General features: G+C 38.7%; 1 protein-coding gene across 1 annotated transcript; it reads left to right on the top strand.

Annotated features, from left to right (window-relative positions):
- The first annotated feature begins 30,083 nt into the window (after positions 1-30,083).
- LOC146002795 (uncharacterized) lies at positions 30,084-105,533 on the top strand. Its single transcript, XM_083140741.1, has 4 exons — positions 30,084-30,359; positions 59,773-59,934; positions 63,455-63,582; positions 102,083-105,533. The coding sequence occupies exons 1-4, from the start codon at positions 30,192-30,194 to the stop codon at positions 104,328-104,330; spliced, it is 2,706 nt and encodes a 901-aa protein (XP_082996867.1). The 5' UTR covers positions 30,084-30,191; the 3' UTR covers positions 104,331-105,533.
- The last annotated feature ends 38,646 nt before the right edge of the window (positions 105,534-144,179 follow it).

Raw genomic sequence — 144,179 nt, 5'->3', positions numbered from 1 at the left:
GTTACGGATTGATAAATTATTAACAGAAACGAATGATAAATTAGTAAGAGCAGAATAGAAGATTGCTCTTCTCATTCCGTATAGACCGTGTTAAAAATGTAAACATAAACATTGGTGAGGTCTTGCCCGGCCCCCCCCCCCCCGGAACTTCCGGTTTAGGCCAGTCCCCGTTGTTACCAGTGCAGATTCATTGGCATACGAAGTAAGAAATGGGCGCTTGTTTTCATTAGTTGTGCGACGACAGTCAAGAAAGGTATTTGTTAAAGTTCTACTATGAAGGAGTGGGCGTCTAGAATCCGACGGATGATCAACTGCAGAGCAGATTATTAAAATATGACGTGTCTTTGTGGCCGCCAGTTGTATAGCATACTACATACAAGTATCTCATGTACACGCACGACGAACTCAAAACGTACGAAAGTTTAGATATATTCAATTATTTTCTAAATGGAAAAGTGAGGGAAAGATAATTCTATGAAACTAGTGATATTATTATATTATAAAGTATGCTTAAGTGAATCTTTGCCAACAAATCTGCAGAAGTAATGAAATGACACATAACAAATGCTAGTAAATATATGTGCTTTCAACGTCGCCTTTCCGCCTGAGGGATTTAGGGACAACCTATGATATGGCATACCACTTTCACTTGCATGAATTTACTTCAAGCAACAAGGGAGTTTTCAGACTGAAGCGACAAGCGATATCGGGATTTCGCACAGAAGCATTCGATCTAAAGCAAACCATTCACCAGTCACGCTTGCGCAAGTAACAGGCCGGGGCAACACAATGCACGATATTGATAAAACTGCCGAAACTGCCTATTCCGAGCGACAAGCGACACCTGCAATTTGTCGTGTCTCTTTGATTCGGAAGGTGTTGTTTATTTTTGAATATTGGTTTCCAAGATACACGTATCGCTGCAGCCTGAAAGCTTCCTTTCGAACCAATTCACCACGAGAAAATGCACGTGTCGCTTGGGCTGGGCTGTTGTTTTCTCAGTACCATGCATCGTGTCGCCTCGTTCTGTTGTACACGTATGCAAGTTGAATTGTTTCCTTTAGAGTAAAGGGGCTGTTGCTTGTGGCTTTGGTGTGTAATCTCCGTGCCACTTAAAAGTGAATCCTCAGTGATCAATGATTTTTCTTTCGAACCGAAGCGACACGACAAGCTGCACGTGTCGCTCAGATTTCTAATGGTGTGTATTGTGCCGCCTGAGACTTGATTTCCCATGAGCGGTAAATGCTTATTTATAGACGAAATGGGCCTGTGTCGCTTGTCACTTTGGTACGAACCACTGCTGTCGCCAGGGACGTCGTTAGGGGGGGCCTGGGGGGCTTTGGCCCCGGCAGTTGTAACTCTGGCCCCCGCAAACAAAATTTTGATCGATTAAAAATTATCCTAAATTAATACTACATATTATTTTCTGCTAAATTTGTAGCAGAGTTGGAAACACTGTTCCGAAGAAAATCTTCGGAAGCAAATGTAGGACAGCAAAATTCCACCCTATCGTTGCTTACCAGTTTATAACCAAAGGCATAAAATGCTTTGAGGTTATTACCCTTGCCCTACCCTAAGTTTGTGAAAACCTTTTGCCTTTTGTTGCAAATGACCCTTCCGTTACAGATGGAATCAAAGACTCCGCCGAGGCCGAGCGGTCAACAGTGGGGGGTCGAGCGACATATGGAGAGAGTTCTCCAGTACTGACATTGTTCTGAGATTTAAAATTGCTCCTTGCTTCAGCTTCAGAGCCACAGATTAGCTTTGTGTTCTTGCTTGCGAGCAAGGTCTGCTATCGGGTTGCTACCGTCACTGTGTTTTTATTCGTGTGTGGGAAGAGTTCTAGCGTTGTTGTGCATTTCCATTTTGAATGGATAAATTTATCAAAACTGGATATTTTAAAACTATCTCAAAACATGTGGAACATGACGACAATGAAGATGATGTTGATCCAAGTTCTGACGTTCCAAAGTTAGGCAAAACAAGTGAATGTACTAATGTGAAAATAATTACTGATCTTGGGGTAGATAATCCTAGGCAACCACTTTTGCAAAACTATCCAAATACTACGTTCGGAAAGCGAAAGCGATTATTTCAAAAATACTGGTTTGCATCTGCGCCGTGGCTAGAATATAGTGTGGAACTTGACGCATGCTTTTGTTTTCCATGCCGTAAATTTGGCACAGATTCAGGATATGCAGAATCAAGTTTCAGGAAAATAGGGATTCGCAACTGGAAGAAACCATGTGAAAAAATTAAGGAAAACGGAGGAACGTCCTATCATCTAAAATGCCTGGAACTGTGGGCGAATTACAAGGTGAGTACCAATCAGTTTTGTAAAACAATGTGTGTGTGTGTGTTCGTAGTTTAACTTAAATAATGAGATATGTATATGTCTGTATATCGAGTGTTCAAATTGAAAAAATGCTGAGGTGAAAAGTCATATCAGCTTCCCTTCTCAAATTTTGAGATTTGTACCTAAAACATACGGACTGATGGTTCAAAGTAAATAACACAAATTTTCCAATTAATGTACAAGAGTTCAGTAATCACTGATCTCGTCTCAGTGGACTTTTAATTCATATCAGAATTATTTTTCTTAGAGGAAGGCAAATTAATCAGGAAATATTTTCTCATCAAATACATATTGTAATTTGCAAACCAACAACATTATTAATTTTAATGTAAAATTCAGTACAGAAACTGACAAAGTAGAATGACAGCACTATGTTCCTACGCGTCAGCAAAAATTTGATGCGGCTGGTGTTATGTTACATCCGGTGTAGCGGGCCACGAGCGGTTTTATTGTTGAGTCAGCAGAACGTGTCTGATCACCTTGAAGACATCGGAAGCGGTGGGGGGAGGGGGTCAATGGATTTGTCACGTTGTTTCTTGATGTATGCTAACCTAACACGTGCGTATGTTTGTGTGTGTGTGGAGGAAATGCGCGCGCAACCATTGCGTATGATGGAAAGACATGAAGAAATGATTTAAAGATGGCGCCGAAGGTGCTTTACCCCGAAAGTTTAGCGGCTAAGGTTATTGCTCTGTAAAACAAGAGGCGTCGAGGGTTCGATTCCTGGTAGAGTCAATATTGATTGATTGATAGATTGAGTTCGTTTTTTTTAAGTCCGTTTTATGCACGGTAAAACTAATCAGGATTGGACCTACAGTTGAAAAGTGGTGATTCGGACCACTATGTGCCTCCACCGAGTATCGAACCTGGGACCCTTTGATTACAAGTCGACGATGTCAATATTGAATGGTATCGATTAGCCTGTGTGTAAATAAAGGCAACAAAATGGTTGAGTTCGAAAATCGAGTTGGGTTAGTGGTTAATGTTGTCACCTGGCAATGAAGAGGTCGCGGGTTCGATTCTCTAGGTAGTTAAATTAGGCCAATTGTTTAGTCCCGCCATTATAGGTCCCCGATTAGTCCATCTGTGCATAAATAGTGATTGAATAAAATCAATATGGCGGCCTTGGGATAGCGGTTAATGTTGTCGCCTGGTAATAAAGAGGTCGCGGGTTCGATTCTCTAGGTAGTTAAATGAGGCCAATTGTTTTGTCCCGCCATTATAGGTCCCGATTAGTCCATCTGTGCATAACTAGTATTTCAATAAAATCAAAATGGCGGCCGCGTTTTGTGTTTAGCGGCGGCGGCGACCGGGGCGCGGAGCGGGGCGGAGCGGGGCGGCGCGGCGCGGGGGGGTGTTTTTTATTCCGCGAGATGTTTCAACCAAGTGGTTGAGGGTTCGATTCCCAATGTTGGTGAAAATTGGATATTCAATTGTATTTGTTTAAAAGTTCCGATTAGCTTTTTTGTGCACAAAGAGAAAATGAACTAATTGGAAATAGGATGTTTATGCTGTAATGAAAAGGTCCCGGGTTCGATTCACAATGTCAAATTGGCTGATAATGATGTTGTTTTTTTTTTAAAAAAAAAAAAAGAAGTGTGTTGAGTCCCCATTAGTATTTAGGCAGGAACAGATATTAAAAATCAAAACAAAATGCCTTTTGATTACAACGCAAAAACTTTACCGCTAATGTATAAAGATAAATTAGAATCTGTTGTTTTGCCGTGTGGGGCCCCAGTACCGATTAGCTTAAATGCATAAAGAGTAGGTAAAATGAGCAAGATGGCCGTCACTATTGTTTTGTGATCAAAGAGGAGTCACAGGTTCGATTCAATCAAAGGAGGCAAGATTCTATGTTTCAATTCCATGTAAAAGTCTAAAGTTATGTTTCGATTAACCTCAATGCATAAAGAGGAATTAAACAAAAACAAGCAAAATGGCGACAGATGTGATAAAAGAAAAATTGAATTAGTTTTTTATAGTGACAAGAAAAAATAGCGAATCATTGTTAGAAATAGAATGAAAATAAAGATACTTGCCTTTGCGTGTCCAGCGCTGTGCAGAAAAGCTCTCATGCTTTATCTCCGACAAGTCCACAATACACATTTTTTTTATTGTATAGTTAATTATTAATGTTGTTATTAACACAGATTCTTACCAGTGTGAAGAAAAGCTCTCATGCTTTATCTCCGACAAATCCACAATACACACTTTTTCATTATATAGTTAATTATTAATGTTGTTATTAACACCGAGTTTTACCAGTGTGAAGAAAAGCTCTCATGCTTTATCTTCGACAAGTCCACAATACACACTTTTTCATTATATAGTTAATTATTAATGTTATTATTAACGATTGTTACCAGTAAAAATATAAACCATGAGGATTTTTAAAGGGGTGATAAGTGAAAAAAAGCCAAGACATATATTTTATCCCTGTTTATTACCAATATTTACAAAATTCAAAAGAGCCGCACACACACACACACACATACATATGTAAAATGTTTATATTGTGTCACCAGTTTATCAGCATGTTATTTAACAAGTTTTTATTCTTCAAGTTTGTTCACTCACCCACATAAGGAATTGTGTCACTATCATATCCATTTTCTGCTGCAACCACTGAATTAAAATGTTTCACTATTTTTTCCACAAGCATGTTCTCGCAAAAAACAAACACTTCTTTGGAAAGTCTTTTTCCGTCGATGTTTTGTATAGACAAAGGCTCAGGTTTTGTACATCCATGTAGATGGGAAAGCACAAACTTCTCCTTATTACATGCATGGACAGGGGAAATATCTGTGCAACCGAAACATTGTTCGCGAAGGTCGAGAATGCAAGATTCCACACAGTTTCCAAAATATGATTTCAGATACGGCGACACTGTTTCACACATAACTTTCGCATGCTCGATGCACACAAATATCTTCATAAAGTTCCGCCACGAACTTTCTGCGATGAACACTATCTCCAGGGAACCGTAAGCTGGTTTCTTCCTTATAATGATCTGACGGCGATTGTACAGTGTGGTTATCAGCAATTCATGTTGCTCACTTAGTGGGTAGGAAACACGAGGCTGCTCACCTGGAATAGCGATGTAATTGTCGATTACTGGAAACAATTCCTGAAGAGCGTGCCACTCCTGCAACTGTAGTTCAACACCGGCCGCCCCGCTTCTGTGTAGCCTGACCACAGGTTGGAAATCCAGATGAGAGGAAAGTCCGATTGAGATAACTTTTGTTTTCGAAGCATTCAAATAGTAGACGTGATCAAATAATATCGACTGGCGTATAAGACTAGTTACTTGTTTTTATTCTTCAGGTAAATGCTGATCGCTCTCTTTCTGAAGAACCCCCTTGAAATTAGTGTACGGTTGAAATCTTTTTTTCAGCGGCATCGAAATAGAGGATTCCATGACTAAGAACTGCGAGATACTGCATGTCGCAGCGTGCAGGTATACATTTGAAGAAATGCGTGGGTGTGTTTTTGAGACGCATGCGCGCGTAGCAAACCAAGCATGTGCTGGACAAAAAAGGTGGAGGGGGCGGGGCATTACAAAGATCAATGGTGAGAGAAAAATCAGCAGAATATCATAAACGTCATATTGAGGAAATATTGGATAACAAATATTAATTAATTTAATTAAAGCATCAACCGCATTGTCGATCCGAAATTAGGTTTATAGACAGGGGGCAAAATGGAAAATATCGACGATGTTCTAGTATTGGATTGTTTCTGTATTTCCATCGGTATAATCCTCCACCACATTTGAAGCATACTGTTTTATCCTCTTTTTGAATGTAAAATAATCCTGCTTCGGACAGAGCTTCTACAAACGGGAATTCTTTTGATTGCCAGTTTCTGAAAGAGGACAATCTAGCATTGAAAGATCCCATCTCTGGATATTGCGTCATTGTTCTGTAAAGACACAAAACAAGATAAATATTATAAGTAAGCTGTTGTAAACTGTAACGCTACAAAATTATTAATATACTATTAGGACTATATGTAACTTGTATAAAATTTCAAACAGTATTTACTGTCAATATTTTCTAGTATACGTACCGAGTATTATAAATTTAATTTACGAGTCAGCAAATAAGTTGTTATAATATTGTCGTTTTTTATCGGTACTGGGAATAAAATTTGAAATTTATGCATGGGTTTACCAGAGGCTCTATGGAATAAATACAGAAAACAGTAATGCCCACAGTACACAGACCCGTAACTTTGTATCTGATGAGTGTTGTACGTATAGAATTTAGAGTTATTTTCCAAAAATCGCAAATGGTTATGCACATGTGGAGGTTTTTCGTAACTATCAAAAAATTCCCCCCCGGGAGTTACTGTCTATGTAAATTGCTACCCAGTGCTTCCCGGGGCTATCTTTGGGATCTGTATTTACAATCAACGCTGCTGGTAGTTCCACATGTACAGGTAATTCATTAGCTGCGAAAACCCCAACATGATGATTGTCAAAGGCTCTATTTGATATTAACCCGTGAAGCAAATTTAAAGTCGACAGCATTGCTGGACACTAAATAGTAATATTGTGCAACTCACCTTGTTATACAATTAATCCAGATGAATATCTCTTTGATTATTAATTTCCATGAGAGCGTCAAATTCAGAGTAGATAACACAAGTCACAGTAGATTCCAAAGCCGATTTGAAGTGGACTTCCAAGCTAACAGCCCCTTGCCGTTGAAGACTGCAGTGGGATATGGCACTTGCAGCTGCGTCTGGTGTTATATCGAAAACAAGTAATGCGTATCCCTGGGGGTATTCCTCACGCGATATATTGTTTCCTTCATCCATATAGTGTATCCCTGTTCCAGAGAATAATGTGTGATATGCTGTTATGTACTTGTTGTTTTCAAAGTCTGGTTGAAGTGGTTTGCCAGGAATTTGGACTCCATCAACATATAAAGTAAAGAAGTTGTCATTGAAATGTTGAAAATTGAATGGGTTTGTAGACAGAGTGCCGTTGAATGCATCGTTGGTAACAAACCCCACAACTAATCGTTTCGGAAGACGTCCAAGTATCACATTGTCAATTGTTTTTGAAACAATATCTTTTGGAATAGTTACAGCTTTAAGTTGTACTCTTGTTAGAGGGTATTTTGCTGTATGTTTTTGCAATATGCGATTGTGACTAAGTTTGATGGATGAACTGACCGATACTTTTCTCACATATAGTGTAGCATCCAGAATTTCCACTTTGCCTTCACTGTCATCTAATCCCATCAAGCAGAAAGTGTTTTTCGAAGGAATCAATTTTATTCGCATTTCCACTCCATTGATCAAAAATTTCTCTTGATTGAAAATATCAGAATGCAAGTAACCAAACATATCAAATGTTTTACTCTGTTTTGTTAGTTGGTTACGTTTTGTAAAGCCTTTGTTGTCTTCCGAAAAGTTATCAAAAGCGCCTGCTGTATCTTTGTACCACAATGCACTTTGGAGATGAGATGATTTTGCAGATATGTCATAGTTCAGTGCTTTTTCAAAATAAGACCTGTATGGGTGCATGTGAGATGGAAACGAGATGAGTTTGTTATTTAAGTAGATTTGTACTTCGCTGAACATTGCATTGAGAAAATCATTGACAGGTCCAATTGTTTTATCTGTGGGTAGCAATAACTGACCATTCGCTTTTACAATTCTGGCATCTATATTCAACATTGTGTGTGCTAAATCCATATAATCGTCACCATGTCCAGGTATTACAAACTCGGTGGGGGCATTATCTGCCAGAGAACTAACAGGTTTGTATTCGATGGTGTGGTGTTCTAAGATGCTTGTCTGAGTAGGTTTTACCGAGAAAATATGCAATTCACTTTTAAAACACTCACATGATTTCTCCCTAATTAGCGCCATATCTAATCAAAAATATCTTATGTTATTTGAATTTTCTTACGGTTGCGTTTGGTTGTTTTCTTGGTGTTTGTATTGGCACTGGATCTCTTCTTTCTCTGAGCGATCCTTCCAGTTCGCAGTCCCGAAGCAGAGTGATTCCTTTTGAAATGTTTATGCCCCTGATAACCTGAACCAATCATTTCCTTTAGCTTTGTTTCAGCTTTTCTTTTAAGATTTGATCTGGCATCCGAAATTCTGGATTGTAGTGACTGTTTTAGGGGTGTTTTGTCTACAACATCACCTAACACATTTACCCCTGTTTTTAACATTTCTTTCCCTACAGCTTTCGCTCCTTTTTTGATAAGAGGCAAAGCTGACCGAAAAAGTCCTCCAAGAAAACTTCCAATGCCATGTCCTTTTTGATAGGCAGCACCGTAATATATGTTACCCACACCTGATCCAGCTTGTTGATGGTAGTATTGAAAATATGGGTCATTCATAATCAGAGCTTTTCACCACAACGTCTAAAATGAAGTTTCAAACACACTAGTCCGAAGGAGAATGGGATGTGTGCACCAGTGCTATCCCTTAAGTCAATTTCTATTTGTTCGAAATTATGTTTCTGCACTGGGATGTAATGTGGTGAATCGAAAATTTGCACACCATCACTTCCAAAAGTATGTTCCATAGGATTAATGTTTATAATACGTAATAGAGGGGCGACAGCATCTCCCACCATATGTGATTCCGCAATATCTGTGTAAATATACATCTGGGAAGGAATTTCTCTCACAACATTTGGAGGCGAGCGTCCAATTTTTACTTCTGATAGATCATCGGTCGGTTTAAAACCTAATATCCGTGCCAGTTGAGGTGACAATCGTACATTTATGTTTCTCTGCTTGGTAGATATATCAACAGTCACATGTTTGTACGCAGGATGATTTCGGAGACTAAAATTTAATGTTTCAGAATAGTTATTGATTTCTGCAACAATGCTGTTTATAGATGCGTAATAGCCTTCGGATATTCGAAGTTCGTTCCATTTGACATCATCCATAGATTTATATTGAATATAGTTGTTAAATCTTGTAATGTTTAGTATTGAATAAGGATAATGCACTTCTACCAATGCCATCTCCCATTTGTTGGTGTCCAACTCCACACGGTTCTGAAGCTTTGTGGTGTAATTAGTTAGAGTATTACTTGGGAAATATTTCATGGAACTGTTACTAGGCAAAGTAAGGTAGAAAGCGTTTGCTTTTCTCATGATGTGTTATGAAGGTTATTTGTACCACTGATGAGAATACCTACAAAAATTTATGCCTCTCTCTCTCTTTTTTTGACTCCAAAAACGATGCGCTAATCCAACTGTCAAATAATCTGGAGTAATCTTTCCAATGAACTAACAACTTTTTACTGGCTCCTTTACCTTTGGTCGCAAGGATTTTATCAATTTCATGCATATCCGGTAAGCGGACCAATTGCAACTCTTCCGTATAAAATGTTCCATCGATTTTATGTCCTTGTAGATCTTTTAATTCATACACTTGAGGATTTCTTTTCAAAATACGTTCCACCACAAATATTTCTCTTGTCCAATTTTCCATGTAACCTTTGTCAAAGCGTTTTTTGGTTTTTGTTATTCTCACTGTATCTCCTATTTTGAATTGCATCTTCAATGACAATAGTGGACATGAATCAGATTTGAGTTTTTTGTCATACATATTGTGCCATACTTTCAAAACCTTCTCAGGAGTAACATCTGCTGGTGCCATTTTAATACTCGAGTGAATTTTATGATTATAAGCTTTCAAAAGCTTTGGGAGTACATTAACATAACAGCTGGTTCTTTGCTTAGTAAAATACTTCCACATGCGTTCCTTTAAAGTTCTGTTGAATCTTTCAACAATACTAGCTTTAATATCAGGATTCTTTGTTGTAAAATAAATTACATTTTGTTTTTTGAGATATTCCTGCACAATACTGTTGGTAAACTCACGGCCTTTGTCAGTTTGTAATTTCAAAGGTTTTCTTTTGCTTTGTTTGAAAATTTGCTGGAAAGCCTTTTTTATACATACACCAGTTTTATTTTTTACAGGGACAGCCCAAGCATGCCTGCTAAAAATATCGATAACTGTGAGTATATATCTGTATCCTTTGTTGTGATTCCGCAAACTCTGCATGTCATTCAAGTCAGCCTGCCATTGGTCATCGATATTATGCACAAAATAAAAGTTTCTCGGAAATCGACGCTTTACAGGTCTATGCAAAGTGTATGCAGTTTGCTTTGTCAACCAATGTTTGATTGTTGACAATGGTATGGATTTTTTTACAGCTTTCCATAGTGTTGAAGCTGTAGAATAGGATGCTGGATGAGATGGATTGTACCAGATATTCTCTAATATTTTTTCGCTCATGGTTTGTATCTTGACCAAACTGGAACAGTACGTTTACGTTTGTGCCCTGGAAATGATGATACAAAAGAAATTGGTTCCTTTTCTTCTTCTTCTTCTTCTGCGTCTGTTAATTCTTGTGCCTCTTCTTGGTTAGATCCGGACAGCGGAACATGGCGTCCGGGGTTGCCAAAAACAATCTGTTGAATAAACTCCTGTCTCCGGGGGTTTCCAATATATTCTTGAGGAATATTAGATAACGCCAGAGCTCTATTGAATAGTTGCCACCCAACAGGATTGCTTGTTTTTCGTGGTCGAATTATATCCGATACTAGATCGACAATATTTGAGCCTTCAATTTTATTATTGTTAATAAAAACTGCCCCATATTTATCCCAATCAATATTACTATTATGTAAAAGACGTTCATACAACAGTTCGGCTTTTCTACGATACATGCTAGGTGTAGCAGCTAGAATTTCTTCTTTCATATCAGTCAACTTCTCAGTAGATTCTGTAATCGGTAGCGACACAGGTTCTCTTTGTTTTCGAGTAATAGACAGAAATTTTTGGAGCACAATACTGTAACGATTCCATTTTTCATCATCCGAAAGACCTTTGAGATTCAAAATTACTTGCATATCCTGATCCAATTGCGATAAGGATGTAGACGGTGCAGACATAACAGGATGTCTCATGTTATCCATAAGTTCTTGAGGTATTATAACCATTTTTTTGGCATGCTCCATGTTCAGATTTTTTTTTCACTTAAATAAACTTGATAACACACCTCCTATTAAAGGGGCTAATAACGCAGGTAGAAATCCTCCGTGTTGCACTAGTATCTGTTTCTTCTGCTTTGTAGAGTGTCCTTTGGCAGAGAGATTATGTATCACCTTCTTGTACCGGCTCAATCTTGTTTTCTGAGGTGTTGAAAGAGGAACATTCCCTTTTAGAACATTGTAACAACACTCACAGATTGAATTAACTAAGGAAGAATCAGCAGCTTGTAATATCGCTGTGCGAAGAGCTGGTTTAGCATCCGACAAAACTTGGAGCACTTTAGCGTGTTTCACTCTTGGAGCCATGATGACAGAATAAACGACTAGTGATTATGCTTGCTTTTTTTGTAGGAATATATACATAATTGATATCATCGTCGGGAAATATCCGCGACCGAAAACGTACTTCTTCCGGAGTGTTCTGCTTCAGATCAAACAGCAAATATCCATGGGGTTCAGCGGTGGCATTGTAATATGCATCTTTTATAAAATTTGGATTCTCCGGGTATACTTGTCTAGATAAATAATTAATTTGGGCTCTGTCTCTTGGATTTTTGAAGCATACAATATAATGACTATTTAAAGATATATCCCTATTCCCTTTTCCCTGATGGAATAGATTTTGAGTGATAAAGAAAAGACTAATATCACGATGATGACACCCTTTTGTAAATAAATCTGTGACTCTTTGATCGCATTCCCTCATCTGATCATCGATAATAATAAGATGAGGTCCAGAATTTGGCACAAATTGGTCAATATTAGGCATTCCTTCCCGAAATTGTACAAAACCAGGGAAATCATTGTATGCAGATTGCCATTCCCCGTAGCACACCAAAATATTGTTGAATTTTGCATTTACCATTTGGGGTAAACACTGGAGAAAATGCTTCACAAAATATGTCTTTCCACATCCTGATGGACCAGCCAATATTGCAGAGAACGGGTGTTTCCACAAGCACTCCATTTCTCAAACTGTGAAGAATGTTTTAAATTACATATAATATAAAAGTCGAATGTTATGAATATTTTTCTAGTTGTTAGATTTTACTATGTTGTATTTTCAAATTACATATATATATATTATATTGTATTGTATTATATATATATATATATATATATATATATATAAACACTTCATCAAATAAATATATATGCGTGTGTGTCTGTATATATATATATATATATACATATACACACACACACATACAGACAATTTTCTTATAGTACAAAATTCATTTTACAACAGCACAACAAATGCCTGATAGCATTGTACGCATGCGCGTTTGTAAACCCCGCCTACATATTCCGAGCATCAGCGTTGTGTTAGATAGCTCTCCATTGTTTCAACAACGATAAACAGCTTGGTGGCCCAGATCAAATTGGTTCTGGAATCTACTGTGACGGGTACCGTCTACTTTGAAGTATAAAAAGGTGAGTTGCACAATATTACTATTTAGTGTCCAGCAATGCTGTCGACTTTAAATTTGCTTCACGGGTTAATATCAAATAGAGCCTTTGACAATCATCATGTTGGGGTTTTCGCAGCTAATGAATTACCTGTACATGTGGAACTACCAGCAGCGTTGATTGTAAATACAGATCCCAAAGATAGCCCCGGGAAGCACTGGGTAGCAATTTACATAGACAGTAACTCCCGGGGGGGAATTTTTTGATAGTTACGAAAAACCTCCACATGTGCATAACCATTTGCGATTTTTGGAAAATAACTCTAAATTCTATACGTACAACACTCATCAGATACAAAGTTACGGGTCTGTGTACTGTGGGCATTACTGTTTTCTGTATTTATTCCATAGAGCCTCTGGTAAACCCATGCATAAATTTCAAATTTTATTCCCAGTACCGATAAAAAACGACAATATTATAACAACTTATTTGCTGACTCGTAAATTAAATTTATAATACTCGGTACGTATACTAGAAAATATTGACAGTAAATACTGTTTGAAATTTTATACAAGTTACATATAGTCCTAATAGTATATTAATAATTTTGTAGCGTTACAGTTTACAACAGCTTACTTATAATATTTATCTTGTTTTGTGTCTTTACAGAACAATGACGCAATATCCAGAGATGGGATCTTTCAATGCTAGATTGTCCTCTTTCAGAAACTGGCAATCAAAAGAATTCCCGTTTGTAGAAGCTCTGTCCGAAGCAGGATTATTTTACATTCAAAAAGAGGATAAAACAGTATGCTTCAAATGTGGTGGAGGATTATACCGATGGAAATACAGAAACAATCCAATACTAGAACATCGTCGATATTTTCCATTTTGCCCCCTGTCTATAAACCTAATTTCGGATCGACAATGCGGTTGATGCTTTAATTAAATTAATTAATATTTGTTATCCAATATTTCCTCAATATGACGTTTATGATATTCTGCTGATTTTTCTCTCACCATTGATCTTTGTAATGCCCCGCCCCCTCCACCTTTTTTGTCCAGCACATGCTTGGTTTGCTACGCGCGCATGCGTCTCAAAAACACACCCACGCATTTCTTCAAATGTATACCTGCACGCTGCGACATGCAGTATCTCGCAGTTCTTAGTCATGGAATCCTCTATTTCGATGCCGCTGAAAAAAAGATTTCAACCGTACACTAATTTCAAGGGGGTTCTTCAGAAAGAGAGCGATCAGCATTTACCTGAAGAATAAAAACAAGTAACTAGTCTTATACGCCAGTCGATATTATTTGATCACGTCTACTATTTGAATGCTTCGAAAACAAAAGTTATCTCAATCGGACTTTCCTCTCATCTGGATTTCCAACCTGTGGTCAGGCTACACAGAAGCGGGGCGGCCGGTGTTGAACTACAGTTGCAGGAGTGGCACGCTCTTCAGGAATTGTTTCCAGTAATCGACAATTACATCGCTATTCCAGGTGAGCAGCCTCGTGTTTCCTACCCACTAAGTGAGCAACATGAATTGCTGATAACCACACTGTACAATCGCCGTCAGATCATTATAAGGAAGAAACCAGCTTACGGTTCCCTGGAGATAGTGTTCATCGCAGAAAGTTCGTGGCGGAACTTTATGAAGATATTTGTGTGCATCGAGCATGCGAAAGTTATGTGTGAAACAGTGTCGCCGTATCTGAAATCATATTTTGGAAACTGTGTGGAATCTTGCATTCTCGACCTTCGCGAACAATGTTTCGGTTGCACAGATATTTCCCCTGTCCATGCATGTAATAAGGAGAAGTTTGTGCTTTCCCATCTACATGGATGTACAAAACCTGAGCCTTTGTCTATACAAAACATCGACGGAAAAAGACTTTCCAAAGAAGTGTTTGTTTTTTGCGAGAACATGCTTGTGGAAAAAATAGTGAAACATTTTAATTCAGTGGTTGCAGCAGAAAATGGATATGATAGTGACACAATTCCTTATGTGGGTGAGTGAACAAACTTGAAGAATAAAAACTTGTTAAATAACATGCTGATAAACTGGTGACACAATATAAACATTTTACATATGTATGTGTGTGTGTGTGTGTGCGGCTCTTTTGAATTTTGTAAATATTGGTAATAAACAGGGATAAAATATATGTCTTGGCTTTTTTTCACTTATCACCCCTTTAAAAATCCTCATGGTTTATATTTTTACTGGTAACAATCGTTAATAATAACATTAATAATTAACTATATAATGAAAAAGTGTGTATTGTGGACTTGTCGAAGATAAAGCATGAGAGCTTTTCTTCACACTGGTAAAACTCGGTGTTAATAACAACATTAATAATTAACTATATAATGAAAAAGTGTGTATTGTGGATTTGTCGGAGATAAAGCATGAGAGCTTTTCTTCACACTGGTAAGAATCTGTGTTAATAACAACATTAATAATTAACTATACAATAAAAAAAATGTGTATTGTGGACTTGTCGGAGATAAAGCATGAGAGCTTTTCTGCACAGCGCTGGACACGCAAAGGCAAGTATCTTTATTTTCATTCTATTTCTAACAATGATTCGCTATTTTTTCTTGTCACTATAAAAAACAAATTCAATTTTTCTTTTATTACAGCTGTCGCCATTTTGCTTGTTTTTGTTTAATTCCTCTTTATGCATTGAGGTTAATCGAAACATAACTTTAGACTTTTACATGGAATTGAAACATAGAATCTTGCCTCCTTTGATTGAATCGAACCTGTAACTCCTCTTTGATCACAAAACAATAGTGACGGCCATCTTGCTTATTTTACCTACTCTTTATGCATTTAAGCTAATCGGTACTGGGGCCCCACACGGCAAAACAACAGATTCTAATTTATCTTTATACATTAGCGGTAAAGTCTTTGCGTTGTAATCAAAAGGCATTTTGTTTTGATTTTTAATATCTGTTCCTGCCTAAATACTAATGGGGACTCAACACACTTCTTTTTTTTTTTTTTTAAAAAAAAACAACATCATTATCAGCCAATTTGACATTGTGAATCGAACCCGGGACCTTTTCATTACAGCATAAACATCCTATTTCCAATTAGTTCATTTTCTCTTTGTGCACAAAAAAGCTAATCGGAACTTTTAAACAAATACAATTGAATATCCAATTTTCACCAACATTGGGAATCGAACCCTCAACCACTTGGTTGAAACATCTCGCGGAATGAAAAACACCCCCCCCGCGCCGCGCCGCCCCGCTCCGCCCCGCGCCGCGCCCCGGTCGCCGCCGCCGCTAAACACAAAACGCGGCCGCCATTTTGATTTTATTGAAATACTATTTATGCACAGATGGACTAATCGGGACCTATAATGGCGGGACAAAACAATTGGCCTCATTTAACTACCTAGAGAATCGAACCCGCGACCTCTTTATTACCAGGCGACAACATTAACCACTATCCCAAGGCCGCCATATTGATTTTATTCAATCACTATTTATGCACAGATGGACTAATCGGGGACCTATAATGGCGGGACTAAACAATTGGCCTAATTTAACTACCTAGAGAATCGAACCCGCGACCTCTTCATTGCCAGGTGACAACATTAACCACTAACCCAACTCGATTTTCGAACTCAACCATTTTGTTGCCTTTATTTACACACAGGCTAATCGATACCATTCAATATTGACATCGTCGACTTGTAATCAAAGGGTCCCAGGTTCGATACTCGGTGGAGGCACATAGTGGTCCGAATCACCACTTTTCAACTGTAGGTCCAATCCTGATTAGTTTTACCGTGCATAAAACGGACTTAAAAAAAACGAACTCAATCTATCAATCAATCAATATTGACTCTACCAGGAATCGAACCCTCGACGCCTCTTGTTTTACAGAGCAATAACCTTAGCCGCTAAACTTTCGGGGTAAAGCACCTTCGGCGCCATCTTTAAATCATTTCTTCATGTCTTTCCATCATACGCAATGGTTGCGCGCGCATTTCCTCCACACACACACAAACATACGCACGTGTTAGGTTAGCATACATCAAGAAACAACGTGACAAATCCATTGACCCCCTCCCCCCACCGCTTCCGATGTCTTCAAGGTGATCAGACACGTTCTGCTGACTCAACAATAAAACCGCTCGTGGCCCGCTACACCGGATGTAACATAACACCAGCCGCATCAAATTTTTGCTGACGCGTAGGAACATAGTGCTGTCATTCTACTGACAATTTATATGATGATATTAATGTAATATTTACTTGAAGTTGAAAGAAATGATTACGTCAAATTCTTAGCAATAGCAAAATATGATCGAGAATATTTAAGAGGAAAATTCTTTACCTGGTCAGGAGTTAAATTAAAAATTTCAATTTGAACACTGGATGTACTTTGATTTTCGTTTCCTGATTTTACATTACTTTACTGACACTTCTGGCTAATGTCAAAGATATGCAACGGTGATACAAGAAATTAATGCATGGACAGTAACAAAAAGAGCGGCTGCCTCTCCAGGCGAGGACATCGCGTAGCGGTAATGTCGTCACCATAAAATTAAGAGGTTCTGGCCTGGGTTCGATATCTAGTGGACGCACATAGTGGTTTGAATCCAACTTTAAACTGTACGTCCAGTCCCGATTGGCCTATCTGTGCATGAAGAGGACTTAATACAAAAACTCACGGACTCGAACTTAGATCAATTTGGGACAAAATCGTAATTCGGTAGCTAACGTGCTCAGCCACTGAGGCGGCTAGAATTCAATAGGTTTTCATTTTGGCTATTTTACCTTTTTTCCTACCTCGTAGGTTAATTTTTAGAAGTCGATGTGGATGGATGAATGATGGACGGATGGAAAGGTGATGGGAGCATAGACAAACAGAATGAGTCACCAATGGCTGGTGGAGGTTTGAACATGGGATCTCTGATTCCGTAGCCCTTTACGCTTACCACTCCGCCACGAACACTGGAATAAATGAAATAAGTAATGCCATTGTTTAAAATGGATGTCGGGGAGAGTGGAAGCCTATCTAATAACAATGTACACTAATGCATTGTTGGCATTGCCAGCAGATGTTAACGGTCTACCGATACCTCACACAACGAAGAAATAATCTTTACCTATATTTGCATTGTTTTAAAAAATATATATAGCACTGACGAACGAAGGAATAAAGATAATCTCTATGGTATAGAGCAGGAATTTCCAAACTTTTTCGTTTCGCCGCGCCATTAGTGTTTCAAGATTTTTCCACGGCGCCCAAGTCAGAATGTAGGCATATCTAATACTTGCTTTGATTGATTGATTGATTGAATTGATGTTTTAAGTCCATTTCATGCACAATAAGGCTAATCGGAACTGGACCTACAGTTTAAAGTGGGATCCGAACCACTATGTGCCTGCACCGGGTAACGAACCCGTGACCCCTTTATTACAAGGTGGCAACTCTAACACTACGCCACCGGGGAGGCCCTATCTAACACTTGTAACGCTCTGTTAGTGTGTATAGGTTGCTTTCCTTAAGTTAAAAAATAAACATATATTTCAAATTCAGAAATATTTTTTATGTAAAATGTTCTAAATAAGAACATGTATTTGGAACAATCATATCAATGACTGAATTTTAGTGAAAATATTGGAACATCTCGCGGCGGCCCCGTACGCCTACCAGGGCGTCCCAGGGCGCCGCGACGCACACTTTAGGAACCACTGGTCTAGAGATTACAATTTCTGTAAAACTGAGTCCGAGGTTTGAATCCTGAAGGAGATATTATTTTCTTTCACTATTACAATAACTGATCCCATTGTCGTCGTAATCAAAAATAGTTTAAAGTCCATTTTATGCTCAAATAGATTAATTGGAACTGGATTTATAATTTAAATTTGACTCCGACCCATTGTGCAATGTGTCTCCATCGGGACTTGAACCTGGCACTCTTTGGTTACAAGGCAACGTGGTAAACCACACCGAGGAGGTCCGCCGTGGTAAACGTGAGGTTATAATAAATATGCAATATAAAGCAAAAACATGAATTTATTCTTGAGAATGTTAAAAAACAACAACAACAACAAACAGAACATTTGAGTCGCCAATAATATTCTGCATATTACATATCATAATTGTGATGGCGATTTGTGAGTTTTCCTTCATTAATTGCCATTAATTTGATTTGATTTGATTTGTTGTTTTAAGTCCACTTTATGCACAGTAAGGCTAATTGGGACTGGACCTACTGTTTAAAGTGGGATCCGAACCACTTGTGCCTCCACCGGGTAATTGCCATTCATGATCGTCAACATTGCGATTAACTAAAAGTAACAAAAAATCGGCACAATATTTAAAAAAATATAATATACGTAGAATAAAAAAAATAGGTGTGAAACTGAAAAAGAAAGGTAATAACAAGTTGATATTTACTACCTATTTTTTGTGCCTTTTTAAAGTTGTCAAATTTTGTCATTTTTAGCGCCAATTTACCTGTCTATTTAGCATGCTTTGTGGCTATTATAAACCCGCTCCCTACTGATAACACAAACTCAAGACAGAAATAAACAAAGTGTGAAAACACCTACTTCAGTGTCTTCGTGCATGATACTTGCACAAACCATCAACGTCGTTTTGCGAGAATGCAGGGTGCAAGTTAAAAGGTGCACAATTTTCGAAATTGCCGCAAAAAAAGTGGCACGCATCTATTTTTCCTACTACATCTCGAGGCACTGGTGTACACAAGGGGGAGCTGATGCGGCTATAACTCTCCCGAAATTTCTGTCTTTGAACCACTTTCAAAAGGAAGCTTAAAAGTTGTTAATTATGAAATATGTTATACTGTCTCTCCCCCTCCCCTCTGAAAAAAAACCTGCACACGTTAGTGTCTAGAGGAGAGTTACAAATCACTCGCATAATTTAAAGTGCTGTTTGCGCTGGAATACTACTAAATGTGCTAGAATTTAAATTTAACAATAATTTCAATGTTAAAAGCGTCATTATTATTATTATTATTAATGTTTTTATAACGTCCTATTATTGTTATAATTACGTCCCTGCCTAAATTCACAGCCAGAAATAAGATTGATTGATTGAGTTGTTTTAAGACCACTTTGTGCACAGTAAGGTTAATCGGGACTGGACCTACAGTTTCAAGTGGGATCCGAACCACTATGTGCCTCCACCGGGTATCGAACCCGGGACCCCTTAATTACAAGGGAACGACGGTACCACTGCGCCATCGGGAAGGTCCAGAAATTAGAATAAAACGCGATCTTCTTTCTTCAGGAAAGCAACATCTTGACAGGCGGCCCTAAGACCAGCACAAAGCTTGAATGGAAACAATACAACAAGCTTGTTCAACAAATGTTGGCGAGATGGTTGCGGACAACCAAAGGCGGCACTGCGTCCCAAATACTCTCTGAACTGCCCGTCATAAAATGTTCCTGCGAGACCTATTTCTAATCTGTGGTCGTCACTGTATGACTAGACCCCTTTGTGTCGAACCTGACAAATTGCAGGGAGCGGTCTTTCTTGCTTTAAGGGATTAAGGGAAGGAAATGGCATTCAAATGGCAGGGAAGACTTATCCCTGGGTTGAGTTATTGTACCCCTGCTGTTTCAGTGCACCGTTTCTGTAAGGCAATACGCAAATACGGTTAAATTTTCCCTTCCCCAGTAAACCTTTGTTTTCGATTCATTCTGCTAGATTTTGCTTCTATCCAGGGTGCCAAGTACCAGAACAGTCCAATGACCTCGCTGCCTTCGAGCAAGCAATAACTTTAGTGAGGAGGTAGGAGGGCTTGGGGAGGGAGAAGGGCAGATGCAAGAGGACGAAGAAAATGTAGCAGTTTACTTACATGATGACTCGTGAAAGTATTTGTTATTGCCTGTTTGAAAGAATGAAAGGTATGAAATTAGTAATATTTTTCTTGTTCGCTTCGCTTTCAATATAAGCGTTTCTCTTAAGTAACAAGTTATAATTGTTACCCCAAAAAACTGTGTATATGTGTGCGTGTGCGTGTATGTAATATGATTTGTTAATGATGACGTACTGGATACCAAATAATGAAAAAAGTAAAGTAATGTGCTCCCCTGTGCTTTTCGCTATGCCATGAAAGCGTAGAGTAGAGGCGGCGAATGTGGAATGGTCGGCAAAAGTGGAATACCATGATATTTACAACTACATACGTCTACCATCTATCGGGGTAGTTTAGAACCATCAGACAGTATGTACAGATGGCAGCACTGAAGCAACCCCCGCCATCCACTGTGAATGTTTGCTGACAGAGCACAAAAAGCTGTTTTGGAGGGAGCGGACTTTTTTTCGTTACCGTCGTTTTGTACACACAAAGCAAACACAAGGTAAGATTTCTGCAAGTGTTCTATGTGACATTGTTCACCAATGTCGTAGCTAAATAAGCATTGTCAATTAGGTGTTCTGGAAGTTTCCGTTATTATCTAATTTAAGATTAAAAAAGAAAAGTAGTTAGCGGGTAATGTGGAATACGTGAGGGTGGTTAATGTGGAATACTATTCCACATTACCCTCTCTTTTTCAGGCCTTGATACAATTTGTTAAAATCACATTTTTATAGTTTTATGACTTCCTGCATGCAGTTATAAAGTACAGCTAAATGGCAGAGAATGTTTATCATGTTGTGGGGGGGGTTCAAGACACTCTCAAAATTTCTGCAACTTGTTAATGAGAACATTTTTGGCAAATATTCCTTCGACATTGATCTTATTATGCGGCAGCCATTCCTTCTTCAGCCCTTATTACTGTTCTTATTACGAAATTAGATTTTTCCTAAACCCTTGCAGAAAGAAAATTGAAATTGTACCCATGTTAAGATAGAATAATTACTGTAAATGTATTATGACAAAAAATCCTATATTTCATCTGCATATTTAATGCTCAAAATGGTCGCATGAAAAGTCTACAAATGCTGTCTACACTCGCCGATCAACTCAACCCAACCATGCAGTAACACCATGGGATATATCTCCAGTTCCAACTACAAGTAATGCACAATCCAAGAGGGGAAGCAGAACCACTTCGTCAACTGCACTCACAGGAACACCTTATAAACATTCTCTAGAACACTCTCTTCATGAATCAGAAAAGAAGAAGTCAAAGAAAAGCAACTCGTGCAAGAGATGTATCTTCAAAGAATCAAATCAGTGTGAAGGGAAAGGAAAAGATGAAATGGCAAAATCCAGAACGAAGCGTGGCAAGAAGCAGGAAGACATTGCAAGTACAACAAGTGAATCGACCATTGAAAGTGATGGAATCACCTCTGATCATTGTAGTGTGATTGGTGAAAGTGTAGGTCCGAGGAACCCAGACACTGAGTGCTTGTTCTGTGGAGAGAATTGGTCGACTGATGTTCCAGGCAGTAAGTGGATCCAGTGTATATTGTGTGAATTCTGGGCCCATGACCTCTGTAGTGCATCAGAGGGAGATGTGTTTATTTGCGATTTTTGCAAGTAAATTTGTAGTTTTTCATTTAACTGCATAACGAATGTCGAATTAACATAAATGAACAGAACAATAAGGCTAAGTGTCAAAGTTGTGTAATCTCTAATTATGAGGGTAATGTGGAATACTGTATTCCACATTACCCCCCCACTTTCATTTTGTTGACATTTCGCACTTTATTCACTAATGTTTTTTTCTTCAAAAGCACATTAATTATTTCAAATATTCTGAGTGTTTTTTTGAAAAAGGAATGTGTATTGTATTTTTTTGTTGAATTTTCATATCAAAATGTGCACAAATAAAGTAATTATAGTTCAAAACAAAAACGGTATTCCACATTTGCCGCCTCTACTCTATAGGGGTGTGTAGTTAGGGCTCCACACTTTCTTGATCACGGCCGAAGGTGGAGGTGATGTGATCAATCAGCACCACGTCCCTGGCCTCGTTTACCTGCCAGAGTTTCCTCCATGTACCCACTTTATACGTACGACGCTGGGTGGGCACCGGAGCCGCTCGAACAGGAGAAAAAAAAATCCCGGTATCCTCCAGAATGAATAGGAAAGATCCTACACAGAATAATTTATCAGTTTATCACTTCCACAGGGGATATAGTTTCGATAAAAAAGAAGAGGTTGTCATTGAGACAAGCAGAAAGTAAAATACATTAAGGAAAACTGTAAAGTAATAGTTTAATAGTAATTACATAAATTGATTTGCTTCCTGAAAATTGTTGAACTCTAATTTTTATTTGACCTCCAGTATTCACATATACGTATATTATATACACTTCTTAGTAGTTTAATATACCAATGCACTATATATGTAGCAATATTATAATGTAATATAATATTATATATATATATATATATATGTGTGTGTGTGTGTGTGTGTGTACATTACACACACAGAGTTATTTACCTTTACTGTCTGGAAATATTTACATAGGAACAAATTTCAGATTTGGCCCCCCCGAACTGATCAACCTAGCTACGTCCCTGGCTGTCGCGTGTCGCTTCGGTTTGAAACCTCACTAAGAGGCGTGCTTTTCACCACAACACAATACGCAGATAAACGATCAACATGTTTGTAACAAAATGCAAGTCGTACAAATCCTTTCCGGGTACCAATCCTTTCTTCGTTCTGCTTGTATCAACAGGTTTCGTCTCTCTACGTCCTCGGAAACCTACGATGTGATACTTGACTCAATAAATTTGTTCCCAGCTACACAGCTGACACTCTATTTCCTTGTAAAAGAATCTCCACTTTGCCCTTTCATATTATCGTCCATAGCACCGTAAGCGTAACCGGATGTTCGAGGGGGACCAGACGAGTGCGCATGCTCCGCAGTAGCTCCGCCTTTAACACCGTCTATATTTACACAAACTCAGATATGTCAGCCTTTCACTAAAAATTGAATAAATGTAACTTGCATTTGTTACGACTTCGTAAAATTTTGGTCACTCTTTAGTAGTGTTTAATATTTTTTAAAAAGTTACCGTATGTCTTACTGAAAGATAAGATGAGGAATATTCTTTTTTGCATTATGTTAATTGGAGTACGTGAAAAATAAATTGAAAATTTTGTAAGCTTCCCACTACTTTGAAAGATTACGGGTTATATTGTATCATATAACATACATTTGATATTATATGAGAGCAGGGTTGGCATGTTTAAAACAAAAGTGTTTAAAACACTTTGTTTTAAACGTTTAAAACACACGGCTTTGTTTTTTTTACAAATGTTTTAAACGTTTAAAACAATATGTTTTAAACATGTTTTTTTTACAAGTGTTGGTTACATTTTGGTGGTAGATATTTTATAGTCTGTGATAATTTTTTTGGTGGCAACCCTGTTTTTCATTGAATCTGTGTCAATTAAGCCCCTATCACACGGAACTGGATATCTAGTTGGAATGCCCTAGTTGGCGATGAACTGACGTTCTAGGTAGAAATCATGGTCGCCTGGCTGACTGCTTGACTGGTTTTGAGGAATAGGACATGTTCTAATTGCTACTAAAGCCCCTATCACACGGAACTGGATTTCTATTTGGAATGCTCTAGTTGACGCTGGACTGGCTACCCATTTGCTAGTTTTCGCCTCACACGGTACTTGTTATACCGTACTTGTCGATAGTCTTTCGTTCCCATAATGGCGGCCGCGCGAGATGTAAACAACGTATCACTTCACACTTTTAAAATACGATAACTATCCAACCGAGAGGAATATCGCATCGCATTAAATGGTTTTAGGTGGAGAAGAACGGCGCTGATAAAATACGTACTTTACAACGTTTACTATACACGTATGGAAGAATATTTTAGCTTTTTCAATTGTAAACATGCCTTTCGTGTTGTATGCACTCGGAAGCCACAGACAATAAAAGGCTACTTTACAAACTCACAGAATATCTTCACGTGGCCAAACTTTGCTCTGATTGGCTGTTCCACAGAATCTAGTCGAAGAAGTTAGTAGCAATTAGAACATGTCCTATTCCTCAAAACCAGTCAAGCAGTCAGCCAGGCGGCCATGATTTCTACCCAGAAAGTCAGTTCATCGCCAACTAGGGCATTCCAACTAGAAATCCAGTTCCGTGTGATAGGGGCTTAACTTTCTTCGACTAGATTCTGTGGAACAGCCAATCAGAGCAAAATTTGCCCTTGTGAAGATAATCTGTGAGTTCACAAAGTAGCATTTTTTGTCTGTGGTTTCCGAGTGCATACAGCACGAAAGGCATGTTTACAATTTAAAAAGCTAAAATATTCTTCCATACGTGTATAGTAAACGTTGTAAAGTATGTATTTTATCAGCGCCGTTCTTCTTTACCTAAAACCATTTAATACGAAGCGATATTCCTCTCGGTTGAATAGTTATCGTATTTTAAAAGTGTGAAGTGATACGTTGTTTACATCTCGCGCGGCCGCCATTATGGGAACGAAAGACTATCGACAAGTACGGTGTAACAAGTACCGTGTGAGGCGAAACCTAGCAAATGGGTAGCCAGTCCAGCGTCAACTAGAGCATTCCTGCTGGATATCCAGTTCCGTGTGATTCAGGCTTTAATCCGTGCTTTACAGTCTCACTTATCACACAACACTTGAGCAATCTTATGTTCTGACGTCACGGGAGAAAGCATTTTAATTTTAGGCTAAATGCCTATGTTGTTAGGTTAGGCAGGCTAGCTATGTATGCACAAGGTAGCAAAATTGTTGTGCGACAAGAAAGACCCGTGCTTTACTGTAGAAATTGAAACGTCTCAGTTAGTTGTTTCGTATCGTCCTTTACGTTTGAGACTGGCGGAAGCTGGAAATGGAATCTAATATACACAATGCGTGATTTTGATCATGACGTGATTTTTTTTTCTTTTGCGATACGATTCATTGGTCTGTATAACTGAATGAAGCTCAGATGCTTACTTTTGGTAACATAATTTTGTACTTTGAAAGATAAATTCATCTGAAGAATCTATTATGACACTGCAGGTTGTTTTCTGCTATATAAACTGTTCAGGCAGCAGGAAATATTTCACCGTGATTTTTTTCAGGACGAGGATAGTAATTCTATAATATTTACTTTCTTGAAATTTAGATGAATATAAATCCTAACCTACTTCAGTAGTGTCGGAAAAAGGGGGGCTATTACCCACAACTTTTGTCCCTGTAGTCACGGGCGCCGACTTGTCAAAATTATTGGGGGGGGCTCTGATCACTGAAATAAATTAATGAATGACTCACTCTCTCTCTTTTTTAAGTTTTGGCCTCAGTGTTCGGAATCTCATAAAAGCTAGGGGTGTACGCGATCCCGAAAAGTCAGGACCGGGATCGGAGAAAGATTTTCCCGTTCCGATCCGGACTTCGGGAAATGATTTCCCGAATTTTCGGGATCCCGTGCAGTCGGGAAATACCGAATTGTCATTTGAAAATGTCGTTATTTCTCGACGTTTTCTGCATTATCAATTTCTGGAATTTACCGAAAATTGTTAGTTTTTAATCCAGAAATCACTTAAAGTGAAAATGACGTGTATAATTCAAGATTATCAGAGCTTCGGGAAATTTTGAACATTTCCTGACTCAGTAGGGAAATTGAAAAATTTTCCCGTCCTAATCCCGTCCCGCACACCCCTAATAAAAGCCCATCAATTCCTCAAAAATATCATATTTTTATACACAGTTCGAATGCAGAATATTAATTGTCCACGGATGGATATGTCACAAGTTTCGTCAACCATTCCCGACTTTTATTATCTGCTACCACGGAGCGCGAAACAGATCTCCCTAATATATCAATGATCTCGTTCTGAATGTCATGCGAGAGCCATTTGTAGCCCGAACGTCCCATCCACTACCTTAGTTCATGCACATCGTCTTTTGAAACTTTTTTTTTAGTAAAAATTTTAACAATACTCATAATTACATACGTACTATATACTAGTAATAAATCATGCGTTTTGCTGTCTCTGGTCATAGCCTCCCCAAAGTTGATGGTTTAGCGGTTTCAGTCCCCCAAAGTTGATGGTCTAGAAAATTTTAAATGTGTATTAAAAGTTAAGTTCATGTGGCACAATTCAGAGTAAACTTTAGAAGAGAAGCAAAATAATACATTAGATCCGCTTAAGCAAAATTATTTGGGGGGCTCTGCCTCACATTGTTAATATTGGGGGCTCGAGCCCCCCAAGCCCCATGGAGTCGGCGCCTATGCCTGCAGTAGAGGTGTGCTGGATCCCGAAAAGTCGGAACCGGGATCGGGAAAAAAAAAATTCCGTCCCGATCCCGACTTCCGGAAATGACTTCCCGACTTTTTGGGATCCCAAGCAGTCTGGAAATTCCGAATGGTCATTTTAAAACGTCGTCAATTCTAGACGTTCTCTGCATTGTGGTTTTGTACCAGAAGTGCAAAAACAAGCACTTAAGATGGAAATTACGGGTAGAATTCGAGATTTCAAGAGCTTTGGGAAATTTCGAACACATCCCGTCCCGAAAATTTTCCGACTTTTTCGGGAAATTGAGAATTTTCCCAATCCCGAATGTCGGGATTTAAAGAATTTCCCGTCCCAAAAAATTCAATCCTGCACACCTCTACTACAGCGCCTAGAATAACGTAGTGTGGAAAACGGCATGCTTCTGCGCTCTCAGGCTGGTTCCACTCGAAAATGATCCGCTAGAGGCGCTGGTGTTGACCCCGGTGCTTGGTGTTCGACTGCTTATAATGGAAGTAAATGGAGTTTTCGCTGCAACGTCTGATTCTTTTACATGAAGCATTTCTATGAATGTGATAATTGCTATGATATTTGGCACAGTGGTCGCGAAGATATTAACGAACATTCTTGACAGTCGACCACGTCCTGTTATCGTCATACTTTCGGTAATAACACGGGAGAAAAAATACGCGTGGAATGCTCTTGGCAACTAAATTTTTGTGTATGAATTAGGTTCATTATTATTATCATCATCATTACTTCTTTTAAAGATATACACACTGAAGCATTTGTATTTTGGATATTTACTGTCTCTTTTCTTCCGCTTTAAAGTAATCGCGGCGATGATGATAATGATGATTGCATGAAACGACAAAGGGAACCCCACAAAACTTTCTTAGTGCCATCGACATGAGTGTAAGGAAACTTTCAAACCAATGGGACAAGCGACACGGGATGTTCACACTGTCACACTAGTGACACACTTCCAGACTGTAAAATAGCATTCATTGCACATGAGGGTCCAAACAGCAAACGACACGTTCATATGGCGTATTCGCGTGCTACTTGTTACTTCGGTCGGAAAGCTCCTTAAAGGAAGAGTGCTCAGACCGAAGCGAGGCGCTACAGGGGAAGTTCCCAACTAAGTGACAAGCGACATGGTGCCTTCAGTCTATTAGCAAGCGTTGCTTGCGAACAACAGATAGGCGACACGATAAACCACACATTACAACAACAGATCTAGGCGACACGATAAGCCACACGTGTCGCTTTGTCGCTTCTCCGTCGCTCAAACTGGGCCATTTCCTCAATAGCTTGCAACATGTTGTCGTGGTTTGTTGTTCGCGCATACGCGATGCAATGAGTGTCTTGCTTTAGTGAGATTGCGCACCAAAGCGACAAGCGGCACGCGACACTTATCGCTTGAGGATTTCACCAACCGAACGCTGGCCTGTGCTTCCCGTCATGCCGCTACGATGTGAAATGTTGATTTTGATTGGCTCCTTTCCAAGCAACATGTGTCACTTCGGTATGAAAGTTGCCTTCGACCGAATGACCCGTGTCGCTTTGGTGTGAAATCCTCGTATCGTTTGTCGCGTGTCGCTTTGGTGTAAAATCTCCTTGAGGAAACGGTGCAGTGAGAGCTTTTGTCCCTACGGTTCGAAAGGCTGCATTGATTTCCGACTGCTCGCTTTCAAGCGACATTTGTGGTTTGTCGCCTCGGTATGAAATATCTCTCAGGATACTATTTATATTCTAATAACATAGAAAAATAAACTCTAATACACAGTCCAAGACCTGACGTCCGGAATCACATGGCGATGTTTCTTCTTGTGTTCCGCATGCTATTTATTTATTAATTTTATTTTACTTTTCTTTCCAAATTAATGCCATTTCGTGACTGCAAATCACTCCACAAATATAACTGTTTCCATCAATTCACTTACGGCCTTTCTAGAGAAAGAAATCTACACAATATATTCCAAAAACTAACTAAGCCGCATTACTTTCATAACAAAATTAGCACCTGGGTCGTTCGCACTGCCATCTACTTGTCATCGTCTCGGGGAACCAGTTTCTTGGGTCGTTTTCCACACTACGTTATTCAAGGCGCTGTACCTCTACCCTGCAGTATGGTAAACCTTATCTCCAAAGGTATATATACTGTCCTTGCCGCCAATGTACTCATAAAAATGAGTATTTTTTCCCTTTAACGACTTTAACTATAATTTACTGGGAAAAGGTTGAATTTGTTTTGTTTAAAACATGTTTAAAACATGTTTTTTTAACTCATGTTTAAAACAAAAAAAAAACATGTTTTAAACAAAAAAAAACAGTTTGTTTTGTTCTTTTTAAAAAAAACTCAAATTTTGCCAACCCTGTATGAGAGTACGACACATGCATTACCTACTTCTATCAGCTGTTTCATTTTATTGCAATAAATATTTAGTTTTCAGTTGAAAAAGCATGCATTTGGAATTGACAAGCAGACATTAGCACGTAATAAACAAACAAACACAATCGAAAACACAACTTTCTCCAGTTTCTGTTGCCAGGTCGTACGGCAAGCAGGAGAAAGTTCCACCTTACAAGGCGGAGGATAAAAATGCATGGTGCAACCCACCGCCGCCTAAATCTCCCGCCTGTCGTTATCCAGCACTTTGTAAAGTGGCAGATTGAGTGGCGATGGCATTTAGCCTGTAAATTAAAACATTACTCCAGTGACGCCAGAACGCAAGGTTGCTTAAATTTTTGCGGTAAGAGAGATATGTCTATGCTGTGCATCCTTTGTTGGAATTATTCACCTGTCCTGTCCGAACCGAAAGGTCCAATAGCAGGGTCTCGCTTTTCGCACGAGAAAGTCACCGCCCTTCGACCACTTCGACTTGTAACTTGTAATGTTACAAACCTAAAATGCTTAACAACGGACGCATTTCATCCTGCGGTGAGAAGACGAAGAGCGGGGTACATGTGCGATTTTCAGATCACGTGCAAATACAGATTTTTCTTTGTCCGGACTGGCAACTTTGTAGTTTGACTATATTTAGTTATTCTGTGAAAGTCCTACTAATCTGTGGTCCTACCTCCATGGTGTAAGTGTAGTCTGTGTGTGTCAACAAGAATGGATTTCGATTTTTTAAATTACTATCTTAATTGAATTTATGGTGATACTCTCATAAGTAAATTATATTTGCCAGAAAGTTATAGTAAGCCAGTTATGGAAAGTAACGAAGTTGATGCTACACTAGTGAATGAAATAATGGCCTATGCGAAATGTTTTTTCTGTTCTCAACCAACTAGTTCAGACGAAAGTACAAGTGTTTTGAAGGCAGAAGAAAAGGGAATGGAAATTCTAAATAAAATGAAGAATTGCCTCGGCATATTGGTAAGAATTTTACGCATTGTATCTAATTTCACACAACACCCGTGATTGTTCGTGTTTCCGATTACTTTCATTCTTTTGGGCAGAACAATTTTTCCCTCCTACTCCTGTATGAATAGATTAGGCGCCCAACGTGAGTATTGGAAGTTTGTCAGGTAAGACTGCAGAATGTGGGCTGCTTAGGAGGAACGCGGTTCATAATTTTTTGGTAACGTTTTGTAGTTAGTAATCGGGAAAAGTAAGTTTTAAGGTGCGGAAATTTTTTTCTTTAAAAAAAACAACAGAAAAACGTGTCCAGGTTGGGCAGTATTGAAATGAGGAAAAGGCATATTCCTGCACAAATCTAGTGAAAGCAAAAATGCCTATGTTGTTAGGTAGCTAGGTTTAGTTCACTTAGCCTAAATAATAATTAGTCATTGTATTTATGGTAATGAAACCTAACCTAACAGGCCTAACCTAACCTTGTATGTATTCCTCGAAGAAATAATGAAAGAAACTGCACGTAAACAATATGGACACGAACGAATTGAGAAATGCATTGCTTTTAGTAGCAGGAAAAACACATTTCATTGTATTTATGCTATTGGAACCCAACCTAACAGGCCTAATCTAACCTTGTAAGCATTCCTCGTCTGAAATAATGAAAGAAACTGTGTCTGTGGGTGCAATCCGGAGCGACAAATCAACTCGAATGCCGCGAGACGAAGGGTCTCACTTATCGCACAACACTTAAGCACGTAAACAATATGGACGCGAACAAATGGAGAAATGCATTGCTTTTAGTAGCAGGAAAAACATTTTTTATGCGCAATAATATAATAGTAACCGTAAAAGGAACTCCGGAAAATGGAAGCAGAAGGTACGTACTTTCAGGGGATATAAATTTTGTTCGTCTATTTAGAGGAAAAAAGCAGCCCATGTTCTGCAGTGAGACCGTTTGTCAGAAGCGAATTTTATTTTTGATTGGTTACGAATTTGGTAACGGTACCCAATGTTTTATGATTTTTTAAAAAAAAATCCTAGCAGAAAGGCTCGGTATCATAGGGCACCTCCAGGACTGCTGAACATAGTAGCAAATGAGCTAGAATTTACAATACCGGACCCTTCTGTAATTTCCATAATACTAATTATACTCACGAAATACTTAGTCGCGATGGTTCTTCTAAGGTTAAGATGTTGCGGTCAAGTACAGAAATTGATCATTAACATGTAGAAGTTGTAAAAGAAGTTCTTCAATTCTCGCAATCATTCTCCGTGCGCAAGTATGGAAACCATATTTGTTGATATAAGCAATTGACGTTCGCTATGACTTACTGTGTTTACAGCATTGCCACAGTGTTGATTTGATACTTAGAGAGCACGGATCGTGTTAGAATGGTGGAAGAGAGCAGTAAAAAAGTTGTGAATGTTGCACAGATCATTAGATGGAGCGTGGAGCAGGATGCATCGAGGACGAAGGTTTAAAATGTGACAATCGCGATGTAGAAGAGGATGTGGAATACGAACTGATTTGATTACAGGTAAGTTTCGCAACAGTGCATGGATCATAAAATTGCAGGATACGAAAATGTCCTCTTCGGTGAGTAACATTTGTGGTTAAAGTGCTACGAAAATAAGATTTTTTTATAGGTTCGTTGCTGCAATTACCGGAAAACCATTGACGGATAGCCGCACTGAACGTTCTCGGTAAGGTTATGTTAGGTTAGGGAAACAGTAAAATTTTGGGGTCGTAAAACTACTTATGTACGGGTTGCTCCACACAACATTTGCTTCGTGGTCATCTAACCCACCGCCGATTTTGCAACAATTTTTTTTCTTTGAAGATTTTTTATGTGTTACGTGAAGAAAGAAATTCTGGAGAGTGGAAAGTAATTTTGGAGTTCTATGTGCTACGAATCTTACATTTTTTTAATATTTAAATTCCTTACCAATGTATCTATAGATACAGGCGGGTAGCCGAAGCAGAGCGATGCGGAGGCTTTCGCATACTCATTAATTGAGGCCTCCCAATCACGAATTTGAAGTTAAAATTTGGCCGTAAGGTGTAGAAATTGCAAAATAAGCTAAATTGAATGGTGTGCAATCGGCACGATTGCTCATTATTTACAAAATTTCCGGTAAATAATGAGCAATCGTGCCGAGCGCATATCACTTAATTTCGCTTATTTTGCAATTTTTAGACGTGACCACCAAATTTTAACTTCAAATTCGTGATTAAGAGGCCTGAATTAGTGAATTGGCGAAATATTACAAAAATCACGAAGGGGTGCGGTATTGTAAATTCGCTCCAGCAAATGTTGACCTGCTACGTCACACAGTTTTATGGCTTTTCCTCGATGCAAGAGTTGAGAAATAGCAACGTTCCAGCTGATAACAATTGAAAATCACATTGCCGTATGGCGTCTGCAGCAAAAATGGCAGGGCGTGTTGTGCTGTTGAAACGGTGCCACTATTCATGGATTATGAATTGATGATGACATATAATATGGATGCATTTTGCCAAATGAAAGTGTGTGGTAAATCTCGAAGTAAAACATTGAATACATCTAGATCTGTGACCAGAGATACAACGGAGGGGGAAATGTTATATTCATAATTTGAGAGCTTTGGTTAGAACAAATTCTTTATGGTTACAAGTTTCTTTCTCCAAAATAATAGGTAATAACCATGGAGAAGTGACACTGAATGTAGAAAAGTTGTGGCCATTTTTATGTAAGGATATATATTTTTAAATTAAATAATATTCTCGTATAGGAGTGCAAGTTCAACATAACACTTGCTTTTTTTGTGTGTGTGTGTGTGTGTGTGTGACCTTATTGGTTGTACACCTTTGTTAAAACACTTATAACATACACTATACTATAAGTGAAAGAAAAATTAATTTCGAGAATGTGCTTTGGAATGGGATCATTATTCCTCAATAGGTTCGAATCAGGGCCTGGGCATTTGTGAGTGTCCATTCATTAATTTTATCATATCATCACTCATTCCCATCTTTGCAAATTAGCCAAAAGTGGCACGAAAGCGAAGTAAAATAAAACAAATCAATCAATCAACCATTGATAGTAATAGGACAATAATAAATACGATTTAAGAACAGCAATTTGATTTCAATTTTGTTTTTCATCTTTGCTTTTCTGCCACTTTTGGCTAATCGCAAAGATAAGGATGAGTGATGATATGATGAAATTGAAAGGATACTCACAAAGAATGCCCAGGCTGGGATTCAAACCCGTGACCCTGGCGTCGTAACACGCTGTGCAAACTGCTCCGCCACGGAGGTCTTCTTGTGAACAGAAATATTAAATAGCGAGTATATGTGTGCAAAATTGTAGAACGGTGTTGTGTCCCATAACAAATCACATTGTTTTCACGCAATAATGTTTGATATAGTTTTAATTTTGAATTGCTGAATATGCTTTCATAGCTGCGAAAATATGTAAATTAAAGCAATATAAATAAACACGTACGAACTGGCATTTATACATGAATATGCCACAATATTTTTAGTTGTATGGCCATGGTGGCTCAGTTGGTAACGTGTCTGACTACCATGCTAAAGGTCCCGGGTTTGATCCCCGGCCAGTTCAAATCCGGGAACTTTTCTAACGTTGGAAGCGGTCCCGGCGCCCACCCAGCATCGAATGATATGGGTACCTGTGGAAAACCCTGGGGGGTAAAGGCAGTCTTGTGCGTGATGCTGATCACATCACCCCCACTCATGACCGGATCAAGAAAGTGTGGGGCGTTACCCCCACACCCCCTATATGCCTTCATGGTGTGGTGGTAAGCACAGGGGAGCACTTTATTTTTAGTTGTCTGTATGATTAACTTTGCATGATCATTGTTTAAGTTATTGTAATATCACCCTCCTTCCAATGGATTTTCAAATATCACGCTCCCTTGAAAAATATGTATATCACACAGGAAATAGCTCGATACTTGATGCCAATTTTTCTTGCAAAATGAATCTGGACACATACTTGAAGAAGGGGCATTCACAAATAACATCCCGGAGTGGTTAACACATCGCGTTACGACGTTGGGGTCCCTGGTTCAAATCCCGACCTGGGCATGCTGTTCCTTGTTCATGTTTCTTCATAATATCATCACATCCTCATTTTCACGATTAGCCAAAAGTGGCAAAAATGCAAAGTAAAATGAATTAAATCAATCAAATGTTATACAAGCCTATACCGGAACTTAGGTAACGAGATATAAGGTGCTCTCAACCTCAAGCTGGACACGTGTTTGCATGAGCATGCTCACCAGTTTTGCCAAAATACTTAATGTTGTTAACAGTACCTGGATTGATTACTTTTTTAACTGTGTTATTTGGTTGGAATTTTTAAATATACCTCAGTTGAAGCCAGTGCATAATTATCTGTTGACCAATAATTCATTCTCCGAGAATATAGTGGTGAAGAAGTTATTACTATTTAAGTCTGTCGGATGGGCAACTTCAAGGTGCACTTGGGCTACATAATCAAACTTGCAAGTATATACTTTTAACTCCATGCATCTTAGTTCTACCGCGCCATGTTGCAACTAGCAGAAGTCCACAGACTTCCAGACGACCGTTGACTGCAGGTAGCGAGTGAATTTTATGTTGAGTGAAGCCACGGTCGCTCCTTCTCAACAACCAGGTAGCAAGCGCCTCCAGGGTTCTTGCTACTCAACAATCTTGGGTTGCTGAGTGATCCTGGAGGCACCCATAGAATTTTGGCAACCATTGTCACACGAAATTGAACCTTACTTAAAGTAATGAGCACTGTGTGGACTCGAGGAAAGAGTTATTTATGTTTAAAAAAGACAACTTAAAAATTACCTTACGCAAGCATGTGCGCTTCCCATGGACAAGGTATTCTCCTTTGACAAGCGACTGTAAATATCGTTTACTAGTGGGAATGAATGTACAAGTAAATCGGAACCTTACTAAAATGCATTTAGGGACTTTATTTTAATGCTAAGAGAACCAAAAGTGACCTACCTAACCTAACCATGAAAACATATAGTGAGCAAAGTCTTAAGTAATCGCAGAAACTCCGCAGTATGTGTTAACAGGCATAAATCGAAATCGTATCATGATGAAATCGCAATAGAACAAAACTGGAAACTGGTCCAAGAGTTTTAAAGCACAGGTTTAAATACTGGGAAACAGTTGTAAAATTTCTTACAATGAGGATCAATCCATGTCAAGTGGTCCAGCATATGAGTTAATCGTTGCTCGACAATTTTGAAATCTAATTTTCTCTGTGCAGTTACTGTACCATGTTGTTAGTTGAAAACCATCATTATTTTAATTTTAGTGGCTGTAGGTTTCGAGTGGCAGCCATATTTGTTTTCAAGGATCCGCCATTTGGTGGTGTCGTAAGGGGTTACCGAATCTGAAATATCTCAGCCCCTAATTATCCTATCGATGTGGAACAAAAACCAAAATGATCAGCAAACTGTAAGCTACAAGATATTAGCCATTGTTATATATGAATTATGAAAGGGTGAAATTTATGTTTGAAAAAGTAGGTTATTGACGCGAAAAGTCCTGATTTTAACAGATAATATTTACAAGATGAAATAGATGTGCTCATTCACCAAGTTTCAACCCTTAAGACATACCCCCCTTTTTTTCCAGAAATGATTAAAAAGTTAGAAAAGTGAAAAAAGTGCACCTTTCACAGGTAAGATATCTCTGGTGGGGGGACCTGATAAAAATATACAATCCCTCCCCACAACAGTTCGGTATGAATATATTATGTACCAAAAATTAGAATATTCAGATTTCATCATAAGTACCTTTAATATTAACACAAAGTTATACCTACAAATAAGCATATGCAGAAGTACGGATAAATGAGAGTTTACTGTATATACATCATAAATCAATTGACAGTGGACGAATAACTCACAAAGGGGTTTTATCAAATCATACAAGAAAAAGTTATATGAGGTAAAGAGAATAGATATACATGAAAGCAGTAAGCAGGTTGCTCATTCCAACATGCACATTGGTGTTCAGACATGTATCTCATGGGAATTCACCACTAGTGCCTCATTCAGATACTTGCAGTTCAACAGGAAGTTTGTGTTTCTGCAGTTCTGTGTATCGTTACATCCAGTTAGTAACAAATGGGAATGTGATGTAGGTAAATTGAGTGGTGAAGAATGTCATAAGGATGTGTATGGACCAGTATCACGAAGCATTAAGGCACTTGGTGACTTCAGTGAAGAAAAGAGGAATCTTCTGATATTGAGAACAAGCAGTGGCATTGGAAACACATGCAACTATCATGAAGTGAAGTTTTCTTGAAAGTATCATCTTTTTGGTCAATCGTGTTGCAACCCTCTAAAAATCCATAAAAAAGTCATAACTAAAGGACTTTCAGAAATTATGAGTGCACACCTGGTAAAGTTAAAGAATTATGTTGTATATCTGATTCCTGGAAAATCATTATGTGCTACATGCTACACAAGACTATTTGTTGTGAAGGAAAAGTGCAATAACAAAAACAATGATGATGAATCAGGACATGACCTTGATTTTGTACCTCCATCAGACAATATTGAAATTGTGAATGCAATGTGTTCAAATTTATGTTTATCATCGGTTTCCAAAATAAGAAAGTGAAGTGCTGAACAAAGACCACAAGCAATTAGCAAGAAGTTACAATTGTGTACACACCTGCAAAGAAGGCTTGCATCTTCCTTTGAACTAAGTTCAGTTGCTGATGAACCAGAAAATGTGCCTCCAGTGTCATTGGCCAAAGAATATGAAGTACTCATTGAAAAACTGAAACAGAAATACACTGTTGCTGAGAAAGAAGAGCATGTGAAAATAATAAGTTTAATACCTGAATCTTGGCCAAGAGAGAAAGTAATTACTGAATTTAATGTTTCAGAAGGTTTATTTAAACTGGCGAGGGAACTAACGAAAAGTTAAGGAATATTGCCAGACGTATGTAAAAGAAAAAGTGGTAAAATTATAGACAAAGGCACTGTGCAGAAGGTTTTAGATTTTTATACAAGTGAGGAAACAAGCCGTATCCTTCCTGGCAAAAAATACTATGTATCTGTGCGAATTGATGGTGTTAAAGTTCACTTAAAGGATACAAACCAAGATTGTAAAATTACGTGATCAAAATTCTGTGATGTGTATTTGCTGGTACATCAGGAACACATTCTGTATGTGTATATCACCAGAATGTAAAGTTATTGATTGACGGGGCTAAGTTAAATGTGGACTATAAAGATTTGCTTGAAATTTTGACCTCCGATATCAACAATTCACAATGCATGAAGGATAAGTGCATGCAGTGTCCAGATCCTAAAAATTTACTTAAACTCCTGTTGCAAGAACAGTTCACAGACTAAATTCCTGGCAATATTATTTACAATCAATGGGTAACAATAGGTCATGCTGAGATGTTAACCCTAGTTAAACCAAGGGAAGACTTTCTTGAGGACCTTACAGCAAAACTCACAAAATTCAAGCCACATCACTATGTTTCCAAAGTACAATCTAGTTTTCTTTCAGACAAAAAATGGTATATTTCAGGCTATGAATGCATTGTTTTAGCTGATTTTTCAGAAAATTTCTCGTTTGTTATTCAAGATGAGATTTAAAGTTTTCATTGGGTGAACAAACAGGCAACACTTCACCCATTTGTCTACTATTATAAACTAAGTGATAAAGGTGATTTGAAAGCTAGAAGTCTGTGTATTATCAGTGATTATTTAGAGCACACCTACACAGCAGTTCACACCTTCCAAAGTCATTTCATTAAAGATATTAAGACATATGCCCCGTCAGTGAGAAAGATCATATACTTCAGGGATGGGGCTGCGAGCCACTATAAGAATAGGAAAAACATCATCAACTTCTGTAATCACAAAAACGATTTTGGTCTTGAAGCAGAGTGGCACTTTTTTTGCTTCCTGTCATGGGAAATATGCTTGTGATGGGATAGGAGGGACAACAAAGAGGATAGTAACCAAGAGGAGTTTACAGATGATAAGCAGTGATCACATTTTGTCTCCAGATATGTATGATTTTTGTGTGAAAAACATTCCTGGTATACAGTACATTTATGTCAAAGGTGAGGAGGTGGTAAACCATGAAGCTGAACTGCAAGAGAGATATGAATCCTGTTTACCTCTTCCTAAAACACGTTCATATCATAAATATGTTCCTCTTGGTGACAGAAAAGTTAGATGCTTTCGCACTTAAATTACTACTGACTTTGAGGAAGTAAATGTGACAAAAGCATAGTTGCTATGCCTCCAAACAGGTGACATAGTTGCGTGTATTTTTTATGCAAACTGGTATATTGGAATTATTGAAGAACAACGTGATGCCCTCAAAGTTCATTTTTACGAGTCACAAGGACCACAAACTTCATTCCAAATTTCAAGAGACAACAAGACATGGGTGCCTTTCAAGAACATTTTAAGGAAGCTTACACCCATTGAGCTTACAACTGCAACTGGTCGGTGTCACACCATCACTCCTCAGTTGTGTGGAACACACTGTTTAAGTGGTAATAAGTAACCCAGTGTTATTTTTGTATGCTTTGATAAACTCCTTTGTGTGTTATTCGTCCACTGTCAATTGATTTATGATGTATATACAGTAAACTCTCATTTATCCGTACTTCTGCATATGCTTATTTGTAGGTATAACTTTGTGTTAATATTAAAAGTACTTATGATGAAATCTGAATATCCTAATTTTTGGTACATAATATATTCATACCGAACTGTTGTGGGGAGGGATTGTATATTTTTATCAGGTCCCCCACCAGAGATATCTACCTGTGAAAGGTGCACTTTTTCACTTTTCTAACTTTTTAATCATTTCTAGAAAAGAAGGGGGCATGTCTAAGGGTTGAAACTTGGTGAATGAGCACATCTATATCAGAGCTCTTTATCCAGTAAAGCTCAACTTCCTGACCATTTCCCTTCTTGTAAATATTATGTGTTAAAATCAGGACTTTTCGCGTCAATAACCTACTTTTTCAAACATAAATTTCACCCTTTCATAATTCATATATAACAATGGCTTATACACAGTCTTGTAGCTTACAGTTTGCTGATCATTTTTTGTTTTTGTTCCACATTGATAGGATAATTAGGGACTGAGATATTTCAGATTCGGTAACCCCTTACGACACCACCAAATGGCGGATCTTTGAAAACAAATATGGCTGCCACTCGAAACCTACAGCCACTAAAATTAAAATAATGACTGTTTTCAACTAACAACATGGTAAAGTAACTGCAGAGAATAAAATAGATTTTTTTAAAAATTGTCGAGTAACATGGATTGTCCCATGAAATATACCTAGTCTTACCATAAATACTGTCACAAAGTTTTAAGTAAATTGACACAAAATGCTGAGAGATATTGTAATATCCTAATAACATTACTGAAATGGATGCATGACAAATCAAAATCATTATTCAAAATGGCCACTCTTAGCATGCACACATTCCGTAAGTAGGCAGAAGGCCAATCTGAAGTCGAAATTAAGTCTGGTACATTTGCCTCCATCCACTGCTGTGTTGTTCGGGCCTCATATGCTGGGGCTGAATCCTGCTAAAAGCTCCAGTTCTGCCCATGGGAGAAGGTGTTGTTGAGATTAAGACTATTTATTTATTTATTGAAATTTCCAGTACAGCAGAAGCCATTTTAAACTAGAAAGAAACAACAGTAAAACAATAGACTAAGATTAAAAACACAAAAGAAAGCATAACATAAAATAAACAAAAATAAAACAAGCCAAAACAGTACCAAGATAAATAGATCAGTTTCACAAAAGAATTACTTATGTAGAATTTTTTCTATGTTGCTGATAAAAAATGAATATGAGGTGAATATATCTATTTGGTTTGAGATTATATTGAACTGATTCGATAGCCTATGGAATAGTGAACGTTGTATGAGTGAGAGCCTGGGAGTTGTAGTGTGGAAAGTTTCCTTGCTCCGTGTTTTATGTCTAGGCACTCTGAGTGAGAGTTCGTGGAGTGGGATGCTGCATCTTCAGTTTCCATTTATGATCTTTTACAGCAATTTCATATCTGCAATGTATCTACGAGTTTCTGGAGTATTAATATGCAGATTTACAAGTAGATCTCTCTTAGGCAGGTGTCTCAGGGCAGGCACTCTATATCGAATGATGGAGAGGAAAAAGCTAAGAACACTGTCGATCTTGGAGGTATGAGAATGGGCACCCATGTTCCAGATTGGTGAACAATATTCTAGAATGGGGGATACAAATGTCTTGAAGTAAATGGAAAGTGCTTTCGGGTTATTGATTTCGGTGAATCTGTAAAGTAGGCCTAGCATACGCATTGCCTTTTTTGTGATTGTTGATATGTGATTATCGAAATTTAGTTTTGAATCTATGAGGATACCTAGATCTCGATGTTGTGCTTGTTTTGCTAGAGGGAAGTCGGTGAGCGTATAATTGCCTTCAAGAATGTTTTGTTTCAATGAAATTGTTATGTAAGAGCATTTAGAAGGGTTTGTGGACAGTTTCCATCGCTTACACCATTCAGAGAATCTGTTAATGTCATTTTGGAGAATTTGCATGTCTGATGGCTGTTTTATTTCTCTCATAATCTTGCAATCATTGGCAAACATTAGAATTGTGCTCAACGTAAACACCTACGGGCTTTTTTGTAGGTAGGGTGGGCCCTCAGCGTAAACGGCTACGATGTGTGAGGCCCCTTTTCACCATGTATGTCGTGGCCTTGGTTCAATGCCCCCACTACTACTTTTGGAGGGGGCCCACAGTGGGAGGGGCTCGCAGTGTGGCCAACGTACTCCACAAAAATTTCACCATATGATATTTCACAGGCGAAGCTAACCTACAAATAGAAGTTGGCACTACTCAGTATTGTCATAAATTTCTATAGTATAGTGATTTTTTTTTATGTGTGAAGAATGTTTGGATCTAAGGTCATTGTAATTTTTATAGAATTTTCCAATTTTTTTTCTTGTATCTAAAACTGTTCAGTCACTCTTTCATTCTTGACATCATACACAAAAGTTTTCTCTGCAATAAGAATAACTCTGCATAGAGTATCGGCAGGCAAGGCGTCATGGAACTCGCACACAATCTTGATGTTGGTACGATCTTTAACAACCACCTGCTTTCTCTTCAGTGTGTTAATGACGAACATGGATCTGCGAGGAATGAACTCATTGGGGTTGTAGTACACATCCACATTGCCGGAGGTCACTCTCTTGTAAGCTGTGTATGCCTCATACAGTTTCAGGTAGTCGTTGTTTGCAATGTTCAGGTTGTAGTTCTCACGCAGGAATATCTCATTCCTGCCATTTTTGAGGTAGATGTTCTTGATCTTGCAGTTGTCGAACTGGCTCGAATCTTTTTCTTGGTTGTTGTCCTCCCCCGTCTGGAAGAGCACGACCACAAACTCTGGCATATCGTACCGGATGCTGTTAAACTGTGTGGTCACGTCAAATTCAAAATGATTGCCGGAAGCAGGTTTCTGCATGCACTGGTAACCGTAAAATTGGATGGGTACTCGGGGATTCTTCAAAATGTCTGCTTTGTACTTGAGAGCATAGTTAGTTTCGTATTCCACTAAGGGCATGCGCAGCTCCATGGACTGGATGATGCACTTGGCTGGATTGGGTAGTGTGTTGGGAAGTGCTGAACCGTCTGCACTCAAGGTGCTGTAACGCATCAGTGCATTGTTGTCGTTGGTGCTTCTGCGAAAAGTGACGCGCAAACCACCCTTCCACATAATCTCTGTGTAGTCGGAGAAGAAGCCAGGAAGCAGACGCATGGGAAACAGTACTGTTTGATTTTGAGTTTTGATTTTTGTACCTGCTTCGAATCCCCATGCCTGGTAGTATGTTGCATCGGTCGTGGAGAGTTTCAGTGTTCCCACAGCTGTAGAGGTAATCCCGGGGTAGTCAACCCTATCGATGACGGTGCCATGCTTTCTAACTTCCACCTGCGAGAATAGGTACGCCACAAAATTATCTACAAGTCTTAAATTTGCATTGGCAAGAAATGCTTCGCCGTTGTCGTTCTTCACAACATCAAACTTAATATACAAATCAGCTCTGTGAGGGTGAATGAATCCGTCCCCGACGTCCACGTCGTATTCTATGTCTCGATTCGCTTCATTGAGGTTGGCAAACGTGCGACGATTGGGTGGGAAGGACTGCAACTCGTAACTTTCGATTTGCTCCATGATGGTTATTTATTATATGTTAATCTCCACGACGGCAGTGGTCGTGGCTCCTGCAAAATCAACCACCTCTCCCTTCTCGTTGGTAATAGCGAATTCTATGTTGTCTATGCAATTACGAGATACAGGAAAGTATATCGGTGGGGAGGGTGTGTAGATAATTGGCTCCATGAACTCATAGTTTGGTTTGAACGTAGCGATAATACCTGTTTGCTTGTGACTACCTGGGATGCCGTCCGAGGATTTAGTGATCATACCTTCTGCCACATTGCAATGTATATTCAGTCTCGATGGCTAGAAATTTAGGAATGTTAGCACCGATGTGCTTGATGCCAGGTTCGAGCTTTGTGTTGTTCTCGAATCCCAAAAGCTCTCCAATGGTACCCAGGTCTACGGTTTCCGTGGCAGACACCAGTTCTACCCTGTGAGTTACAGAATTTTGCGACAGTAATACACTTCTTGGTAATTGAGCCTGCAAGGTAGACAGGTTGTACTGGCCAGGGGTGATGCTAATTTTCTCGCTGCCAATTTCAATGGTATTGTTGTGTACCGTCACGTTAGGTATCAGGTACATGCTGTAGAATGCTCGAAGAGCAATAGATTTAGGATAGATGATATCGTCATGCAATGCGAGTTTCAGAAGCGAAGTCTCGCTTGTGAGATGGAATACTCCCATAGTGCTTCAGGTGCCACAATGCTTTCTGGAAATCCTCGATTCTTGGGTTATTTAATTGCAAGAGGAAGACAAGCATGGAAACGCAAAGATGGCTACAGTTTACATCGCTGAAACCCTGGATGCGTTCGTCATTGTAGTAGAGGTTGACAACACTGATATACTTTACCACCCTAGCAGGTGGTATGCCTCCGAATGAATCGAAAACAAATGCTTTATTGTTGTTGTTGGCTTTGAGGTAGCATATCCAATGTGTCCCTGAATTTTCGTAACTGTCTAGGTTAACCACAACACACTCTTTTTTCTTCACAACAGAGGGTAGAGAATCAGACATGAAAACGCCCCTGAAGTGCTTGATCCCCAACGATTCGATCAAAGATTCAATATCCAAGTTGGACAGGGGCTCTTCTTTTTTTTAAACTTTTTCAAAGCTTCGAGCTTGTTCTTTCGCTTTTTGGTCACACCTTTCCCCTTCTTCTCCATAGCCAGGTTGTGGCGTTTCTGCTCTTCTAACTTGGCCTTGTTCTGTTTTGCATCGATGACGGTCTTGGCAATGGCGGCACTGCCTCCTGCCAAGCTGCCTACAGCACCCAAAGTTGCCAAGATAGCCGGGATGCTGAATATGAAACCTCCAGTCTTCTGCTGCTTTCGCGAACCTTGTAACCTCCTCAACTGAGGAATGCTAAGCAGCAATTTCATTCCATGACCTTTTGCCAAGCAGCAATGTTTCTTCTCGCGCTGCTTTTTGGTGAGCATTCCATCTAAAGTTCCGAGAGACTTGAGGTTTGTGTAGGGTATTTGGTAAATGACACCTTTGGGCTTCATGGTTAGTATGTTATTTATACATATATCGTGAGAGGGTAAGAAAAAATCTCTACCATGCCCCTAATGCAATGAAGTGATGGTTGGTTATACAAGTTGCTCTTTTTCAAAAGGGTTATTTACTTACAATCCCCACCCTAGTTTTCGTTTTGTGTTCATGGCGATGGTCGTACCCAATGCAGCAACCCGTTCACCTAGCGAGGCATCTCTGCTGACGATTCTCCCGAAAGCCGCATGCTCCAATTTTCTGCCAGCATCATGACGTGCGTCAAGATCGGTGTGAGTATTGTAGGCAATGTCGTGGTCCTTGCATGCTGCGTCCAGTGGGTTCACTCCCTTGTCCCCTCTTTCCAGTCGCTGTTCGAGTTTTGTACCTGGACCGCAGTACTGGTAACCTGGCAGGTGCATCTCGAAGGGTAGCTTGTTGATAATATCGTTCACCAAACCTCGACCCTTGGCTACATTCCAGAATTTGGGAGGCAGGGTGTTGATGATTTTGATAAGATAACCTATACCTTTGTTGTCGTTGACAATGAAGTTGGCAAGCTTGGTGCTAACCATGTCCATGATGCCACCTTCTCGTTGTGGAAGTTGCGATTGCCTGCATTTTCTTCGCCTGCGATAACCAGCAATCGATCTACAGGCTTCCTTACGTCGTCTACCCTAACAAACTCCTTGGGCAAGGTGTTGTAGAGTTTAACACCGCTGCCAGTCTTGAGCTGGGTCCATATTGGCTTGATGAGGTTCCTGTAATTTTCTCCACTGCTAGATTTCACGCGATTCTGGGTTGCATCGTTGTTTTGGTACAGGGCATCCGTCATGATCAAAATGTCTGTGTAACTTTGGTAATCCTCGTCTGTATAATCTTTAGGTTGCTTTTTGGTGATGAGCTCCCACAGTCCCACGGTGCCGGGATACTTAGTCCAGCTGTTCTTCTCGCCCAAATTAACTTTTACATCGTCGCCCTCGAACGTGACTTTTTTACTTTCCAATCTTCCAAACCACACCCTCGTTATGTTCCATGGTCGGGTATAATCCGAATACCTCGTATTTTTCGAATTTCTCGGTGCTTAGGTAATCCCTCGCCAACGGACCCAGCTCGACTAGCTTGTCCGAAGAGGTACTGCCTAGGGCCTGACGTCTCGGAGCCGAAGCAAGTTCGAACGCAGTAGTGTGAATGCTGGATATTGGTTTAGGTATGGTATAATTTCGAGCAGTAAGTGGCACAAGCTCGTTGATTAACTCTTTGTTTTGCTCGGTGTCATCTTTGATTTCTTTACCAAGCCCACTGATGGCATCGATGATAGGTTGGTCCTGACGTTTTTTCTCTTCGTAAATTCCACGATTGTCGGATTTCCAACCCTTAAACCGTTTTGCTAGGTAGCTACGCAGCTTCAGGTTGTCGTCTGCAAGTTTGCTTTTCATTTTTTTTTTTGTATGTAGTTATTTATAATAGGTCAAGACGTTTCTTGTAACGTTGCAACGTTTAGAAAATTATTAATTTTGTTTCTGTATTTTCCGTTATTGGGTTTCCTCGTCATGTCTATTGTGACAAATCCGAAATCATCTTGGTTCCAGCATGAAGAGCAAAATTTGGAAAACTAATTGTAGTTTATGTCCCCACCTACATAATCATCGTAAGCGTGTTTTAAATTGATGTAGTCTTGACGAAACAAACAAATAAAATTAGCATTGTCTCGGAGTAGCTGCTTGGGGATTTTGGAAAAGTCTGAGCAAGGTAGAAGCAGTCCATGCCTCTGTGCTGACCCTGAGTAAAAAAAATTGCGAATTTCGTTCTGATTCTCCAGGATCACATCGTCAAAAACCACCACCGAATTTTCGAGACAGCAGTCTAGTGGTATCACTTCAGAAGCAAATATAGCTATGCCTAGTCTCTCGTACAGTTTCGACAGCTGGCGATACTTCGGTTGCTCCAAACTTTTGGAGAAAACATACAGGTGCCTGTTCTTCCAGTTTAACCAGTTGGGTGCAAGAAGAAAATTATCAATAAGTAACGTTGTTTTTCCACATCCAGAAGGTCCAACAATGAGGCAGCGAATGTTGTCGGGTAGAAGCTCGCCATTTTTCCTATCCTGACGTTCCGATGGAAAATCTGGCAGTCGCCGTACCACATCCCAAGCACCCATTACACAATCACCTTGTTTGCATCTATCCAACTTTTTTCCTCAAGTCCCAGCCATTTCACTAACAGTTTGCCACCTTTTCTACATAATTCTTTTTCAATAAGATACGTGTCGGGGTATTTTGTTTTAGAAAGTTCCTCTTCGTAAAATCTTCCTTTCAGAATTTCGTCGCGATTATCTTTTATTATATACGTGAGACGGTTTCCAGGTAAGACTCGAACTATGGTGAAAAGTTCCGTACTGCAATTTTTAGTGAAGCCTTTTTCAAACACGCTTAAATTTACTGATTCTCACCTGATCTCCAATTTTGTATTTCGGTTTCTTGCTTGTAAATTTGTACTTTGGACAATAAACCGTAGAAATTAAACGTCGCTCGTCAGATTTGTTGACGTCAGCTGGTTTCATGTTTATCGTGCGATGCAAACTGTGATTATAGCTGTTAACAAGTTCCGGAAGCATGCCGAGCCACTTGTAATTCCCCTGAAGCGTGAATTGTTTCCACATGCGTGTTTTGAGAGTTCGGTTGAAACATTCCACTAAAGGTGGAGTAATGTTGAATATTTTGTTTTTGAATAAATTGCCGAAAGATAGAGTTGTAGAATTCTTTTCCGTTGTCTGTGTGAAGAAATCGAGGTCGCCTGCCACTTTAATCGAAAATAGTTTTGAATGCTTCCACTACACAGGTTCCTGTTTTTGCCTTGAGGGGTAAAGCCCACGCAAATTTTGAAAATGTGTCTATAACGGTGAGAAGATACTTGTACCCCTTGTTGATTTTTTGTAAATTTTTTAAGTTGCCACTGCTCATTTCCACAAGGTCAGCTTGCCACAGGTCGTCTATGCCTTTGGTCACTACCGGCAGTCATTTGTAGTTTCATCGTGCAGGTTTGTGCAGCTCGTTCACAATAGCCTGCCTAGACATTGTGTGAAAATAAGAATATAGCTTGGATGGGATTTCTGGCTGCAGACAATGCCGGGTTTTCTATGTACAGGAAAATTCTCTGTTTGGAATGCTGTAGAGTTCGATGACAACAGTGGACTTGAGATTGTCGATGCTGGCATTCAGGTTGTACATTGGTTCGAACCTTGCTCTCCACATCTTCCAATCTACCGTTTATTGATTCCAGATAGCACGGAGCGTCGTAATCGGGCTTGATCTTCACATCGATAATAAGCCTCTTGAATTTTTCGTTTAACTGATGTAGTTGGGTACTGAAATTATTTATGGCCGATTCCTGGCTCGCCTCGATGCTGCCAATTTGCTCTTTCACATTGGCGATAATCTGCTGTAGACTTTCCACGAGTGTCAACTTGGAGCTCTGGGTTGCGAGGTCGTGGACCTGGGTTCTAATTTCCGCAAACAAGTCATGTAGCTCGCTGATGTTCTGGTTGGTGGGTAAGGTTTCAACAGACTCCCGAAGCAATTCAATTTCGGTTTGGATGTTTTTGATATCGTCGGATTTGAGTATTTGGTTGAGAGCCCTCTTCACGCTTTTCAGTTCCTGTGAGGTAGGCAGGGTGGCCACCGTGTTTTGGAGCGACTCCAAAGCTTTTTTCATCGCGTCCAACTCTTGAGGCAGCAGCAACAGCACGTATGCCTTCTTGTAATTGTGTTATGTCGTCCTGGGTGGGGGTGGATTGTTGCAAAGTTTCCAACTTAGCCTGTATGTCGTCGATCAAGTGATGAAAATGCGACAACTCTGATTCGGTGTTTATATTTTCCAACTTGGTGATCTGCTGTTGGACACTGGCCAGAGTATCCCTGATGCCAGGCAGTTTGGATTCCAGTGCTTCGTGTACGTTTGCCAGATCATTTTTGATGACAGCGAGAGCATCCTCAATGTGTGTTATGCTGCCTTGCAGCTTCCCGAAATCTTCGTAGGTCTCAAGTTGGAGTTTTATGTTGGCCACGCTACGGGCAATAGCATTCAGCTCGCTGGACGAAGGTAGATTGTCGATGAAGTCCTGTAGCGTTTGGAGTTTAGTTTTGACTTCGTTGATGGCTGCATGCAAAGCGTCCGTTTGAAGCTCGGCCTTGATGCTTTCCAACGTAGGAATTTCGAACGATTGAAACTGTTCGTGCAATTTGGCAATACTGGCGTTCACGCGATCGTAGTCATCTTGAGTCTTGATGCTCTGGATAATGTTTTTCAGTTCAGTCTGGATGGTACTCGTTTGGTCTTGCAAGTGTCGCTTCAGCTGTTCCACATCGGAGGTCTGCGCTTGCTGCAGCTTCAAAAATTCGTTATGCAGCTTGCCTATGCTCAGCGCCAAGTTGTCGAAGTTGTCTATTGATGCGAGGACTGTGTACTTTTGCAGCAGCGATTTGAGCTCGGCGTCGATCTTGAGTACGGGGTCCAGGCACTGAGACTGTAGGCTAGCTATCTCGGTCTGGAGGCTGGAGTTGAGCGTGGACTGCATGGCCTGCAGGTCGCTTCGCAACTTTTTGACCCTGACGTTGAGCATGAGAAGTTCGTCGCCGTGGTCGTCGTGTTTCATGTGGCCAAAAATATCGTTAGGCATTGTTACCACTGTGGTTATTTATTATAGGGTACGTGATTCGCATGTCCACAAAAAGAGGGATGAGTTTGTCGTAGTCGTCCAAGTGCTTCACGTACAGGCGATCGCCAGCAGATACATCGTTCGTAGTGGTACTGTCCATCCTATCATGCTTGATGCGATAGATGTTCTTGCCAGAGGAAACCTTGGCCTCCCCTTTGTTCTCGGGATTCATGTTGAACTGCAGTTTGCCGGAGATGGGGAACCGGTAATAATTCAAGTTGTTGTTGAATACATAGAAAGTTTTGCCCACATCATCGTCGTACTGGGTCAGAATGCTATTCAAGTGTATAATTAACAGACCGTTAAGTTTAGATAGCATGGAAGGCAGGAGTTCGTTGAAATTCGACGACGACGTAGGCTGGACGGACACTTCCATAGCTTGCTTCCTGAAGCCAAACAGGTTCATAGGCATGGTTATTTTATATGCTTGTGTTGATAGAAATATTGCCAGCCGTAAGGTTTTTTTTAAGTGCATTGTATGCATTTCTTACTACTATCTAAACGATAGTGCCCCCAAGGCAACGTGTGGATCCCACAAGACAAAATACATCTTTTATCATCATGTGGATCTAATGCTACTTTCCTAACTTTGTTTGTTGTAATCACATGGTCTACACTTTGGATTCTTTTTTCCAATCATAGCTGTTTCTTCAATTCCTTCACACAATCAATATAGTCTTTAAATGAAAGTTTGTTTTGTACAGTATTTTTACCAACACCCTGAGCTTTCTTCGTGATGCTGCTCTCAGTTCTAAATGTATACATTTTGTAACGCAAACCGGCAAGCTCGAGAATGATGTCACCATTACACTCGTCTTTTAATTTACCTAGAACTTTTTTGTTACTAGATGGAATTCCAAATCTGTTCGGTTGAGGGTAGGAAGAAGTATCATAATAATCAAGCAAGGACGGATTTTTTACATCTTCATATAGATTGGATGTTTTAATGCTATAAATAAAACTGTCGGTGTCCATGTAAAGTAATGAAATGCTATCGTTGTAGAAAGGGTGCATAACATTGTAGTGAAATTGAAACATGTGAAGTTTCGATAAATCTAAAACTGTTGCTCCCACATAAATTGGTTTTCGGAATTTTATCACTTTTATATCTAGATTGAAAAGTGACAGATTCTCGTTGTAAATTTTTCGTGATTTAAATCTAGGATCAGCCACCCACTTACTGCATTTATTTTCATCTGAAACCAATCTCACATTCTCCATTGTCTTGCCATATACAGCATTGTTCATCAATTTGAAAAAAATCTTTGTCTAAATCGGAAGTGGCAACTGTTCTATGTTGTGTGTTTGTTTCAATGTATGGTTTTAGCCACTCGGAATGTTTAAACCTGAGGACTCTTCTAATATCCAATACCTTAACACCCATCGCAATCAAAAAGTGTAGACTTTTGTAATGGAGAACATATCTTTCTTTTTTCTCCAAAGTTAATAAAAGCTTGCGTTGATTAGAATTAGGTGGACATTTAAGTTCGGGTGCCGGTGGTAAATCGGAAAAAATATCATGCAAATTGTCTGGAAATTCAATATCCACTTCTGCAAAGAAACCAAATTCACAATCGTCAAAATTAATAATATTTATGGAAGTTGTTTCTATCCATTCGAAAAACATCCGCAAGTATTGTTACGTCTAATTTCAAGTATGCGTTGTGATAATCTCCGAATGTTTTACATTCTCCCACATCAGTTGTGCATGTTCGTATTCTTTGTCTGTAATTCCTGCTTTTCTCAGTTGATTGAAGAATTCTTTTTGAGGAGGGAGAGTGTCGTCATTAAATTTAGACTCATTGTTTACATATTCATACGGATAAATCCCTTTACTTCTAATCAGTTTTATATCTATGTTGGGAAAACTAGCTTTCGTAATTTTGAATTGTTCGTCACAGAGTTTACTTGCTAGAGCATCCAAACTTGCAGAGAGAAATCTGAACGAGTCAAGAAACCTCATCTCTATGGTTTCATTTGCCCCCGAAATCTTAACTTTCTTACTTATAGAAATGTATCGTTCTTCATTTTGAGCAAGAATATCTATTTCTTGTGTGTCATATATAAGTTTCTGAATTAAGAAATGAAAATCGTAATTCGATCCATTATGAAAAAATATGGGGACAAATTTGGGCCTTTGAATTTTTTGGTTGCAACCATTACGGATTCCGCTGATGAAACAACCATCTGTGTGCGAATGGTGAAACACTTTACGATTCTCGTTTGTGAAGTATTGATTGCACACTGGGCACTCAACAGTTTCATCAAATATTTTTTGTTCCTCTGTTGTCAACAAATTCATCGGTTTGGATATTTGCAAGAAGCTGCCAATTTTCTCAACCTCCTCTTCCATCTTTTCAAAAAAGTGTTCGATAACATTCGGTCCACGGTATACATATGGTTTATTTATTTCATCTTGTCGTATGACAATGTAACCAAAACAATTTGGTTCATGAAGCTGGTATGGCGTTGTGGAGAACATTTTTGGATTTGATTTGCAGGAGGACATTTTTGGATTTGGTTTGCAGGAGGACAGTGGCTTCAGAAATTATTCCAAATCTGTGACGATAATGGCTGGATGATCAAACAAAGCCTTGTACATTTTGAATTCTTTGACTTCGTTCTTTTTGGGCATCAACATTCGAGCTGGTTTGTTGTCACTGCAATATATTTCATGTTCGACACGTTTTTCAATAGCAATTTGCCATACGGTATATATTTGGTGATTGATTTTTCTTCGATCATTAAAAGTGGTCGAACACCTTGGACAAACCTCGATGTGATTTGCATACTTCGTTGCTTGACTTCTGATTAGTTGTGATAGTGAGCGAATGAGGCAGTAATGGTGAATATTGTTGTTTGAAATTAAAGGAAGATTAATTATATGAGCATTATTATTGTTGATATCATTTATCCTGATGGGATGCACAAGATGTTTTTCTGACGTATAAGAATATACATTAATAGCAATGCGTTTTCCATCAGAATCTCGTGAACGCGACTCGAACTTTGATATGTCTGACAATGCCACGGGGTATTCAATGCTAGACATTACATTTTCAAACTCTGTCTCGTACTGCTTGTAATGATAAACTCGCTGTGGATGATTTTTCCAATGAACAGGATACAGAGCTGCCAAGATGCACCAAAGAAAGCATTTTGAGTCATTATTTTGAATATTTAACACTGCTTTCTTGCTTTGAATGTTCGGTGGTAGAGGAACGTAACTCGATGCAGAAAAAGGCATGAATTTGTTCACGTAAATGGTTAATGTATGATGACTGCCACATAAAGACCATCCCGACCCCTTAGCCTCGAAAGTGTCATGTTTCATAATCAACTCATTTGACAGATTAGAGTAAAACTCGTCCAAATTTTCAACATCTGCCAAATAAAGAGCCTGGTTTTTGGTACGATGATAAAAAACTTTTGTTGTACCATCGACTTTCTCATATTCGGAACATAAATCAACATATACTTTTATGGAATTATTTTCAAGATTACTTTTCAAAGTATTCAGTACAAAAGTTTTCGCTTCACGCAAGAAACTAGGAATGTCACGGCCTGCTTCCGACGTAAATGATAAATCCTGAAGTCAACCATTAAATGCAGACCTAACTGGTTTATATTTATTATTTAATTTAATTTTTTTTGGAGCAGAAGCTTCAGCTTCAGAATAATCAATTTTTCTTTTCAATATTCCTTCTCCGGTCGATGGTTTGCAAATTTTCAAATATCTACTTAGATTTCTAATGCTAATTTCTTTTCCACATTGAGCACAGGCTTTAGAAGGTAACAAACGATTTGCTCCGTTACACCTTTTCTTATGTATTATGTATTGATAAATTATTCTTTGAAATTAGTTTCCCACAAGTGACACATTCGATCTTATCATTCTTACGAGTAAAACAGGTAGGTGATTCCATTTTTTTATATGCTTTAAAATATGAGCAAACAAACGATAGAAATTTCAGATATGTTATGTATATAACATTTAAAATTTTTATATAACATTTAATGGGATATCACCAACTTAAAATTCAACCTGATAATACTATTCCCTATGAAAAACTCTATGACCTTACTTGGGTTTTTGCGCCAAATTATATGCCTCTAGTCTCCTATACTTTGGTGGAGCCTGTTCAGGTTCTATCCCCTGCGATGTGGGTTCCTCTGCCAATCCAGCAAAGGTGAGAAATCAGCACTGTGCTCTGACTTATATAGATTTATAGAGGCAATAGAAATCTTGCTTACTTAAACCAATCAGAAAACACCACGTATAAACTATTAGCCAATCAAAATCTCTGTTATTTTAGCTATTATATAAAAAAATGCAAAATATCCCAGTTTCAATTCGATCCATTTATCTGAATCGAAGAAACCGACAATTCACATATCCCCATATCTTTGTATGCTTGCCAGATTAGCACCTCTTTTGCTGTTGAGCTCAATTAGTTTTCACTAATTGGCGATTTTCTTGAAGAGGTCTAATGGAACAAGATACGGTGGTATGAGAAATATGCAAATTTCAAGATATTTTAGCGAATTACGCCGGCTTAAGCTAAGTTCATATTGCTAGAAGGCCTTCGCCGTTGCAAGTCACCTAACCCATTCACTGGCAATAAAAGTTTAAAATGTTGACGTACTGAAAAAAATAACTTGTCCCCCTCAAGCATTCATCGAGTTTCAACATTTGCACATAGATGGCTCTGTTATTGCAAATGAAATAACTGACTGAATTGTATTGCCCAATTCACTTGCCATGAGGTCTACAGTGGAGGTGTGTGAATGGAGTGCTAAAAAAGCTTTGGGAAGGTAAAAAAAAATCAGTATGATAATAGGAATGTTGGTGGGTTGGAGTTTAAATTTTATACATGTGCACAGTGGAAACTTTCCTTTTTTTTATATCTGTGAAGGTTCTAAGGTGGGTGAACATGTTGGAAGAGCACAAGTATATACATAGACCAAAGTTACATGGTTCTAGCTCCCATAGGAGTCGAGATACTCAACGTCTTATAAAATGTGTTAAGACAAATATCTTAATCTTTAAGAAAGGTGACTTCCGGTCTGTCAAGATGTTACTTCCGGTCTGTGAAGAAAATTTTCTTAAGACAAATATCTTAAGACGTTTTCCAAGACATTAATTTTCTTGGCTCCTAATTGAGCTAGGATGATAATTATAGGTTTGTTGGATAGAGTTTGACGAAAACTTCTCGACTAGTCAAACAAAATTAATTCCATTTCCTCAAGTTTCGGAAATATATACATTTTTTTTATTTTTTAAGAAACTTGATTTGCTGGCTTAGTTTTGACCCTAATTCGAAAATTTTAATAGCATTCGATAAAATATTAGAAGTACTCTACAACCTATAAAGTAAAGTAAAGTGTTCCCCTGTGCTTAGCACGACGCCATGAAGGCGTATAGGGGGTGTGGGGGTAACGCCCCACACTTTCTTGATCCGGTCGTGAGTGGGGGTGATGTGATCAGCATCACGCCCCTGACCGCCTTTACCCCCCAGGATTTCCCCCAGGTACAACCTATTAGACAGATAATTAGTGCTTGCTGGTTCCGAGTTATTTTAGATTAAAATTTCAAGATGTAATTTCTAAGATGTTTTGTAATTCATAAACTATGGGCTGTAGGAAAACGATTCTTGCTTTATCTGCTATTTCTCGACAAGTTCTATAACTGCGAGCCCCCCCCCCCCCCCACTGTGCCAACTTCTATTTGTAGGTTAGCTTCGCCTGTGAAATATCATACGGTGAAATTTTTGTGGAGTAAGTTGGCAACACTGCGAGCCCCTCCCACTGTGGGCCCCCTCCAAAAGTAGTAGTGGGGGCATTGAACCAAGGCCACGACATACATGGTGAAAAGGGGGCCTCACACATCGTAGCCATTTACGCTGAGGGCCCACCCTACCTACAAAAAAGCCCGTAGGTGTTTACATTGAGGACCCACCACCTTACAAAAAAGGTCCCAAAATAAGATTGAGCAAAAAATAGGGCTAGAACATCGTCGAACACAATAAAATCCATAAAAAAATCATCAAAATCATCAAAATATGTCACAACTGAGGCTAAATACTAGGCATACCTACAAGGAGGGTCGGTGAAACAATATCTTTCCACTACTACCAGTACAAGTTTACAAACATAAACCATTCATTCTCACTATAATACAGGCAACATACACAAAAATCTACAATAATTTACATTCATAAAATGGGAGAATTCTTAATTAACCTTAGGCTACATAAATTCTGAGATCTTGCCGATCCAGGTAGTAAAATTACATATTATTGCCTCTCCTGGGCTCCAAATATCTTTTCAATTTATTCACATGTACTTTCGAACATACATTTTCATCATCAACTTTCTTAACCAGAACTGAATTCTTTGTTAGAAATTTACTTATGAAATATGGACCCTCGTACGTATTAGAAAGACTTTTAGTTATCTTGTCCTCCAAGGAAGATTTAACCTTAGTCCTAACCAATACCGTGTCATTGACTTGGAATGTTATGGGGGCATATCTCTTCTTATGTTGGAAAAGCACAAGTATATACATAGACCAAAGTTACATGGTTCTAGCTCCCATTCCCTTTGTATATTTCTGATAGTGCTTTTCCATTTATCTTGCAAATTACCATCTGATACATTAAAATCCAAATCAGATTATTGCCATTGGACTTCCATTGGATCCCACAATTGTCTTCCCAAAAACAATTCCGATGGAGTATATTTCAATGTATGATGGTAGTATGTACAATTTAAACTATACTGTATCTTTCTCAAACCTTCATGCCATATAGTTTGATCTGCTGAATAATAACATCTCAAGGCAGTTTTCAAGGTACGTATGTATCTTTCACTTAAATTGGCCTGAGGATTGCCAACAGATAATCTAATATGCTGAATTCCATGGTTAAATAAATAACTGGTAAATGCACCTGATACAAAATATGAAGCATTGTCTGTTACAATCTCATAACAATAGCCGTAAGTCATAAAAATATGATCTAATTTATGAATCAAGACCTTTGAACTCAATTTCCTAATTGGCTCAAATACACACAATTTAGATGCACCATGTACCAGAACAAAAATATATTTATAACCATTAGATACCGGTAATGGCCCACAAATATCTATGTACAACCTTTACATGGGAATTGTTACAATTTCAGACGTTAATATATTTTCAGGGGTTGTTTTTTTACACTTAGCTTGTTGACATACATCACAAGATTGAACTAAATCCTTAACATCCTGAGACATATGCTCCCAAGTAAAGTGTCTTTGCAGATGCTTAAGTGTTTTCAACCAATTACCATGAGATCCTGTTCGTATATTAGTGTGATAATATAATATTAAAGGATGTTTCATATTATCTGGTACACATATCCTATAAGGAAAATTCTTGGCTTTAGTTCTTCTGTACAAGAAACCACGATGCAATCTATAATCTGGTAAATTTATACGTTGCTCCATTTGTCGTATGATATTAGCCAATTCTGGATCATTCAACATTCTTCAAGGTATCAGCATGAAATGGGTTCACCAACATGGCCAAATTAACATTACTAACATAATCAGAATCTAATTATTCCGTCTGATATTCTCTCCAATCATACATATGAGATAATACATCAGAAGTCACATTTTTCTTACAGGGTATGTGCACCACTTCAAACTTAAAACAAGAAAGTTTCTCCATCCACCTTGCGTATTTGGAATATTTCCTAGATTGTTTTACCATGTAACTCAGGCTCATATTATCTAATTGAATAATAAAAAGCTGAATTTTCAAACAGTATTCAAACGTGATATGGCTTGCATTAAACTTATAAGTTCAATCTCATAAATTGTTCGTTTTCTATCGACTTCCTTTAATCTTTTAGAAAAGAACGCCACTGGTCTGAGATTATTATTTTCATCAGCTTGCAAAAGACAAGAGCCGAATCCTCTCAAGGACTTATCACATTGAATAACAAACGGTTTATTTAAATCAGGTAATTTCAAAATTACATGTTCTCGAAATAAAGTTTTAATTTTTTCTAGTGCTTCTTGTTGCCTAGAACCCCAATGAAACTTTATTTTGGGTGTTCGGATTTCATTTAAGGGTGCTACTACAGTAGAATACTCTGGAATAAATTTAGAATAAAAATTTAATGTACCCAACAATCTTAATAATCCTTTTAAATTTCTTGGAGAAGGGAGATTTTGAATCACTTCGATTCTGTCTGGATCCATTTCACAATTTCTTTGCCCCACAATAAATCCCAAGAATTTTATTCTCCTTTTCAAAAAACAACTTTTTATTCTGGGAATCATTAACCCATATTCTCGTAATCTCTGCAGTACTAACTGTAAATGTTCCAGATGTTCTTTCTCATTAGCACTATGAAGAATTATGTCATCACAAAATAAATGTAAAAACCTTCCCTTATAATCATGAAAAACTTGGTTCATGATTCGTGACATGCAACTTGGCCCAATACTAATGCCAAATGGAATGATCTTATATCGATACTGATTACACCATGCAGGAAACTCATTTCTACAAGTTCACATGAGAAGATTTTGTTTAACAGTATTGTAAGTCACTCATGATGCTAACAGTGATGATGGCTCCAGATCGTTTTGTTTTATTGCAACATCATCATGCAACAAATGTATTTTTTACATGGTTCGATTTAAATTTATGTGTGTTAGCACACACTGTGCAGTTTTAGCGATTACTTACTGTGTGTTTCCTTGACACTGGTTTCTCACCTCCATATACTCCTAATAATTCTGTACTCGCCAACACCATTTGTTTACTATCATCTTAGTTATGAACTGCCCCTCCTAACTAACATGTGTGAGGTATGAAGGAGTTTCCGGTACCGGTTCTTTAAAAAAAATTGTTCAATAAATGCTTTCATAGAAGGTGGGTCGGGTCAGGTTTAGTTCCTTTAGCATTTTAATAACATATTTGCGTATTGTGCATGTTACTCACTATATAATATAAGCAATACTAAATTAGTATAAAATTGAACTTACGTGAATGAGTATGAAGTTTATAAAACAACGTTTTAGGGTACAACTGCCCCCTTCATCAGATTCATATTTTCTCAAGGCACTAAACTTAATGGTACCACCACTAAGTGTTAAAAAAGGATTAGGCTAGAGGTTTGGTTAAGAAACACTTGAAACAATCACTGCCAACATTCCTGTCTTAAAACAACCAGTTAAAAATCCCATTTTAAAAAAAGTCCCCCATGTTCCATGAGACCTCTTAGACCCGGGGTCTTATAAAATCGGTAAAACACGTTCAGTTGCACAGCCAGTGCTGTGATTATGATTAGTGCCTAGAGAAAATATGAACCTGATGAAGGGGGCAGTTGTACCCTGAAACATTGTTTTCTAAACTTCATACTCACTCACGTAAGTAAGTTCAATTTTATACTAATTCAGTATTGCTTATAGCATTTTAATAATAAACTGAAATGCTTTCGTTGTTAGGTTAGGCAAGTCAGGTGTAGTTCTCTTAGCATTTAAATAATATTCATAAGGGCTTTCTACCAAACATGCTTTCATAGTTAGGTGGGTGAGGTTTACTTTGCTTAACATTTTCTTAATAATAATAGTTATTTTTTTTGTTAGGTTAGGCAGGTTAAGTTTAATTCTGATCCCTAAATGCTTCTACTATCGCACTACTGCTTACATCACAAAACCCCTTCAAACCTTCTGCGAACATTCATGGAGAGGGATATAGCGGAATAGTCTGTGGAATGCATCTTGCTTGGGAAATGGGGAGTTTTGTTCAATCTACTTCTACATCTAATTTTTGCCCATGAATTGGACTTTTTTTTAAATGAAAACTGTGCTGATTAGTTTCAGGAAGGTTTTATTCACATACATTTCATTTTTGAGGTTCATTAAAATGAAAGTCGAAGGTTAAATATCAACTAAATTTATAACGGTTTTGGGTTTGAACCAGTGGTTAGGTTTGCTATAGCTGAATGTTCATTACAGAGTTCACTACGTTCAGAGCAGACTGTACCACTGCTGCCATATTATGTAAGATTATGTAGCTACTTCCTAGTTGCAAAGTTTGTCATTAGAAAGTTCTGGATTGACAGGTCATAAACTCCTTGTCGTTAATAGAGTCTCATAGAGATAGGACGTGATCCAGTTGCCCCATTTGGGATGTAAACTGAAATAGTTTTCCTAACCTAATTGTAAAATGCTATATATTTCATGAAAGGGTTATTTGTTTTTTCTTTTGCTTCCTTTATTTAGTTATACAGGTTATAACTAGAACTGAGCCAATACCAATGCTAATTTTACTTCCCCATATTGACCTAACCAGTTGAGTCTGAAAGTTGACATTTTTACAGTGAGTTAAGTACATGTTCCTTTATGCCTTTATCGTTCTGTGAGGACCCATCTGAGATATTTGACTGTGAAAACTGTCAAATGTCACATTTGATTCTATGCTGAAAAAATAAGGAATGCATTGCTAGGGAAATGTAGACAGGTCTGCAAGTAAAGAAAAAATCTGGCTTAAATATTCAATTTTTTAACAATTGTTACCCAAATTTGCCCCTAAATTTTAGCAGTAAAGAAGTCATTTTAAACAAAACGTACTCAAATATCTTAGGAAGTATACTTTAATAGCCACAAATGAATTTTCTTTTAGGTCTCTAGCTCTAATAGTTTCTTAGATGCTAAGGTTTCTAAAACCAGCTATGTAAGCAAAAACTTCGACACCACATACTGGGACAAGTACTATTGTAGGAGAACTGAGAGCAGAGAAAGACACTGGTCCTGATATCCTGAAGCAAGTTAAATAACTTATGAAAAATTTCTAAAATAATCACAAAACCTCTGCTTAGTGAAAGGTTGTTTCTCACACATCAATAGCTTTTTTAAAAAAAATATTTAATATTACAATTACAGACATTTTAAATTTATTTATTATATAAATATTTGTTTGCCTTTCTTTCAGGCAAAACCTCCACTTGATTCTTCAAATATTGTCTGCATCCAATGCTTGGCAGAGATTGATATCTTTCATGATTTCCTCCAAACATGTGTTAATGCTGATAGGATGATGAAAGATAAGAACTCTTCAAGGAGGGTGGAATTAAAACGAAGAGTGAGAGAACAGGTAAATAATGTTAATTTACGAAGATTTAAGTTAGAAGAACCATCAGAAAAAAAATTGGTTTCTTGGAAAAAAGCAAATATTTTTGCCATCCATATCAGATTTTTCACTTTTCTGTTTCAAGAGTATTTTCTCAAGAACTGTATTTCATCATATTATGTTGCAACTATACATTGTCAAAATTATAAAGAGCAAGGCATATATCCTCAGGAGTAGATTGGAATATATTTGACTGATTTATCATTCATACTAATGAAGTTATGTAATAATTAAGTCTCAATTTAATAGACAATATAGCAAAATTATTGTAATTGTTTTTATAACGTTGGTTGTTAGTGCTGATAGATCAATGTGTGATTATAGGGCAAAGTTCCTGATACTGCTAGTGCACAGTGATTATGAAATCCATTCATCATGTATGGCTCTTCCACCCTGATTCTCATGGTAAACAGTTCAGTTGAAATGACCGCTTTGGTGGCTGACTAAGTTTAGTGTTAGATTTGTGATCTCGGAAACAATGGTTTCAGGTTCATGTGAAGCGACTACTCCTTTCTGAATACTCCTCATCAGTTAATCTTCATAATTAGCCAAAAGAGGCAGAATAGTGGTGCAAAGTAAGAAGAATACAAAGGATGCAAGTATACATTGTCAAAAAGAAAGACTATTATAAAGAGCAAAGCATATAGAAGAAATAATTCTTGAAGATTCCCTGGCAGCAAATGATGAGATTTTCTCGGAATATCAGTTAGTCAGATCCACATATTTTTTCAAGTTTTCACAAACTAATGTCATCTTCATCTACAGGTGCAGCAATGTATGGAATACCCGTTTTCTGTATATGACATTGGAGGAGTTTGGTGTATTACTGCCAGCCTGGCCAAGTCCAGATTGAGTGCCTTGCCCCTGTTGAGGTTTTCTGTTTTCCCATGGATAACTGTTGTTTCTTTGATGTGGTACCAGTAATTGGATGAATTAGCTGTTGTGAAGTCAATTTTATGGCCCTCATTGATGGAATATTATGCTAGCCTCTATTTTCCTGGATGAAAATTCTTGATGTAGCTTGCATGTTCTTTGCAATTTTGTTCATTTGGTTTGTCCAACGTAGACTGACCTGCGAGATCACATGATACAATAAACCTTAGGTGTCTTCCTTAGGTTTCATAGTTGTAATCTGATTTATGGTGGTAGTTTGTGAATTGTCTTCATGCTTGCTTTGAAAAAATGTGGCTGCAATGAATTTCATTTAGCGTCAAACCTTAAAGAAATTTTATAACTGCACGATCTTCAGTTTTATCCATTGTAAGGAACACATGTAGCACATTTGCTTCAGACAGCTGTAGTAAATAACCTATTTGATAGAATTACTTACAATTTTATGTGTTCTTATAAGACAGGTGTAGAGGCAGGATTCTGTTCTATTTCCATCCTTAAGTGACAAATCTCGCAACAAGTGACCACTTCCAGGATGGGTAATACATCAGGTTTGGGTCTTTGCTCGTTTCCTTTCCTAATCAGCTCTGTGTAATGTAAGGTCAATAGTTACAATAGTTGTTACTGTAGAACAGTGTAAAATCATCAGTCATAACATCGTTTCTTGAGTAAAATTTCACATTTCTGTTTCTTGGACTAATCAATCGCACACATCCACCATTTTTCTCCTCTGTGATAGAGATAAGGAATGATTTGTCTATGTCTTTGTGGAGGGAGGGGGAGGAAGGGTGTTAAATTTGTGTGTGCATTTTGGGCTGGCTATGAACACCAAAAGATGTTCAGCATGTGATGGTACTGTCTAACACTAAAATAAAACTTCTGACACAATCCTGATACCAATGCATATCTTTTCTTGATTTATGCCAACATGCCTGTTTGAAGATTTCTCAGGAATTTAATTTAGTTACGTTTGAAACACATGGTACTTACAATGCCAATAGGGAAGAGTTCTGTTGTAATTATATTTAGATTCATTAAGGCTGTGTATTCCTGTCCATTTTTTTCACAAATTTTGTGGCAGAATTAATCAGTATTCAAATAGTTGGCTCATTTCATCATGATGCTAGAGGTCCCAGGTTCAAATCATGGCCTGGACATGGGCAATCTTTGGGAGTGTCACTTCATCAATTTCATCATATCATCACTCATCCTCATCTTTGTGATTACCCAAAAGGAGCAGAAGAGCAAAGTAAAATAAACCAAATTAATCAGTCAATATTCTGTGATTTTGCATAATTCGAAGGGTAATTTCAAACCATGAAAAGCATTAAAATTTATTTTGCAGGATCTTGCGACAAATATGGTAGCAAAATGTACATCATGCCTGTCATAATACAACAAAGGACAGTGTGTAATCTCACATTTTATGTTACCATTAAAAGTGTGAAATGCATGACCCTCACATTTAACAATCCTCAGGAAATGATTTATTTAACATATTCCAGTCAGCACTTTATTCACAGATTATGTCACAGTTTTTTCTTTATCTGATAAAGATGTTTAACTCTTACACACCCGCATATTTGTGTAAATGACCAGCATATTCTCAGCACGAAATTTACAATTCTGCAATGTTTTGTCTCAGTACAGATTGGGTTGTAAGCCCATGGTAAAAAAAAAAGTTTCTTTGTTAGGGAGAAGAAGTTGAAAACAAAGCAAAAAAATATTTTTTTGTGAAATTCCAAATTCAGCCGGGCCCCCACAGAGGCATTTCTGGAACGTGATATTTAAAAATGGTACCAGGATGTTGCAAAATATGTGTTCCACTCATACTGCAAAAATTAGGTAATTGTTATTACTAATTTCATGCCTTGTATATATTCAAAGGTAAGGATTTTCTCCCCCACTTCCTCCAGTGTAGCCAGAATAATATTTCACTTCACTAATTACTAATGGCATAACTCAAGTCTCATTCACAATCCAAACACATATCTCTGAAATATTATGTTAGTTACGGTACCAACCAAAAGTTACATACTATGCATCAACTTTGACTGGTACTTACATGTACAGTCAGCGGCAAAGGTAGTGGTAGGCAAATTGTCCACTGCTATTTTCATTACTTTTTTATTCTACATCCTGTGTTGTTTTAAGGAATGAAATTATGTTGATTCAAAGCAGGCATTGTTCTCTGCTTATTGAAGTCATTATTTCAATTCATTGTCATCATATTGTGGAATTCAGACCGAATGAAAATGGTGGTGGACTATTCGCCTACTGTTTCTTTCGCCCTTGGGTGTACCAGCTGGGCTTTTAAGGGTTAAGGGCAAGAGGTTCATTTTTACTTCATTTGTCTTATCATCTTGTGATAGCCAGTAGTGACATGATAACTGGAAGTTTAGGAAATCAGTGGACATAAAATAATATTCTATAATTCTGGTACTTGTATTTCTTCATTTGATAGATTGTAGACTGTAACATCTACATTTAATTTTCTTACACATTGTAGTAAGCATTTTGTAACTACAATAAGATGCAAGTTTAATATTGCTTGTGTGTGGTTATTTTGCTTGACTATTACTCCTTTTTCAAGGTGAACGTGGTGGGTGAAACTTCAAATGATGACAGTGATTACGATCAGGCTGAGCAAAATACCTCTGCAGTTGTTGATTCTGACCCCAGCTTAGAAGACAACTGTGAGTCCCAAGAAGAATCATCAAGGTATGTAACAGATTCCAGGTAGCATGTTATGAGCAGGGCATGGGTTTTCAGGAGGTAAATATGTAGATATGTAAATATTACCAAATGTAAAATATATTGGATAACATGTGATCATTTCTGACTGAAATAAGTCATAATTCCACACATCAGTACAGGGTGGCTACTCATCAGGAATTTGTGAATTATACATGAATTATTGGCTCAGGGAATTTTTCATGCATTTTTCTCTGTAAACTTTAATAATTGCAACTTTTATAAATCCAAATCCCATTGAATTTATATATGTTTATAAATGCCAGGCAAGTTTTTCACAGTTTAGCTTTATTTTTTATTGTGGAAGGAAAACAAAGCTGCATGGAAAATAAGATGGAATTCTCTCAATCCATTCACTTTATTAGTGTCATTTGCAGCACAATCTATCTGATAGGTTGAAGATTAATGCAAGATGATATATCTTGAAGGTGATTACATAAATTTGAAATTCAAATTCTTATACAATTAACAATTTTTCATTTATTAGTACATCCCGTAACATTTGTGACTTATGTTTGCAGATGCATTTCGAGTCTTGAGTATATGAAATTGCAAATGTAAGCTCCCCACCTCAAGTTTTATGTATGTACACACACACACACACACACACACCATTTAATTAAATTGAATTAGAATTTTTGGATACATAGGAATCATACAGATCTTTTGCATTGTTAATATTATTTGTGTTTGTATGTAAGAGTGGGAATATTACCCAAGGATAAACGGCAAAAATTAAGTTAATCACAAATTCGTATTCCCCTTTTTGTGTGTCTTGGATCACGCATACATTGACGCATACGTCTCTTGCAAGCAACTCGACCAGCGAGGTTGATATACTATTCTAATATTCAGGTACAAAAGTGCAATTATGTATTTTACTCTACCCAACAATTATTGTACTTGGGGGTTGTTCATTGTAATGCCCTTTATATATATAATGTTACGAACACATTGAAATGAACGCTATGATGCTACCGCTTTTAAGGGAATTTTCATGGGAAACAAACTACAAGGGACGAAAGGTTGGCACGTAGGAATTTACGTAAGATGCTTTTTTTTTTGTGTGTTAAGTATTTCCACAGTTGTTGTTCTATGGTTCCCAAAAAAAACGAATAATTAACACTGTTGCAATTGAAGGTAGTCCATTTCGTGGCACGTTCACAATTATGTAGTGATTAGTGAAACATGGAAAAACCAGACACGCAGAGAATGGCTTAATTATAGGGCAGCCATTTGCAATTTAATGAGAGCATGCTTCTAGCAGTCAAAAAACACGCACATTCATTCCAATTTATACAAAGGTTCACAAGTTTCACTTGCCGTGTTATGGGTTGTTCAAAAAAAAAAAAAAAAAAAAAAAAAAAAAAAAAAAAAAAGATTGAATTTCTGCTTCGTAATTTAGAAAGTGGCAAAAAGGATCCGAAATAAGAAGGGTACCGTTTGCTGCATAAATAGTTCAAAATTTTAGTTAACTTCACTACAGGTCTTTTGCATCACGATTTACCAGTTCGTCCAATTCTACGTACCTTAAAAACTAGGCGAGTTTTGCACAAACAGGCCTTCAATGTAACATGGCGAGTTCAATCCACAGTCCGGAACCTTAGATGTTTGAATGCATGCTTTTGGTTACTTGTCATGCAACTTCCAGTCCTATTTCGAAGGTACGAGAAGGTTGGCCTGATGAATTGACTGCAGTTGCCTGGTCGTTGAACGTCTTTTCACGGTCCCATCGAAGCACGTAGTGGGATTGCTGAAGGACCTGCAATTTACAGGGTATTTGGAGAAGTACGACATAGCATCACCAGGAGGCAGCACGTCTATGTGCAGCTGACAGAGGGAGCTACCCTCTGGCGGTGGACATGAGAACTTCGTTTTTTAAACGAAAGTTCCTTTTGTGGACTGTGACGCTGCGGGATTTTATATTATAAAATTGCATCATCACAGCGGTTATCAGTAAGGTTGTAACAGTGAAAACATCTCTTGAATTTTTAAAAAGTTCACCTTGAAAACCAGGAATAATACTTGCATTTTATCAGGGCCCTAGAGTGGCCATCCTGCAGTGTTATTAAAATGTGATGATCCACTTCCTGTGTGGCAAATCTAAAAATATGAGCTTTTTTTTGTAAACAGAAAAATTTCAGTGGAATTTTCTAATGCATGTGAGCAAATATTTATTTATTTTTTCTTCTGTGTGAAATAAAATTTGATGTTTATTCTTTAGTTACCTTCTTGTTCCTTGAAGTTATTATTTTTTCATACAATAAAATCAAGTACTCACTTTTCAAAACTATTTTTGGTGTTCTATTCATTTTAGTGCCCACTCTGGAAGCTCAGGTTCCTGAGAGAATTGTGGCAGTGCCCACTGAAACTGATAGAACACACGTGCACACAAAAGTTCTCCAAATTAGTGAATATTTCTTTCTTTCATGCCCAACAATGTAACATAATTTTTTAATAAGAATAAGTTGTTAATTGTCATCCAAGATGCCTGATTGCATGTTGCTAAAAGGTTATATTTGTTAATCTTGATATGTTTGAAATATTATTGTCACCTAATATTACAAAAGAAAATACAGATATATATATATTTCATTGAATGGTTGATGTTGTCTTTCTACAGTTGGGCAATCAACTTATCAAAATTGCAAGCTCCAAAACTGTGATACAGTGCGTAAACATGTATGGATGACAATTCCGTAAGAAAGAAAAAAGTTTTAATGTACATTAACTTATAGTCTGTGAGCAATATGTGCACTATCCAGAATACCACTTAAATTCATGGATGTGCAAGTAGTGAGTTCGTAGGTTCAGAAGTTCGAAGTACTATGAAATGTTGGACAAACAAGAGAGGTCAAGCACCAGTCTCTTCAATCGCACAAGTGGGAGAAGTGAAATTATATTCGTACATATATATTGATTGAGAGAGGTGGAGGGAAAAAGACACCTCACTATTTCAACTGGGTATTTACAATTTTATTTTGCATCATTTGAGAAATATTGATGAGAGATGATGTTACGCTGAAAGACCTAAGCAGTAGACTGTCATTCTTCAAGCTAAATGTTGAGTACTAGTGGCGTCTGTGGTGTAGTGGTAGTGTGCTTGCCTTGTATGATAGGGGTCGCAAGATCGGTTCCAAACCACAGCAGAAACTTCTTCAGAAGCAAAAGGGCAATTCTCTGAACAGTGAAACCAGAATATCAAATAACGTAGTTGCAATATTAATTTTAGATTCATGGTATTTAGGTAGAGTAGAATCCAAATCATCATTATAAACAAAAAACAGGTAAATAATTAGAAAATATTAAAAAATAAACATCTGTAAAGTTGAAGGTCAATTTACAAGTGAAAACTCTAAAACTTCACCTCGGGTGCAGATATATTTTTATAGATATATATAATTAACATATTTGAATTATTTTTATTTATCAAATAAAAGGTTCCTTAGCTGCATATGGAATATGGAAATAAACGAATTAGTCTTTTAATACACTTCAAAACTGGCATTTTTAAAGTACTCCGCGGCCTTTTTCCGTGCATCATGCAAAATATTATTTTTTTCTTGTGGAGAAAGAATTTTTTGTAGAAAAACATTTTGAAACTAAAATATACTTTCAATACACAGCATAAAGTTAGCATATTGGTTACGTGCGTGTTACTCACTATCTATAAACAAAAATACGTTAGAGTATTGAAATTGGTCTACTTATGAAAGTGAGAATGTATTCGTATGTGAACTACGTGTTGGAAGCTTTACTGCTTCCTTCTTCAGGTGGTCGTATTTTTGGTATCCTCGCATGACACTTCTCCGACATGGCTTGATGTTGCGAGCCGAAAATACGACCACCTGAAGAAGGAAGCAGTAAAGCTTCCGAAACGTAGTTCACATACGAATAGATACTCACTTACGTAAGTAGACCAATTTCAATACTCTAACGTATTTTTGTTTACAGCATGAAGTACTAGACATGCAATTACTACAATTTCATTCAAGCCACTGAGACACCAGTGCAAATAGTTTTCATGTCCCGTGCATCACACTTCAAAGCATAACATCTTGAAACTTGAACTGTCCTCAGGAATTAACTATGAGAGGAGGCCTTGTTTTGCCTGGTTGGGTACAGTAACTTAGTCTTCAAGGCCACTTCCAGTAGTTGGTTGATTTGATTTGGTTTGGTTTATTTTATTTCGTTTTTCTGTAACTTTTGGCTAATTGCGAAGATAGGGATCAGTGATGATATCATTCATAAGGAACCCCTGGCATTGTAGCATGATGTGCTAACTACTTCGCCACAGGGGCTGGCCAAGTGGTTGGTATCACCAGCCTTCACCATTACGGATATCTCATAATCATCAGCAACCTTTCTCGCAACTGCACCACGATAGTGTTCGTCGTCATATCTTACTATGTCCCAGTCACCATTGCTGTAGCCTGTACTCGCATGCACGTGAATTTCTAATTCATAAGGTGGAGCTTTCTCATGGGTATATCAATATCTACCTTAAGCAGCTTTGATGGTATGTATAGATTTGATGCCTACAATTGGCTTCTCTCTAGTGAAATGCTTCTTCATTTATCAAATTAACTTTAGTTTTGGGCATGAGATTTGTAATTACTTCTGGAAAATATTTAGTAGTCTGTAAAATTGGTGCAGATTTACTTTTGCTCATTACATGAATACAAATAAGTGATTTTGCTTGTCCGCTGATTCCATCTACTACTCCCTTCTCATGCGAATTTGCAAAACATTTCCGCATTAATGTTTTTCTGTATTTGCAACCAAGTTCTTGCAAAAACAAGGCCTTTTACTTTTGAATTCTGAAGATGTTTGTTCATTCGATCATAAAACTTCATCAATATTGGCGATGGTCCCCGATTTAGGATCAGTTGCTTCATTCAGAGTACCAACAAAGCAAGTAACAATATTTTTACCTTAAAGAATGTATCTTAGCACACAAGATATATCTGCCATTCACTATGGAATGTTGAAGCAGCTGTAAACAATGTACAGGATATAGGATTGATTGATTGAGTTGGTGCTTTAAGTCCACTTTATGCACAGTAAGGCTAATCAGGACTGGACCTACAGTTTAAAGTGGGATGCAAACCATGTACCTTCACCAGGTATCGAACCCGGAGCCCCTTGATTACATGGTGATGATGCTACCACTGCGCCATCGGGAAGGCCCTTAGGATACAGGAGCTTAGTCCTACATTGTTACCTGCAAATCTGCAATACCATTATGCAGAATTATATAACATATAGTTGAATATGAGGTAATTTTTCTTAAAGGCTTAAAATACAAAATCTTTTGTCTTTGAGGTTCTTTAAAAATAGTGTTGCCACCTTTTGAGAGAGTTTATGGAGACAGACATCACCTGCAGTGGAGTGACAACATAAGGGAGAGAAATGTTTTGTGCATCACATATTAAATGTCCTGTGTGTCACACAAGGAAAGAAAATATTATATATTTTTTTTTAATATAAAAATTATGTTCGTTGCATATTGTAGTACAAAGTCTTTAGCAAACTGTGTCTAAATATGGTACCCTGAAACTTCTTCAAATCACATAAATAATCAGTTGAAAACAACTATGTGCTTCTCACACGTTTTTCTGAATCCTGTGCATGACACAGCTTTTTTATTTAATTTTGCATTGTTAATGTGAGAAAGGATTTTATTTCTTGGCATATGGTAAGCAAACACCCAATATTAAAAACAATAAATATGAAAGATCAGTGCAATATCAATTAACCAGCATAACAGACTCGTTTAACCATGTACGAATGTCCCGTACATCACGTAGAGAATCACCCAAAAAAGCGTTGGATGAAATATTTGTTCAGATTCGTGGGAATAACCTTGATTCCTTCCAAGTGTTGTAAACCTTAAGTTCCAGACAGCTATCTCAATTAGAGCTGACAATCACATACCATGTGACGGGTGCAGAAATCAAATAGGAAGCATAGCTTAGTCATCACTAGGCCTTGGAGGTTTATGACCTAAAAATGATCTAGAATGACCTTAAAATTATTAGAATGTAATGTATAATAATTTTTGCTCTGAAAATGAAAGCTTGATTTTTTAAATGAGACTGAATAATTTGATAAGACCCGCTGTTTGGTGATTTAAACTAGGATACTACTGAAGCAAAGGGATAAATCAGTTAAGTGCTAATTTAGTGTTCTTTATTTTTACTTGAAGATTACATAAAATACATTGCAACATTTTTTTTTTTTTTTTTTTGTCGTCATTCACCTCCTTATGGAATGGACCTTCAGTAGTTGAACCATACGCTATAAAAGTTGTTTACCTTGAAATTATGCAAATGAGCTGGGTATTAAATAATTGAAGGTTACCGAGTGTTGTAGGAGAGAATGACGCAATGTGGGTGAAGGGGGTGGGAGTAAATGATAGCGTAGGAGATTGTAGGTAGATGAAAGAGGTGGGGGGTGAACATAGAGCTGGAGGAGGGGTTCGAACCCTGGAGGATGAGTCTAATGTTGTATCGAGTGAGTCATCCGGTCGTGAAACGTTAGCATATGTAATGGGAGGAATATGAATCGAAGCTAGGCAGGTTCTGGAGAGGAGGGATGTGGGAAGTTTCGTATAAAGGTTATAGTAAAAGAGCGGGAGTGTGTTATTATGCAAACATCATGTGGTGCGGATGTGGCGGGTTGTATGCTGGCTAGTTGTGGTTGTTTTCCAGATGTTTTGGATGAGACGTGCGTGGTGAATACACTGAAGGGTTATACACCAATGTATAATGTGATGTGCTAAGGCTGTTTCCAAGGGTATGCAAATCAATTGGGTCATGAATGTTTGTCGTATCATTCTGATTATTGTTCTGACGAGTATGTGAAAGAAAATTGTCCGACGTGCTTGGAGCGTACGATGGAACGTCTTGGAAGTTACTTCCGTGATCGTGATAATACGCCTCATCTATTTGATTATTATCAACGTACCCATCCGGAGATTGTAGGTGAAGAGGGAAAACGTAAATTTTACGTCTTTCTGCAGAGTATATGCGAGAAAAGTGAAGTGATGCGGGAGTTTGGAGATTGTATCCGGGGGGAACGAATAGTGCCGTGGTTTCTCAAGGTGAGTAAGTACAATAAGGAAAAGATAAGTATGTGTATATGTTTCAAGGTGAGTAAGTATAAAATGTTGTTGTGGTGAAATGTGGATGTCCTTGTTCAAAGGTGAAGTAGTTTCAAAATGTAAGTATGTGATCGATCAAGGTGATCTGGGTGTGGTACGAAATTTTAGGGTGGCAGTAGTTGTTCTCATCTCAAGGTGAACAGGTACAAAAAGGAAGGATGTGATGGGAGAAGGTTAGTGTGTATGGAATGCAGAAACGGGTGTGTTTTTCTGAGGTCGACAGGTATTACGAGGTGCCAAGAGTAATGTTAGCATCGGACCGTTGTCGTTTCCGTGATCATGTTTTGCGTTTGGAGAAGGAGTTGAGTCCTTTGTTGTTGCGTCAGTTGGGATTGTGTGAAGGTGAGTTGACGGCATGGCTGGGTAGAGAATATAAGCACAGTTGTGGTAGGGAAACGTTTATGTTTGTTTGACTGTTGTGTTGGTAATGTGGTTTGATTGGTGACGACAATGGTTGCACCACACGGTAGTTATTTGAGTGCGTGTGATTATTTACTTGACCAGTACGAGAGAATAGAAACGATTGGAAGTGTGGATAGGAAACGTTTGATACTGCAGGAGGTGATTTGATTAATGGGTGAAGGGGAACCTTGTAGCAAGGTGGATCTATTGGAACGTCTGAGAGTGGAAGTTGCCAGTGGAAATCAAGATGGTGCAGGTACATCATCTCGATCGATGTTGACGCGGGTAGAAGATGGAGAAGACGAAGAAGGTGTAAGAGAAGAGGAAACGAATCATCGTGTTGAGGTGCTGTACAATAAATATGTGAATTTGAAAGAGGTGGGCGTTCGTCTTATAAAAAAATACAATGCGGAATGTACAACAATGACGTTTGGTTTTAATGGACCGGATGGAACAGATGCATTACAATGGGTGCACCAAGGTTTGGACCATGTGGTGTCACATATCGTCGGACAGTATAAAGCAACAGATAAAATTGGTATTGTGTTGCGAAATGTAACAGACGAAAGTATCAAACCTGTTGATTTATCATTACATCGAATGAGTCAAATGCATCCTGATGTGTTATGGGATGTGGTTGCTCGAGTTCTCCAATCAAATACTACGTTCTTATCTACGGATCTGTTGGAGATGGAGGTGTAGGTAATCGATATGCCCAGAGGATATGGAAAAAAATATACAAGTAGGGGTGTGTTATCGAAGGAACGTTATGTACAGTTGAAGAGGAGTGTGGTGACTGAAGAGTACAAGGGCGAGTGGTTCCAAGGATGTGAAGATATGTCTTGCAAAGGCGTTGGTGATCGGCATAATGTATGCAAATAAAGAAAGCGATCCTGAATAATTTCGTCAACATAAGCAGATGTTCATCAATGGTGATGGTCGATTGACGGGATGTGCATTGGATTTATATCGACAAACAGACGTGGATCTGGATACAGGAGGGGGTCGTATTCAGTTGGCTGCATTCCAACGCTATTTTCATAAGGAATACAAGATATTTGTGTTTAACAGTTTGGAACAGTTGTGTTTGCACAAAATGTTCCCAACGCCAAAAAGTCAATTTACCTTCTTTTGAATCAGGACACAAACCATTACGATGTGATTGTAAATCCTGTGGGTGCATTTACGATTCCGTATTTTTGCGTGGGCCTCCCCCATGGCGCAGTGGTAGCGTCATTGCCTTGTAATCAAGGGGTCCCGGGTTCGATACCCGGTGGAGGCACAAGTGGTTCGGATCCCACTTTAAAAACTGTAGGTCCAGTCCCGATTAGCCTTACTGTGCATAAAGTGGACTTAAAACACCAACTCAAACCAAACCGTATTTTTGCGAGAAATGCTATCTATTCGCACGGAACGAAAGGCATGTTTGTAAGAGTATGTGTCCTCAGTGTCGGTCAGAACCTGTGTGCAAAAAGGAACGTACCATGAGTTGTGCTAGATGTAACAGAAACTTTAACAGTGACATTTGTTATGCAAAACATTTGACGACACATTATGGTAAGGGAACAGTATGCAGTCAGATCAGAAGTTGTGTTGGTACAGATATTGTGGGTACAGATATTGTAAAACGTGTAAGGAACAAAAACAATTCAACCACCTGTGTTACATAGAAAGACATCAAGGACGGGGAGAAGGAAACGCGTTGAAACGGTACCTGTTTGTATTTTACGATTTCGAAGCTACCCAATGTACGCCGTTTTTTGGTCGTCCATCAACGTATATCCATGAACCGTGTTTGTATGTGGTCCAGCAGGTGTGTAGGTTTTGTATGGACGACGGTGACATGAAAAAGAATTGTAACGTGTGTGGAATAAGACAGCATTGTTTCGAGGAGGATCCAGTAAAGGAGTTTATGGATTACGTATGTATCGAACGGCCATATTTCAAAAATATTATTTTAGTCGCCCATAGTTTTAAAGCATATGATGGGATGTTTGTGTTGGGTGAGTTGTTGAAATGCGACGTGGAACCACCGGAGGTTATAATGGATGGGACAAAGATAATGTACATGAGTCAAATTTTTCGAAAACCTTTGGACTACAAGAGACAAAAGGATTCTACCCACCCTTTTTTTTAACTCAAAATCAAACAGAATTACAGAGGTCCATTTCCACGCCATCGTTATTTCGATTCAGACCATATGTCCTCGAAACAATGGGAGAAATTTTACCAGTGGTATAAGCAAGATCCCGATAGGTGTGTACTGCACGACAATGCATACGAGTGCCAAAGATATTGTATTCAGGATGTGACCGTGTTACGTCTTGTTGTGTTGAAATTTAGACAACATTTTCTGGTCATAGCTGGAGTGGATATTCTGGTAGAATGTTTCACGATTGCATCTGCCTGTTCCTTGACATACAGACGTCAATTTCTTCCTCCGAGTACGGTGGGAATGATTCCCAACGAAGGTTTCAGACAGCTAGGTAACCAATCGAAAAATGCTATAAAATGGCTTATGTTTGTGGAGAAAACAGAACACGTGGTGGAATTGCAGTATGCAAGGAGAGAAAGGGAGCACAAGGTTGTGAATGGTATTCCTGTGGATGGATACGACACAGACTCCAAGACCATCTATTAGTATCATGGGTGTTACTTTCACGGATGTCCTAATTGTTTCAAGGAAAGAAACAGTCCGGTATCCAAGAAGATACAGTCCGATCCAGTGGACACGATTGGAGCACGATATGAACGAACCCAAAGAATGTTGGATCTATTTCGTAAGTTGAGTTATACAGTAGTCGAAATGTGGGAGTGGGAGTTTCTCCAGATGTTAAAAGATCATCCTGAACTGAGTAGCGAGTTGGAAGAACACCCCACATTCCAATGTCTACCATTGAGAGTGCGGGATGCTCTATATGGAGGTCGGGTGGAAGTGTTCAAAATGTACTCATCGACGTCAGGTTCCGAGGAGAAGTTGAAATACTTAAATTCGCCAAGGCCCCGGTGGGTCATGTGGAGGTGTTATTCGGTGAGAATGTACCCACTACAGAGGATATGTTGGAGATGGATGGGATTGTAAAAGTACGGGTACTGCCACCAAAACGATTGCACATTCCTGTGTTACCGTTGAAGACCGGTGGAAAACTGTTGTTTCCTTTGTGTCGTACATGTGCACTATTGTGCGATCAGTTAGAAGGAAAAGGAGATGGGTGTCGGCATACAGATGAGGAACTAGCTATTGTGAAAACGTGGATGTTGGATGAAGTTCGTGTTGCAGTGGAAAAAGGGTACAAGATTGTGAACGTGTACGAGGTGTGGAAGTACGAAGTGAGTGTTTACGATCCTCGAACCCAGACTGCCGATTTGTTCGCTCAATACGTGGACACATTCCTTCAGATCAAACAGGAGAACAGCGGTTGGCGTACGTGGTGTACGGACGAGAAAAAGAAAGATGAGTATCTTCGACGGTCTTTAATTCTGTTCGCTGTGGATAAAATTTTCACATTGTTGACTTTATGAGGAAAATCGTACGATTTTGGTCTCGAATACAAAATGCTATTTTCCTTCGCACCGACTGTGGCCACCAAGGTTTCTTTGGCAATAGGTAACACCGTAAATGTTCTACCGTCGTCGTCGCCATCGCCCTCTGCTCTTTTATGTCTTTTTACCGGACGTTCCTCTTCTCCGTATACTCATCCTCCAAAGATAGACTCGATATCGTTTATAAATCCATCCACGTATTTTTATTTGTTTGGTTCCTTTTTCAAATCTCCAAACATAACCTGGGCAAATTCACCGATATTCTCATACTGCACAACCGGAAACGTCAGCGACCTCGTCTCATCCAACCGTACTACGTTGTCAAAATACAGAGGATATGTCACCTCCACCAATCCCACTACCCAGTTCTCGTCCAATTATTTTGTTTCCGGTAACTTTCTCGTAAAATGTGATATTGTGTTTGTGGGGAAAATATCCATCGAACTGTTCGAGAAGAGGCGCACGTAAAATCTCTATCTTTTCCATTTTCTCCCTTCCTACTACGACACACGATGAACGTTTTCTGCACGTACCCACGACGAAAATATCGTAGGATACCCCTGCCACTTCACTTTATATTCCAACCGTCCATTTCGTTTCCGACGTTGCAAAATCTTTTCGATCCTGTACTCTTTCTCCTCGAGAACGATAATTTTCTGTAGTTCTTCCGTGTAAAACTACCCATCCAACAAGTTACCTTGGATGTCTTAGATTAGATAAACTGGAACGGGTTTGCGTTGAATTTTTCTATGTATCTTGAAATGTTCACGGCTCCAATTCGGTACGTACCCCTTTTCGAAAGGTAACTTCACCTTACTCACTTGTACCATATCTCCTGTATGAAATACTTTCTTGTCTTTCGCGTCAGCGACAAGCAGAGGTTTCGCCGAACCTTTTTGTAAATTCTTCCACACCACATACACATTATGTTCGTTGACGTCGACAGGTTTCATGCCTATACTTCTATGATACGATTCGTTGTAACCTTGAACTAATTTTCCCAGAACATCGATATACCTGTACGTGTGGTAAAATATTTCCACATACGTGTTTTTAATGGCCTGTTGAAACGTTCCACCACGCTTGCTTTCACGTCTGCGTTTCTAGGAATACGATGCTCAATACCCTCTCGTTTGAACAGTTTCTGGAACAGAACGTTGGTGAATTCTGTTCCTGCATCTGTCTGTAACACTGTTGGTTTCCGTATACACTCTCGGAGAAGTTTACCTAATGATCGCTTTACCTCTACACCAGTTTTGTTTCTCAGGGGTACTGCAAACGCTTGTTTGGAAAACACATCAATTACAGTAAGTAAATATTTGTAACCTCGATTGTACCTTTTCAGATTTCGAAGATCATTTAGGTCTGTTTCCCACAACTCATCAATGTTGGTCACGTTGTAGTTTACTCTCGGGTACTTTACATGTTTGGGTCAATGCAACATGTACGTGTCCTTTTCCATCAACCATTCCTGGACCTGTTTCTTCGGTATCCTCTTGTCTACGGCCTTCCACAACTTGTCTGCAGTGGTGAACGATTCCCCCTTCTCCGGTGAATAATACGCCACACCCAGGATCTTGTTTACATCCGTAACGGTTCCCATGCTACGTGTCACGACAATTTCCTTCGCGCTTGGCCACGTGCAATTTGTCGTCCTGCTCGTCGTCGTCGTCGTCCTCTTCGTCTTTTCCCGCTGTTGTCACACCTTACTCTTTCACCACGCGGCATTCTACCCACGGTAATCCGCTAACTATTGTAGCACCTTCTATATTTACGTTTCCAACCTTCTCGGACGGCGTCGTCGTTGTCGTGAGTACAGGTATGGTCAAAGGCTCCTGCTTCCTATGCACGATGCATAGGTAATTGTCCAGTGTCTGACGATACAATGACCATTTTTCGTGATTGTCCAAGTTTTTGGAATATAATATACGGTGCATTTCCTGATCTAACCCCGTTAATTCAATGTTCGCTGCATTCCCTTTGATTTTTTCAAACTGCTCCGGGGACATCAGAATCAATTTTTTGTAATGAATTTTTCTATACCGCTCACCGATTCAACAATGTACCCAGTAAACCACTAATGACACTACCTAAAAGAACAGGAAGAAACCCACCCTTCTGGACAAGAAGGCGTTTTCTCTGTTGTAACGGTACATTCTTTGTTGCTAATTTTCGTAACACGTTCTTGTACTTTGCAAGTTTCCGTTTTGTCGCTTTTGTGATTGGAATGTTGTTGTTCAATATGTTCAGACAACGTATTCACCAGTTTTGGATCGGCTTCCTTTAAAATAGCTCTTTGAATTCTAGGTGGCGCCGAACGAAGTGTTTGGAACAGGCTTCTATTTGAGCGAATAAATTTGCTCATCATGGTCGAAGGTCAGGCATCGATCAGGATCTGGAACGTGCACGACACAGTAACTAATGCAGTTTTTCTTGTCGTCCTCGGACTGTGTGAACAATTCCGATCGTTCATGGAGCGGCTCGGGTGTGTCCTGAGTGAAGTCCAGCAAACAATAACTGTACGGCACTCGCGTACATTTCTTAAATAGTTTTTCAAAGTTTCTCCACATCCCCAGGTAGATTTGATGTGCCAACGTTGATATTTGCAGATGGTCTCTGGGATTCTTAAATATAACCATGTAGTTAGCGTTCAAGGCTATATCACGTGCTTTTGAACATTTGGGGAATATATTTTGAGTTAGAAGTAACACACTCACGCAATTGTGATGCGACATTTTCATAAACAAATCTGACACCCCGTTATCGTTGTACGCTTCCGTCATCATATCATCCAGGATCACCCGACACGGACTATGACTTGTGATCGCATTGCAGTCAGGTATTCCGTTATAGTGTTCCACACCCTTTATGTCCGGCGGATGAAAATTTGAACCTGTACACCAAAGATTTTTTTGTAAAATCTCCTTCGATGGTATCCTTGCGGTTACGTAGCAGATTGGTAGCAAATGTTGATTTTCCGCAACCACTCGGTCCGGCAACAATACAACGAAACGGTTGTTTCCATCTCAGTGCCATCGAATCTACTAATCTGGTTGTCCCACACGCACCTTCATTTATGTTCTCACTCTTGGTACTAATGTGGTAGGGTGTCGAAGGTGTCATTTTTCAATCGTCTTTTTGTGTTCACAACCCGGTAGGTTTTCTCCTGTTTGCTTACCAGAATAAACGGACGTTTTCTGGCGATTTTTTTCGGATATCGTACTGTAATCTGTCTTTTTTCCTCAAGTTTCATAACAAATTCCTTGATAACATCGAAATCAATTGTCATACTGGTACCATAGTCCAATGTTATTCCTTTCACTTTCACCACTCGACTTTCCTTTTGTTTCTCCGGCGACCATATACTTAATGCGTAATTCTTTGGTCCACCAGCTACAAATTCACGAATGTAGGACCCCTCACCAAATTCCGCCAACTCATCTGTCAAATCACCGAGATAATCTCCCAAACGTAATTTACCTCGGATCGTGTCTGTCTCCCTGAATATCTCACTATCCGTGTCACAATACAAGATATCCTCCTGTAACGCATCCAACAACTTGTATAGACGCAGTCTGGCAAATGTGGTCATGTACGCTCCTATGGCAACGTTACCCTTTTTGTTGGTGGGTGTACATTCATCCAGGTAAGTCCAGTTTACAAAAACTGTATCGTCGTTCACAAACAACAACTGTTTTACTTCGATACCCGGTTCACTTAATTTTTCAAACAAATCTCGTGGTTGTTTGATTATGGTCGTTTGGGGTTTGTTTAGATTTTCACAAAATTTACCCCACAGTGAATTCAAACATAGTTTCGCCACTGCACGTAAACCAGGATTTTTTCCACTTTTTCCTTTCGAAGTTCAATCCCTTCGTGTTCACGATAACGTCGAAGATACTCTTCTTTCTTTTTCTCGTCCGTACACCACGTACGCCAACCGCTGCTCTCCTATTTGATCTGAAGGAATGTGTCCACGTATTGAGCGAACAAATCGGCAGTCTTGGTTCGAGGATCGTAAACACTCACTTCGTACTTCCACACCTCGTACACGTTCACAATCTTGTACCCTTTTTCCACTGCAACACGAACTTCATCCAACATCCACGTTCCCACAATAGCTAGTTCCTCATCTGTATGCCGACACCCATCTCCTTTTCCTTCTAACTGATCGCACAATAGTGCACATGTACGACACAAAGGAAACAACAGTTTTCCACCGGTCTTCAACGGTAACACAGGAATGTGCAATCGTTTTGGTGGTAGTACCCGTACTTTTACAATCCCATCCATCTCCAACATATCCTCTGTAGTGGGTACATTCTCACCGAATAACACCTCCACATGACCCACCGGGGCCTTGGCGAATTTAAGTATTTCAACTTCTCCTCGGAACCTGACGTCGATGAGTACATTTTGAACACTTCCACCCGACCTCCATATAGAGCATCCCGCACTCTCAATGGTAGACATTGGAATGTGGGGTGTTCTTCCAACTCGCTACTCAGTTCAGGATGATCTTTTAACATCTGGAGAAACTCCCACTCCCACATTTCGACTACTGTATAACTCAACTTACGAAATAGATCCAACATTCTTTGGGTTCGTTCATATCGTGCTCCCATCGTGTCCACTGGATCGGACTGTATCTTCTTGGATACCGGACTGTTTCTTTCCTTGAAACAATTAGGACATCCGTGAAAGTAACACCCATGATACTAATAGATGGTCTTGGAGTCTGCGTCATATCCATCCACAGGAATACCATTCACAACCTTGTGCTCCCTTTCTCTCCTTGCATACTGCAATTCCACCACGTGTTCTGTTTTCTCCACAAACATAAGCCATTTTATAGCATTTTTCGATTGGTTACCTAGCTGTCTGAAACCTTCGTTGGGAATCATTCCCACCGTACTCGGAGGAAGAAATTGACGTCTGTATGTCAAGGAACAGGCAGATGCAATCGTGAAACATTCTACCAGAATATCCACTCCAGCTATGTCCAGAAAATGTTGTCTAAATTTCAACACAACAAGACGTAACACGGTCACATCCTGAATACAATATCTTTGGCACTCGTATGCATTGTCGTGCAGTACACACCTATCGGGATCTTGCTCATTCCACTGGTAAAATTTCTCCCATTGTTTCGAGGACATATGGTCTGAATCGAAATAACGATGGTGTGGAAATGGACCTCTGTAATTCTGATTTGATTTTGTGTTAAAAAAAGGGTGGGTAGAATCCTTTTGTCTCTTGTAGTCCAAAGGTTTTCGAAAAATTTGACAACGGCATTTGCAAATAGTTTAGCGAATACAGAAAACACACCTTTGTACCTATACTCATGTACATTATCTTTGTCCCATCCATTATAACCTCCGGTGGTTCCACGTCGCGTTTCAACAACTCACCCAACACAAACATCCCATCATATGCTTTAAAACTATGGGCGACTAAAATAATATTTTTGAAATATGGCCGTTCGATACATACGTAATCCATAAACTCCTTTACTGGATCCTCCTCGAAACAATGCTGTCTTATTCCACACACGTTACAATTCTTTTTCATGTCACCGTCGTCCATACAAAACCTACACACCTGCTGGACCACACACAAACACGGTTCATGGATATACGTTGATGGACGACCAACAAACGGCGTACATTGGGTAGCTTCGAAATCGTAAAATACAAACAGGTACCGTTTCAACGCGTATCCTTCTCCCCATCCTTGATGTCTTTCTATGTAACACAGGTGGTTGAATTGTTTTTGTTCCTTACACGTTTTACAATATCTGTACCCACATCTGTGTTTTCCTATGTACGGGTGCGTTTCGTCTAATAGTTGAAAACAACCAACACAACTTCTGATCTGACTGCATACTGTTCCCTTACCATAATGTGTCGTCAAATGTTTTGCATAACAAATGTCACTGTTAAAGTTTCTGTTACATCTAGCACAACTCATGGTACGTTCCTTTTTGCACACAGGTTCTGACCGACACTGAGGACACATACTCTTACAAACATGCCTTTCGTTCCATGCGAATAGATAGCATTTCTCGCAAAAATACGGTTTGGTTTGAGTTGGTGTTTTAAGTCCACTTTATGCACAGTAAGGCTAATCGGGACTGGACCTACAGTTTTTAAAGTGGGATCCGAACCACTTGTGCCTCCACCGGGTATCGAACCCGGGACCCCTTGATTACAAGGCAATGACGCTACCACTGCACCATGGGGGAGGCCCACGCAAAAATACGGAATCGTAAATGCACCCACAGGATTTACAATCACATCGTAATGGTTTGTGTCCTGATTCAAAAGAAGGTAAATTGACTTTTTGGCGTTGGGAACATTTTGTGCAAACACAACTGTTCCAAACTGTTAAACACAAATATCTTGTATTCCTTATGAAAATAGCGTTGGAATGCAGCCAACTGAATACGACCCCCTCCTGTATCCAGATCCACGTCTGTTTGTCGATATAAATCCAATGCACATCCCGTCAATCGACCATCACCATTGATGAACATCTGCTTATGTTGACGAAATTATTCAGGATCGCTTTCTTTATTTGCATACATTATGCCGATCACCAACGCCTTTGCAAGACATATCTTCACATCCTTGGAACCACTCGCCCTTGTACTCTTCACAGTCACCACACTCCTCTTCAACTGTACATAACGTTCCTTCGATAACACACCCCTACTTGTATATTTTTTTCCATATCCTCCGGGCATATCGATTACCTACACCTCCATCTCCAACAGATCCGTAGATAAGAACGTAGTATTTGATTGGAGAACTTGAGCAACCACATCCCATAACACATCAGGATGCATTTGACTCATTCGATGTAATGATAAATCAACAGGTTTGATACTTTCGTCTGTTACATTTCGCAACACAATACCAATTTTATCTGTTGCTTTATACTGTCCGACGATATGTGACACCACATGGTCCAAACCTTGGTGCACCCATTGTAATGCATCTGTTCCATCCGGTCCATTAAAACCAAACGTCATTGTTGTACATTCCGCATTGTATTTTTTTATAAGACGAACGCCCACCTCTTTCAAATTCACATATTTATTGTACAGCACCTCAACACGATGATTCGTTTCCTCTTCTCTTACACCTTCTTCGTCTTCTCCATCTTCTACCCGCGTCAACATCGATCGAGATGATGTACCTGCACCATCTTGATTTCCACTGGCAACTTCCACTCTCAGACGTTCCAATAGATCCACCTTGCTACAAGGTTCCCCTTCACCCATTAATCAAATCACCTCCTGCAGTATCAAACGTTTCCTATCCACACTTCCAATCGTTTCTATTCTCTCGTACTGGTCAAGTAAATAATCACACGCACTCAAATAACTACCGTGTGGTGCAACCATTGTCGTCACCAATCAAACCACATTACCAACACAACAGTCAAACAAACATAAACGTTTCCCTACCACAACTGTGCTTATATTCTCTACCCAGCCATGCCGTCAACTCACCTTCACACAATCCCAACTGACGCAACAACAAAGGACTCAACTCCTTCTCCAAACGCAAAACACAATCACGGAAACGACAACGGTCCGATGCTAACATTACTCTTGGCACCTCGTAATACCTGTCGACCTCAGAAAAACACACCCGTTTCTGCATTCCATACATACTAACCTTCTCCCATCACATCCTTCCTTTTTGTACCTGTTCACCTTGAGATGAGAACAACTACTGCCACCCTAAAATTTCGTACCACACCCAGATCACCTTGATCGATCACATACTTACATTTTGAAACTACTTCACCTTTGAACAAGGACATCCACATTTCACCACAACAACATTTTATACTTACTCACCTTGAAACACATACACATACTTATCTTTTCCTTATTGTACTTACTCACCTTGAGAAACCACGGCACTATTCGTTCCCCCCGGATACAATCTCCAAACTCCCGCATCACTTCACTTTTCTCGCATATACTCTGCAGAAAGACGTAAAATTTACGTTTTCCCTCTTCACCTACAATCTCCGGATGGGTACGTTGATAATAATCAAATAGATGAGGCGTATTATCACGATCACGGAAGTAACTTCCAAGACGTTCCATCGTACGCTCCAAGCACGTCGGACAATTTTCTTTCACATACTCGTCAGAACAATAATCGGAATGATACGACAAACATTCATGACCCAATTGATTTGCATACCCTTGGAAACAGCCTTAGCACATCACATTATACATTGGTGTATAACCCTTCAGTGTATTCACCACGCACGTCTCATCCAAAACATCTGGAAAACAACCACAACTAGCCAGCATACAACCCGCCACATCCGCACCACATGATGTTTGCATAATAACACACTCCCGCTCTTTTACTATAACCTTTATACGAAACTTCCCACATCCCTCCTCTCCAGAACCTGCCTAGCTTCGATTCATATTCCTCCCATTACATATGCTAACGTTTCACGACCGGATGACTCACTCGATACAACATTAGACTCATCCTCCAGGGTTCGAACCCCTCCTCCAGCTCTATGTTCACCCCCCACCTCTTTCATCTACCTACAATCTCCTACGCTATCATTTACTCCCACCCCCTTCACCCACATTGCGTCATTCTCTCCTACAACACTCGGTAACCTTCAATTATTTAATACCCAGCTCATTTGCATAATTTCAAGGTAAACAACTTTTATAGCGTATGGTTCAACTACTGAAGGTCCATTCCATAAGGAGGTGAATGACGACAAAAAAAAAAAAAAAAAAAAAAATGTTGCAATGTATTTTATGTAATCTTCAAGTAAAAATAAAGAACACTAAATTAGCACTTAACTGATTTATCCCTTTGCTTCAGTAGTATCCTAGTTTAAATCACCAAACAGCGGGTCTTATCAAATTATTCAGTCTCATTTAAAAAATCAAGCTTTCATTTTCAGAGCAAAAATTATTATACATTACATTCTAATAATTTTAAGGTCATTCTAGATCATTTTTAGATCATAAACCTCCAAGGCCTAGTGATGACTAAGCTATGCTTCCTATTTGATTTCTGCACCCGTCACATGGTATGTGATTGTCAGCTCTAATTGAGATAGCTGTCTGGAACTTAAGGTTTACAACACTTGGAAGGAATCAAGGTTATTCCCACGAATCTGAACAAATATTTCATCCAACGCTTTTTTGGGTGATTCTCTACGTGATGTACGGGACATTCGTACATGGTTAAACGAGTCTGTTATGCTGGTTAATTGATATTGCACTGATCTTTCATATTCATTGTTTTTAATATTGGGTGTTTGCTTACCATATGCCAAGAAATAAAATCCTTTCTCACATTAACAATGCAAAATTAAATAAAAAAGCTGTGTCATGCACAGGATTCAGAAAAACGTGTGAGAAGCACATAGTTGTTTTCAACTGATTATTTATGTGATTTGAAGAAGTTTCAGGGTACCATATTTAGACACAGTTTGCTAAAGACTTTGTACTACAATATGCAACGAACATAATTTTTATATTAAAAAAAAATATATAATATTTTCTTTCCTTGTGTGACACACAGGACATTTAATATGTGATGCACAAAACATTTCTCTCCCTTATGTTGTCACTCCACTGCAGGTGATGTCTGTCTCCATAAACTCTCTCAAAAGGTGGCAACACTATTTTTAAAGAACCTCAAAGACAAAAGATTTTGTATTTTAAGCCTTTAAGAAAAATTACCTCATATTCAACTATATGTTATATAATTCTGCATAATGGTATTGCAGATTTGCAGGTAACAATGTAGGACTAAGCTCCTGTATCCTAAGGGCCTTCCCGATGGCGCAGTGGTAGCATCATCGCCATGTAATCAAGGGGCTCCGGGTTCGATACCTGGTGAAGGTACATGGTTTGCATCCCACTTTAAACTGTAGGTCCAGTCCTGATTAGCCTTACTGTGCATAAAGTGGACTTAAAGCACCAACTCAATCAATCAATCCTATATCCTGTACATTGTTTACAGCTGCTTCAACATTCCATAGTGAATGGCAGATATATCTTGTGTGCTAAGATACATTCTTTAAGGTAAAAATATTGTTACTTGCTTTGTTGGTACTCTGAATGAAGCAACTGATCCTAAATCGGGGACCATCGCCAATATTGATGAAGTTTTATGATCGAATGAACAAACATCTTCAGAATTCAAAAGTAAAAGGCCTTGTTTTTGCAAGAACTTGGTTGCAAATACAGAAAAACATTAATGCGGAAATGTTTTGCAAATTCGCATGAGAAGGGAGTAGTAGATGGAATCAGCGGACAAGCAAAATCACTTATTTGTATTCATGTAATGAGCAAAAGTAAATCTGCACCAATTTTACAGACTACTAAATATTTTCCAGAAGTAATTACAAATCTCATGCCCAAAACTAAAGTTAATTTGATAAATGAAGAAGCATTTCACTAGAGAGAAGCCAATTGTAGGCATCAAATCTATACATACCATCAAAGCTGCTTAAGGTAGATATTGATATACCCATGAGAAAGCTCCACCTTATGAATTAGAAATTCACGTGCATGCGAGTACAGGCTACAGCAATGGTGACTGGGACATAGTAAGATATGACGACGAACACTATCGTGGTGCAGTTGCGAGAAAGGTTGCTGATGATTATGAGATATCCGTAATGGTGAAGGCTGGTGATACCAACCACTTGGCCAGCCCCTGTGGCGAAGTAGTAAGCACATCATGCTACAATGCCAGGGGTTCCTTATAAATGATATCATCACTGATCCCTATCTTCGCAATTAGCCAAAAGTTACAGAAAAACGAAATAAAATAAACCAAACCAAATCAAATCAACCAACTACTGGAAGTGGCCTTGAAGACTAAGTTACTGTACCCAACCAGGCAAAACAAGGCCTCCTCTCATAGTTAATTCCTGAGGACAGTTCAAGTTTCAAGATGTTATGCTTTGAAGTGTGATGCACGGGACATGAAAACTATTTGCACTGGTGTCTCAGTGGCTTGAATGAAATTGTAGTAATTGCATGTCTAGTACTTCATGCTGTAAACAAAAATACGTTAGAGTATTGAAATTGGTCTACTTACGTAAGTGAGTATCTATTCGTATGTGAACTACGTTTCGGAAGCTTTACTGCTTCCTTCTTCAGGTGGTCGTATTTTCGGCTCGCAACATCAAGCCACGTCGGAGAAGTGTCATGCGAGGATACCAAAAATACGACCACCTGAAGAAGGAAGCAGTAAAGCTTCCAACACGTAGTTCACATACGAATACATACTCACTTTCATAAGTAGACCAATTTCAATACTCTAACGTATTTTTGTTTATAGATAGTGAGTAACACGCACGTAACCAATATGCTAACTTTATGCTGTGTATTGAAAGTATATTTTAGTTTCAAAATGTTTTTCTACAAAAAATTCTTTCTCCACAAGAAAAAAATAATATTTTGCGTGATGCACGGAAAAAGGCTGCGGAGTACTTTAAAAATGCCAGTTTTGAAGTGTATTAAAAGACTAATTCGTTTATTTCCATATTCCATATGCAGCTAAGGAACCTTTTATTTGATAAATAAAAATAATTCAAATATGTTAATTATATATATCTATAAAAATATATCTGCACCCGAGGTGAAGTTTTAGAGTTTTCACTTGTAAATTGACCTTCAACTTTACAGATGTTTATTTTTTAATATTTTCTAATTATTTACCTGTTTTTTGTTTATAATGATGATTTGGATTCTACTCTACCTAAATACCATGAATCTAAAATTAATATTGCAACTACGTTATTTGATATTCTGGTTTCACTGTTCAGAGAATTGCCCTTTTGCTTCTGAAGAAGTTTCTGCTGTGGTTTGGAACCGATCTTGCGACCCCTATCATACAAGGCAAGCACACTACCACTACACCACAGACGCCACTAGTACTCAACATTTAGCTTGAAGAATGACAGTCTACTGCTTAGGTCTTTCAGCGTAACATCATCTCTCATCAATATTTCTCAAATGATGCAAAATAAAATTGTAAATACCCAGTTGAAATAGTGAGGTGTCTTTTTCCCTCCACCTCTCTCAATCAATATATATGTACGAATATAATTTCACTTCTCCCACTTGTGCGATTGAAGAGACTGGTGCTTGACCTCTCTTGTTTGTCCAACATTTCATAGTACTTCGAACTTCTGAACCTACGAACTCACTACTTGCACATCCATGAATTTAAGTGGTATTCTGGATAGTGCACATATTGCTCACAGACTATAAGTTAATGTACATTAAAACTTTTTTCTTTCTTACGGAATTGTCATCCATACATGTTTACGCACTGTATCACAGTTTTGGAGCTTGCAATTTTGATAAGTTGATTGCCCAACTGTAGATTTTTCTCATCAATTAAACAGAGAAAAAGACAACATCGACCATTCAATGAAATATATATATCTGTATTTTCTTTTGTGATATTAGGTGACAATAATATTTCAAACATATCAAGATTAACAAATATAACTTTTTAGCAACATGCAATCAGGCATCTTGGATGACAATTAACAACTTATTCTTATTAAAAAATTATGTTACATTGTGGGGAATGAAAGAAAGAAATATTCACTAATTTGGAGAACTTTTGTGTTCACGTGTGTTCTATCAGTTTCAGTGGGCACTGCCACAATTCTCTCAGGAACTTGAGCTTCCAGAGTGTGCACCAAAATGAATAGAACACCAAAAATAGTTTTGAAAAGTGAGTACTTGATTTTATTGTATGAAAAAATAATAACTTCAAGGAACAAGAAGGTAACTAAAGAATAAACATCAAATTTTATTTCACACAGAAGAAAAAATAAATAAATATTTGCTCACATGCATTAGAAAATTCCACTGAAATTTTTCTGTTTACAAAAAAAAGCTCATATTTTTAGATTTGCCACACAGGAAGTGGATCATCACATTTTAATAACACTGCAGGATGGCCACTCTAGGGCCCTGATAAAATGTAAGTATTATTCCTGGTTTTCAAGGTGAACTTTTTAAAAATTCAAGAGATGTTTTCACTGTTACAACCTTACTGATAACCGCTGTGATGATGCAATTTTATAATATAAAATCCCGCAGCGTCACAGTCCACAAAAGGAACCTACATTTAAAAATCGAAGTTCTCATGTCCACCGCCAGAGGGTAGCTCCCTCTGTCAGCTGCACATAGATGTGCTGCCTCCTGGTGACTCCAAATACCCTGTAAATTGCTGGTCCTTCAGCAATCCCACTTCGTGCTTCGATGGGACCGTGAAAAGACGTTCAACGACCAGGCAACTGCAGTCAATTCATCAGGCCAACCTTCTCGTACCTTCGAAATAGGACTGGAAGTTGCATGACGAGTAACCAAAAGCATGCATTCAAACATGTAAGGTTCCGGACTGTGGACTGAACTCGCCATGTTACATTGAAGGCCTGTTTGTGCAAAACTCGCCTAGTTTTTAAGGTACGTAGAATTGGAAGAACTGGTAAATCGTGATGCAAAAGACCTGTAGTGAAGTTAACTTAGGACTGTGTTTCGAAGCATATTTTAAATTGTACCACACAACGTTGGACTTCTAAACTAACAAGAACACAAGACAGAAGGAGTACTTTGTAAACGCAACATGTAATTTTTTATTTTTATTATTATTTTTGTTATTATAGTATAAATGTCATTATTTATACATTTTTGTGTAGTGTGAAGTTTCGTTTACAAGTCCTGAAAATTTCATTGTAATTGAGCAAATGGCTTTTAAGATATGTTCAATTTTGTGACATTATGCGAAAATTGCTGTTTTGGTGATTTAAAATTACCGCCTCTCACATCGGCTGATGAATATTTAACTCCCGGCTTGAAGGGTTAAACACGCTAACGAATTCCTTATTGTGCGTGACAGTAAACCATTCTTTGCCTGTCCTAAGCCTGGAGAAAGTGTGAAGGTCGGTCAAAGTTGCAGCTCAAACAAAGCTTAGAGTAGTACGGTGTTTCAAGAGCGGACTCATTACCATAATTGTTTGTACAGGATCTCATGTACTCTGTCCAGTGTTTGTGTTTTGCTATTTACGTACGTAATTCCTCACTTTGGAACACCAACTTCAGGGGTCAGAATTGTTTTGGTCGTCATTTTGAAACCGGTCAGTGGATTACAAAATCATTTTCGCATCCTTTTCACGTTTTCTGTGACCTTTAAAACGAGGTATTACTAGACCCCCCTTGCCATTTGAAATTTTCGAGTTCTTCCCTAACTTTAGACCCCCTCTTTTGGTTCACACGGTTTCATCCTTTTTAGTCCCACAGTCATCATGTGGCATATCGTTGGAAAGCTTGTGTCCTGCACTTTCCGAAACTGTTATGGTGCTGCACTTATCTTAATTGTTAAGCTCAGTATACTCGATTTGGCTCACCTTCCTTTTTTTGCAAAACCATTTTCTACACGGAAAACGGTAGGTGGTACAGACAAATGTTTCATATGACAATCGTATTTTTTCCCTGCCTTTCCAAATCTGCTTTCCAAACATACCCTTCACATTTGAAAATCGCACGAACGGGGCATGTGCCCCCCACTAAAACCACAAAGGGTGGCTTTCAGACTGTTGCAAATACTTTCTGCAGGTTCTTTGGGCCTAACTTAGTGGTGCATTTTTTGTTTCAACTTGATTTGATCTCCCGTTTTCGAGAAAAAGGTAGTGTCTGTGTCGCTCTGAAACACCCTGTATAAATGTTGAATTTTATATTATTTCAAGGGGGAAGAATCCTCCCAAAATCTCCATGGCACACACTGCCCCATAGTCCTCCCCCTGTGGGCACTCCTGTTATCATATGCTTTTTCTATATCTAGGAATGCCATAATCAAATCATTTCCATACTTGTAATGCCTTTCCTGTAATTGCCTTATTGTGAATATCAGATCTGCTGTTAATCTACCTCTTCTAAATCCTTACTGTTCCTCTCTTAAGTTCAACTCTGTTACTTCCCTTACCCTTTTCTCTAATATTTTCTCATACACCTTTGCTGAGAAGCACATTAGTGTTATTGCTCTGTTACATTCCATTCCCCTCTACCTTCTTGAGTATAACTATTAGTCCCTTTGCCCAATCTCTTGGCACTTCTCTCTCTTGCCACATTGTTTTCATTAGTCTGTACAGCCGGTGCACACCAATCACTCTTGCTCCTAGTATCATTTGCACCGACACTTCATATATTTCAGGTGCTCTACCTCTCTTCACTCCCTTCAGTGCTTCCATATGATATTAATTTTTTCCTTCCTGTTTTATTTTTCTTTCACTTCTTCATGTTCATTCTTTTTTTTTTACATTGAGCAATTTTTCGAAACGATTTCGCCACATTCTCTTTATTTCTTCATCCTCTTCTACAACATTCCCCCTTTCATCCCTTAGTGGCTGTCTCCTCTTTCTCTTTTTCCTTTCTCACATTAATCCATACAATACTTTCTTGTTCCCATCTATCACTTTGGCCAGTCTTGGATCCATTTTCTTCTTTCCTTTTTTACTACTCTTCTTGCATCTTCCTTCTTTTCCATGTACTCTTTTCGTGTATTTTGTGATTTAAATTTGAAACGATTTTCTGAATGCATCATTTTTGTTTTTCATTGCCTCTCTAGTGTTTTCATTCCACTATGGTGTTTCTTCCATCTTTCTTTCTTGCTTGTCTCTCTATCTTGTAATTTTGGGGCTATCATATTTCTTCTTGAACCAGCTATTACGTACTAACAGTCTGTTTCTCTTACAAAATTCCAGTAGCCTCCTTCCCTCCTCATTCCTCTGTCCCCATCTATCTGCTCCAATCATTTCCGTATACCCTTTCCTGTCTCTTCTCACTCGTGAATTAAAGTCATCCATCACAATTTGCAAATTCTTTCCTACATGTTCTCTCAAGTCTTTTTCAAATTCTACGTTCTCCTCCATTGTACACTCTTTTTGTGGGCTATACACTTGTATTATTTATATTACTTTTCCTCTTACATTAATTTATTGTTATATTATTCTGTCATTTAACCTCTCTACTTCTTTACTTAGTCCACTTCTGACCACAAATCCAACCCCACTTCTCCTGCCCTCTTCGGTACTTGCCCTGTACAGTTTATAAGTTTTTGCTAATTTTCAATTCTCCTCTTCCTTTCCATTTTGTTTCACTCATTCCAAAGATGTCGATTCCTCCTCTCTCCATTAGATCCACAATTTCTTCAGTCCTTCCTCTCAGTGTTCCAATATTCAGTGTCCCTATTCATAGCCTGCGTTTACATGTTGATATGATGATGTTCTTAATTTCAATGTAACTTTAACCAATATGTTGTTTGATCGCAAAACGTTTTTCATTAAAGATAGCTTGAAATGACCAAAGAAAAAGTGGTGGAGATAATTTCAATCATTTTGTTCCACCCTGGAAAATAAACGTCAGCCTAAAATTATATATTTTGCACATGCACATATCTGCATTTACATCTAGTATAAAATTCTCCAAAAAATACTTAAGACAGAGGAAAATTTGTATCATTCTACAGAATGATGGGATCGAACCAACCACTCCCAATAGATTAATGGAAGATGTAGGTATTCGCCATTCATCCTCGTTAATGATGAGAGCCCTTGTGCTCATGACTGTTTAAATGCTTGACTGCGAAAGTTACAACTGAAATACAATACTTAAATATACTACTAGAAATGGCAAATAGTGACTTGTTCGTTTTTGTGAACCTTTGATCTTGAATCATCAGTGGCGTACGCAAGGGGGGGGGGGGGTTACGGGGTTTAACCCCCCCCTTGAGCTTGTGAAATGTTATGAAAAATGCTGTGGAAAAAAATAATTAAATGGCCAACTTACCACAGTCAAAGATCTAGGACAATACTATTACTACTACTACTACTACTACTACTACTACTACTACTACTAATAATAATAATAATAATAATAATAATAATAATTTGAATTATTATTTTCATGCAGCAAGAAGAAAAGCACAGCATTCCAAACACATGCATCTTTCAGAGAGAAAGCCTTGAAAATTAACATGTATTCTTGAAAATAAAATATGAGGGCAACTATGATTTAAGAGAGAGAAAGCTTGTTTTGTATCTCAGTTGCAACAATGTTCAATACACTGGCGTACGCAGGATTTTTTTTTCGGGATGGGCTGGAATAGTAAATGTGGATAGCACATGCCTTCGTTTTGGAGGGCAGGATGCATAATAAAATATGCATAATAATCGTATTTTTGGAGCTTTTCAGTATATTAAAATTATATTCAAAGACAAAAATGGTAATCGGGACTCACTTTAAAAGAGGTTTCGCATTTACACATTTTGATTTTTTAAAGTTCTTAAAGGATTTTTATTTGAAAATTCTGATTTTCTCAAAATTTTGATAGGGGCTGTAACCCCATCAGCCACCCCTCTACGTTCAATGAACATGTATTTTTTTTGTGTGAACAATGAGGATTAACTAAAGAAAGTTCTTGGTTCGTTGTAAGCGGCTAATGTATAGACAAAGGCTAGGCGGACAAAAACAGTCACCAGTCCACCTTCCCATTGTTTACCGCAGCATGTTTGAATGTCTCTCTTTTAAAATGTCTCACCTTGTTGACTAGACAATTATTCAAACGACAATAAGCTTAACTATTGTAAAATGTTTTGTTGGCAAGAACAGAGATACAATCCAGATGTGAATTATCGGGGACATTTATGAGGAGAAGAAGCTGGAAAAATTCCAACCAATTCCGGGAATCGAACCCGGATCTCCCGCGTGGTTGTCAGACGCTCTACCGACCAGACTACCGCAGCTCCTTGGATGAGTTCCATACTTTAATTATTTTAATTTATTTTAATATATTTTCTTGTTTTTATGGATTTTCTTCACACTTAAAATGTCTCACCTCGTTGACCAGACAATTATTTCGTAACAAAGAAACAAAAAAATGCTCCCAGAATTTGATAAAAATCGAATGACTAGAAAGTGATATTGTTCTATTGCTTTCGTAAATACTATATTTATGTAGATCTGTAGTACTTAGTAGTAGTAGTGGTATTAGTAGTATTAGTAGTAGTAATTCAGCTAATTAATTAATTATAAGTATTATTAATTAATTGTGATTATTATTATTTAATTAAAGTATAATAAAACAATGGTAAATTGAATTTGGAGAAAGTTTTAGAAATACCCCCCCTCCTTGATAAAATCCTGCGTACGCTACTGTGAATCATGCATGTTATGGTTAGGATAATTACCTGTCTACACTTTGAAAAATTATAATAAAATTGATCACATAAAGTAAAATAAAACTAAGCTCTCTCTAGGCTTCGTAGGTAGTTCACCTAAGTCAGTCAGACTGCTCCTTCTCTCCTTTCCAAAGCCCTGATGGCTGTCTCTAATCCAAACCAAAAGTGAGTCCCTCCCCAGTCTGTCCGTCCCTCTCAACACCTCTCTCTGCAGACTTCCTATACGCTGATCAATCAGTTTTTACCTTTCTACTCGTGTAAGCTGCTTCTTCTTTACCTCATGTAAACCTTGCAGCCCCAATATATCAGGACATGGAAGTCTGCATAACACACGACTGCTTAATTCAAATTCCTGACAGGACTGGACAGCTAGTGTAAACAAGTGAATGAACTTAGGTGAAATAAAGCTTAAGGAAAGTTAAAATAAAGAATAATAATATGGATTGATACATTCTACCGCCGCGGAAAAAAATTTCCATTTTGAAAATTTATAAATTTAGATCGCAAAGCTTATCATGATTCAGTTTCTCCGGTTCGGTTTATTTATAAAAAGATAAACACACAAAATATGTAAAAACAAAAGAGAGAAAAAAATAAAGACCACGAAATATTGTTTTATTTTGCCCTTACCAAAATATACCTGTTCCCAAAACCTTACTGTGTTAGTGTCATTTTACCTGACTTTAGTGTTAAACTTCTAACTTTACCTGCACAGGGTGGATAATGGGAAAATTCTATTTCACTCACATATTTTTCATATTTCAGAGTATATACGTTTTGCCTGACTGTAGTATATACATATTTACTTTACCTGTAGAGGTCGAATGGTGTAAAAATTTCCTTTACCTTTAAATGAGAATGAATATTTTTCACATTACTGTGAATATACAGTATTTAGCACCAGGAAAGTTCAAATAGTGTGTTATATAATGATGATGTTACATACACTGCACATAAAATAATATTAGTCATATGTAGAACATTAGTTTTGGAAACAATGATTGCGTGCACAAATGATCTAATATGACTACAGTCAAATTTGAACGTTTTTCACTACATAAAGACAGTATGCTGCTTTGTTCATCATTTCTTAAATACATCTAAATGCTTCATGTAACAAATCGAAGTGTGATGTTAGAAGCCATAGTTTATTGTGAGGACCAAGGTAGTGTGACGTGTTTTTGTGAATGTTTTTCTGCGAACACCAAATAATTGATTTACAGTAATATTTTACATCGTAGAAAATACTTCACAACTCAGTCCGCCTCTGACGAGTTGTTACGTGGTGCATCAGTTATTTGTTCAATGACATAGTAGCACAAGTCGCCACTAGAGGTCAGGGTGTGCATGCTTGCCTTGCTCTCGCTGGCACACGAAGCAAAAACAGACAGTACAGTACAGCCCGGACTGACCTTAAACACACAGCCTTTTTCATGAAGTACGACAGCGTGAAGTCACCCATGGGGGAATATTGGGCTTCGATCATATTAGATACTCGCGTGTATATATAACCATCTATACAATTCGCTAAGCTGATCTACGAGGAAATGGAGGACTATAACAAAAAAGTATTATGTTGCACGTTTAGTGAATGGACATTTTTTGATATCAGAGAGGTACGTTTGTGGACTTTGTAATTATTCGTATTTTGAGGGAAGTAAGACTACACGATTTCACAATCTGATTTAGAACTACCACCATCAATTGCATGTCAGGCAGTGCATTATAACGTAGAACAAATGGCATAATTATTTTGGTCAAATACTGCGAGTCATATTTACAAGAAGGAAATGTTATGAACACAGAGTGCTAAGTTTTGCACGTTTGCTGAATTTGGAGTATCGACGTGGTTTCGCAGAGCATATTGGGTTAGTCGAATAGGGAAGCAAAACCTGAAAAGGGAGCAAGACTTGGAGTCAACATGCAGTAACCATATTGGAAGAGGTTACAAGGACAAAGGACCGAAATAGAACTTGCGAAGCAGATGGTGCAGTCGTTTCAGTTTTCACGGAGCAAAAGAGAAGGATACCAGTGCCGGTGACGAGAACGTTTGGAGCCAAGGTTAAGGTGAAGGATGGGATTGCACGTGTAGGAATCAGTCCATTCACAAAAGAGAAAATAAGGTATGTACTGTGAATCCAACTTAGGTTGCTCTGCCAAACATAAAAGTGAAAATGAAACTGTCCCCAGTACTGTGAAAGCAAAATTGGGTTTTGTGAATGAATTGTGATTCGATCAAAGTATCTTCGGGCTGGTCGAGAATGTTTGTAAGTATTATGTTTATTGACGTATTAAGCAACTCTTGACTGTACGGATTTTTGATTGAGTTTTTGACTAAATCGTCGATTCACACAAACAACTTCTCTTCTCTTTGAACTCATTCGTAATTAATGCATGTAAAGTAACCACAATCTTGTACAGGGTACTAAGAGCATCAGAAACCACAAACTAATTTGTATTTGAGGAAAGTGACATTATGTATCAGGGTGGCGACAGACCTGGAAAACCGGGAAAAGTCAGGGAATTTGAAGTGTCAAAAAAAGTCAGGGAAATGTCAGGGAATTTCCTCTTCATTGACTTTTTTTATTTTTATTTATTTTGGCACCTCAAATTCGAACACTCTTTAGAGGAAAATTGTTATAACTCGGGCACTATGGGAGCAATCTACTTCGGATAACTTTTGTTTTGCAGCTAAAACATCAGCGCAAGTAACCATGTACAATTCAGAACGCCGGACCAAGGAAGGGGGCTTGGGCATGACCCCCGAATTTTAATGGAAAAAACAAAAATCTGGAGTTTGCCCCCTCTTCTCCCTTTATTTTGTGGAGAAGGTGCAAACTGTAGTATTATTTTCAAAGAATGGATATTTCTCAAGAGAACGTAAAATTTTTCATGTTCTTGGGGCCATACAAGTTGAATAATAAGCCAAAATGTGATTTTTATTTTTTTACGAAAAATAGGTAATTTGCATTTTTGGAGGTAAATTGTTATTACTCTGGCACTATGGGAGCAATCTACTTCGGATCAGTTTTGTTTTGCAGCTAAAACGTCATAGCATGCAACCGTGTACAATTTAGAATGCCGAACCGACGAAAGGGGGCTTGGGGGCGCGACCCCCGAATTTCAATGAAAAAAATCAACATAAAAATCTGGAGTTTGCCCCCTCTTCTCCCGCTATTTGGGAAGAAGGTGCGAATTTTAGTATTTTTTTTTTTCAAAGAATGGACATATCTCAAGAGAACGTAACATTTATCATGTTCTTGGGTGCCATACAAGTTGAATTTGTCGAATATCGCCACCCGACAAAGTATCTCGCTACTACACGCAACAGAAATTGCATTACTGCAACATCCAATAAAAATCGAATGCATAAACAAGAAGAGCTTTAGACTGCAAATATGCTGCTGAAATGTTATTACTCTACTGGCTCACTTCACCTTATTTATTGTAGCAGTGTTTACGAAGGTTTTCTTTCATCATCCTGACGTATTACTGGTTTCGCACAAGTTAACATACGTTTACAATGACATTGCACTATTCTTAGATATCAAGAAGAATCCAACCAAATGGAATATATATTGAATACTATCACGAAAAAGTTAAACATAAATCTGCATTGGTGAACGTTATAGAAATTGGCAAGTGCTTGCTCCCAACCTCAAATTTACTGCAACACTAGTATTGCAATGAAATTAACACCACTCTGTGTCCTGTCTGTTTAAACTCATGAGAGATGGTCATTAATCTCTCACTGAGTAATGTTAATGTCCAGTATTATAAAATAAAATACTAATAATAAATACGTCAATATTTTAATTTCATATTTACTCCAATCATTCAATCATAAAAGCAAATCACTTTCTTCAAGAATTGACTTTTCTCTGCCAGCTCTGATAAATTTTAACTTTCCATCTACTGATTTATACGACGGGTGGCCAGAAAGTAATTTTCAATTAGTAGGGACATTGATTTTTCGCAAACGCCAAAACCGTGAAAAATGGTAATTGCTGCGAAATTATGTTTAGGAATATGCAGTGATGTCTGGACACATTTTTCGCCCATTCGAAATATCGAAATAATGCGAATTTGGCATAAAATGCGAATTGTTGGCATTTTTAGCGATTTGTTTTTAAAAAATGTTCTAAAACAACGAAATATTCCATGAAATCCAACATTCTTGTCTTTTCTAGGCCATGTTTGTGTACATAGAACATGCAAGTTTTCCAACATTTTACTCAAGAGTAAACTATAGAGTTATACGTACATGGAATAATTCCGACAGCCACATTAAATCATTTATTTCCCACGATTTTTTCAACTTCTATCAAAACCATTTGCATCACAGAGCAAAGTGGCAGGGTTCTAACAGGAGATCGAGTGTGTATATACAGTCACACGGGAGCCACATCTTAAGTATTTGTCACGTGAGATGTGTTTTGAATTACCAAGCTAAGTGTGCACCATTGGCATTTGTCGAGCGGGAAGTAATGCTCAATCGTTAGGGCATCTGACTACCATGTTAGAGACCCGGGGTCGATCCCCTGTGGGGGGAACCGGGATCTTTTCCACCTATTCAAACTCCTCCGGCACCCACCCAGCATCATATCAAGTGGGTACCTGGAGGAAACTTTGAGGTATAAAGGTAGCTAGGAGCATGGTGCTGATCACATCACTCCTACCTTTGTCTTTGATCAAGAAAGTGTGGGGCCCTAACTCCACACCCCTACTATACACCTTCATGGAAAAGTGCAGGGGAACACTTTACTTCCTCAAAAATCTGTTCCAACATATAAAACTGTCACCAAAATCCATAGACCATGTGACCTACAATTTAAAATAATAGTTTAAAAGCACAATGGAGTATTACGTTTCGGTATATTTGGCAGATAAATTTTCTAAAACAAAATCGCGAATTTTGGGAAACGTAACACTAACAAGTCAAAAAAGATAATGCCAATTTTTGGTGCCATAATATATCGGTACCTGTCACGTGCGAATGATTGGTTTTAATTTTTTGGGTGCATCGCCACTTATGGTCATTATGCACCCTTCAGTATATACGGGGAAAATTCCATTATCTAAAATTAAAAAAGGGGTATGAAAAATAAAATGAAAATGTGAATTTTGGGAAAAATAACACCGTACAGTAAAAAATAAGAAAAGAAACCAATGTTTTTTAAAAAAATAACAAAATATCAAGGTCCCTACTGATTAGGCATAAATAAAAGAAGAATACCAGTTGTAATTTATTGCAGTGAGTCCTATCCTAATTTTCGGCATAATCACCACCATTGTTCTGGCATTTGTCGTAGCATGGCACTAAATTTTGTATGCCCATGGTATATGTGTCTGACATCAAAGGCTGGAACTATCTCTACCACAGTGTAGCTGTCAAATCCTTGCCCTACCAGAACCTCTTCAGTTAAACAAATAGATGAAAGTCGGTAGATTCAAGGCCACGGCTGTACAGGGATTGGTCCAAGATCTCTCACCTGAAGTGATGCAAAGGGCCCGTGTGTACTCAGCTGTATGGGATTGTGCACATTCGATTGGCCTTCCGTGAATTGTCTGCACCATCATCTGACCATACTATCACTCACGACGTCTATCAAATTTTGAGCGTGCAATGTAGGCTACATCGCAGTCGGTAGGAGACTGTATGAGAGCTGCAATCTTTAACCTAGAACTGTCCTAAAGCGGCTGCGTTGCAACTGTACCAAATTACAGCTATATGCCACTCACTTCATCCTGCCTGCATGTGTGTGTGTCGCTCTTCGACCACTAGTGCTGTGTATAGGCACCATTGGAGCTTTTTTCAGGATGCCCCTCGTATATGAACTTTCAGAAGCTTTTATTATTAGTGTGTTCCTGTTTTAATGTGTGGTTAGCTAAATCAGGTACCTATACAATCCAATTCTATAAATTCCTTGCCTTAAATTTCTAATACCTACATACCATTTTCGTCAGCATTAATGGTATAACTGCACGTTGTCAGTTTCATGGTACTTCACTTGGATATACTGTACTGAAGCAGAAATCCCATTGATAATGTAAGGAAATGTGACACTTTATTTTGTTCGATTCAATTGTTTCACTTATATGCAAAAGTTAAGTTGTTTGCTTTACAGAGAAGAGAGAAGTAGCTTTATGCATTGAAAAAAGAGTCCGCACTCATGGTTCTTGCAAGCAGAGGGTTCCAAACCTCAGTGGAAATATCAACATATTCAACAACATTACTGTTGTAGTTTTTAATATGTTTACGTTTGTCGTGGATTGTTTAAACCGAATTAATGATTGAGAAGACAAGGTGCTGCTGTAAATTATGAATTTTCATGTCTGTAACGCTGGTCGTTCATTGATGTGTGCTTTATATGAATGTATTGCTGTTGCCACCAATAGTAAATTCTTCGCTGCACAGACTATTAGAATAAAAGCAAGATAAACTATAAAATTGAATTGTATCATTTATCATCCCGTATTAAATACTTCTTAAAATAATTAGGTTTAAGTATTGGTCATTGTGCGCCTGGTTGAATATTACTATTTGTCGTTCATTTGATTAAAGCTCTTTGAACATATGTAACTAGATGCAGGGTATTTGATTGTTCTTGTGTGCCTGATGCATGATCGCGATTCAACTTTGGAGAATGTGCCCTTTGATATAGTTAATGCAAAATACTAGTCTTGAGAGTACGATTACTCCCCTTTGTTTGATCTCATGTACGAGGGCGGATTGAAAAGTTCGTGGCCTGAGTAGGAAGGAAGCTTTTAATTTTAAGTTTCATACATTAGTTGCATAGCTATATCCTTTGGTAGTCACTGTGTAAAATTTCATTTCATTTCATTGCTCTATTGTTTCAGGTGAGGACTTTTAGTAGGCAGAAGTGACGGAAATTTGTGACATGGAGAAAATAGAGCATCGCGCTGTCATTAAGTACCTGCATAAAAAGGGCTTAACACCACAGCAAATTCATACGGACATGGTAGAGACGCTTGGAGACTCCGCGCCCTCGTATTCCATGGTGAAAAAGTGGGTGGCTGAATTTAAGCGTGGAAGAAACAGCATTGAAGATGACCCCCGCAGTGGCAGGCCTGTAACGTCGACCACAACAGAAAATGTCAATAAAATTTGTGACCTGATTTTGAGTGACCGCAGAATCAAAATCCGCGAGATAGCTGAGACTGTGGGCATTTCCTATGAGCGAGCACAAAACATTATCGTGAACGATTTAGGGTTTTCTAAGGTGTCTGCGAGATGGGTACCCAAGTTGCTTTTAGTTGAACACAAACGCACTCGACTCACCCTTTCCCGTGATTGTTTGGAACTGTTTGAAAGTGATCCGGAGGAGTTTATTGGAAGATTTGTGACTATGGACGAGACATGGGTGCACCATCATACACCGGAATCAAAACAACAATCAAAGCAATGGAAACGACAAGGATCTCCTACCCCCAAAGAAAGCCAAACAGGTTTTGTCGGCAAACAAGGTTATGGCATCAATATTCTGGGATGCTAGGGGCGTTATCTTAATCGATTTCTTGGAAAAAGGAAAGACTATCAATTCTGAATACTACTGCACCCTGCTGCGACGTTTACGCGAGGAAATTAAAATTAAGAGGCCAGGAATGCTGCGAAGAAAGGTGTTGTTTCACCAGGATAATGCGCGCGTTCACACGTCCCTTGCATCCATGGCAGAAATTCATTCCTGTGGGTTCGAACTGTTGCCGCACCCGTCCTATTCGCCTGATCTGGCCCCCTCGGACTTTCACCTGTTTGGAAACCTGAAAAAGTTTTTGGGGGGTCAGCGATTTTCTTCGGATGAAGAGGTGAAAAGTGCTGTACTGGGGTATTTTGCAGACCTTGAGGAATCATTTTTTAAAAGTGGTATAGCAGCGTTACCGGAGAGGTGGCGTAAATGTATCTCCCTCGAGGGGGATTACGTGGAAAAATAAAACATAACTTATCCAAATATCTTCTCGTTTTCTAGGTCAGGCCACGAACTTTTCAATCCACCCTCGTATTTTGTTGATCTTTGGATCTCGTTAGAGACTGAAGCAACATGTGACGACACGTGAAAGGCTTCAAATACTGTATACAATTATTGTAACATGTTAGTTGGGTGTATATCAATTTCGATTTCTACCCTCTGGGTCACCTTTCTTTTTTCTAATATCATTTACCCAACAAACACATTACAGTAGGCAGTGAGGGTGGTAATTGTCATCGAATGAAGCCACTCTTGCAGTTAACAGTGGTATATTGCAAAAATATTGGCTGTTGTTCAGGGTAACATGGAAACTATGGAAACGTTTTCAAGAGCATGAGGCCCCCATGACAGAGTAGTTAGCACATGGTGCTACGATGCCAGGGGTCTCGGGTTCGAATCCAGCCTGGGCATAGATGTTCGTGAGTGTCCCTTCATTAATTTCATCATATCATTACTCATACCCATTTTCGCAAATTAGCCAAAAGTGGCACGAAAAGCGAAGTAAAATGAAGCAACTCAATCAAGCATGGATATGTTGCCAGATGCCTTGAAACCGGTTGCTTAACAGAAACAATCTCAGTACACGACATTTTTGTTCATTTGCAAGCATCATGGAACATCTACGTTAGTGGACGAGGACTGCAGGAGGGGCATTATTGCACACTTGAGGTGTGAGAATTAGTGACCAAACTGTCAGAAGGAGGCTATGTTACTATCTCGACGAACTGCTAAAGCCTGCAAGTTGACAATAAGACATCGTGCCATGAAAATGTAGTTCGCCAGAAACCATAGTGAGTGGAAGCTAAGAGACTGGCATCCTGTGTTATTCTCACAAGTACTGATGCTCCTTCTATGGTTCAGATGGTCGTAATGGTGTTTGGAAAAGGCAAGAGGACCAATTCCAATCCAAATTATATATAGAATTGTTGTTTATGGAGATAAATCTCTCATGGTCTGGGGAGGCTTAATTACTTCTCTCTCAAACTACCTAGTCTATTTATATGGGGCAATGCATATGCATGATTACAAATGTACTTTTGCAGTGTAGGTTCCAGGGACCAATTCTTTATTTTTTCTTTCATTCTCATTCTAGGGGCTTAGTGGAAACAATACGCATGAAGAAATCTACATCCACAATTACTCATCTTGATAGTGGTACCAGTGATAAGTCTCACACTTGCAGAATTTGTGATAAAACATTGGCTGGTGAGAGCGCTTGGAAGAGACACGTATGTTTTCAAACAGATCAGGAGACGTTTTCATGCTACATTTGCAAGAAGATGTTCCTCAATAATTGTTTTTTGAAAAATCATCTATTGACCCACTTCAACGTAAAACCATGTTATATCTTATTGAATGAAAAATCATCTCAAGGAAAGGATGAATATGATGGTTGCTTGTTGAGACATCCAAGTGTGAAGAAATACAGCTGTAATATATGCAAGAAATCGTATGCTACAATGCGCAATCTAAAGTTTCATTCCCCTTGTGGAGAAAAGAGGCATGACTGTAAAATATGTGGTAAGAAGTTTGGTTTTAAAACGTCACTGAAAGTGCATTCCATTGTTCATGTGATGGACAAACCATACAAGTGTGACATATGTAAAATTTCATTCAAACTGAAACCAACCCTTATTCAGCACGTTCGATGTCATACAAGTGAGAAACCATTCCAATGTGACACATGTAAAAAGTACTTCAGAGAAAGGTCATACCTTAAAGACCACATGCAGTGCCACATAATTGAGAAACTGTTCCAATGTAACATATGTGAAAAGTCTTTCAATTATAAAAGACTTCTTAGAAACCACATGAAGTTTCATAAAGATGGAAAGCCATTCCAATGTGACATATGTAAAAAGTCTTTCAAGCTTAAACTACTTCTTATTCTCCACATGCGATGTCACAGCAATGAAAAACCACACCAGTGTCACATATGTAAAAGTTCATTTAGGCAGCGATCAAGCCTTAAGTCCCACATTCTTTGTCACACGGGTGAGAAGCCATTTGAGTGTGATATATGTAAAAAGCGTTTCAGGTTGAAATCCACCATGGCGTACCACGTACAGGGTCACATGGATGAAAAACCATACCAGTGTGCTGTATGCGAGAAGTCTTTCAAGTTTAAATTATATCTTAAGAGCCACATGTTGTTCCATACTAATGAACGACCAGTGCAGTGTAATATATGTAAAAAGTCTTTCAAGCATAAATTATATCTTAACCTTCACATGCGGTGTCACAATAATGAGAGACCATACGAGTGTGATACCTGTAACAAGTTTTTCAAACGCAGAGCAGACCTTAATAAACACATGGGGTGTCATATGGGTGAGAAACCATTCCAATGTGAAACATGCAAAAAGTCTTTCAAGCTGAAATCATCTCTTACAACCCATGCACCATGTTATTCTGGTGAAGGATGTTTTCAGTGTGACATATGTAATAAGTTTTTCAAGCAGAAGAGGGAACTTAATATCCACATACGATTTCATGCAGGTGAAAACCCTTTCCAGTGTGACGTATGTAGAAAGTGTTTCAACTATCAATCATCCCTTAACATCCACAAAAAGTGTCATACAGGTGAGAAACCATTCCAGTGTGAAGTATGTAAAAAGGCTTTCAGTCGGAGTTGTAAACTTGACAGCCACATGGTATGTCATTCATTTGAGAAACCGTTTCAGTGTGACATGTGTAAAAAGTTTTTTAAACGGAAATCGGAGCTTAATAGCCACATGCGGTCTCACATGGGCGAGAGACTATTTCAGTGTGACATATGTAAAAAGGCTTTCATACATAAACAAAACCTTCACAAACATAAAACGTGTCATACAGATGAGAAACCATTCCAGTGTGACATATGTAAAAAGGCTTTTAGGTTGAAATCAGACTGTAATATCCACGTGCAGTCTCATTCTGATGAAAGACAGTTTCATTGTGGCATATGTAAGAAGTGTTTCAAGTTGAAATCTAGTCTTAATGTCCACATGCAGTGTCACATAGCTGAGAAATTGTTTCAGTGTGATATATGTAGAAAGACTTTTAAACGTAAACAACAAGTTAAGAGACACAAAAGGTGTCATACAGGTGATAAACCATTCCAATGTGGCACATGTAAAAAGTCTTTCAGGGAGAGATCAAAACTTATTAATCACATGCGGTGTCATACTGGTGAGAAACCATTTGAGTGTGACATATGCAAGAAGTCTTTCAGTCAGAAATCAAACCTTTATATCCACATGCACCATAAGGGTAAGAAAGCATTTCCGTGTGATATATGTGAACAGTCTTTCAGACATAAATCGCACCTTAACACTCACAGAAGATCTCATAGTGTTTGACAAGAAACTGTTCCAATGTGACACATGTCGAACGTTTTTCAAGGAGATAAAATACCTTAAGATGCACATGCAAAGTTATGTATGTGACAAACGAACTCATGTGGACCTGATAGCATCACCTTTTAATCAAGGGGTCCTGGGTTCCATACCTGAGGAAGGCAAGTAGTGGGTCAGATCCCATTTTAAATTGTAGTTCTAGTCCCGATTAGCCTTTTTTTTTTTGCATGAAATGAATGTAAAACATGTACTAAAATCATGCTCATTTGAATTATGTATTAAGCAATTCGGGGAGTTTTGCTCTGTGTGTGCACACACATGTAAATCAAGTTTATTATAAAAGGATATCTGGGATCAGACAATTGTGGGATGTATGAATGTCGATATTCAGAATAAGCTTTACTGCAATATTTGCACAAAATTATTTTCGAAAAATCTCATCTAAAACATCATCTACAAGTTCCTGCTAATTCAAGAGTAAGGTACTAATGTCCTATTTGTAGTTGAATATTTTTAAATAGGCGATCCTTGTCAAGGTCTTTAACATGTAATGGGCATGGCATCAACTCTGTGACATTTGGCCTATTGTCGTTTTCATGTTCAGAAGACACAATGGGCTCTTATGGACAATGCTTTTCTTATGGGAAAATAAGAGCGCGCTGTTGTGAAATTTCTCGATTTACAAATTTAGCTTACGTAAAATCGGTACCTGCAGTTTTGCAGGAAATTTTGTAGAGAATACGATGGTGAACACAAAAAACTGGTAACTTGCTTACATATTTTTAGATAAATTAAAAACGTAAATTTTCTGTGAAAACAAAATTTTTACATTGTTTTCATTCCTAACGTTGAAACATGTCGTAAAATTGAAGCATTCATTATGAAAAAAATTAGCACTGTTTTTTAATTGTCATAGGTGATGGTGGTGCTCAGAATTTATCAATACTTTAAAGCATATTCGCATTAAAAAATATTCAAATAAAGTATGTGGAGATTTTTTATATTCGTGCAGTAGAAAATGTCGTCGCTGGCCATTTTTTGTTCTGTAATTCCAAGTAAAAACTTCCAGCGACAAAGTTGTGGAGAAAATAATGAAATTATTTTTTATAACCACTCAGGGGCTCCCCGAAATATTACTTCCATGCATTTGGAGTTTCTTTTTACCCCGAACCACGCGCGAAGTAAGGAAACGTTGTCTGGCCATCTTGAGCTGACTCACCGCAGCATTCCGGCTAATCACCACCAAGTTTTTCGAGTTATTTTATTTCCATTCAGTAAAAATATTAACTTCATTTTTTTTTTTTGTTCCCCTGTGCATAGCACCACGCCATGAAGGCGTATAGGGGGTGTGGGGGTAACGCCCCACACTTTCTTGATCCGGTCGTGAGTGGGGGTGATGTGATCAGCATCACGCCCCTGACCGCCTTTACCCCCCAGGGTTTCCCCCAGGTACCCATGTTATTCCATGCAGTTTGTTATAATAGAATTGCAATTACTTAAATTTAATAATTGACAATTATTTCCAATGCTGCTGTTGTGAGCAACATTAGTGCTGTGGCAAATACACGTTGTTTTTGTTTACATTACTGTCGACATTAATACTGAAATGAAGATCACCTTTCAGTTTCCAACATACACATAAATTCATAGACACCATATTAACCCTTGAAAGGCTTTCCAACACGTGACAAAATATGGGACTTCAAGATAGAAATATGACATGCCTTGCTTGAGTCATTAACGTCTTATCAGTTCAAGTGGGCCATAACTCATTTGTTTGTTTGGGTTGCAACTTGAATCTAACCCATGTGCCAGGTTCCCCTTACTTGAGTGAGAGATCTGCTTTGTCCGTTTCGACGATTTTCCTCTTTCGAAAAAGTGTTTTCAGTTGTGTGAGTGCTCGGTGATTTTTACTTTTTTAAGTGATTTCTGAAGTGTCATTGTTATAGACAACGTGTCTTTATTTCATGCATTACACTCGCACGTGTAGTGATCGCAATGGATCGTAGGAAAAAGGGTAAAATAATTAAAAGTGGCGAGAGAACAGCAGTCTTACATGTGTTCGCCTACTTGAAGGAAAAGAACCCCGGACGTAGCCAATCGTTTATTGTTAGTGAACTTTGCAAAGCGACTGGTGTCAGTAAAAGCACCTTCTTTAGATCAAGAAAGGAAAGTGGCAAAGGACGAGTCACTACACCATGAAAAAGACAAGGTGGGCTTCAATATAAAACCAACAGGGAAGTGAAGTATAATGACTTCGTACGTAGTGCTATACGGCAGAAATTTCACACATTTCTGTTTCAAAATGCTCCCCCTACAATTAGGGCCGTAATGAAGCAAGTTAACGATGACAATGGTTTGCCCAATTTCACTTATTCAACGTTTTACCGTTTGGTAAAAGAAAGGGGGTTCGAATTCGAAAAGCGAGGAAAAAAGCACTAATGATTGAAAGAAACGATATTATATTGTGGCGACATTCATATTTATGGAAAATGAGACAATTTAGGAATGAGGGAAGGGATATTGTGTACTTAGATGAAAGTTGGGTAAATGTAGGGCATACTGTGCCAAAGATTTGGAAGGACAAAACAATAAAAACTCCTACAGAAGCTTTTTTTCCTGGATTATCCATGGGTCTTAAAGGTCCTACTGCTCGGTGTCCACGATTTGTTTTGCTGCACGCCAGTGGTAAGATGGGGGTTTGTAGAGGGGGGTAAACATGTTATTTTTAGCAAAAAAAAATGTTGCTGACTACCATGACGAAATGGACAGTGTTCGATTTGAACGGTGGTTCAAGGAGCAATTGCTGCCCTATATTCAGCCAGGGACGGTAATTGTTATGGACAATGCGTCTTACCACTGTAGAAAGTTATAAACTATTTCTACTTCCAAAACCTGTAAGGAAGAAATTAGGGAATGGTTGAAATAAAAAAATATCGCCTTTTCAGATGATTCTCTTAAAAGAGAATTGCTCAGTGTCGTAATATTAATTATGTTGACTCGATTGCAGAAGAACGTGGAGCAATTGTTTGTAGACTTCCTCCCTACCATTGTGAACTGAATTCTATCGAAATTGTATGGAGTCAGGTTAGAGGGCATGTTGAGCGGCATAACGTTAATTTTAAAGTGAAAGAAATGGGACCTTTGATAGACATTGCGTTTCAATCAGTTACCCAGGAGCAATGGTCGAATTACTGCAGACACATTGAAGGGATAGAAGAGGAAATGTGGAATGCATACCTACTACAGGATGACATCGAACCTTTAATTAGGTTAAGCAGCAATTCTTCCAGCAGTGGCAAGTTCTGACAGCAGTGGCCAATCCTCCCAAGACTCGTCGATGGAGGGTGTTGATCCACTGTCCAACTAAGGTAACAATAATTAATTTATATATATATATGTAACACATTACCATATCTCAATGTTATTCTATGAAAAAATTACAGAGAAAGGTGAATGAATATTAAATGTGCCTGTGTATTAAATTAAATCTAATGGGAAAATGACATGCTAATGAACTGTAACGTTCACAGTATAATATTAATAATTACATATATAGTTATCATTATATATAGAAAATATGTAACACCTTCATTGTGAAGGAAGCTCATCATTTCCCGGCGACATGAGCTAGCGCTGTATTGGCAACACTGTGTGGTTTCTCCATAAGCGCCATTGTGTCTTCTGAACGTGAAAACGACTCTAGAACAATGCTGTCCTTGGAAACATGCACTTCCCTATCCTTTTTGGTAGCTTCATATTTTGGAATATCACATAATGAAATACATGTCCACTGATTATCGCTCCTGTCATTGATCTTTTCCCCTTTATTTTGACATTGTGCAGAATTTTTTTTTTGTGGGTGATTTTTTCATGTGATTTTGTTCTTTTTGGGTAAATGTATGTATGTACTGTGATAATTGACCAATGTTTCATTTTTTGTATCTTTTTCGGTCAAATTACAATGTATTTATCGAGCTGTTTACGAATGTGTGGCAGTTTTTGCAGCATTAGATTAATTCAGTAATAAGGAGATAACAATGAATTTAGTGGATAATTTTTTTTCATAATTGCATAAATATCCAAAATACATGATAATTTGTGGAAAAGTTTGCTCATATTTTGATAACTCTTGGAAATAGTAAATTCACATCACTACGTGACACCCTTTGTGTTACAAACTGGCACCACACCCATTATGGGTTAAACACAAATTTTGTCACCACAACTGATTCTATTGGTTAGTCTGTAAGATAGTTTGCAAGAAAATTTAAAATGTGTCAACATGAAAGTAGTGCATGGGGCAAAAGAAGAGAGAAATGGCATTCCACTTGAATTGAATTTTAGAATTTTGGAATGTCATTCACTATGAAATGTGTTCCATCACTGATGTCTCCACCGTGAGGAGAAACCATATAAATGTGACTTCTCTGGGAAGGCATTTGCCAAAGAAATTAAATGTGCTCATTTAGTTCTGTACATCACAGTAGATTAAATCTTGTGATCCACTTGAAAAGCTGAAAGTGTTTATGGGAGATTGAAGATATTTTATGAAAGGCTTCCATGCAGCATTTTGAAATGTAGCCATGGCTATTTATGCTGTGTTTAAGTAATAAGGTTGGAATAAATAATTGTGGTTTTATTATACAAGGTGCTCGGAAATTCCCCTTACAAACTCCTAGGGCTAGTAGAGGGGACTGAGTAGACAATATTTGGAATAGGAACCCATGTCTGAAAATGTACCGTTTCCATGCTACAACCATGACAATGTGTTGATGTGCCTGTGTTGGTATGCAACCAGGTAGGCAGTACATGACGTCAGATCATCTGAGGGCACGTGATGTCTACCCTGCCACGGTATCCTGCCAGGAGCCCCCCCATTCATGCCTGTGCATCTCCGATGAACATGGTTGAGTACACGTTTGCAGAATACACGGACGTGATCCTTGTGTATGGCACAGCGGAAGGAAATGGAAGAGCAGCTCGTCAGCTTTATCAAGAGCGTTATCCACAACGTGCGAGTCCATCGCATACTCTTTTTTCCAGCATTACGCAACGGCTCCGAGAACAAGGTACCTTAACCACCGACAGGAAGAACTGTGGTACTCCAAAGAGACTCCGCATGCCTGAATTGGAATAGGCTGTACTGCACCACGTTGAACAGGACCCGTCAACAAGTATGCAAACAATTGCATGTGCAATGGGTGTTTCTCTCGCAGAATCATGTTGGAGGTTCTGCATGAGCAATCCCACGTCCTCTCATGTGGGCATCTGCCAGCTTAGCACAGGGTAGAAACGATGAGATACCTCTGGGTACAGATCAGGGTGACTAACACTACAAATATATGGAAAGAAACAATAGATTTAACCCACTACGGAGGGTACAATTCGTAATATATTCTTGAATAATCATGTACAAATATTAGATAACTTTGAAAATCTTTTCATACAATATTTTTCTTCTATTTTTATTTATTAATTGTAGCCAATTGTCTTTGGGCTTCTTCTTCTTGTAATTGCTGAGGCTGCTTCTTCTTATAATTAATAAGGCTTCTTCTTGTAATTAATAAGGCATCTTCTTCTTATAATTACTAAGGCTTATTCTTCTTGTAACTACTAATTCTTCTTCTTGTAATTACTAATGCTTCTTCTTCTTATAATTACTAACGCATATTCTTATTTGGACTACTTCTTCTTGTAATTATTACATATTGTGTATTGTTTTCTTCTTTGGGCTTCTTTGTTGATCTTATCCAAATTGACGGAAATATTAGGAAAATCGATCTCCCAGACAAACAAAGAGAAAGGGGTTAGTTAAAGATCGCCGCCTGGCCGGTGCTAACCTTAACTTGGAGCTGCAATAGATGCACCTACCAAAAGTGCTTCGGTGCCTGCCGTGAGATGGTGCTACACCTGGGAAAAACAACCCAAAAGCCGCACGAAACTCTCAGTTCGTGGGAACCGAAATAGACCCAGAATCGTAATTACAATTCGACTTCTTTACCTTTATATAATGATCACTTATGCTATTACTGAATATTAATTACCCTTTCCACCTTATTTATATCCTGTTATTGTGTTAAGTTCATTTATTTCTTTCATTATAATTAGTATTAATATCTACAATCATTATTTCAGCACATCAGCACTTTCCTTTTTCTCTATTTACAATAGTAGACGTTTTCTTGAATGCTGCCATCTGTGGCCCACTTTCTAAACTGCTTTAAGCATCATCAAATATAAACGTCGTTCTTTTTCATGCTGCCATCTATGATCCTCTACCTCAAAGAACAACAATGCAGTTTGTGTACATGACAGCAACAACTACATCCTTACCACCACCAAAGTGTACAGGCTTTGAGACCACCCGATTTTGTACCACGTGTTAACTTCTGCACATGGTTTCTGCACCACTGCATCAATGAGCCCCAGTTTCCACATCGAGTTCTGTTCACAGATGAATGTAAATTCACTAGGGAGTGTGTTCTCAATTCTCGAAACAGCCATGTCTGGGCAGACGAAAACCCTCATACGACTCATGACTGGGGATTCCAGCACACATTTTCCTATCCATGTGTGGGCAGGTATTCTGGACAGTCAATGCGATCAGGCAATACCTTTTTCCAGCCAGGCTAACGGGTGCCGCTTACTTGATCTTCCTACAGGAAGTATTAGCCCTGTTCTTGGATACTTTGCCATTGAACGTCCATCAGAAAGTGTGGCTTCAGCACGATGGCGCACTGCCTCACTTTACACGTGATGTTCAGAGACATCTTAACCAAAGATTCGGACAAAGATGGATAGGCCGATGTGGTCCAACCGTGTGGCGCCCACGATCGCCGGATTTAAAGCAATTGGGCTATTTCTTGTGGGGTCGTATGAAGAGTATGGTGTATGAGACTCCTGTAGAGATAGAGGAAGAACTGCTGGCACGAGTTATGGTCGCTGCACAAGAGATTAATGGGACACCAGGTGTGATGGAGCGAGTGTACTGGAACATGATTCATCGCTACAATGTGTGCAACGACGTTGGTGATCGTCACATCAAGCCACTGTTGTAGTTGAGCGAGCAGTGCCGTATGCGACACATCCAGCGCAGAAGACAGAAAAAATTGTTGCGTTCCACTGTCGACACAAGTGTTATTGTGATCAATGAATAGTACGTTTCTTCTTTGTTCCCTTGGCATCGTTTCCAAATAAATTTGTTTGTATTATGTACTGAGTTACACGTCATTCAATTGTGTACCTTATGTAACACCTCATTTGACATGGTTGTAATAAATGATTACATTTTAGGTCATTAGGTGATCTTCTGGCATCATGTACTGCCTACCCGGTTGCATACCAACATAGGCACATCCGACACATTGCCATGGTTGTAGCACAGAAATGGTACGTTTCCGGAAATAGCAACCCTCCTATTCCAAATTTTGTCTACTCAGTCCCCTCTACTAGCCCTAGGAGTTTGTAAGGGGAATTTCTGAGCACCCTGTATAGTGCAGACATATTTTGTGATCTTTGCTAGCTGATAACAATATAAAGTAGTTGATCTTTTGTCTTCATGTTGAAGATATGTAGGAACATTTCTAAACATGTATTCTTGATTAAGAATCTTGTGGAAACATATTGGTTTCCATTAAGAGGAGCTTGTATTGAATAATAAGAGATAAATTGTAGATCTTGGCAGACATGATAATTTCAAAGAAATAAATTATGAGATTGAATATTGTATGTTTTATTATTATAATTATGTATTCCAGCGAGGTTTCCAGGGTGTGTCCCAAGTGTGGAGACTTAAGTGTGATGATAGAAATGTATTTAATGTTTCAAATGCATTTTGTTCCATGATCAAAAGAAACTGAGATATGACGACCCCATCGTCCCATGGCTTGTTTACTGCAATTAGTCAACCAACAGAGTTAAATTGTCAAAATTTTGCTCTGTTGCGATTTTTAGAGCTGTCCTGTCATGGCTATATGATGGTCCCACAAGTGGCAAAGGTGGGGTAGGTTTTATGGACTGCTAAGTAGTCCTCCCAGCTAAGTGCAAGGGATCTGTTGACAAACGAGAGCTGCAGTCTTCTATTCATATTGGGTGTGTGGCATAGGTCTGACAACTCTGCACTGTAAAAGTAAGTACTCAAGAAGCAGCAGCATAAGGTCATCGATGTTCCCAAGGTAAAATATTCCGGAGTTAAAATAGTCCCCCATTTGGATCTCCAGGCAGGGACTACTTAGGGAGGTCCCTGGACTAAGGGTACAATGTACACACAGCACATTTAGTCCTACAATCCCATTAGTTGCATGTGCTGGCTACCTTACATTGCTCCTCGTCTGGCAAAACAAGTGTGCTTCTGAACTTTGGTTGGTTTGAAAGAGGCATCTGGGATTCAGGTGAACATATTCGAATGTCACACTGGAGAACAGATGCACATCCAGGAGTTTATCCAGAATTTTTCATTTTCGAAGTGCAATGCATATTTAGTTGGTTTAAGGTGATCTCCTGCCCCGGCGAAGATCTGAGCATTTTCCATGTAAGCTTATGGGGGTTTTGGTCACGATTATCTCGAGAATCAGTTGACAAAAAAAATTCAAATTTGAACTGAACACTGAGAAAGGATGTTTCTAGAGAACCACTGATTATTTTTTTCATTTTCTGCATCAATGTCCCGAAAATTAATTCATTTTACTCCTTTTTCACTTTTCTTGACAGGGCAACCCTGCAGAGCCAAGCCGGCTTTTCACGGACCCTCGTTCGGAAGGAGGGGAGGGAGACCTGAGGAGAGCTCACCAGATGTTTTAGATCTCCAGAAACCGGCTTCGGGTATAATATCCAGGGAGGAAAGCTCTGTGAAGATCGAACTGGGTATTTTTGAAATTATAGGGCTAAATTGAAAATGGACAGAAGAAAGTGTTCTGGAATGCGAATAGAATCAGCACAGATATACTCGTATATTCACTTAGTCTGGGGTATGAAATTTCTGGAAGAACTGGAATGGTGAAAGTATGCTGTAAAGCATTTCTGTTCTCAAGGAGGGGTTTAGGGTGGCATATTCCCCAGTATCTCGGATGTCAAGCAGAGAAATAAATTACATAATGTTCATTCAAAAATATTTCAGCAATGGAGTAAAATATTGATATTCTGTGATGACAAAAAAGTAAAATATCTGTCTTATCACTGGCATATGCAGAGGGGGAGCTGAAGCCCCTCCCGAAATTTTGATTGTTGTTGATTTGGTGTTTTAAGTCCACTTTATGCACAGTAAGGCTAATCGGGACTGGACCTACAGTTTAAAGTGGGATCCGAACCACTATGTACCACCACCGGGTATCAAACCCGGGACCCCTTGATTACAAGGCGACGACGCTACCACTACACCATCGAGGAGGCCTCGAAATTTTGAGAAAATCAAATAAACTGCAGGTTAAATAGTTCATGAATATCTTGATAATGAATTTCTAACAATTGTCCAGAACAGCCTCCACCCCCTCCCCCATGGCCAATAAATAGCCTGTCTCCTCAGATCAAGCCATAATTTCCATGTATTTTATTACAACACTGTCCTATTACTGAAAGTAATTTTTTTAAGCTTTTCTGAACAATTAACTTGATCTCCCCCTTTCCAAATTATTCCTTTTCTTCATCTAGTGGATTAAATATGGTGCACCTAGTAGCAATAGGGACTTGAACCAATTAAAGTGAATTAATTACTAATCAAATATGTTCCTCTCTGCCTCATCGCACACATTCCAGCACGATGTCCTTTTTATACATATATTTTAGAAAAATATGTTGAATTTTATGATATTGAAAGGAAAAATATCCCTCGCCAAGAATTTCGATGGTGCGGTCTGCGTCATTATCCCCTCCCCTTTCCTGTTGGCACCCCTGGTCCAGATTGATGTTCCATAAAATGCAAAAATCCTTAGATCCTGATTCTCAAATGAAGCGGCTTATGGTGTGAACTTGCGAAGTGAAGTGAACAACCATTTTGAGTGATCCCTTTGTGTCCGTTGAATGTGTCCGATGTGTGCATTTTGTGTAGCTATATCATGGGGTCTTGTTCCCTACTCTTCTGCTGGACATATCTAATAATATTTTTTACTTTCATTTCATATTGTGGCTGGTAGCAGTGACAGATTTGAAGGGAAAGCTAGGGAATCTCCCCTTCTCTACATTTTCTTCCCCCACCTCTACATCTTATTTAATTTTCGACCAGGGAAGGAATTTCCCCTTCCATGTTTCTTGTCCTTTTTTTTCTTTATTAATGAATATTCATATTTGATTTCACACTAGTAAGTTAGTGTTAATTTTCGGGTTTTTCACTAAAATTTCAATTAAATTGGTGGTTTTTCTCTAATCTAACATTACTGTTAGATAACATTTGCGTCAAGTTTTTACTTGATAGTTAGTATAGGTGCCCCATTAAATTATTGTAGGTTTTCAATGTAATAGAAAGGATATTGCTGTCAAGTTCATCTTCTCGTAGAAATCTCTATCAACTGTTCTGAGTGTGTACAAATATGATTCAATGTTTTATTTGAAGCTAAAAGTAATGCTTTTTATACGTTTGCACGTAATAATAACAATAATAATGATGATGATGAACGTTATTTGAATATTTGCATTTTGGTATACTTTGAACTAAGTCCATAGCCAGGCAGGGTTCAGGGGGCTGAGCTCCCCTTGGCACTGCCTTCAGCCATCTTGATATTCACAACTTAGTGAAGGATAAATTCATAGAACATGAACAACAACTGTTACATTCGTTCATCTTGTTTATGAACAGAAGTCTAAGTAGCTAGAAGTATTTAGAATATTCTCTAGACTTTAGAATGTTCTTCCATAGGGAAGCTTCTTTATCTGTACCTTCGCTGTCCCTGGTGCGGCCTCCCATTTAGATAAACATCTGTGACTTTGACATCATCATTCTCATTCCTTCCACATCTGTACTCTTATTGAATATTATTTGAATATTATGCATTTTGTTTGTATGATATTGATATCTGTATCATCAAAAGCAGTATGGAATGTGTAGTAAGGGACGATGTCAGTAGCAGTCAATTAACACTTCAGAAGATATAGAAAAACCTAATATTTGCATGATATTTCTAAATGTTACGTTCTATAATAATTTAATGACCTCCCCCCCCACGGGCCCACACACACACACACACAAATAATTTACCTTTATTACTTTTAAACTTTCAAAAATGGACTTGGTTTACAAAGGCCCCCCCCCCCCCTCTCCGGGAAATCAATTCTATCTTTGAGCTCTGATAAGTGGAAATAAATTGTCAGGTATTGGCACACTCCTCAGACAAAATTGTGTCTACTGGCTTGCCTTCCGAAGGTAAAAATGTCCAAATGAGAAGATAGGAAGCTGTGACATCCCCACCCCATTCTACATTTTCTTCAATTCAAACACTGCTTGGTAGGATATTTTCTCTCGTTCCACTTTTCCTGTTATTCACCCGTCGAGATTTATGAATGGTTACGAATTTCTCCGACCACCAGTCCACCCCCTGAGACTTCCAAACGTTTGGACAGCATTGGGCGAAACATGATATTTCAGGGGGAGATTCTTGGAATTTGACCACAGCTGGCAGGCCAAACACACTTCAAGTTTCTTCCTCCATGGCTGAAAACCAGGCTAGTGATCTGGTGGCAGGAGGAAAAATGTCAGAAATAAACAATAATAGCTGCGGAAAACAAGTGGACGTTGATACTGGATTTCTAATGACTTAAAGTGTAAGTCTAGTTTGTCGACCCCCGTGGTAGGTGGTGAGTGCAGCATGCTATGATGCCAGGGATCTCTGGTTCGAATCATGGTTTGGACATGGATGTTTGTGATTGTCTGTCCTCAAAGAATAAGTTGAGATTAATTGAGATGAGGTTTGTGTAGGAAAGCTTCCGCTTAGGGGCTTCCCTTTGAACAAAAAAAACGGTATGGCGTGTGACTGCCACACGAGGGGCCCGGGTTCGATTCCCATGGTGGGTGATCTAAGGTCAGAATTTTCTCGGTCTGTCTCTGCATAAAGCTCCTCTGCGGCTCACCCAGCCTCAAATCAATTACCACCTGGGGGGGGGGGGGGTAAAGGTGACCATGGTACGGTACTGATCACTTCACCACCAAAAAAGACCGAGATCGAAAATGTATGGGACCCTACCCTCAAATCCTCTAAGTGTGCCATCATGGCACGGTGCTACATGTACGGGGAACTTTACCTTTTTGTAGTGTTTGCAATGGAGTTGAAATATTATATTGGCATAAATACTTGTATTTTGTGCCTGAAATGTTTCATTGCATTCGTGATAAGAGCTTTCGAAATGATTGATTTCATAGTTAATTGGTCTTAATGTACCCATTATCTAAAATTCATGCATCCACAACCAGAAATCTGGATACTTGTGCTGAACTGTGTGCAAAGTTGTTAGCATAGCATGCTAAAATGTCGGGTGCCATGGGTTCGAAACCAAGCTAGAGCATACGAGTTCCTTGCGAGTGGTCGTTCAACAATTTCATCTAATCCCCATTCTTCATCATTGTCGCAATTATCCAAACGTAGCAGAAAGTGACGAAAAATAACCAAATTAATCAGTCAATCAATGGACACACAGTTCTAGGATCCAGATCCAGGTACCCGGTTCTGGTTACCCCCCAACTTTACATTGTTGGCCATCCCTAGTACAACCTTGGTGACAAGTTCGACCAGAAAGGAATACGTGATTAAATGCACAGAGGCATAGGCGGTGGAATGGGTGACCCGCAGAAGTGACGCATGTGTGTAAGAGGAGGCATGTGAGCAGGCAAGAATCGTGATCCCAGCATGTTGCACCCAAGGTCACGTAAAGAACGAAAACGGGGAACTATACGCGTGACATTGAACTTCGACGAGGCACCAGACCCATACGGAAAATTCCATATAGTGGCGCATTCGACGGAAGCATGACGTCACGGACACGATAAGGGAGTCCGCCGTATATAAGCGCATGCTGTGCACCGAGGAACCGCAGTGCAGTGGCCAGGGGCAAACCTATTGACAACACCGTGAGGAGAAGAGTGGTGGAGTTGCAACGGGATGGACTCAGTGAACGGGAAATAGGGCGCCAACTGAACTTACCCAAGTCAACCACCCACTGCATCATCAAACACCACCAAAATACGGGTACTACAAGGCCAGGTAAGGCCCCCGGTCGAAAACGCCTGCTGAGCGTGCGTGACCTACGGATATTTAGGCACTTTATCCAGACCAACAATCATGTTTCTGTGGCCGAATTACGACTGTGGACTCGAGAACGCTTTCACATTGAAGTGTCAACCAGAACCATTCGCCGGTACCTACAGCGATGCGGTTACCGAGTGTACAAGGCGAAACGTAAACCCTTCCTTTCCAAGTTGAACAAAGGCAATCGACTACGGTGGGCACGAATGTACCGGGGATGGACATTTCGGCAGTGGAACAGAGTTTTGTGGACGGACGAATCCATTTTCAATGTTGTGTACGGGAAAATACGGAAAACAGTCATTTGTTGGAAGGAGGAACAGAATGAAGCAAAATGTTATGCACGTCGGGTACAGAAACCTGCGTCAGTGATGGTATGGGGATGCATGACGGCATCTGGGGTTGGCCCACTACACGTCCGTGAGGGCATCGTGAATGCACACGCCTATACACGCATACTGGAGCGGCATCTTCCCACGGTGTGAAGGCACCTGTTCCACAGGCGGCATCTCATCTTTCAACACGACAATGCTAGGCCTCATACAGCGCGGCTGACAAGAGAATGGTTGACTCGCCATCACGTGCGAACTCTGCCATGGCCACCATCGAGTCCCGACCTCTCGCCCATTGAGAATGTGTGGCATGTTCTTAAGCCACGTGTGCAACAGAGGGGACCCACGACAGTGGCTGCTCTTATCGCCTGCCTGCAGGAGGAATGGCACCACATCGATGTGGAATACCTTGAACGACTCGTCCGCAGCATGCCCCGACACATAGCCACAGTTATTTGCCGACGGGGCGGCGTCACACCATGCTAAACATGATCCCCTCTAACAGTGGTCGAACTTCAATGTCACGTGTAGACTGACGACAATGTTTTATTTTGTGTGGACACCATACATTGCTGCGTTGCAGCGGAAATTTATGTTTTCCTTTGTTCCATGTAGCCTGCTGAATAAAATATGTTCAGCATATGCATGTGTTCTCCTTCTTTCACAACGCACTCCTATATTTGTGACTGGCCGAACTTCATTGTACTAAAGTTGTATATATGTATTTATACGCAAACCTTCCAGTTGGCGTAGTGGTATAACGTAATCACCTTGTAATCAAGGAGTCCCGAGGTCGATACCCGGTCGAGGCACAATGTGATTCGGACCGCACTTTAAGCTGGCTATCCTTTCCGTGCATAAACCAAATTTAAACAATAAACCGTGTTATTTATACTTATAAAGTATGATCCGTGTCTACATTCATAATGGAAGAATCGGCAATAGTTTATTGTATTTTACATTAACAATAATAATGGCACAACCAGCCCAGTTGTGAAACATAATTCACCCTCCCAGTAAGTTGACGCATATTCTCGCATCACATCCCAACTTGAGGCTTCGGAACACACTTCACCAATTTCATTCCACCACTTCCAGTCTGCAATTTAAAAGCTACCCAGTTCCAAGTTGAAAAGACATGTTGCTTTCTGTTCATCTTCTAAACCTGTTGTGTGTTTTTCTAAACCACCTGCCAAGTTCCAACGCTCTTTCTACAGGGTCGTTAGGCAACCGCAACCACCTGCAGTGAGCTCACCGACTGGCAGCAGTGTTGCCCTGTCAAGAAAAGTGAAATAAAATGTGGATAAAAATAAATAAATTAATTTTCGGGACGTTGATACAGAAAATGAAAATATTAATCAGTGGTTCTCTAGAAACATACTTTCTCGGTGTTCAGTTAAAATTTGAAAATTTTCTGTCAACTGATTCTCGAGATAATCGTGACCAAACTTACCCCATAAGCTTTCATGTAAAATGCTCACACTTTTCGTCGGAGAAGGAGATTGCCTTAAGGGTAAATGTAATGTGAAAATTACCATAAATTGGACTTTGCGAACAATTGAATGCAACAATGGAGATTGGGAGTGAGGGTATCACTGTGCACAAGTTTCTTGAAATAACACATGCCAATTTCTTCAGGATAAGGTTAATTACAAATCAGCACTCAGCTAACATAGGCAAGTGTGCAGGAATATTAGAAATTATGTGTGAATATTTATAAATAAATTAATACCAATATTTATAGCATTGTTCAAAATAACTTGGAAGATGGCAATGAATTACGTTTAAAGTTGTTAGCGCGTTTGCACATGCACTGATATAGTTCGACCACAAGGGAAAAAACCTTCCGTCAAAAGCATTCGTGCAACTTCCCTGCCATTGTCGGTGCTCGGGGCAGTGTTGCCAGGTCAGGCTTGAAAAAATCAGGAGATTGTTCCTTGAGAAACCAGAAGATCTGCTACAGAATCCAATGATCTAATAGTAGCAGATAAATGACGTTTTTTTGGGGTGGGGCATAGGCGTGCGCACTTGGGGGCAATGGAACGTCCACAGATTTTTTCCAGAGAGGGGGAAATTATGTTTTTTTTTTTATCAGGCAGGGAAAGTAGGCATATTAACCCGTAATAGCGTTGCCCTCTCAGAAAACACCACTTGAGTTCGAAATTACCACGTTCCTATTATAATAATAGATGTAAATTACTGTAACTGAAATCGACTCATAGGTCTGAAATAATAGGTACTTTTATGTCAACATTCATTATCCAGAAGGGAAGGGAACGAGATAGGTTGTGAATAACCTAGAGTCACCAAGCAAAGAGTCACAATACAAGCCCCCTGCTGCAGTGGCACACGTTGTTTACGGTGTAAACATCACAGATACTTTTGTAACAATGGTGCTAAACCCAGCACCCTGTGTTTGGCAAAAAGAAACCGAACATCTCCATTTCAGGAGTGGACGTGTTTCAAACAAAAGAAAGTAAACCGTCCGAGGGACCCGACCAATGTCTTTCATCTCTTCCACATCTTCCGGTGGTAAAATCTAAGAAGGTGCACGGAAAACGCCCTCAAGTTTGCCCTTTCTCAGCACCGACACAAGGGGTCTGCCATGCCTCTATTTTCGGACAGTAAATCGTAGAAAGTTGTGTTCACAAATGAAGCTAACGTGCCGCCCTTCGTTGTTGGGGATTTTCCATAATCTTTCAAATCGAATGCTAACAATAATAAATAAATTTGCCTTCTGCTGGTGTTCGGTGTACAGGTATCGTTAGGGGTTGGCACGTGTCCTGTGCCATAATGAGAAAATGAATTACGTATGTGAAATATATTGGTGAATTATACAGCCTGTCTTTCTCAATAATTGAAGATGATAACGCTTATGCTAGGGTTCACCTACCATCCCTATCTGCTAGAAATAAACACACACACACTATGAAGTCAGAGGTTCTACCTAGCAAGGCATGGACGTTTCACTGTGTTTGGTTCACTTCATCCATGTCATCACTTCTTCATTCATCCTTGTTGTCGTACTTACCCGTAGAGGCACAAAAGCGACATAAAATAACCAAATAGAAATAGAGTTTGGGGTGGGATAAAATACAGCAATCTAAAAATAGTAATGTAGTAAAAGTAATAAAATAATGTCCTAGCACAATTGAGTAGCTTTTGACATAATTTCACAGTTCAAACAGCACTTTTCATGGCTGAGTGGAGTTCCACTCCACCTCTCCCCTCCATGTTCAAGTAAGATGAGCAGGAAACGTGTTTTTGAGCTGGCCGTTGGAGGTTCCATAGCAATAGTTTATTAAGGAATTCTTCCGAGAAATCAATAGGCCTGGCAACGCTGACGTGAGCTGCGCTGAATGTTCCTTCCCCCTGCCCTTTCCCGCATCCGCCGGCGTGATGTGCTTCTGCGCAGGTTTTTTTGCTTGTGGTTTCACTATAACATTGGTGGCATCTCCTCCCTCGATATCGTGAGCACCAAAAAACAATGGGGGTAAATGGGACAGCTGCACATGTAGCCTGTTAAGACAAATTTCCTAAAAGGACTCTTCAATGTTTGGTACGTGGCCAGAGCTCCCCTCGACACATAATTAAAAGAGGACACAGATCAAAGCCATAAAATTTAGCTGGAAGTTGTTTTGAAGCAAGCAGTGATGCCAGTCCTATCATAATGATGCTAAACCAAACACAATATGAGTTTCGTTGACACCCAACACTCTGTGTTTGCATAATGGGAAAATCTAGCATAATTTGCAAACTGTAGGAGGAAGAAATTCACTTCAAGGACGATATTTTGAGGAATTAAAAGTAAATTTATATCCAGATCTTGTTTCTGGTCCAGGAACGTGCTTTTTCAACCATGACCTCTCCTCTTCATATTTTCTTAATTCTCTCCAGTTTAACTCGCGAGAAACATTTCATGGCAAAAAATTGTTGGAAAGTTTTGGGACACAAATAAAACAAATGTCTGCCTTTGATGAATCATCTCAAACTCTAGTTCACTGTTGAACTTATCTCGTAACTAGATGCATGACATAAAATTACAGTCGCCCGACCCTGTGGCCGAGTGGTTAGCACATCGCGCTGCAACGCCAAGGGTCCCGGGTTCGAATCCCGGTCGGGCTTGGTTGTTTGTGAATGTCCATTCATCAATTTCATCATTTCATCACTCATCCCCATCTTCGCAAATTAGCCAAGAGGCACAAAACGCGAAGTAAAATAAACTAAATCAATCAATCAATCAATAAAATTACAGTCATCCGAAAAATAATTGTAATAATAAATTAGTTACTAATTATCAATAATAGTAGTAATTCATTGGTGGCCACGGTGGCTCAGTCGGTAACTCGTCTGACTACCATGCTAAAGGTCCCGGGTTCGATCCCCGGCCGGTTCAAATCCGGGAACTTTTCTAACGATGGAAGCGGCCCCGGTGCCCACCCAGCGTCGAATAACATGGGTACCTGGGGGAAACCCTGGGGGGTAAAGGTGGTCAGGGGCGTGATGCTGATCACATCACCCCCACTCACGACCGGATCAAGAAAGTGTGGGGCGTTACCCCCACACCCCCTATATGCCTTCATGGCGTGGTGCTAAGCACAGGGGAACACTTTATTATTATTTAGATCCTAGCACAATTTATCAGCATTTGCCATAATTTCAGACTTAACTTTTTTTTTCTTTTTTTTTTTTTTCGAGGTTGGCAATCAAGGCAGGAGTCATCAGGCTTTCGTGTGCTTCCTCCAAGGTATTGGCGAGAACCCCAATGGTGTTGGTGCATGTGCAAAACTCACTGCTGGAGTAGGTGTTGTCATGGAAAACTACCCCAATAAAAGAACGGCACGTGTGCAAGCGTGCTTAATCCAATCTACCATGAAAGTAGACTCTTGGTGGATTAAAGTAAAGATTGGTATGTACGTAATTGCTCTCTGCCGCATTCATAGTTTTCAGGTTCAAATCCAAGCTGGGTTACAGGTGTGTTCCTATGAGTATCATTTCATACATTCCACATAATCATCACTCATCTTCATTGTTGCAATTAGCCTAACACATTGTATTGTGTGCATGTGAGTGTAGCCAATAGGTGGCCAAGATTCTGAGGTAATCAACATTCGATCTTGCCACCGAAGTTCCTGGGTTTTAGTCCCAGTCTGGACAAGAATATTCTTTTTGAGTGTCCCTTCATCCATATCATCATGAATTCTCATCATCACGATTAGCTAAAATTGGAAGCGGCATAAAATAACAATAATACAAATGTGAATATATATGTGTAGATACATACACACACACACACACACACACACACAAACAAAATTTATTGCACATACTTGTTTTCATTACTGTTTCATGAGTGAGATTTTAGTATATTTTTATCTTGTTTCAATTTGCATTTCATGCAGTAAATAATGCACAGAAATGCTACATATTTTTGTAGTAACAACATGCATTTACATATTCTTCCTGTTTTGCATTTGATCACTGGATTTAATATTGCAACGAATGTGAGAAAGGGGGTTAACAAAATGCCCTCCAGATCTGCACTGCACATGTTTTCACTTCCAGAAGAATCGTTCTTTCACGACTTTTCCAACAGCATGAAGTGTCACAACAGTCCCGCAACTATTTCCCCATCCTTTGTTCATGACTCTTCTGGCAGCTCGAAGAATCACAGCATGGCACCATGACCCTTCTCCTGTCGTTCATTCATGACTGAAGATGGCACGAAAAGTCATGGAACATCTTAATGACTAGCTTTCCCTCGTGATTCTTCTCCTCACTCATTATTCATTCATCAGTCGCAAGCTCATGACTCTTTTGCACAATAGCAGCCAGCACTCCTAGCTCTCTGCAGATGTCTAACAGATATGTTTAACAAATTTATATTGCTCGTGAACATTTTCCTTGTCCATCCCACGTAGCTGTTTGTAGTTCTATAGTCATATAAGTTTCTGGCAGTATCATGGTGTGTAATACATAATCAAATCTCTACAAAGTTGGCCATGTTATATGTATTGTTTTTTTTTGTTTAAACTTTCGTTCATAAGTAAAACACCTTTACACATTCAGTCACGGACACTTCGGGCTTGTAAGAATTTCATTAACTCTTAATGTTATCATTACAACCCAGAAGTTTTCATGACTATACCATGAAAGGTATTTTCTCAGTCAACATTTGTTTTTAGTCCACTTTATGCTCAGATATAATAATCGGGACTAAAGCTCCATTTTAAATGCAAGGTGCCTTGATCAGGGATCGAACCTGAAACAGAAAGGATCGCCAACAAGAGAAACACAACACTGCACAAAGCTAGCCCATGGTGCTTGTTCTTTGTTACTTGGTTTTAAGGTTTTTTTCTGTCCAGCTTGAAATATTTGAGTGACATGCTAGTATTAGTGGTGAGATGATTATGGATAGGAATGTTGTCTTGGTTAGACAAGATGACTTTTTTACAGTATTAGCATGTCTTGTTGATTTGGTTTCAAATTAGAAATGTTTCAAGGCTGCCTGCAAGAGGGCTCTTGCATCCATGAGATATGCATAAAATCAAAATTTGTTATTTACTTACGTACAGTGAGTATATACTTGTCAAAGACAACGTTTCGGTGGCAACTGCCCCCTTCTTCAGGTCAAGAAGTCGGCTTCACGGAAATCCACAAAGCTTCGTTATTTAGAAAGGATATAGGTTTTTTACATGGACAGGTTGAATGCTAGTATAACAAATGACTAAAACAGGACTATTCCCACATTTTAAAAACCCTTAAAACTCATATCAAAACTCTTAAAACCGGTGTTACTATCCCATCACAATTCACATGTTGACTGGAACTGGTATGTACTCAAATGAGCGAGGTTGCGAGTGAGTCAATTTTCCTCCTTTCCCTAACTTCCCCTTCCATTACGTCATTTCAAACGAGAAGTCGCGTATGATGCTTGCCTCCCGTTCAATGTGTGGGTTAACCTTGAATCCGATTTCTTTATATTCACGTTTTTCCCATTTTTTCAACATTCCTAGCCATATTTCATCAATATTCCCATCTTCTCTATTCAGCTTGTTCTCTCGATTTTTACATATAAATGAGGCCTCATAAACATTCCTACTTAATAATTTGTCTTCCTCGCATATAACTTCCTGAGTGACTATCTCATGTTCCTCTTCCAATACATGCTTGGATAATCCCATACGGGGGTTTCCATCTTTAATATCCTTATCGTGTTCTTTCCATCGGGCCCCCATACTCCTACCAGTTTGCCCTACATATTCCTTCTTAGATTGACATTTGATTCTGTATACGCCCTTTTTTCCTTCTACATTATTACCATTTCTCATTCCTTCTCTTTTGTAACTCATAAAATGTTTCTCTGAACATTTAGGGGCTTTCATCCCACACTTAATTCTATACGCTTTTGTTACTCTTTCCACTTTTTCCAATACTCCCCTAAAATACGGGATAGCCACATACTTAAATTCCCCTAATTTCTCATTTATATTTTCCTCCACTTGCTTCTCTCCCTTGTTTTTACTATCTTTATTATCGTCCTTGGAGCATATCTTTCTTGCCCTACTCAAATTCTTCCGCATTTCTTCATTTTTATACCCATTCTTTCTACCAATTCCAAAAAACCATGTTATTTCTTTTTCCGCATCGTCTTACAATTACATAATCTTAAGGCTCGAATGAAGAAATTTAAGAAGACATTATATTTTGTCCTCATAGCGTGTGCTGATTCCTTATTTATGTACTTATCTCCTGCTAACAGCTTATGGAAGACACCCGTTTTAATTTTCCTACCTGTCTTATTAATCTCCATATCTAAGAAGCTAATCCTATTATCTTTCATATCGTCCCTCGTGAACTTAATTCTTGACTCTTGTTCTTCTAGGTTCGCGTGCAGGCTATCCAGCACCTTTTCATTGCCAATCACTAAAATGTCGTCTACATATCTCCCATAGTACTTGACTCCATTACTTAGTGCGCTTAAAGCTGCATTCTGGATATAGTGTATGAAGATACTTGAAACTATCCCGGAAACGGGATTCCCCATTGCTAGACCATCCTTTTGCATAAAGATTTTATCATTGCAGTAAAAATCATTGTAACCTGTACTTATGCACCTCACGTACTCCCACGTGGATATTACACCTGTACCATTTCCCATTAGCCATCTATGCAAGCAATCAGCAGCTTTTTCTCTCGGTACGCTGGGGTAAAGGTTGACTATATCAAAACTAACTATTCTGTCATCATCTTCAATTTCAATGTTTTCAATTTCCCCCCTTAACTTCCCAAGCGTTCATCACTCTGAAAGTCGTGCTTTTCCTTACTTCATTAATTCTTCGTACCAATATCTTAGCTATCCCGTAACCTGGGTGGGAATACGTGGTTATAATTGGCCTAAGGGGGATGTCTTCTTTATGTGCTTTAGGAATGCCAAATGCCACAGGGATAGTTCCTTTCTTACAATTTTCAGTTAGCCTTTTCTTCTCGCTCCTACTTAATGTTATGCTAATTTCAATCTCTCTTTTTGTATCTCTCCTAATTTTATTAGTGGGGTCTTTGCCTATCTCTATGTGGTCAGGACCTATAAAACACTCTTCTAGTTTACTCCGATAGTCTTCTTTACTTATGTAAACAGTTTTATATGAGTTTGAAGGGTTTTTCAAATGTGGGAATAGTCCTGTTTAAGTCATTTGTTATCCTAGCATTCAACCTGTTCACGTAAAAAACCTATATCCTTTCTAAATAATGAAGCTTTGTGGATTTCCGTAAAGCCGACTTCTTGACCTGAAGAAGGTGGCACTTGCCACCGAAACGTTGTCTTTGACAAGTATATACTCACTGTATGTAAGTAAATAACAAATTTTGATTTTTTGCTTATATATGATAGTAAGTCGCACACATCGAAAATATGAATTATCCATGAGATATATGGGAAAAGTTCATTAACTGGAATGGTTAAATTTTAGGTGTACTTTATTACAAATGTAATGTTTCTTTGTGATTTACAGGCTGTAAGTTACAGCAATTAGCTGCCTTGTCCAACAAAATAATGAAATAACAATTTCACCAGATACATTAAAATCAAGTTGATGGCGAAAGGTCGGGAACTGTTCATGAACAAGTAATAGATGGATGTAAACAAAGCAAGGCAAATTCAAGTTTGAACTTGTCAACAATGCCAAAGTATTTTCAAGTAAATTTCAATTTTATGATTTAAAATAATAATAATAATCTAAAACTTAAGTTTAGATGATGAAGGGCTAGATATGATATCATATTCTGACCTGAGGAAAAATCCTGCACGTGGCCTTGCTCTGTCTCATCTTGTTCTTTTTTTATTAATTCTAAAGCCTGTCCCGGTCTTGTTCCAACCCTAGAAGGATATCATTTTCATGTTTTACTTCACAATCAGGTTATATACAAAACACAAGTGACCACTCCTTTGTCTGAATTGCTCATACAGTAAGGCATTTTTAATTTATACAATATTTTCATGCATATTACACTACACTCTAATGAGCGTAAGATGTGCGAGATTCTACATGGTGTCTCATATTGTCTCATCAAGTAGGGTTGCACCCTCTGCTCACTCACGAGCGTGACTTTTCCCTTCATTCAAAGAGTCGTAGCACACTTTAACGACTTTTTTCCCTCTCCATTGTTCAAAGTCATGAAAGTGTGTTGTGATTCCCTCCCTTCTCATCGTACATGGCACCTTCCAATCACTTCACTCACAACTCGGGAAGAGAAACAGAGAGTGACCCCCACTTTCTTGCCTTTCCCACTGCCACAGATGTAGTGTCTTGTCCTCTTCAAAAGTGACTATACACTTGCGCATATGTCCACACCACAAAATACGTAGAAGAGAAAGAGGGGAAAATAGCTGCTTGGCTGGGAAGGAGTCATGCCATACATATGCTTCACTGAACGTGTTTTTCTCTTCTAGTGAATGAGTCATTACACACAAGAGAGAATCGTTACTTTTTGAACCACTCATTCACGAACGACACATCACTAATCTACAGTTTATCTTTCCTGCTTATCACTTCACAGACTAACATGGACTGGACATACAGTTTATACTGTTTTGCAATTTGTTTCCAGTCAAAATTGAATCCAGGATCCCCATAGTCAAAAGATGGAAATGTAAGCCACCGCACTATCAAGGAGGTCCTAGAAATTGAGGCAACAAATGGTAATGCTGTTTGACTTGTTTCATAATTAACCTTCCTCCTCCGTTCCGCTGTTACCACATATAAATTTTAATTCTTAAATTGAACCACTTAGACAAACTCCATGTGTAAGGTGCTCTTTTGTTCAGAGGCTAAATGATATTTTATGTATTCATTCATGTACCCCCCCCCCCCCCCCATGATGAATGATGAGCCAGATGGGTGATCTGCATGCATTACTCTAAGCAAGATTTTTTGGGAAGCGACTGGAATTGTAAAGGTGGTTATTACATAGCTGCATTCCACAGGGAGGTGGATACAGAATAAAATATTTTGTAATTACAATTTCTTACATTCATTTTGAGTTTTTCAAGGACAGAAATGGTAATCGGAGGTTATTTTATGGGGGTTTGCATTTACCACTTCTGTTTTTCCTCAGTCTTTCATTTGAAAATTTTGATTTTTCTCAATTTCTAGAGTGGCTGTAGCCTCATCAGCTCCCCTCACATACACCAATGTTTCCATGAACAACTTGTCCTGACAGCAGAGTGATCAGCATATGATGCTACAAAACTCGAGATTCTACGTTCAAACAGCTGGACCCTGTGGCCAAGTGGTTAGCACATCGTGCTGCGACACCAAGGGTCCCGGGTTCGAATCCCGCTAGGGCTTGGTGGTTTGTGAATGTCCATTCATCATTTAATCACTCATCCCCATCTTCGCAAATTAGCCAAGAGGCACAAAACTCGAAGTAAAATAACCTAAATCAATCAATCTACGTTCAAACATTGGTGAAGGTATGCATTCAGGGGCATCTGGAAGAGGAGGTCCATGCCCCCACCTGGAAAACTGATGTTACCAAAACATATATTATACACACACGTATATATTTTATTTCAGTCATAGTAATGTATGTTAATTATTGGAAGGATGTTGCAGGAACATAACTTCAATCTGAAGAAGTGTTTTTGAGGGAGCAACACTATTATGGGGGGAAATACTGTCTGGCTGCCTTAGCTGAGACCATGGATGGAAGTGCGCATGTGCCAACTGGACGTGTTCATTAGCAAAATAGGGGTGACGGCACTTTTGTCAGGAAGCGGGTTCCATGAAAATCGTCTGCTGTGGAAACAACAATGTAGCAACATCGCCGCCAAAATACATAGAGATATTTACGAATTATGTAAGGGTACAGAAACATAGCCATCCAGAAACTACATAATCAAATAGAACATATCAGGAAAGTATTCATCACATCACATTAGTAGATACACTTGTTTGTAAACCAGTAACTTTATTTTGGATCATTCGATTAAATTGATCTCCTTAGTAAATGTTATAATTAGCAAATATACACAGCAGTAATCAGGATAGTATTCAGTAATAGTATTATAATACATATAATTATAAATATAATAAAGAAAATGTAGTAACTGAATAGTTTGTGGCATTGTGTATTATATTGAGGTCATTTTGTAGAATGTAGACCATAATGTCCCAGTTTTCTTTGTTCCACTTTGAAACGGTTTGTTACAAAGAGACATCACAAACACAACACAGCAAGCAGTAATAAACAACAAACAAACCCATGCAAACAAAATTCCACAGGGTTGGTTTGCTGAGTGTTCTACCTGCTTCTCCTCTCGCATTTGGAATCATACTTTCCAGCTAGTTTTGTTTCTCTTGGCCGGATTGTATGTCTCATTTGCTCCCCCCCTGGAAAAAATTACCTTGCTTGCCCTCCCTGGAAAAACTCCTGTCAACGTCCATGAATGCACTTCTCATCATTGTGGTTTACCTATGAGATTGAAAAATGACGTAAAATAATCCATTGAGCCAAAAAAAGAGACTGGTTCGGCCCTCAGCAATCTGATAAAAACTCGATAAATGAATCCTCGTTTATCCCAAAGACAAATTTTTACTGTTATTTCGAAGTGCATGAAATGTGAGTGACCCCTTCTGCTACCCCATTCATTTTTCCAAAGGTCGTTACATAAAGTACCAGCTTCTGTTCATGGTCCGAGTCAAGTTATACTGATAAGCTCTTATCGGTTATATTTTAACCATTGTCATTATCACTCGTGAGACAAAATATACATGCATAACTGCCTCGGTGGGCAAGCATGTTCAATGAACAACTAGCAATTTATCCACCTAAAGTTCCAGGTTCTAATCCTTACATGGATGTTTTCTTTTGAAGTCCTTTCATCAAGTACAAGGGTCGTTCAAGGTTGACCGGGACTTTTATTTCTGCAGAGGAAATAGGTAGCAGAAGAAACACCAAACTATGTCAGTTTTTCAAAGTATTCTCCGTGCGCACCGAGGCACCGTTGCCATGGTTCTGGCAGCTCCCGAATTCCTTTGGCGTAGAAAGAACTTGGTTGTTGTCGTAGCCACTGGAGGACATCGCTCCGCAGTGCTTTGTCTGTCGTGAATTTCTTCCCTCCCAGATGGTCTTTAAGGGGTGCAAACAAATGATAATCACTGGGGGCTAAATCCAGACTGTAGCGGGGATGGGGCAGAACTTCCCAGCGCATGTCGGCCAGAGTTGTTGTTGTCACATTGGCCGTGTGAGGGAGGGCATTGTCATGGAGAAGAATGACATTTCCAGACAACATCCCAGGTCTTTTCTTGTGAATGGACTTTCGTACAGCACCACTCAACAATGTGGAGTAATACTGGGCATTAATCTTGCTCCCTTTGTCCAGAATCATTTGCTCAACACGTGCGATATTCACCGGTGTGACTGCAGTCGGGTGAATGTGTCCATGCGCTTCATTTGTCACCAACTCCCGTCCTTCGCGAAACTGCTCACACCATTCGTACACTCTTGTCGGCGACATCGTTTGTTCACCATACTGTGCTTGCAATCGTCTGAAAATCTCAGCTGGTTTCACTTTCTCCTTCACGAGAAATTTGATTACATACCGCTGCTCCACAGCCACAGACACACTGCTTGCCGCCATGTTCGCTGCAACTGCTGTGCATGCGCGAAATACGTCATGCCGGGCGCTAGTTACTCGAGAAGGAATACATTACGTCACCCGCACGTTTCATCATGATCCGGCTATTCATCGATTTTTTACGTACGAAAATCCCGGTCAACCTTGAACGACCCTTGTAATTCATTCATTCATTCATGGTTTTCTGCACTGGGGTAGGTTTTTCCTTGCAAAGTGCAAGCTTTTCAACCTTGAGCCCTTCGTTTGTAGCATCGTAGGACCCATTTATTTTCACGTCATCAATCATTTGGTATCTTCTTCCCCAGATTTTCTTTCCCTTGAGCATTCTTTCAATAGCATCCCTTAGAATACAGTTCCTTCCCATCCAGTGTCCCAAACAATTTATTTTTCTCTTCATGATTATCTCCTGCATTGATCTCTTCTCCCCAACTCTTTCTAGCACTTTTCCTTCCTTCTACTGCTACCCCTCCCTTGCTACAAAAACAGTTTTTAAATATTTCGTCCAAATAGATGTTGAATAATGATGTTCCAATTTCACTTCCTTGGCTCATTTCTTCTCTTATTCTCGCTTTTACACGTTGTTTCATATATAGGTTACAGATAAGCATCCTTTCCTTCCAATCTACACCAATGTTCTTCAGGATCCCTGAGAGCTTGGTCCAATTTACTCCATCAAAGACTTTCTCCAAGTTGACAAAGGATATAAACACACTCCAAGTTGACAAAGGATATAAACACTTCCTTACCTTTTTCCATGTATATTTCTCCAATTGTTCTCAGTAGCCCTATGGCGTCCCTCATACCTCTTCCCTTTCTAAAACCAAACTGTTCTTCCTCTATCTCTCTCTGCCTATTTCAGAGTATAGGCATCTATTTAAAATCTCAAAATAACTTTTGCTGATTGTGATATCAAACTGATTGTCCTACATTCAGAACATTTCTTGGTGTTACTTCTCTTCTTTAGAGGTACTAAGGTTGTTTCCACAAAATCTTCCGGCCATACCTAGTCATATCATAAATTCTGTTACAAAGTTTAGACAGGGATGGCAACACTGGTTGGCAAGGAAAACACGCAATGTTGGATCAAACAACAACCAGTATCATTGTGTGTTTGGCTGTGGTAGCGGAAAGGTGAATTTCACTGCAAGTCGAATGGAGTGGGGTGTATACGAGAACCATGTGGCAGTAATCGCACTGCACAAAGTTGGCAAATCACCATCGGACATTTTCAACACCCTGAAAAAGCTGAATATCAGCAGGATGTTCGTGCATCGGACCATCAACAGATACTGTGACACAGGGACAATTGAGGACCGCCCCAGGAAAGGTAGACCTCGAAGCGTGAGGAGCCAGCTCCTCATGAAAGCAGTGGTGGCGCAGATACAACAAAATCCTGTCAGGAAATGAGCAGTGATGGCTCGATAGCTGAACATTTCGAAAATGTCGATGTCGCATGTGCTCCGAAGTGACCTAGGACTCCGTGCTTATCGGCGAAGTACTGGTCACTTCCTCACTCCAAAGCTTAAGGTCCAGAGGGAGCAGAAGACAAAAGACTCCTTGAACGTTATGCAAATGGTGGCCCCAGGAGGATCCTTTTCACGGACGAAAAAATCTTCATGATTTAATATCTTCAAAACGAGTGTTTATGCCTCGACATCCCAGAAAGCTCATGAAAACATGCCACGGATCCTCAGAGGCCATCATCCCGCCTCAGTGATGGTTTGGTGGGGGGGGGGGGGTTCTTACAGTGGCACAACTGACCTCCACTTCTGTGAACATGGTTTGAAAACATCTGCAAAAAGTGTACCAAGCAACAGTGTTAGAGCCACTTGTGAAATCGTTGACCCACACCATGTTCAACAATGAGCTGTGGAGGTTCCAGCAGGACTCAGCACCGGCCCACAAGGCCAAGACCACACAGGAGTGGCTTCAGAGGAATGTACCTGATTTCATTGCTCTGGCTGATTGACCCTCCAGCAGCCCCGACCTCAGCCCATTGGACTACAGGTTGTGGTCCGTTTTGGAGGGCATGGTCTGTAGGAAGAGGCATCCAAACCTTTCGAGTCTCAAGCATTCTCTTGTGAAGGCAGTGGCAGACTTTTCCTTCGAGACCATGCGTGCCGCGATCGATGACTGGCCTCAGAGACTTCGGGCCTGTGTGAAGACCAAAGGTGGCCATTTTGAAGAGTGATTGCTGCTCTGTGTTGGCAAGACCTGTACCTTTGTAACATCCAAATATTAATACATTAGCTTGCTCACTGTGCCTGTAGTTCATTATTAACTTTGTAACAGAATTTATGATATGACTAGGTACACCCTTTTCATAGACTTCATTGCATAAATGTAGCCTTTCTTTCCTTCATCGAGATTTTTTATGAGTCCTACAGGAATTTGGTCACTTCCTTTTGCATTTCCGTTCTTCATTTCTTTGAGTGTCATTCAAATTCTTCCATCATGATGGGTAGCCCCTTTTTTCCCCTCAGATACTTCCTCTTCTTTTTTTATGCATAAAGTATTTGGTTCGCTCTCCTTCCAGTATAGATTTTTACCTATTCTTCCCATGTTCTCAGTGTTTTCTCTTTGTTCGTAATTTCGTTTCCGTTCTCATCTTCTATCATCCACATACCATCCCACTTCTTTTTTGTAAAGTCCAGGCATTGAATTTCATGGTACATCAGGTCATATCTCCCTCTTTTTTTCTAGTTCTTCTGTATCTTCAAGTTTTGTTTCATCCATTTCTCTTTTGCCTTAAGTGTTTCCCTTCTTAGCTGGTTATGAGTTCTCTGTATTTTCTTCTTCCTTCTTGTGTATTAATATTTTTCCATCTCCTCCTATCTTCCATTTTCTCAGGTATACTTTCTGTGGTCCATGGTTTCTTGCATTTCTTTGTTTTCCTGTACCCTTTGTTAACACAAACTTTATTCCTTCCCAGATCATGTCACTGTTTTTAACATGCTTTTCACTACAACCACATTTTCTTCAAATTCTGTTTCAAACATTTTCCTTTGCATTTCATACATTATTTTCTCGATGTTATGTTTATTTTCTGTCCTCTTTTATTTACTTCAAACCTAAGTTTATCTCTTCCAGTATTAGTACATAATCTGAATTTATGTCAGCTCCTGGTAAGATTTTTGAGGCAGTTTTTAAATCTCTCTCTTGTACCAGGATGTAGTCTATCTGATATCTTCTGCTGTCGTTTGGGCATGTCCATGTGTATCTTCTTCTCCTATGATGTTGGAAGATAATGTTTCAAACAATGAATGAGTTCCTCTTGCAAAAGTTAACCACCAATTCAGCTCTCTCATTTCTTTCCCCTAATCCATAGCTTTCTACTGTCTTTCCCTCCTGGCCTTCTCCTACTACTGCATTCCAATCCCCCATTACGATAATATATGTTTTTTTTTTCTTTCTTTTTCCATTATGTATTCTATCTTGTCTTAGATTTCTTCTACTTTCTTTTCTGGCAAACCTCTATGTGGCATGTTTACTTGTATAAGCTTGAAGTCTTTCTTCTTTCCCTTCAGTCTTACCATAATTATCCTGTCACCCACATAACGTACTGATATTATTAAATTAGGCACACACACGGGATGTACTACGTAAATTTTCAGTGAGAAATGCAGGCTCGACCACGACTCAAACCCAGGTCATGACCAGCAATGGGTCATTGCTCTACCACTGAGCTACTGAGCTGGCCTGCCTTCACCTGGTTTTTCACTGGTGCTGTTTTACCTGTGTGAAATCATCTCTGCAAGTGCTACTGCAACGGAATCTGTTGCCTTTGAAACACTATAGACATCGACGTTGTCTGGTTCCTCCCAGCACAGAGATGTCAATCCATTAAATTAGTTTTATGAGAGAAAAATAAAATGGTTGGGACCCTGGATGAGAAGGAATTGTATCCTAAGGGATGCTATTGAAGGGATGGTCAAAGGAAAGAAAATCTGGGGTAGAAGAAGATACCAAGTGATTGACGACGTGAAAATAAATGTGTTTTATGATGCTACAAATCGAACGGCCCAAGATCAAACAGCATGGAGGTTGCAAAAAAGACCTACCCCAGGGCAGAAAACGATGAATGAATGAATGAGTGAATTATTTGATGAAAGGACTTCAAAAGGAAAGACCCATGCATTATAATATAAAATTCTCTTAGGTCACTGTAATTCACAGATTGGTAAAAAAAAAAAAAAAAAGCATTTAAACCCACTATTGGTAAACAAAACCTTTACGAATTAAGTAATGATAATGGTATAAGATTAATTAATTTTGCAACTTCAAAGTATTTAATTGTGAAAAGTACCACTTTTAAACATAAAGATATCCATAAATATACTTACTGTGCTTTCCAGAATTCACCAGCGTGCATCAGATTGGTGCACTAAAAATGACGTCAAATTCGGTGAAATCTGGAAAGCTTCATGCTGCAGCAAATGAAAGCTATATTTGGAATGTGCGTGCATAATACCGTTTATTATGAAAAATGTCACTGATGGTGACATCATGGTTTCATGAATATTATATATTTTCACTTAACGACATACTTATTTTGCATGTGCATATGAATTTCAGTGGTATTCTTTTGTAAAAATGTCGAACATTGCTAATAGATGCTTTCCTGCATGTTGCAGCGGAAGATGGATGCATGTTTTGATGCATCGGCATACTTTATTTCACTTTATGTGGAAGTGAAGAGTAGTAGTATTTAGTGTCAACAATTTTTGCCTGCAACCAGTTTATTCACCCTCTGTGCAACAAAATCGGCATGACATTCCGTACTATTGCCTACAGAACACATATGAAATGGAACACGTTTCAGTGCAGACCACGCCATTTTGATTCACCAGCTGCACCACTTTTGGAGCCCAGTGTAAAATGATGATGTCGTGGTTTAACCTGGTGCAAGTTCTGGTGCACACCGATGAAATATGGAAAGCTGGAGCGTGCATCAGTGGTGCACCAGTGCATCCACTGGTGGATTCTGGAAAGCACGGCTGGTCTTTTACAGATGGTTTTAATTGATAAAAGAAGACATACTAGTATAATTAATGTTCACTCATGTAGAGGTGCTGACTGTGCCAGTGACCATTACTTAGAAATTGCTAAGTTAAGAGAAAGACTCTTGGTGGTAAATCAAACAAGAAAATCTAAAAGTTTTAAAATTTAATACAAGAAGATTTGTGATGTAATGATTGAGAAAGATTATCTGATTAAACTGTCAAACAGATTTGATATTTTGTAGGTTATAAATTACGCTGAAGAAATATATAAAACAAATGTCAATTAGAATTGGGAATATGCACACAAAGCAATATAATCTGCAGCTATAGAGAGTATAGGATACCATAAAGCAAGAAAAAGTAAGCTGTAGTTTGATAATGAATGTCATAATCTAATAGAAATGAGAAATCGAGCTATGTTTAGGTGGTTAAATAACTCTGATGATACAAATTTAAGCAATTATAATAGCATAAAGAGAGAAGTTAACTGCACATTTAGAAGTAAAAAGAGAAAGAGATTACCTGAAATGGAAAATTAACTAATTTGAAAAACAAAAGCAAGAATTAAAATATCAGAGATTTATATAAAAGTAACTAACTAACTAACTAACTCTCTAGCCTTCTTAAACCCGAAGGCTGCAGCAACACAGGCCTTCCATGTTTCCCTATCTTGAGCAAGATCTATATACTCTTTTCCATCCCTACCGATTTCCTTTAGGTCCATCTCAACGTTGTCCCTCCATCTTCGTCTTGGCCTTCCTACAGGTCTCTTACCATCAGGTTTCCCAACAAGAATCCTGTAAACTCCTCTTTCCTCTCCCATTCGTGCCACATGGCCTGCCCACCTAAGTCTTCTTGATTTAATTATTCTAACAATATCTGGACATGAATACAAATTATGCAGTTCTAAATTATGTAACCTTCTCCACTCACCAGTCTCCTCATCCCTTTTAGGCCCAAAGATTTTCCTAAGGATCTTATTTTCAAATACTCTCAATTTATGTTCCTCTTTCAATGTAAGGGACCAAGTTTCACATCCATATAACACTACAGGCAAAATTACTGTTTTGTATATTTTAACTTTTAGTTTCTTAGATATTAAATGAGAAGACAAAAGTTTATGAAGAGAGAAGTAACATGCATTTCCTGAATTAAGCCTACTTTTTATTTCCTCTTTAATATAATTTTCATTTGTTAATATTACTCCTAAGTATTTGAATTTGGAAACTGGTTCAAACGAGTTGTTATCAATAATTAGATTTTGATTATTAACTAACCCTTGGTTTCGGCCTGTAAGCATATATTTAGTTTTCTCTGTGTTAACCTCCAAACCTATCTCTTTAGCAGTTTTGAAAAATATTTTAGCATTATTCTTAATTGTATTCACATCATCCCCCAGTAAGTCTACATCATCTGCATATGCTAACAACTGGGTCACACCATTTAATTTTAGACCTTCTTTAGTTTCTTTTACCTTCCTAACAGCATATTCTAAGGCAAAATTAAAGAGCAATGGAGATAATGCATCTCCTTGTTTTAACCCATCATGAATTGTAAATTTGTCAGACATATTAATACCCACACGAATTTTACTTTCTGTTTCACTGGTGCATACTTTTATCATACTAACAAGCTTCTTAGGTATTCCAAACTCTACTAATATATTATATAGTTTATCTCTTTTGACCGAATCATATGCTTTTTTGAAATCAATGAATAGCTGATGGACATTTTGATTATATTCCCACTTTTTTTCAAGTGTCTGTCTGATGTGAAAAATTTGATCTGTAGTTGATCTGTTACGTTTAAATCCACATTGATAATCACCTATAATTTCATTAGCATATGGGGTTAGTCTTGTTAAGATAATGTTAGATAATATTTTATATGTTGTTGAGAGTAGAGAAATTCCACGGTAATTATTGCAGTTCATTTTATCACCTTTTTTAAACACAGGAACAATTATGGATTCTTTCCACTGTTGAGGGATTTCTTCTTTATTCCATATTAAACAAATTAATTTATGAATTTGACATATTAATGAATTTCCACCATATTTAATTAACTCAGCTGGTATTAAATCAATGCCAGGTGCTTTGTTATTCTTTAGCCTTTTAATAGCATCTTTAACTTCAGTCAAGTTAGGTTCCGGAACTAAAGGTTCTGCTGTGTGTATTTCATTCACTTCTGATTTATCTCCTACATGGACATTTAAAAGGTCATTAAAGTAGTTCTTCCATCTATTTAGAATATCACTTGGGTCAGCTAGAAAATCACCGTCTTTATCTTTTATCAAGTTTACTTTAGGTTGCCACCCCTTTCTAAACTCTTTTACACCTTTATATAAATCTCTGATATTTTTATTTTTGCTGTTTGTTTCAATTTCGTTAATTTTGGTTTTCAAGTAATCTCTTTTTTTACTTCTAAATGTGCGGTTAACTTCTCGCTTTATTCTATTATAATTGTTTAGATTTGTATCATCAGAGTTATTTAACCACCGAAGTCTAGCCTGATTTCTTATTTCTATTAGATTATGACATTCATTATCAAACCATGGCTTACTTTTTCTCGGTTTATGGTATCCTATACTTTATTTAGCTGCTGATTCTATTGCATTACGTATGTGCTCCCAATTCTTATTTACGTCTGTTTCATTTATATTTTCATCATCATTTAAATCCTGCAAAACATCAAATCTATTTGACAGTTTAATTTGGTAATCTTTCTTAATTCTTTCATCAGTAAATTTTCCTGTATCAAATTTTATAACTTTTAGATTTTGTTGCTTATGATTTATCACTGAGAGTCTTTCTCTTAATTTAGCAATTACTAAATAATGGTCACTGGCACAGTCAGCACCTCTATGTGTACGAACGTCAATTATACTAGTATGCCTTCTCTTATCAATGAGAATATGATCTATCTGATTATGAGTTTTACCATCTGGAGAAGACCAGGTATATTTATGGATATCTTTATGTTTAAAAGTGGTACTTTTCACAATTAAATTCTTTGAGGTTGCAAAAGTAATCAATCTTATACCATTATCATTACTTAATTCATGAAGACTTTCTTTACCAATCGTGGGTTTAAATGTCTCTTCTTTGCCAATCTGTGCATTACAGTCACCTAACAGAATTTTCATATCATACTGAGAAAATTTATCAAAGACCTGTTCTAACTCTGTATAAAAATCATCTTTAGTATTATCATCTTTATCTTCCGTTGGTGCATGTATGTTTATTAAAATAATTTTACACCACCTACCCTGTAAAACTGCATATGATATCCTATCATTAAGAAATTCTACTATTTTAAGAGCCGAGATAATTCTATTATTTATAAAAAAGCCTGTTCCAAAATTATGATTTTCAGTACCACCATAGAAAAAAGTATAATTTTTAGTTTTACAATTCCCTTCTCCTGGCCACCTAACTTCCTGGACAGCTACTACATCTAATTTATACTTAACTATTTCTTTAACTGTACACTGAAATGCCCCAGGCCGGTAAAGGCTCAGAACATTCCAGGTGCCTAATTTAATATCCTTATTCCTAACGTAGATCTTATCCTTAGTCCAGAGACCTCCCAAAGTAATCCCCACCCGGAGATCCGAACGGGGGACTATTTTACCTCCGGAATATTTTACCTTGGGAACATCCATGGCCTTATATTGTTGTTTCTTGACATGTCTTTTTACAGTGCAGAGTTGTCAGCTCTACGCCTAACCCCCAATATGAATGGAGGAACTACTACACAAGACAAACATAAACACATTAGACAGCACAATTACTACACAAGACGAACACAAACACATTAGACAGCACAACTACTACACAAGACACACACAAACACATCACAACTATAACAAAATATAAACACAAACACACCACAACTACTACACAAGACAAACACAAACAAATTAGACAGCACAACTACTACGCAAGACAAAACCAACATACTAGACAGCACAACTACTACACAAACATACTAGGCAGCACAACTACAACACAAGACATGAATGGTCAGCTGAACTTATTAAATCCTGTTCAGAATCTATTTTAGAACCCCTGCTGTATGCAGCCAATAACCGCATTCAGTAACTTTATAACACGAACAAGCATTTGGGGGAGGGGGCACTTTCTGCCCCTCAAAAAAAACAAAAAAACAGTGGAGGCACAGCTATGATATACATAAAAAATATTGTCGATTCAAATCTTGCTCCCCCACCCCCACCCTCAAATTCATTCTAAGTTGGCCCCTCTGACACAGAGGACATAAACATTAAAATCTTCATCCAAGCACAGAAACACACTCCTGGAAGTGTCACACAAACCTTCCATGAGATAACGTGTTTAAAGTCTGGTAAATCTGGTGTTGGTTGCCTCCCTTCCACGATTTTCATTTTCACACTTTTCTCTCTCTCTCGAGCTAAACGAAGCAGATTTCAATTGCTAAATAATACATACACCCCTAAGGGTGTGGTAATGAATTTAGAAATAGGAGTGGCAAGCTAAAGTAAACTTGTTAAAAGATAAAAACTGAATTTTTGGATGATCCAAAGGATATTTTAAATAGATGGAAGAACAACTACTATAATGACCTTTTAAATGTTCATGTAGGAGATAAATGAGAAGTAAATGAATACACAAAGCAGAACCTTTAGTTCCAGAAGCTACTTGACTGAAGTTAAAAGGCTAAGGAATAAAGCAACCACTGGCATTCTTTTAATACCAGCTGAGTTAATTATTTAGTTTGTTCAATATTGATTGGCACTCACCCTATAACTCCTGCAAAGTAGCAGTGTGAAATGTGTGTCGATGTCTGCATGAAGATAGACAATAGTACTGTCTACCGTCACCAGATGGTGTTGCTGCTTCCCATAGGTAGCGCATAGCAGCAGCATTTGTTCCGGCATGCCAATACGCTGGTGGACAGCAATCCGACAACATGGAAGCAGACACACATGGGCAATAGTGGACAGTGTGGTTTCTCTGGAGGGAAGGAGTGACTGCTTCAGATATTCACAAGAGGTTAGTAGCCATATATGGGGAGACAGCACCAAGTCGCAGATCCATGTTTCGGTGGGTAGCAGAGTTCAAAGACAGCAGGGACTGTGCAGAAAAATGCAAAAGCACTGGGCATCCAGCAACTGCACGCAAAGCAAACAATGCCCAGTGTGTCAATGACTTGATAATGACGAAAAGACGCATGACGTTTGATGAACTACAGACGGCAACAGGTTTATCACGGGGAACCCTCCACACCATCATCCATGAGGATTTGAAGATGAAGAAGGTGTGTGCCCAATGGGTGCCCCATTCCCTCACCAGAGCACAGAAACACCAGCGTGTGGAGAAATGCGAACAGTTGGTGCAACAGTACAGTGCAGATCCAGCGGAGTTCTTTGAGCATCTGGTCACCGTCGACGAGTCATGGTTCTTCCACGAGACTCCAGAAAAAAAAAAAAACGCCAGTCTATGGAATGGAGGCATACTGGGAGCCCTCGTCCCAAGAAGTCACGGCCGGGACTCTTCGTGCACAAACAAATGGCGATTGTGTTCTGGGATCAGGAAGGAATACTTCTGGTGAACTGGCTCCTTCCCAATATGACCATCAACAGTGATCGGTACTGCAGTTCACTGCTCCAACTCCGCCGATGCATTCAACAACGCCATCACGGAAAATGGGGACATGGCATTCTTCTCCAACAAGACAATGCGCACCTACATGCCAGTCACCAGACCATGGTCACCGTGCGTGAACTAGGGTTTACTGTGCTGCCACATCCTCCATATTCGCCGGATCTCACTCGTAGCGACTATGCTCTATTCGACGCAATGAAAGAGGTCATGCAGGGTAAGAACTTCACCACAAATGACGAACTTCATGCAGTTGTCCGCCATGGCATTTCTTCTTCCCCTCTGTCATCCTCTTCTACAACATCGTCATCTTTTTCTTCAATGTGCTGCAGATGTAATGAATCGACAGCTTTCTCTACATCCTGTCCTGTTGCCAATTTGCTGTTGAAATTTATTATGTTCTCAGCTGCAATTGATAAATTAGCCTGTTTCACAAATGTCGGCAATGCAACCTAAGTTCTCCTCGACTTGATCATGCTTGACAGTTGTGTCCTCGCAAGAGAAACCTGCTTTTATGAAGCATTTCTTTACTGTTTCTGGGGTGACTTTCTTCATTGCTTGGTGAATCCATTCATCAATTTCATCATATCATCATTCTTCCCCATCTTCGCAAATTAACCAAAAATGGCACAAGAAGTGAAGTAAAATGGACACTCACAAACATCCATGCCTATGCCAGGACCCGAACCCGGGATACCCTGGCATCGTAGCACAATGTGCATAAAGGGAAAGAGAAAGATTGAAAGATGGAATAAGAAAGGTGAAGAAAAATTGAGATAAAAGTGCAGAAAAAAAAGAAACAAAGAGAGATAATAAGAAAAATAGAGATGATGAAAGAATAGAGGAAAAATAGACAAAGAAAGGTGGAGAAAGAGGGTAAGAGATGAAAGAAAGAAACTGAATCGTAACAGCTATGAGTATTGTAGAGCATTCTTTCATATTGACAATGTTACCGATAAGCGAGTGGCAACAGATGTGTGTTCGACTTACAGTATTGCATTGTTTTCTTGAGAGCGAAAAAAATAAAGCAAGAAATGTCCATCTTACTGAGAATAAAAACATCTCGTTGGTCTTTAAATGGTGTTCCGTTTCCACGTTAAGGAGGTTTCCGCCTTAAGCAGGTCATTTTCAGGTATAAAATCGGTCCATTCTGGGGACTTTTTTTTCCGTATTTACAGGTTTCCTTCTTATAGAGGTTCCAGGATATGCAGTTTTCATTGTACTTCTTGTCCTTACTTTTGGCAATAAAGTTTTGGAAAATTGTGCTGTTACAGAATGTGTTCTTAATATTGCACCGGGGTCTGATATTACGCACACTTTTTTTCAACTCGCAAAATCGTAGAGTTTTGCTTACAACATTAAGTACATGTGTATAATGTATTGAAAAACATTCGAACCATCAGATGTCTTGGCAAACATTCCATAGTTTGTTTTGCCCTTTTTACTTTTTCATTTTGGCCTATTTTCGCTCTGCCATGTATGAAAAACAAAATGGGTGCGATATTCGGCACTTCTCCCCTATACCTGTTCCCCCTTCATTTTATTAAGAGACTTTGATGAGAAACAGGCTAGCTGAAAATTTGAATACAATTTTATTTTTGCAGTGCCAATTCTCAGTAAAACAAAGTATGTGTACACCTCTCCAAAATACGTATATTCCTAGATATGTGTTTGGTGGATTTCAAAGTCTTTTTTTTTCCATATTTTATGCATTTATTACATTTCACACATTATTTACATATTCTACAAGTATTTTTTACATATATCTTACACATTAAATGCACAAAATTATATTTATGCATAAATACCAAACACTGAAAGGCATGTTTATCACTATCATTGAAAACATTTATGATGATTGTTCATTTCAAAGTAAATGAAACAAACAAAATTACTTAGCAAATGAAAGATAAAGTCTGTTACATTATTTCATTCAAGTGCTTTTAATAACTAACATTCCTATGCAAGCAATTTCTGTTTTAAAGAAACTTTTCTTGGATAGCCATTGAGAACTGGCTGGTTGGTGTTTTACTATAGTGAAATTCATATTATTGTGAAGCTGTGTGTGCATACAAGGTTATACAAATACAGGATATTTTTAGAAATAACTCTAGGAAATATTTTTCAACAGATAGATTATCGACTACATAATTCAAGTCTATACCCTGTCCTGGCTAACTGTAGACCAGGGCTGCGCATATCGGCAGAGGAGGAAGAGGAAAATAGTCGTGAAAGTGCAGCGTTGCCAACCGTACGTCCCTGACCGTACATGTACGGATGTATGGTCCAGACCTTAGTCTGTACACTAAATGCACGACTTGTGAAAATTTGCTCTTGCAGTTTTATCCCTAACATTTCCCTAAAAAATTCTTAAACAAATCGTACGTACCTGGAGACAAAAATACGGTCCGTTTGCCATGTGCGTTCGGTATTATCCTTTTCAAAAGTTTGCAACGCTGGATGAAATGGGGAGGAATTCGGGAAAACTCCCGTCACCCATTTCACAATCCT

The sequence above is a fragment of the Lepisma saccharinum genome, chromosome 19, assembly GCF_977018435.1.
Source record: "Lepisma saccharinum chromosome 19, izLepSacc3.1, whole genome shotgun sequence".
In the NCBI taxonomy this organism is placed as follows: Eukaryota; Metazoa; Arthropoda; class Insecta; order Zygentoma; family Lepismatidae; genus Lepisma; species Lepisma saccharinum.
This window is presented reverse-complemented; position numbering and strand designations above follow the sequence as displayed.

Excerpts from the sequence above, each read along its gene's own strand:
- LOC146002795 (XM_083140741.1), top strand. The coding sequence starts at position 30,192 with ATGGAAAGTAACGAAGTTGATGCTACACTAGTGAATGAAATAATGGCC. Across the intron at positions 30,360-59,772 it reads AGAATTGCCTCGGCATATTG|GCAAAACCTCCACTTGATTC; the intron begins GTAAGAATTTTA and ends CCTTTCTTTCAG. Across the intron at positions 63,583-102,082 it reads TCCCAAGAAGAATCATCAAG|GGGCTTAGTGGAAACAATAC; the intron begins GTATGTAACAGA and ends TTCTCATTCTAG.